This window comes from Pongo pygmaeus, chromosome 20 (genome assembly GCF_028885625.2).
Source record: "Pongo pygmaeus isolate AG05252 chromosome 20, NHGRI_mPonPyg2-v2.0_pri, whole genome shotgun sequence".
NCBI classification, from domain to species: Eukaryota; Metazoa; Chordata; class Mammalia; order Primates; family Hominidae; genus Pongo; species Pongo pygmaeus.
The window spans coordinates 16,274,616-16,418,794 of NC_072393.2; the positions used below are offsets into that span (position 1 = coordinate 16,274,616).

At 44.4% G+C, this 144,179-nt stretch overlaps 4 protein-coding genes and 1 pseudogene across 4 annotated transcripts; 1 reads left to right on the top strand and 4 right to left on the bottom strand.

Annotated features, from left to right (window-relative positions):
* Positions 1 to 5,320: 5,320 nt before the first annotated feature.
* On the bottom strand, positions 5,321 to 24,901 carry LOC129020916 (cytochrome P450 4F2). The gene is made up of 13 exons (XM_054465842.2): positions 24,853 to 24,901; positions 24,240 to 24,438; positions 22,306 to 22,450; positions 19,323 to 19,376; positions 19,103 to 19,230; positions 17,108 to 17,229; positions 16,206 to 16,476; positions 13,417 to 13,483; positions 13,099 to 13,228; positions 7,058 to 7,191; positions 6,898 to 6,962; positions 6,633 to 6,715; positions 5,321 to 6,230 (listed from the first exon to the last, which is right to left on the bottom strand). The coding sequence occupies exons 2-13, from the start codon at positions 24,435 to 24,437 to the stop codon at positions 6,065 to 6,067; spliced, it is 1,563 nt and encodes a 520-aa protein (XP_054321817.2). The 5' UTR covers position 24,438; positions 24,853 to 24,901; the 3' UTR covers positions 5,321 to 6,064.
* A 4,725-nt stretch (positions 24,902 to 29,626) lies between these two features.
* LOC129020432 (inositol polyphosphate multikinase-like) lies at positions 29,627 to 38,068 on the bottom strand (annotated as a pseudogene).
* A 1,569-nt stretch (positions 38,069 to 39,637) lies between these two features.
* LOC129020915 (cytochrome P450 4F11) lies at positions 39,638 to 59,450 on the bottom strand. Its single transcript, XM_054465840.2, has 13 exons — positions 59,423 to 59,450; positions 58,802 to 59,000; positions 55,353 to 55,497; positions 53,327 to 53,380; positions 53,109 to 53,236; positions 50,730 to 50,851; positions 49,781 to 50,051; positions 48,340 to 48,406; positions 48,015 to 48,144; positions 40,717 to 40,850; positions 40,557 to 40,621; positions 40,260 to 40,342; positions 39,638 to 39,865 (listed from the first exon to the last, which is right to left on the bottom strand). The coding sequence occupies exons 2-13, from the start codon at positions 58,997 to 58,999 to the stop codon at positions 39,688 to 39,690; spliced, it is 1,575 nt and encodes a 524-aa protein (XP_054321815.2). The 5' UTR covers position 59,000; positions 59,423 to 59,450; the 3' UTR covers positions 39,638 to 39,687.
* A 13,095-nt stretch (positions 59,451 to 72,545) lies between these two features.
* On the top strand, positions 72,546 to 76,869 carry LOC129020917 (olfactory receptor 10H4). The gene is made up of 2 exons (XM_054465843.2): positions 72,546 to 72,612; positions 75,908 to 76,869. The coding sequence occupies exons 1-2, from the start codon at positions 72,591 to 72,593 to the stop codon at positions 76,867 to 76,869; spliced, it is 984 nt and encodes a 327-aa protein (XP_054321818.2). The 5' UTR covers positions 72,546 to 72,590.
* Positions 76,870 to 106,825: 29,956 nt separating this feature from the next.
* On the bottom strand, positions 106,826 to 127,488 carry LOC129020918 (cytochrome P450 4F2-like). Its single transcript, XM_054465844.2, is given in 12 exon segments — positions 106,826 to 107,021; positions 107,914 to 107,990; positions 108,179 to 108,243; positions 108,339 to 108,470; positions 114,772 to 114,778; positions 116,499 to 116,632; positions 116,833 to 116,899; positions 118,634 to 118,904; positions 119,553 to 119,674; positions 123,784 to 123,911; positions 124,009 to 124,062; positions 127,362 to 127,488. Coding segments are annotated over 12 exon segments (1,377 nt in total). The 5' UTR covers positions 127,486 to 127,488.
* Between the last annotated feature and the right edge of the window lie 16,691 nt (positions 127,489 to 144,179).

Sequence of the window (144,179 nt, forward strand, 5' to 3'; positions counted from 1 at the left end):
CAGGCATACAGGATGGAACATGAAGGCAGACTAGGAGCATGACCACCGAAGCACAGCATCACAGGGAGGTGGTTAGGCCTCCGGATAACTGTGGGCGAGCCTGACTGATGTCAGGCCCTCCACAAGAGGTGGAGGAGCAGAGTCTTCTCTAAACTCCCCCGGGGAAAGGGAGACCCCCCCTTTCCCGGTCTGCTAAGTAGTGGGTGTTTTCCCTTGACACTTACGCTACCGCTGGACCACAGTCCGCCTGGCAACGGGCGTCTTCCCAGACACTGGCGTCACCGCTAGACCAAGGAGCCCTCTGGTGGCCCTGTCCGGGCATAACAGAAGGCTCACACTCTTGTCTTCTGGTCACACCTCACTATGTCTCCTCAGCTCCTATCTCTGTATGGCCTGGTTTTTCCTAGGCTATGATTATAGAGCGAGGATTATTATAATATTGGAATAAAAAGTAATTGCTACAAACTAATTATTAATGATATTCATATATAATCATATCTAAGATCTATATTTGGTATAACTATTCTTGTTTTATATTTTATTATACTGGAACAGCTCATGTCCTCTGTCTCTTGCCTCAGCACCTGGGTGGCTTGCCGCCCACAGAGGCTGGCAGATCACTTGAGCCCAAGAGTTCAAGACCAGCCTGGTCAACATGGTGAAACCCCATCTCTACTAAAAATACAAAAATTAGCCAGGCATGGTGGCACGCCCCTGTAATCTTGGCTACTCAGGAGGCTGAGGCATGGGAATTGCTTGAACCTGGGAGGTGGAGGTTGCAGTGAGCCAAGATTGCACCACTGCACTCCAGCCTGGGTGACAGAGCGAGAATCTGTCTAAAAAAAAAAAACAAAAAAAAACAACAAAAACAAACAAACAAAAACCTGTTTGCTTAACCCATATATCCCAGAGATACAGAAATATTTCAACCCCCGGGACATAGGAATTAGGCGAAGAGTTCTTAAATATAATGGTATAAAAGTAATCCATAAAAAACAAAATTGATAAAGCATACTTAATAAACATTAAAACCTTTCGCTCTATAAAAGAAACTTCAGGGCTGGGTTCGGTAGCTCACACCTGTAATCCCAGCACTGTGGGAGACTGAGGCAGGTATGTTAGATATGAGTTCTAAATTTCTTTTCAAAGAATCAATATGTCAGGATGTTCAATTCTTTGCCTTCTACTTTTAAATTTAACTTCCTCATAAAGCAACCTTTTCGGATTACCTGCTCCACCCTGACTCATTCCGATTACCTACTCCACCGCGATTCATTCTGATTATCTGCTCTGTTATAACCATTTTTCCCGCCAAACCACTCATCCCGCCACTCTCTTTAAATTAGCCAATCGGAATTAGTTTAGCCTGTGTGGTCTAACCCTAGCTAATAGGGGAACGACACAGCAGCAGGGACCACATGCATCAAGGATAAGAACCCCTTCCCCTCCCTTGTCCAAGTGTGAGCTCACCATTGCTCCATCTGTAAGGGTGCACCCTTCTATAGAAGTACCTTTCCTTGCTGAGAATTAAAAAGAAAATTTTATATTCGAGTGCTATTTCTTTTGCGGCCCAAAACTTTACTTATAATAGGTGGATCACCTGAGGTCAGGAGTTCGAGACCAGCCTGGTCAACAACGTGAAACCCCGTCTATACTAAAAATACAAAAATTAGCGGGGCATGGTGGCAGGCGCCTGTAGTCCCAAGGCTGAGACAGGAGAATTGCTTGAACCCAGGAGGCAGAGATTGCAGTGAGCCAAGATGGCGCCACTGCACTCCAGCTGCAGCGACAGAGTGAGACTCTGTCTTAAAAAGGAAAAAAAAAAAAAAACCACAGATAATGAAAAGGCCAGCTGCAGACTAGGGGAAAATACTTGCAAATCACACATCTGACAAAAGACTTGTCTGCAAAATATAATCTATAAAGAACTCTCAAAATCCAAAAATTAGAAAGCAAACAACCCAAGGAAAATTAATGGACAAAAGATTAGAACAGACACTTTACCAAAGAAAATACAGGAGTGGGCCAGAAGGCACATGAAAAAATGGAGAAATGCAGATTAAAATCTCTGTGACATACCACAGCATACCCACAAGGAAGACTGGAAAAAAAAACTGACACCATCCAGTACAGGTGAGTATTTGGAGGAACTAGAATTCTCATACCAATACAGGAGCTAGAAATAAATTATTTTGGCAGATAGTGAGGGTAAGACAGTTATCAGTAAGGTTTCCTTTTCATAAAAAGCAGCCCCCAAGTCATTTCTTTTCTAACGAAAAGCAGCCTGAAGTATCAACCTGCAAGCACAGATAAGCAAGCTGGAAGTTTGCATGGGTAAATGCCGGCAGCTGTGCCAATAGAAAAGGGATACCTGGAAGCCAGGTGTATTCAACATGGAGGTTCCCTCTTCCCTTTTCTTTGTCACCGTGTGTAGTGAAAAGCAGGCAACAGGTAGAAAAAGCACCAGCCAGGTAGAGACCCCTATCTGCGTAATAAAAGATTAGGGTGGGATGGCCAGCTTCCTCCCATGCTATGCAAACAGCGCACCTGGTCTGACCAATCTTTCATGCCCTATGTAAATCAGGCACTGCCTCCTCAAGCTTGTCTATAAAACCCCGTGCATTTCACCACAAAACCAGAAGACCCATTCAGAAGCCCCTCTTTCTCTGCAGAAGAGAGAGCTTTTCTCTTTTCTCTCGCCTATTAAACCTCTACTCTTTATTTTATTATTTTTTTTTTTGAGATGGAGTTTTGCTCTTGTTGCCCAGGCTAGAGTGCAATGGCACGATCTCAGCTTGCTGCAACCTCTGCCTCCTGGGTTCAAGTGATTCTCCTGCCTCAGCCTCCCGAGTAGCACACTACAGGTGTGCGCCACCACACCCAGCTAATTTTTTGTATTTTTAGTAGAGACAGGGTTTCACCATGTTGGTCAGGCTGGTCTCGAACTCCTGACCTCAGGTAATCCACCTGCCCCAGCCTCCCAAAGTGCTGGATTACAGGCATGAGCCACTGCGCCCAGCCTAAACCTCAACTCTTAAGCTTACTTCTTGTGTGTCTGTGTCCTTGATTTCCTTGATGTGAGATGATGAACATTGGGTATTTACCCCAGACAATGACGCCACTTCAATACATTCCTGATAGGAATTAAAAACGACACAGACCTTTTGGAAACAGTTTGATAGTTTCTCATCATGGTAAACATACACTGATAATATGCCCCAGCCATCCCATTCTAACAGCAATGGGAACTTAGTTTCCCCGAAGAACCTGTGTACAAATATCCATAACAGTTTTATTCATAATATCCAAAAACCAGACACAATCCACTTGTCCTTCAGCCACTGAACAAAGAGTGTCCTATCCATGCCCAGAAATTCTACCCAGCAATAAGAGGAAACTAGGTCTTGATACAGACAACATGGGAGACTCTCAGATGCTTTATACCAAGTGAAAGCAGCGAGACTCCTAGGCTCCCTATGGCATAATGCCATTCACACAACTATAGGAAGAAAGCAAATCTATAGGAAGACAGAAAACAGCAGTGGTTTTCAGGGGTCAGGAGTGGAAGGAGGTTTTTGACCACCAAGGGTAGCTGTGGCAGTCATGGTTACATGACTCTAGCCATTTGTCAAAACTCTGAACTATCTCACGCCTATAATCCCAGCACTTTGGGAGGCTGAGGGGGCAGATCACCTGAGGTCAGGAGTTTGAGACCAGCCTGGCCAACATGGTGAAACCCCATCTCTATTAAAAATACAAAAATTAGCCAGGTGTGGTGGTGTGCACCTGTAATTCCAGTTACTTGGGAGGCTGAGGCGGGAGAACCGCTTGAACCCAGGAGGTGGAGGTTGCAGTGAGCCGAGACTGCACCACTGTACTCCAGCCTGGGTGACAGAGTGAGACTCTGTCTCAAAAAACAAACTGAACTATGCACCAGAGAGAACAAATTCTGAAAATTTAATGTGATTTTAAGATGAGCCATGAAAATACAGGAGTGGCAAGTAAGCACACTCATTGTAATGTAGGCATACTAATATGTAATTAGGGTGACTAATTACATATATTGTTTGGCTAAATATACTGTGAAAGGATGCACTAGGTGTTAAAGTATTTACCTTTATACACATGAAGAAACTGGGCAGATGAAGGGCATATGTAGCACCATTACTTCTCACTGGGTATTTTATTTTTTACATGAGTGAATGTACTTCTGGTCAACAATATTATATTTAAAAACTTGGGGCTGGGTGCAGTGGCTCACGCCTGTAACCCCAGCAATTTGGGAGGCGAGGGCAGGTGGATCATCTGAGGTCAGGAGTTCAAGACTAGCCTGGCCAACATGGTGAAACCCCATCTCTACTAAAAATACAAAAAATTAGCTGGGTGGGGTAGAGCGTACCTGTAATTTCAGCTACTCAGGAGGCTGAAGCAGGAGAATCGCTGGAATCCGGAAGGCAGAGGTTTCAGTGAGCCAAGATGGCGCCACTGCACTCCAGCCTGGGTGACATAGTGAGACTCCGTCTCAAAAAAAAAAAAAAAAATTTGAGACCGGGAGGAGTGGCTCACACCTTTAATGCCAACACTTTGGCCAGGAGTTTGAGGTTGCAGTGAGCTATGATTGTGCCACTGCACTCCAGCCTGAGAGACTGAGGGAGACTCTGTCTCAAAAAAACAAAATGAATTTTTAAAAAAAGAAAAAGAAAAAGAAACAAAAAACAAAACAAAGCAAATGTAGGCACCACCTGTCAAAGAGTCTCATCTACTCAGTCTAGAGTCTGTAGGGGTTCCCAGGTGATCTGATGTGCCTAGGGCTGAGACTTGCTTTGAAAATCATGTCCTTGATACCATAAGGCATGACCTCTGATGCCAAACTGCTCAGATTCACCCACGACTCCACCCTTCACTGAGTGACCTTGAGCAAGTGAGTTCATCTACAATATGTAAGATCGATGTGAGGATGAAATCAGCATTTACCTGGGGGAGCTGAAAAGTCACCTTCTCCCTTCTCAGTGATCTACTTCTGTTAATACGACCAAAACATTCAGTGTCTGTGGAATTTCCAGACCATAACTGTTCTATGAAAGGTGTCTAACCACACCTGTATCTTACATGAATATTTGTGCATCTATTGCTGTGAAAATGAGATCTCTACCCCAAAAGTTACTTGATGAAGAATAACTCAATTTGTTACTAATAGTCAATGTGTATGAAGCTAATTCTTACAAAGTGAGACAAAATACTTTTATTTTCTAACATGATGTCTTTTTTTAAATTAAGACTGATTTGAACACTTAACACACACATTTTGAAGACCACAAAATAATGTTTCCTAAGATGATTTAATGTCATGGAAAGATGCTCACAGCATATTATATGAACAACCTGGACAGAAAAAAATGTATGTGACATAAAATGGCAAATTTTTTTGATTGAGGTAGAATTCACATACCACAACATTCACCATTTCAAAGTATCCAATTTAATAGCATTTAGTGCACTCACAGTATCGTGCTACCTTCGTCACTATCTAGGTCCGGAACATTTTCACCATCCCGGGAGGAAACCCCATCCTGATTAGCAGTCGCTCCTCAGTCCCACCTCCCCACAGCTGCTGAAAGCCACCAATCTGCTATACATCTCTTCAGATTGGCCTGTTCTGGAAATTTCATATAAAAGGACCATACACTATGTGACCTTTTGCATCTGACATCTTTCATTCAGTATCATGTATTCAAGGTTCATCCACATTGTAGTAGGGATCACTGCTTCATTCCTTTTTATGGCTGTGTAATATTCCATTGTATGGATGGACCACATTTTGTTTATCCTTTCATCTGGTAATATATACCTTGGGGTTGTTTTCATCATTTGGCTACTGTGAATAGGGCTGCCATGAACATTCATGCACAAGTGTCTTTTTGTTTGAACACTTGTCTCAATTATTTTGAGTAGATATCTAGGATGGACTACAGGACTGTGGAATAGGATCTTAGGGTAATTCTAGGCTTCACTTTTGATGAATCAGGGGTCATTTTAGTGGGGTCAGAGTGGGTCTCTGCAGAATTCAGCTCAGGGGCTCCACCCGTAGCCAAAGTCCGCCCTCTGCGCGCAGGACCAGCTCCGGCTTCCTGCGGGGCTCGGTGTGGTCAGGCAGGACGCGGAAGCGCAGCAGCGTGAGCGCCAGGACCACCTTCATCTCGGCCATCGCAAACGTCTGCCCGATGCAGTTCCTAGGGGAGGGGGGTGGGAACTCTGACTGCAACCAAGAACCCCATCCTGGCCCCATCAAGCCGGGAACCTGGCCTGGGACACCCAACCCCACCTAGAGCAGTTTGAGGAATAAAGAAGGGGGTGTCCGTGCCTGGATCCCCATGCGGGCTTGCATATACTGGGAGCCTAGCCCATCTCCAACCCCCAGCCTAGACCAAGGTGGGGTAGGAGGGGACACACCACAGACCCTTCTAGGACCAACCCAACCATACACTATGGACCTTTTCCCATAAACTCCAGAGGAGGTGAGGGAAGGAGAGCTGGAACTCGGACCATCTACAATGTCCCCGTTTTCCCCACTGTCATGCCCAGACCCCTGCACCCATCAACCCGTCCCCACCTCAGACACAGGCCGCCCTTACCTGGGCCCTGCCGAGAAGGGAATAAAAGCCAGAGGTGACCTCTCCTTGATGTTCTCTGGGTCAAAGCGAAAGGGGTCATAGACCTGGAGGTGAGACCAAGAAGGGTTGTTGGGTGGGGTCTCCCAGGTCCACCAGCCTTGGAGAGACAGACAGTTGTGTATGTCTTTGAGGGAGGTGATGTTGGATACTCCTGATCAAAACCCTGCCCCCTCCTCTAGGAGCCTTGGAATGGACAAAAACAGAGGGAGGGAGGGGGGCCCCGCACCTCAGGGTCCGGCCACACAGCTGGGTTGTGATGGGTTCCGAAAACACTGATGAGGCAGATAATGCCTGTGGGAGAGAAGGGAGCAGTCAGGAGAAGGCCTCCTTCACTGAGGGGCCCCTCTTCCTACCCAGGAGGCTCCTCCCTGTGAGGCTGTGAGCACCTTTGGGGATGACCCGGCCGTCTGGGAGCACAATGTCCTGGGTGACATGGCGGGAGATGACCGGGACTGGGGGATGCAGCCGCAGGCTCTCCTTAATGCACATGGTCAGGAAAGGCAGCTGGGCCAGGTCGTCCCTAAGGAAACACCCCAGCCCCAATCCTTATCAAGGGAGCACCAGCTTCTCTGTTTGCAAGTGAGACCTTTTCTCCCTGTAATAAACTTTTAACAAGAATTGTTACAAAGTCGCAAGAATAAAAATAGCGTGGCACTGCAGCAAAAATGAGAAAACAGACCCATGGAACATGAGGGAAAGCTCAGAAAAAGACATGAGAATAAGTGAAAACTTCACATTTGATAAAGACAGCCCCTGCCCAAACCAAAATCCCGGGAAACTGATGGATTTTACAGTTGTGAAAGAAAAAAGTGGACCAATTTAACTTCACAGAAGTTGAATATGCTCAAGATGGTAGTTTTTGCAGATAAAGGATAGTAATCAAAAGTACCCTCCAAAAGTTGAAAGGCAATATTTTGCAACCCAAGACAGAAAAAAAAAAAATCAATTTTGGCCGGGCGCAGTGGCTCACGCCTGTAATCCCAGCACTTTGGGAGGCTAAGGCAAGTGGATCACAACGTCAGGAGATCAAGACCATCCTAGCTAACACGGTGAAACCCCGTCTCTACTAAAAATACAAAAACTTAGCGGGGTATGGTGGTGGGCGCCTGTAGTCCCAGCTACTCGGGAGACTGAGGCAGGAGAATGGCTTGAACCTGGGAGGTGGAGGTTGCAGTGAGCTGAGATCACACCACTGCACTCCAGCCTAGGCAACAGAGACTCCGTCTCAAAAAAAAAAATCAATTTTAATACACATTCTTAAAAGTAAATATTTTTAAAGAATCCAAAGAAAAAGAGCAAAAAATAAAGGAACCACTTCCATAAAAAGAAACAAACATCAACACGCACAAGAGATATTCAACCTCACTCTTATTTAAAACAATGTCCATCAAAAGAAGAAATATGAAGATTGGCATAGATTTTAAAATTTAATAATACATTAGTAGTATTGGTAAAGTTATGGGAAAACTTGTGCCATCAAACTCAGCTAATAGGAAAGGATTTGCAATGATAATTAAAATTGTACAATGCAAATGTTCTTTGATTCAGCAATTGCACTTCAGGGAATTTGTCCTGCAGAGATGCTTATACATGCAAGGAATGGTCACTGTGCACACATGCTGACTGCCTCATGTCCACTTTTAGCAAAAGGTTGGAAACAAGCCACATACACATTGATGGGAAGATGTTTAGATAAATAGCCACACAATGGAATACTATACAGCTACACAAAAGGAGGAAATAGGGATCACTAGTCTCATCACATTCTGCAGGCTGAAAGGTAAATCAGTACAGACACTCTGGAAGGCAAATTGGAAATATCTACTATAACTGAAAATGTTTATGTGCATTCAACATAGGAATGAGCTGAATAAATAAGGAATAAAATATTTAGCACTCAGAAAAAAATAGTATTAAGACACACTGTCAAGTGAAAAAAAGTTACAAATATATACATATGTGCACATAAAAAGGGCAAAAAATATATGAATATATATTTATGAAATTAATGATTCAGAGATAGATGATAGATTGATAGATGATAGATAATAGATAACAGATATAGAGAGATAGAGAATAGATAGATACATACATAGATGATAGAAACAGAGATACATAGATGATATATAGATAGTAGGTATATAGATACATAGATAGATGATGGATAGACAGATAGATAGATAGATAGATAGATAGATAGATAGATAGAGAACAAATCTATGGCTCTGGAGACACCTTTGGAGAATGAGAAAGGATTAGGTGGGGTGGCAGGATTGTCAAGGAAAACGCTAGTCTTATCTGTAATATCTCATTTGGTGCAAGAAGAATCTGTTCTTATCACTGGTTTTGTAATTTAATGCTCATTTTCCATGTGGTGTGTATATACAATGGAATACCATTCCGCCTTAGAAAAAAAAAAAGAAAGAAAGAAAGAAAACTTATCTTATTTGCCACAACATGAAAGAACCTGGAGGAACTTATGCTAAGTGAAGTAAGCCAGGCTCAGAAACACAAACACACATGATCTTACTTATCTTGGGACCTAAAATAGTCAAGCTCATAGAAATAGGAGTGGAGGCCGGGCGCAGTGGCTCAAGCCTGTAATCCCAGCACTTTGGGAGGCCAAGGGCGGCAGATCACAAGGTCAGGAGTTCAAGACCAGCCAGTCCAATATGGTGAAACCCCGTCTCTAATAAAAATACAAAAAAATTAGACAGGCATGGTGGTGGGAGCCTGTAATCCCAGCTACTCAGGAGGCTGAGGCAGGAGAATCACTTGAACCTGGAAGGCAGAGGTTGCAGTAAGTTGAGATCGTGCCACTGCACTCCAGCCTGGGTGACAGAGCGAGACTCCATCTCAAAAAAAAAAGAAAAGAAAAGAAATGGAAGCAGAATGATGGTTACCAGAGGCCAGGGCTGGGGGAGAGATAGAGAAGGGTGAGATGTTGGTCAAAGGATAGAAGCTTCAGTTAGACAAGAGGAATAGTTTTTGAGATCTGCACAGCATGGTGATTTAGTGAACAATGTATTAATTGAAATTGCTAAGAGAGTAAATTTCAAATGTTCTTAACATAAAAATGATAAATACATGAAGGGATGGATTTGTTCATTACCCTGATTTAATAATTTCAGGTTGTATACATACATCATAACATCACATTTTACCTCTAATATATATAATTAAAATTTATCAATGAAAGAACAATTTAAAAACAACCTAATTTTTGAAAACTCATATTTTAAGAAAAATAGAAGATCTCAGAGATAATGTCCAGAACTGCATCTATTTTGTATAGTTTTCTTTACAAAGAAAAACACAGTATGTGTTCATATAAATAAAAATCACAATGTGAATTCATATAAATGTGGGCATTGGGATAGCCATTTTCTTGAAGAATACACAGAAAACTGTTGACCATAGTCACTGCTAAGGTGGCACTTAATAAGGAAGCTCATTTTTATCATAAAATTTTTTGGACCCTTTCTTTTAACCACATCCATAATTTTGCTTGAAATCTGGATTTTATACTCCAGGACATGGGTCCGGGCAAAGATTTTCTGTGTAAGACCTCAAAAGCACAGGCAATAGACAAATGAGATTACATCAAGGTAAAAAGCTTCTGTACAGCAAAGGAAACAGTCAACAAAGTGAAGAATCAACTTACAGAATGGCAGAAAATATTCGCAAATTACCCATCTGACAAGCGATTAATAACCAGAATATATTATATAAGGAGCTCAAACAACTCAATAGGGGAAAAAGAACTCAAATCATCTTATTTAAAAATGGTCAAAAGATCTGATAGACATTTCTTAAAATAAGACATACAAATGGCCAACAAGTAGATGGAAAAATGCTCAATGTCACTAATCATCAGAGAAATGCAAATCAAAACCACAATGAGATATCATCTCATCCCAGTTAAAATGGCTTTTATCAAAAAGACAGGCAACGATAGATGCTGGTGAGGATATGGAGAAAGGGGAATTCTCACACACTGTTGGCGGGAATATAAATTGGTGCAGCCACTGCAGAGAACAGCACAGAGGTTCCTCAAGAAACTAAAACTAGAACTAACATATAACCCAGAAATTCCACTACTGAAAAGGAAGAGAAGAAATTTCTATCCCAAAGAAAGAAAATAAATCTGTGGAAGAGATATCTATACTTCCGTATTTATTGCAGCACTATTCACAACAGCCAAAATATGGAATCAACCTAAGTGCCCATCAACTGAATGGATAAAGAAAATGTGGCAGCCGGGTGCGGTGGCTCATGCCTGTAATCCCAGTACTTTGGGAGGCCGAGGTAGGCAGATCATGAGGTCAGGAGTTCAAGACCAGCCTGGCCAATATGGTGAAACACCAGCCCTATTAAAAATACAAAAATTAGCCAGGCGTGGTGGTGTGCACGCGTAGTCCCAGCTACTTGGGAGACTGAGGCAGAAGAATAGCTTGAACCCGGGAGGCAGAGGTTGCAGTGAGCTGAGATTGTGCCACTGCACTCCAGCCTGGGCGACAGAACAAGACTCTGTCTCAAAGAAAGAAAGAAAGGAAAGAAGAAAGAGAGAAAGAGAGAGAGGGAGGGAGGAAGGAAGGAAGGAAGGAAGGAAGGAAGGAAGGAAGGAAGGAAGGAAGGAAAGAAGGAAATGTGTCATGTATACACAATGGAATACTATGCACCATTAAAAGGACTGGAATTTTGTCATTTGCGGCAACATGGATGGAACTGGAGGTCACTGTGGTAAGTAAATAAGCCAAAAACAGAAAGACAAATATTGCATGTTCTCACTCACATGTGGGAGCTGAAAAAGTGGATCTCATGAAAATAGAAGGTAGATTGGTAGAAGGGAGGGAGGGGTGAGGAGAAGTTGATTAACGGGCATAAATAAGAGGTTTGATAGGAGAAATAAAACCTAGCACTTGGTAGATAGTTCACTATAATTTACGATATGTACTGTACATTCCTAAATAGTTAGCTTATGTTAGTTATGTTTCTAGCATAAAGAAGAGACAAATATTTCAGGCGACAGATATCCCAAGTACACTGATTTGATCTTTACCAATTATACGAATGTATTAGATTATCACGTGTATTTCAAATCTATGTGCATCTATTTATGCAGCAATAAAAAATTGTTTGTTAAAAATGCAGAAAAATTATTGGTTTTAAAAGCAGAAAAATGTTTCTCCTCCTCACTGGACTGCTGTGCTGGGCAAAGGCGTGGACGAGAGGACACTGAATCCAAGACACCTGTCCATTCCAATGCTTCCTCTCCTTCCTCCAGCCCCTGGCCTGGCTCTGGTCTCAGAATGTCCCCACTGTGCCCTCATTCTATAGCTGGTCCTCTCCAGTATGCCCTCCACACTAGCCCTAGAAAGATCTTCCTGGTACCCAGATGTGACCTGTCCCTCCCCTGCTCAAACACTTCCCATGGCTCCCTATTGCCCTTGGGCTAAAACTGAAGCCATTAACATTTTCCCCAAGGCTTCCACAGCCAGCCCCTGCTACCATCTCCAGTTTTATCATCTCACCACAACTCAGTCTCTCCCTCTCTCTCCCCTTCTCCTCCTTTCTGTCCTGACCCTGCTCTCTCTCTCTCTCCCTCTCTCTCTCTCCCTCTCTCTCCTCTCTCTCTTCCTCCCTCTCTCTTCCTCCCCCGAAGACCCCAGGCAGTCTTCTTGACCTAGAGCACTGCTCCCCAACTGTACCCAATTATCTACTGATCCTCATTTAGGCTCTCAACTGAGACACTTTCTATACCCCCTAGTATTGCTTCTCTTATTGTAAATCCCATCCCTACCCACGTGGGCTGGGAGTGTCCTGCCCAGGGACAGTTCCGCCACCAGGCTGGGAGCACCTGGAAAACAGATCCCTGGGGTTGGTTCCTTCCCAGGTCTCCAAAGCACAGAAAGATGCTGTGCACAGATGTGGGGGTGGGAATGCAGTGTGGGAGTGTTTGCTGAATAAGGATGGGATGGATGAACGGTGCAAGTGTTCTGGACAAGAATGGATGAATTTTACCCCCAGGTCTCCCTTCTAAATCCCTGGACTGGACTGGAGAGTAGGAACTAGGGAACAGAAGAGCAAACATTCAAGAAGTGAAGATGTTCGAAAAAAATGATATTTCTGGGAGAAAAGGAAGAGAGTGGAGGGGAAGTTCATTTGCTGAACATGTGCTAAGTGGCGTTATCTGTCCTCACATATCACCAATTCTCTCAGAAGCCCAGGTCTTTCTGTCCTAAGGGTCTATAACCTTTCCCCAGACAGTCGGGCTGGGTATTAAGTCCTGCCTGTGGTCCTCTGCTCCTATTCCCACTAAGCAATAGTGGCAGAATCAACAAAAACAGCTTTTCCTCCCCTCCCCACCTGGGGAGCAGAGCCAATGAGAGGGTCTCAGGAAGAGACCACCAGCACCTGCACTCACCATTCAATCTCTTTAGGCTCACGGTCCTTCAGAAGCTCTTGCACCTCCTGCCGGCAGCGCTCCTGGTATTCCGGATGCTTTGCAAGGTGGTACAGGACCCAGGAGAGACCACTGGCCGTGGTGTCATGGCCTGGGGGGCAGCAAGGCAGGCTTGGGTCTCTGGGCTGCTTCAGCACCCGAAGGTAGACAGCACCCATGCATTGAGGGCCTCAGGGAGGATGGGGGAAGGGGGATAGGAAGGTTGTGGGGATCTACCCACCCTGTTCCTGGAAGGGAGAGATCCCAGTCCCCTCTCTAGCCCCACACTGGGGCCCTCACCCTCAAACATAAAGGTGTCAGCTTCTGCTCTTATGTCCTCATCAGATAACTTCTTCCCGTCTTCATCCTGGAGAGAAGGCAATAACCCCCCAACCCCCACCCCCATAAAAAGTCACACTAGTTCTAAGGGCTCTTGAGTCTAATCTGAGACAATCTCTTAAGATTCATCCTTTTTCCAGAAATCCAAGTCCATCTTGCACTCCTAGACCCCTCTTGGTCACCACGGCCAGAGCCCCCACCTCAAGGCCCTCCTCTCTGGCTTCCTTGCCTCCTCTTGGGTTCCTATTGGGAAGACTCAATGACCCATGAAACATTTTAATGAAAAGTTTCGAGAAAAAGTTACTGGCAACCTGAGTTACAGGAGAATTAAATGGCAATTTCCCTTGGAAATTAGAGATTAAGTGTTGCCTTCAAAGATACTTGCCCACATCCTAGAGTGATAAATCTAGAGAATCTTATCCCCCTGGAGAAATTTGGGTTGTAAGCCTATGGACTATGGCATCTCACTGAAGAGGATTTGTTTATGCTCCAGAACAAAGCACACCATCTCTCACAAAGCTAGCATTCTCTCTCAATCTCTCTCTCCCTCTCTCTCTGTCTCTCTCATTCTCTTTCTTGGGAAGAAATAGAAAATGTGCCAAGACTCATAATGTAGGGCCCCTCTCTTAGGGTGCAAACTCTGCTGCACACACAAGTGAAAACATTTGCCCTTGGAGAAATTTGACTTGAGGATGAAGAGCCAGTACCACAATCCCACTCTGGCTGATAGTATTGCTGTGAGCAAGACATGGGCTGCTCTGATCCAGAGGTTTAATGCGTCTGTCACAATAGACGTACACATAGACAAAGACATAGATACAGACACAGACATAGACACAGACACAAACACACATAGACAAAGTCATAGACTTAGAAACTGACACAGACACACAAATACACATAAACATAGACATAACACAGATATAGACACAGACACACACACACATAGACAAAGTCACAGACTTAGAAACACAAACACACAAATATAAATAAACATAGACATAGACACAGATATAGACCCAGGCACACACATATAGACTAAGTCACAGACTTAGAAACACAGACACACAAATACATATAAACATAGACATAGACACAGATATAGACACAGACATACACACACATAGACAAAAACACAGACTTAGAAACACAGACACACAAATACATATATACATAGACATAGACACAGATATAGACACAGACATACACACACATAGACAAAATCACAGACTTAGAAACACAGACACACAAATACACATAGACATAGACACAGACACACACACACAGACAAAGTCACAGACTTAGAAACACAGACACACAAATACACATAAACATAGACATAGACACAGATATAGACACAGACAGACACAGATAGACTAAGTCACAGACTTAGAAACACGGCACACAAATACACATAAACCTAGACATAGACACAGATAGACACAGACACACACACACATAGACAAAGTCACAGACTTAGAAACACAGACACACAAATACACATAAACATAGACATAGACACAGATGTAGACACAGATGCACACACACATAGACTAAGTCACAGACTTAGAAACATGGACACACAAATACACATAAACATAGACAGACACAGACACAAACACACATAGATGAAGTCACAGATTTAGAAACACAGACACACAAATACACATAAACAAACATAGACATAGACACACACACACATAGACAAAGTCACAGACTTAGAAACACAGGCACACAGATACAAATACACATAAACATAGACACAGATAGACACAGATGCACACACATAGATGAAGTCACAGACTTAGAAACACAGACACACAAATACACATAAACATAGACATAGACACAGACACACACACACATAGACAAAGTCACAGACTTAGAAACACAGACACACAAATACACATAAACCAGACACAGACACAGATATAGACACAGAAGCACACATACATAGACTAAGTCACAGACTTAGAAACACAGACACAAAAATATACATAAACATAGACATAGACACACACTCAGACACAACTGCTCATAGACATAAACATAGACATAGACAAAAAAAGACACAAGCACAGGCGCAGACAAAGATGTAGACATAGCATTGACATAGCCATAGACGAAGACATAGTCATAGACACAGACAAAAAACATGGACATAGACATACACTGAGACAAAGACACAAACACAGAAAAAGACAAAGGCATAGACGCAGACACAGATATACACATACACATAGACATGGATGAAAATATAGACAGAGACAAAGACATAAACAGAGACATAGAAAAGACAGGACAAAGGTGTAGACATAGACAAAGATGAAGACACAGATACAAAGACATACAGATATTGGCAATGACAAAGACAAAGACATACACATAGTCACAGTCATAGACAGAGCCACAAACTCAAACAGAGACAAAGATATGGAAAGACATAGGCAAAAACATAAACATAGACCAGACATAGATATAGATGCAGATGTATGGAGTTAAATGTGGACAATTAACTCATTAGCTTGTAAATAGAGCAAACTCTCAGACTTGTCAGTTTCAAGCCCAGCAGCTCCCTGCTAGGTGCACTCCACAGTCATCTCTAAAACCTATTTCTGACCTGCCCCTCCCTTCCTCAATCACCTTCCATGGCTCCCTAGTGCCCTCTTAATCAAGTTCAAATTCTTTCATCTGACATTTCACATGAAGCTCCCTTCTACTTCTTGAATTCAGATCCCAGAGAGGCCCACCTTGCTCAGCAGGAGCACATCAATGAAGTCCAAAGTCTTGGATTTGGCCTTGGCTTGGAGGAAGTCATCAACACCCTGGCTAGGGAGGGTGCGGCGCCGCTCCTGGATGACGGCATCTGTGAAGTCGTGCACCAGGCGGCAGGCCCTGCGGAAACGCTGCCCTTCGGGGGTGAGATAATACAGGAAGTCAATATGCAGGAGGATCTCATGGTGTCTTTTTGATACAAGGGCACTGAGCTCCAAGATGGCGGCAATATATTCACTGGGCTTCCTGCAGGATAAGGGCAGAAAAGGAGGAAACAATTTAATACACCTGAAGCCACAGGAGCACCTCCCACCAGCAGCCAGGATCTACCTCCTATCAGTAAACGGGATACCCAGGAACAGATGGCCCCTCAGATGCAGGATGGGGATCAGCATGAAATCAACTCTCCAGGCTGTCATCTCTCCCTGCATCCCATCTCTGTGAGATGCCTCCATGCAGCTAGGCACCCAGAGGATAGTTTGCACAGTATGCTCCTATTCTCTCTCTCCCTCCAAGTATACAGTCTTGCCCCTTCTCCTTCCTGAAGCTGTCCACGAAGCTCAGACTTTATCCTCCTCCAACTGGTCCATGGTCCAGCTTCCACCCTAGCTTCTTTGCATCAGTGTTAACTCCATTTAGTGCTACATTACAGTCAGTCCCTGACAGAGACCCGCTTTGACCACACCCACCAGTTCAAACCCTTTTAATGTGTCCCTAGAAACCTCAAGATAAAATTCATACCAGTCCTTCAATTATCAGGTATAACAAAACTCCTCCAAGAAGGTTTGTCTGATTTCCCTGCTCAGTCCTCCCCCGCCCCCCACCTACCAACTTTGTGTCCACGGCCCAAGATCCTAGACCCTGGGCAAGAACTTACTCCTGGCAATGGCTGTCAAAGCTGAAGACACATTTCTGCAGACTGTCCAAGGTCATGAGGCTGATGTGCTCAAACATGTCCAGACGGGCACTACCTTCTGAAGCCAGGAGCTGCCACTTGGCCTAGCCAGAGAAGGGGACAGAGCTGGGGCAGGCTCCTTGCTCCCTTGAGCAGCTCTCCAACCCCAACTGCCAAGATGGGCTCCCCAGAATAAGCCTCTTCATCTTCTCCCCAGGGACCCCTCCCCAGGGAGGACCAGATTATGGTGCAAGCAAAAGCTGTTACTATTAAGAGATGAAGACCCAAGATTGGGAGTTAGGAGACCTAGGTTCAAGTTCCAGCTCTGTCTTCTGCGCTCTGTGTGCCATTAGTCAACTCATTACCCTCCCGTATATCCTGCCTGTCAAATCTTCAGGAACAGTTAAGATGATGTGCTTTGGAGCCATATAATTCACATTAGAAACTCTGCTCCGCCTCGCCATGCTCACTTATTAGCTGGGTGAACTTGGGTTAGTTCCCTAATCTCTCAGACCTGCAGTTTCATCATCTACCATGGGGCAGAAATACATAATCTCTCCTTTGCAGAGTTGTTAAAATCAAATTAGACAATACATACTCGTATCATGGAATGGGCACATGGCATTGTTTCTGGCATATGGTATGTGCTCAATAAATGTTGGATTTCCCCATCTGCATTGTTATAAATTGATTTCAAAAATATCCCTGTTTTGGGGGAGGTAGTCCTTCGTTGAGTCCTGAGCATTCTTTCTGGGCATGTCATGAATGCAAGACACTGATGTTCTTAACATGGAAAATTTCTCAGAGTTGTGTTTGCGAAGAATAACTTTGAGGGATAAGGTAAAGACTCTCTCTAGACAAGTTGCTTTTGCTTGCTGTAAAAGCAGATTGCCTAAGCTTAAGGCTCCTTTTCTGTAATGCAATATATGATGTCAGCAGGCATTTATAGAAGCCCACCTGTGTCAGCCCATGGGATTTGGGAAGCTTGGAGGGAAAAAAGGCAATCTAACAAGAAACGCATGCTGCTGTCTGTGTCATGAGTAGTAAACTATCCTTTGTCTCTGACCCAGGAGTCTCTCATCCTTCTGGAAGAATTTATGAAACAGTAACAAACTAACTTATCGATTTGCAAGTTAAAAAATAAATCCTAGATACTTCGCAAAACCTTTGCCGCAATTCTTCCCTACCTGCCATATCTGCACCCTTTGCAATGTGATTTTTCAGCAACTCCCATTAATAGACAGAGCCTGTTTTATCCCCCTGCCTTTGATTCTGTGTTGGACTTTTGGCTTTCGATGTCAAAATACAATGTGGTGAAAATGATGAGTTAATAACTAATGAAGCTAAGCCTTGTCTTATTCCTTGGAGCCCTGCCTGCATTGTGAACCATGGGGCGCCTTCTGGAAGGAGACAATCATAGGGAGGAACATCCAGGGGTCCCAGATGAGGCCAAACCTAGACACGTGAGAGAACCCAAACATGTCCCAGCCAAAACCCAAACGTGACAGAATTCAGTCAACACCTGCAAGGCTGCCTACCTGACCCCCAGCTGCTCATGTACCGTGAGTGATCCCTTCCACATACAGAAGAACCCGCCAACTGTCCCACAGACTTATTAGCAACCATAAACACTTATTGGTTTAAACCAATGAGTTTTCAGGTGGTTTCTTATCAGCAACAGCTACTATGCAATTGTCGTCATAACCCTCTTGATTTTATAGGGCTTGGGTGACAGAATCATAGAAACAGACACCTTCTGGGCACCTGCTATGCACCAGAGACATGACTCCATTACATTACTTTGACCATCTTTTAAGTAGGGATTATTATCCCCATTTTACAGTTGAGGAAACCAAGGCTCAGTGAGAAAGAGCAATGGCCCAATGGCACCCAGCAGAGCCAAAATTCCAGACTAGATCTGTCTGTTGTCCTTTCACCCCAAGGCTGCAGCTGCGACCTTGGCTTCAAATAACTCACGTGCATGATGTTCACACTCTCATTGAAAATCTTCATATAGGGCTTCAGGATGTTGAAATGGAAGGCAGGCGTCAGCATCCGACGGTGGCGGCTCCACTTGTCACCAGCACTCAGCAGGAGCCCGTCCCCTAGCAGGGCAGCCAAGGGCCATGGGCAAGGGCCTCTCCCTCCCCCGGCCCCCCAGCGTTTTTCCCAACCCTGTTCACCTGCAGATACTCACCCAGCCAGGGCTCCAGAAAGCTGTAGAAGAACTTGTCCTTTGGTGCAATGGCAGCTGACATAAATGAGGACAATCAGGGGCCATGGAGCCAGGTGAAGGAGGGACTTTGGGGGTGGGTGGAGGCTCCCAGCAAGAGATTTGCACTTCTTCCACTCTGAGCCCCACATAGCAGGAAGAGGGCCAAGGGCAGAGGAAGAAGGGAGGATGGGGAGGGGAGGGAAGACCAGACCAGGCTACGACAGCACAGTACAACAATGACACTGCCTAACATGGCACGTAGGAGCTATGTCAGGGCTCCAGCATGCCTTGACACGCCTCCTACATGATCCAACATGCTCTGCAACCCCTGAGTACAGCTCAGCACTCTACAGAATGCCTTCACAAGGACCTAGGACACCCTGTCTGTCCCAGCACTCTCTGACATCTTCTGATATGGCATCTTCTGACATGGACCTGGACATGAGACATGACCCTGACATGTGTTCACATGTCCTGACATGGCCACAAAATACATGACAATTCCTAACATGAGACAGTATGCTCTAACATGCATATGAGATGGTCTAACATGATCTTAAAAGCGTGTTCCACATACAGGCTCTGGGTTGAATATAAATATGGTAACTTTAATGTCCCAGACATAGCCAACACGTGACCCAGACTGTTCCTCAGGCATGACCCAAACATACTATAACACATGCCTCAGACAAGACTCAAATAATGTCTCAGACAGTTCACGTAGGGACCCTGGGTCCCAGACCTCACACAACCCCCAGACCTCACACAATGCCCAGATGTTTGGACCAGCAGGAGAAAACGGCAATGTCAAACAGCACCTGAGACAAGAACCAAACAGGCCCTCACATGCCCCAAATGTCCTTGGCCACAGATAAGCCCCACACATGACCAGCTCTACATGACCCCAGTTGGAATTATATACCAGATGTAACCAGGTATAACATATTTCAGGTGTAACCAGGACCCAGGTGTAAATATACAAGGCAGACCTGGCCATATAACAGCCATCGTAGAGCCACGCCCCAGACATGAGCAAACAGGAACAGAGGTTAGACAGGTGGAAGTCCAGGGGCGATGGAGGCAATGGCATCTCCACCACAGCCCCTCCTGTCTGCACATGGGTCACGTGATCAGCTGGAGGCAGCACAGAGACCCCAGCTGTGGGCAAAGCTTGGCCAGTGCAATGTCTACCTGGAGCAAAGAGCACAGGCTTGATGCACGTGGGGAGGAAGATGTGGATGACTGCCTGCCAGGGCCCCACCCACCAGCAGCACATATCCCCAAAGGTGCACGCCAGGCTTTGTGTGTATAGGAGACCTTCCTCCGAGCTGTGAATCTGAAGAAAAACACACAGGACCCAATTCATGCTCTCCTAGGCTGTGAGAGAGAAGGATCTGCAAGGAAGAGGTAGAAGCCCTCTCCCTGAGAATTTCAAGCAGCATCTCATCCTCCTGTCAGTGCTGAGCACCCCCTGCCTCCTCACATCCTCCAAGCAGGACTCTGCAGTCCTTCAGTTACACAGACAGAAAAGGTCTTTCCCCATGTGGATCCACACACCATGTTCCCTGGGCTCTCATTCATCCCATTTTCCAGATGAAGAGCCTGAGGCTCTGAATAATAAAGTCACTTGCCCACAGTCCCAGACCATGGCAAGCCTGAGGCCTAAGACTAGGTCTATCTGCACCCATGGCCTGAATCCTTAACCAACAAATTTCTTTGTGCCCCGAAAACAGTAGCTCTGGAAGACCCAGGCCTGCCAAGACTGGGCAATCAGAGACACAGGGATTGGGTGAAAAATTGGTCCTGTGATCCAGGCCAGGAGAAGTAAATCATGGGCCATTTCTGGGAACTCTAGGGGAAAGGTGGGCTTTCCCATGAGAATTGAGCTTCTGGGACTCATCGTTGACGTCATGAGGAAAAGGCCAACTTGAAAGGAAAAGTGACGTGGAGAAAGCTAAAGCCAAGAGAGAAAGACAGATTCCCAGTGACATTGTGTGAGACCTGGATCCAGCCATGCCTGAAGGCCACCCTCCCTGGACTTTAAAGTCAATAGATTATCTTTCTTTGCTTAGACCACACCAGGTTGGGTTTCCACCACTCACAACTGAAAGACTTCAATAATCAGAGACAGCTGGGAACCAGCCCAGAGTCACTCAGCATTTTGAGGTCAGAGCCATGGTCTCTGTAGGATGCGGCCCATTCCCCCTGCTCAGCCTGGCCTGTCCAATGATGGGAAGCACAGGGGTCAAGAAAAGGGTCCCAAGCTGGGGTGGAGTCTCATCTTGGAGATCCCCGGGACCTGCAGCAGGAGAGCAACGAACTTAGGGCAGACAAGCTATAGGATGGGGTAAAAGGAATTGACCCACCAGAGGTGGACATCATGGAAATAGCAGCCCAGATCCCCCACCAGCCACAAGTCCTCCTCATTGTTCTAGGCTTTGGGACAGGCAAGGTGATGCTAGGCCTGGCAATGGGCCTTGAATACTAATGATGTCCAATTGCATCACCCTGCACTCTCCTTTCAAACATTCCTGCTCATTGTTCCAGACACAGCTCCAGTAACTCCTCCTCTAGGAAGCCTTCCAGGCTGCCCCAGCAGAGACCTTGTTCTTCCCTGGGCTGTGATCCATCTCCCTCTGGCCCTTTCCTGATCCCATGAAGTTGGGGATATCTCTGTCCAGGTCCATCTCCTTAAAGTTGGGGTTTCCTCCAGGACAGGGCCTTGGGTTGAGGTCTCTTAGGGCTCCAGGGCAGCCCAGAACACCAGAACAGGGGGTAGATGGCAATGGAGAGAGGAGACGCTGAGATGGGAATTGATGAATACATGAAAGAAAGATGAAGATAGCTGAGAGAGAAGGAAAGGAGAGGCCAGAGTACTGCAGGGCCCACACAGGAGCTTGGGGATAGAGGAAGTGCAGGTCTCAAATGCACTGCAGCACCCACCACCACGTGTTCCAGATGGTACCTGAGGCGTTGATGACAGACCGGATGATGTCGGGGTGGCACAAACTGAGGAGGGGGGAGATGGGGCCCATCCAGACCTTAAAGCCCTGGGGGTAGGTGGCCACCAGCTGAGTCAGAACTCTCATGCCCTCCTCTGTGGGGTTGACCTGCAAGCAAGGCAGGGGTCATTACCTTCTGTGATGGTTAATTCTAGGTGTCCACTTGATTGGGCTAAGGGATGACCAGGTAGTTGGTCAAACATTATTTCTGGGTGTGTCTAATCTATTCATCCTATCTATCTAATTTTTCTATCTATATATCTATCTGCCTACCCATCTATCCATCAATCCATTTTATCTGTACTTTCATCCATTCATATATTCATCCGTCTGTCTGCTTATCATCTATTAATAGCCATCTATCCATCTGTCTAATCTATTCATCATATATATCTACTCTATCTATCTACATAATCTATCCATCCTATCTACTCTATCTACCCATCCATCCATCATCCATCCATCCATCCTATCTGTGCATCCATGTGTCCATGCATCCATCTATCCTATTATCTATCTACCTACCTATCCATCCATCCATCCATCCATCCATCCATACATACATACATACATACATCTATCCATGCTATCTGTGCATCCATGTGTCCATGCATCCATCTATCCTATTATCTATCTACCTACATACCTGTCCATCCATCCATCCATCTATCCATCTATCCACCCTATCTGTGCATCTATCTATCTATCTATTAGCTATCTATCTATCTATCTGTCTATCTATCTATCTATTTATCTATCTACATTCCTCCTGCTCTATCTATCTATCCACATTCCTCCTGCTCTATCTCTCTTGGGTCCATCTCCAAGTCCCAAGGGTGCATCCCAGGGCAGAGGGAGAAGACACACTGTCTGCTCACAGAGGCCCAGTTATCTTGAGAGGAAAGATTTTCTTGTTCTGGGAGTCATTTCAGCCCAGAGGCAGCCATATGGGCAGGTCCTCACAGGGGAGATTTGTGGGGAGCAGTATCGCCTCAGGATATGGCCCTAAGGCTGGTCCCCACATGCCTTTATGTCCTGGCTGATCCACAGAGGCTCCAGTTCCTTCCATGGAGAGGGTTCTGCACATGGAAGACCCTCCCTTTTCAGCAGCCACTAGTGGAGCAGAGGTGACTCCAACTGTCCATCAGGACAATGGCTCCCACCTGGGAACAGCTTCTGCACCAGGCTCTGTGCTAGTGTGTCCTGTGCACCCTTCCACCTCACCTGTGGACACATCCATCAATCCTGCCATTTGCAAATGAGCAGACTAAGACCACATCCCCCAAAGAGGAGAGCGGTCTAAGTCAGAGGGCAAGGTCACAGGGAGGAGAAAGGCCAAGGAAAGCTTCTGAAAGGTGAAGTGAGTGGCCAACTTTTATCTGGGTTTGGCAACAAGTCTCATTGATAAGAGGGAGATAAGAAGAAGCGAAAGATAAGAGGAAGGTGCCTTCGGGTGTGGTGGAAGTGGGAGACGGCCCATGCCTCTCCTCTGGCCCAGCTGTACCCTCATAATAGAAAATAGTCCAGGCAAGGAGAGGACCCTGGACAGTGGGCATAGGAGGCCTCGAGTCCAGCAATGGAGAATGTGGGAATGCCAGGGACTCGCCTCTCTGTGCAGCCAACCCTCTGCCCAGGAGCCCCGCAGAGGTGCATTAATGTGGGAAGACAGGCAGGAAAAGGATTCAATGCAGGCCTGGAGTGGGAGGACAAGGAGGTGAGAAGGGCTTGGGTTGGCACCTCACAGAAATGAATAAGCAGAGGAATGAGTAAGATACCTCCCCTGCTTCTCTGTCACCCCAGATCCCAGCCCACACCTTCACCCCTACTCCCTGAGCCTCATACCCCTCAGGAAGTCCATCCACCCTGAGACCTAGACCCGTCCTGTTGCCACACTCACCATGCCCTGGTGTCCCCAAAACCAGTTCCGTCTCGGGGGTTGTGGGAAACACTGGAGGCGGCGGCAGTTGTCATAGAAGGCATAGGTCCAGGCCAGGACACGGGCCAGGAGCCAGGAGGCCCCGACCAGCAGGAGGAGCAGCCATGGGGACGCTGCCACTGGCCCGAGGCCCAGCAAGGACAGGCTCAGCTGGGACATCCTGCAGGGCAGACGGGATGGACGGTGAGATCCTGAGGCCCAGGGAAGGGCCCAGGGAGCTCCAGGAACAGTGGAGAGAAGCAGGGATGGGCAGTGCTGGAGGTAGAGCAGGGAGGGCTCAGGGATGGGTAAAAAGGGGCTGAGAGGTAAAGTCCAGAAAAGCCCAGCCAAAACCAGCAGCCAAGTGGCCTCCAGTTCCCTAGTAAGCACTTAGAATGGGAAAGAGAGAGAGAGACTGATTAAAGTCCAGAAAGGCCCAGCCTGAATCACTGGGAGGTTGCCAGGGGCTTGGTTTCAGTTACTCGGAAACCACCCATCTTTCAGGCCAGCACCCGGGAGCTGCGTGGGCCTTGGGCAGTGCCCCTCTCCATCCCAGGCCAGGACCCCCCCAGGCCTGCCACCCCCAGCCTGGCACCTTCTGTTAGGAGCAGTCTGTCCCACACAACCTCCTCTCCCCGTCTGCTGGGAGGCCTTTGACCCTGGCCCTTGATATAGCAAAGGCTGTGGGAGGGCTGGCTGGGTTGGGTTGGGCCAACAAATCCCTGTGCCTGGGTGTGTCTCCCGAGCCTGGGCAGCCAGCCAACATCTGGCGTCAGGCCAGCTGGGTGCAGAGGAATCAGCTCAGGGTCCAGATGGATGGGTAGATACATAGATAGAGTAGATAGGATGGATAGATTAGGTAGATAGATAAAGTAGATATAGATAATGGATATATTAGACAGATGGATAGATAGCTATTAATAGATGATAGATAGATACATAGATAATAGGATAAATAGATGGAATGGATGAACGTACAGCTAAGATGGATTGATGGATGGATGGGTAGGCACATATATATATAAATAGAGAAATTAGATAGATAGGATGAATAGATTAGATAGACACACCCAGAAATAATGTTCCATGTCTGTCCCAGATATGTGGGATCCTCATTTGTGACATGGGAACTGGGGATCTTGGGTCACTCCAATCACTCCAGATGCTACAAGGCCAGTGACTTACTCAGTACGATGCTCAGGAACACAACCATCAGAAACAGGATCAGACTCACTCTCAAGCAAAAAAAAAAAAAAAAAAAAAAAAAACCTCCAAGGATTAAATGATTTTTCCCATTGTCCTGGGGAGAAATTAATCCAAGGGAGGTCTCAGGGCAAATAATTCCCCATCACCACCACCACCACCACCACCATGAGCATACCATCACCCATGGAGTTTTCTGATTTACTCTTTGGCCCATTAAGCATGAAATTTCTTATTCTAGGTTTCTTTCTGATAAGGGAGAAGATATTAATATCTCTACATTTCCTCTCCTCCTGCTACCTAGTCTCTGTATTCTAGGTTAAATTATAATTTATGTTGAGGATTTACAATGTCTGATACACCTAGCTGAGCCTTCTGCACAGAGATACATTGGGAGTGGAGGCTAATTGGGTCAAAGGAGAAACGCCATAAGCCCACAATCCAGCCTATCAGGGTGGATTAAAGGTCTGATTTGCCCAACTCTTGTCTCACCTGCTCCCACTGAGAGGTGACAGCATGCTGGCAGTCCTCACAGCCCTCGCTCTCTCTCAGCGCCTCCTCTGCCTGGGCTCCCACTTTGGCGGCATTTGAGGAGCCCTTCAGCCCACCGCTGCACTGTAGGAGCCCCTTTCTAGGCTGGCCAAGGCCAGAGCCGGCTCCCTCAGCTTGCAGGGAGGTGTGGAAGGAGAGGCGCGAGCGGGAACCGGGGCTGCGCGCGGCACTTGCGGGCCAGCTAGAGTTCCAGGTGGGCGTAGGCTTGGCGGGCCCCGCACTCGGAGCAGCCGGCCGGCCCTGCCGGCCCCGGGCAATGAGGGGCTTAGCACCCGGGCCAGCGGCTGCGGAAGGTGTACTGGGTCCCCCAGCAGTGCCAGCCCACCGGGGCTGCGCTCGATTTCTCGCCGGGCCTTAGCTGCCTTCCCGCGGGGCAGGGCTCGGGACCTGCAGCCCCCCATGCCTGAGCCCCCCGCCTCCGTAGGTTCCTGTGCAGCCCGAGCCTCTCCGATGAGCGCCGCCCCCTGCTCGACGGCGCCCAGTCCCATCGACCACCCAAGGGCTGAGGAGTGGGAGCGCATGGCGCAGGACTAGCAGGCAGCTCCACCTGCAGCCCCGGTGCGGGATCCACTGGGTGAAGCCAGCTGGGCTCCTGAGTCTGGTAGGGACGTGGAGAACCTTTGTGTCTAGCTCAAGGATTGTAAACGCACCAATCAGTGCCCTGTCAAAACAGACCGCTCGGCTCTACCAATCAGCAGGATGTAGGTAGGGCCAGATAAGAGAATAAAAGCAGGCTGCCGGAGCCAGCAGTGGCAACCCGCTCAGGTCCCCTTCCACACTGTGGAAGCTTTGTTCTTTCACTCTTTGCAATAAATCTTGCTGCTGTTCACTCTTTAGGTCCACACTGCTTTTATGAGCTGTAACACTCACCGCGAAAGTCTGCAGCTTCACTCCTGAGCCAGCGAGACCACGAACCCACCAGAAGGAAGAAACTCCGAACACATCTGAACATCAGAAAGAACAAACTCCAGACGCGCCACCTTAAGAGCTGTAACACTCACCGCGAGGGTCCGCGGCTTCATTCTTGAAGTGGGTGAGACCAAGAACCCACCAATTCCTGACACACCATGGGCTGAGTAAGTTTGGGTGCCAGGACTATGAGGTCGTGTGAAGACTTCCAGCCCCATACCTGCAGAACAGTCTGCAGCTCACTCTGCTCTGAACTGCCCCAACTTTGCACAGATATTCTCCATTCCTCGAAATGAAACTGTACCCTTCAAAGCTCACACATTTCCCTTATTGGCTCAGCATAGGGAGCAAGTTCTCTAGATAGCTTACTACCAAATAAAATGGTGGAGAAGGGAACCCAGGCAGCTGGGCACAAAAAGGGAATGAGCAACAAGCTTCCTCTCTGAGCATGATTTTCTGTGTAAGGTCTTGGACACTCCCTGGACTGCTTCCAGCCATCTGCCTCATGCTAGGTTTCTAGTTAATGTAGAATGAAAAATCTCACATCTTCCTTCTAGATGTAGCTGTGGTAATTTCAACTCAGGCAGTTGTGCTTGAGAATCTTAATACCACATGGCAAGGTCATTCCCCAATGCTTTTATTTACCTTCACTTGAATTTTTATATTAAACATTGGATTGAACAAGAACGGAGAAGAGAATCACAATTATTGTGTAGATGCTACATTGTAGTTACATTTTCTCTTGTAATTATTACAGTGCTGGGACTATTCCAGCTTTAAAATCCTTTCTGAAGATCCTGAAGCTACTCAGTGGTTCTGTTGGCATTAGGGGTTGATATGGTTTGGGTCTGTGTCCCTTCCCAAATCTCATGTTGAACTGTAATCCCCAATGCTGGATGTGGCGCCTGGTGGTAGGTGTTTGGATCATGGGGGCGGATCCCTCATGGCTTGATGTGGTCTTCGTGTTAGTGAGTTCTTGCAAGATCTGTTTATTTAAAACCGTGTAGCACCTGACCCTCTCTCTCTCGCTCCTGCTTTTGCCAAGTGATGTGCCTGCTCACACTTTGCCTTCTAACACGAGTAAAAGCTCCCTGAGGCCTCCCCAGAACCAGATGCCACTATGCTTCCTGTACAGCCTGCAGAACCGTGGTCCAATTAAACCTCTTTCGTTTATAAATTACCCAGTCTCAGGTATTTCCTTTTTTTTTTTTTTTTGGTGTTAAACTCCAAGCCTCAAGCAATTCTCCCACCTCGGCCTCCTAAAATGCTGGGATTACAGACATGAGCCACCATACCCAGCCACGTATTTCTTTATAGCAATGCAAGAGTGGCCGAATACAGAAGGATATTGCCAGTGATTTAATACTAGTCTTCTTTTCTGTATGTCACTCTAGTTGACTAACCTTAAACAGTCTCTTTAAATAACCTGTAAGAGTCACCTAACTACACTTTTCATATTGTCCTTCAATCCTTGCACTTACTGCGTAAACATGTTTTATGATTATTATATAGGTATTTAAATAATGCATATAGGCCCTATATTTCTCTATCAATGTATAATTTTTTATCAGCTACAGAATTTTGAATCACATTTATATAACATCATTTACCTTCCATCTATCCAAAAGATACGAGAAGGGGAAAGAAAAGAATAAAAGGTAAGTGCTAATAGATAATCCGAATAGGCCTATATCTATTAAAGCAATTGAAACAATAATTAATAACCTTCCAAAACAGAAAGCCAAGACCCCAATTGATTCACTGATGAATTCTACTAAACATTTAAGGAAGAAATTATACCACTTTTCTTCTATGTCTTTTGAAAGACAGAAGCAGAGGAAATATTCCCTAACTCATTTTATGAGGCCAGCATTATACCTAATGCCAAATACAGACAAAGACATTACAAGAAACGAAAAGAGAAAGAAGAAAAGAAAAAATAAAGAAACAAAAAACTATACAATATTACTAGGTTTGTAATATTGCTTACAAACCTAGATGCAAAATCCTCAAGAAAATATCAAATCAAATCCAGCAATGTATAAAAATAATTACACATGTTAACGGGGGTGAGATGATATCTTATCATGGTTTTGACTGCATTTCCCAGATGATTAGTGATGTTGACCATTTTTTAATGTATGTGTTTGCCATTTGTATCTCCTCTTTTGAGAAATGTCTATTCAGATAGTTTGCCTATTTTTTAAAAGGATTATTTTGAGGTTTTTTTTTTTTTTTTTTTTTTTTGCTATTCAGTTGTTTAAGTTCCTTATGTATTCCAATTACTAATCCCTTGTCAGATGGATAATTTGCAAATATTTTTTCTCATTCTGTAGGTTGTCTCTTCACTTTGTTGATTGGTTTCTTTGCTGTGCAGAAGCTTTTTGGTTTCGTGTGACCCCATTTGTCTATTTGCTTTTGTTGCCTGTGCTTCTGAGGTCTTACCAAAAAAAAAATCCTTGCCCAGACCAGCGTCCTGAAGTGTCTCCCAAATATTGTCTTCTACTAGTTCTAAGTGTCATGTCTTGCATTTAAGTCTTTAATCTATCGTGATGGTTAATTTTGAGCGTCAACTTGATTGGATTGAAGGATGCAATGTATTGTTCCTGGGTGTGTCTGTGAGGGTGTTGTCAAAGGAGATTAACATTCGAGTCAGAGGACTGGGAAAGGCAGACCTACCCTCAATCTGGGTGGTCACAATCTAATCAGCTGCCAGCGCAGCCTGAAAAAAAGCAGGCAGAAAAACGTAAAGAGACTAGACTGGCTTAGCGTCCCAGCCTACATCTTTCTCCCTAGCTGGATGCTTTCTGCCCTTGAACATCAAACTTCAATTTCTTCAGCTTTCAGACTCGGACTGGTTTCCTTGCTCCTCAGCTTGCAGACGGCCTACTGTTGGACCTCACCTTAAGATCGTGTGAGTCAATATTCCTTAATAAACCCCCCTTCATATGTACATCTATCCTACTAGTCTGTCACTCTAAAGACCACTGAATAATGCAGATTTTGGCACCAGGAGTGGGGTTCACACATCTGTCCTCTTAGTTTGGTCCCTCTAGAGAACCCTGACTAATACAGATTTTGGTACCAGGAGTGGAGTTCCTAAATCTATCCTATTAATTCTGTCCCTCTAGAGAACCCTAACTAACACATCTATCTTGATTTGATTTTTGAATAAGATGAGAGATAGAGGTCTAGTTTCATTCTTCTAAATATGAAGATCCAGATTTTTCAGCACCATTTATTGAAGAGACTGTTTTCTTCTAACTGAATGGTCTTTGCACATTTGTCAAAAATTAGTTGGCTCTAAATTCATGGATTTATTTCTGCGTTCTCTGTTCTGTTCCATTGGTCTATGCATCTCTTTTTATACCAGCACTATATGATTTTGGCTATAGCATTGTAGTATAATTTGAAGTTGGCAGTGTAATATCTCCATCTAAGTTCTTTTTTCTCAGGACAGCTTTGGCTATTTGGGGTCTTCTGTGATACCAAATGAATTTTAGAATTTTTTGTATTTTTGTGAAGAATCTCATTGGTATTCTCATAGGAATTGCATTCTATCTCTATATTGCTTTTAGTAGTAGGGTCATTTTTGCAATATTATCTCTTCCAATCCATGAACATGGGATGATGTTCCATTTTTGAGTGACCTTTTCCATTTCTTTCATCTGTGTTTTATAGCATTTCTTGCAGAGATCTTTCAACTACTTGGTTAAATGTATTCCTAAATATTACGTATGTAAGTATGTGTGTGTATATATATATATATATACATACCTATTGTGTATATATATATACACACATACATACATATATATATATACACACATACATACATATATATATATATACCTATTGTAAATGGCATTGCTTTCTTTCTTTTTCTTTTTCTGCTAGCTCGTCATTTGTGTATGGGAACACTAGTGATTTTTGTATGCTGATTTTGAATCCTGCTGCTTTATTGAATTTGTTTACCAGTTCTAAGAGAGTTTTAGTGGAGCTTTTAGGGTTTTCTATACACATATTATATCATCTTCAAACAGGGAAAATTTGACATCCTTGCCCTTTGTTTCTTTCTCTTGCCTGATTTCTCAGGTCAAGACTTCCAGCACTATGCTGAATAAAAGTGGTGAAGGTGGGCATACTAGTTTTGTTCCAGTTCTTAGAGGAAAATCTTTCAGTGTTTCCCCATTTTGTATGATGGTGGCTGTGGATTTGTCATGCCTATCCTTTATTTTGTTATGTATACTTGTTCTATATATTTATTTTGTTATGTATGCTTGTTCTATACCTACTTGGTTTAGTGTTTTTTATCATGAAGAAATGTTGAATTTTATCAAATGCTTTTCCTGCATTTATTGAGATGATCATACGGTTTTTGCTATTCACTCTGTTGCTCTTCAATAAATATAATGTGATGTCATTTTTTTATTTGAATATGTCAAAACATCCTTACATCCCTGGGATAAATCTCAATTGATCATAGTAAATTATCTTTGTAGTGTGCTGGTGGACTTGATTTGCTAGTATGTCATTGAGAATTATTGCACTTCTATTCATCAGCGATATTAGTCTGCTGTTTTCATTTCTTCTTGTGTCCCATTCTGGTTTTGGTGTAAGGGTAATGCTGGCTTCATAGAATGAATTGAGAAGAATTCTCTCTTCTTTGATTTTTGGAATAGTTTGAAAAGAATAGGTATTAAGTATTTTTTTTAATGTTTGGTAGAATTCAGCATTGAAGCCATCAGGTCCTGGGCTTTTCTTTGATGAGAGAGTTTTTATTACTGGTTATATTTCATTACTTGTAATTAGTCTTTTAGACTCTCTATTTCTTTTTGGTTCAATCTTGATAGGTTGTATGTGCCTGAGAAATTATACATTTTTACTAGGTTTTCCAATTTGTTGGCTCATGGTTGATTGTAATAGACTCCAATGATTCTTTGTATTTCTGTGGTATCAATTGTCATGTCTCCTTTTTCATTTCTGATGTCATTTATTTGAGTCTTTCTTTTTTCTTACTTTGTTTAGCTAAATGTTTGTTAATTTTGTTTATTTTTTTACAAACAAAACTCTTTGTTTTATTGATCTTTTGTATTTTATTTTCACTTTCAATTTCATTTATTTTTGCTCTGATCTTCATTAGTTCATTTTTTCTACTAATTTTGAGTTTGGTTTGCTTTTGCTTTTCTAGTTCCTTGAGGTGCATTATTAGATTGTTTATTTGAAATATTTCTACTTTTTTCGATGTAGGTGTTTATTGCTATAAACTTCCTTCTTAATACTGCTTTTGCTGTATCCCATAGCTTTTGATACATTGTGTTTATACTTTCATTTGATTCAAGAAATTTTAAATGTACCTCCTAATTTTTTATTAATCCATTGGTTGTTCAAGAGCATGTTGTTAATTTTCATATATTTGTACAGTTTTGAAAATTATTTCTGTTATTGATTTCTAGCTTTATTTCCTTGCCATCAGAAAGTATACTTGATGTGATATCAGTACTTTTAAATTTGTTGAGACGTGCTTTGTAGCCCAATGTGTGGTCTCTCCAGGAGATTTTTCCATGTGCTAATGAAAAAAAATGTGTATTCTGCAGCTGTTGCATGAACTATTCTGTCAATGTCTGTTAAGTTTATTTGGTCTAAAGTGAAATTTAAATACAGTGTATCTTTGTTGATTTCCTGTCTAGATGATCTGTCCAGTATTGAGATTGGGTTATTGAAGTCCACAACTATTATTGTATGAGAGTCTATCTCTCCCTTTAGATCTAATAATAATTGTTTTCTGTATCTAGGTGCTCCAGTGTTGGGTGCATATATATTTACTATTGCTATATGCTCTTGCTGAATTTATCCCTTGTCTCTTTTATTTTTATCTAATATAAACATAGCTACTCCTATTTGCTTTTGGTTTCCACTTGGGTAGAATGTCTTTTTCCATCCCTTCACTTTCAGTCTATATGTTTCTTGATAGGTAAAGTGAGTTTCTTATGGGAAGCACATAGTTGGGTCATTTAAAAAATCCATTCAGCCAGTCTATATATTTTAAATGGGGGATTTAATCTGTTTACATTCAAAGTTATTGTAGGTAAGAACCTTCTTCTGTCATTTTATTCATTGTTTGCTAGTTGTTTTGCATATCTTTTATTCCTCTCTTCCTCTCTTATTGTTTATGATTGTGGTTTTGGTAGTTTTCTATAGTAATAAGGTTTGATTCTTTTCTCTTAAGTGTATCTGCTTTGCCAGTGGATTTTATACTTTTGCAGTCTCTTGTTAGGATTCAAAATAGTGTTTAATTATCTGAGCTTAAGATTTATTGAAACACTATCCAAATAACAACAAAAGTCCATATTGTAAAAGAAAAAAGTAAAACTAAAAATTTTCTGATTATTAATTGACTTGAAATTCATTCCCATTAAAACATAAAACTATAGCCAGTATCCATTTGAAAAGTGAAGAAAAATTGGAAGTCCCTATGATAAATACACCAATTCCAAATAAAAAATTAAAATCAAATTTTGCTATTACAAAACACACATGATCTTTTAAATTATTCAGGTTTAATAGATTTACTAAGGATAGAGTTCATAGAGCATGTATTTGGTACTTCTGTTTAGACTCAGGTATTTGCAAAGTACCCCGAGAGAAGGTTGAGAAGGTAAAATAAACATAAAATTGTGATACTTCTCTCCACACCACAACAAAGGTGCTTGGATTTAAAAATTCAATTTGTAACTCTAGAAGAAAAAGAGGAGAAACAATTTATAACTCCAAAATATTTTCCAGAAAAATGACAGAACTGGTAACTACCTAGAAATGTTATTAGTGAATCGAAGTGCAGGTAACGACAGCATTAACATCAAATGTATTTGAAGACTCAAAGTTTTAAATGTTTTCAATGACAAATAACTAGTTGATTTTTCTAAGGTGGTGGGTGTGAAATAAAGATAATACAAATCTAATTTTTCCAGGAACTATAGCACTGCCCCGTCCCCATGAAATTAAATTATAATTTCACTGTTCAACATAATATAAAACTGTTTTGAATAAGAGTGAAATAGAAGCATGAATTTAGATACACACCAACCCTATATGATGGACTAATTCACACATAGTATTTTTGATAACAACCTAATTAGACACTGTCTTTCATTGCTTACTATAATTCTGAGAAACCACTTTTAACAATATACATTTACACTGCCACTTAACTAAACGGGGACATATAAATATATACATTTTTAAAGAAAAAAATTCAAGTTATTTAGAGGAGAAATAAAACTTCAATTATTTACTTTTTTTAAACTGCATTTAGATAAAAAGGTATATGGTTTATGATACTTTTCACAATGTAATAAATTTATATTCCAATTTTCTCATAAACGAAAGATTGTAAAGCAAAATATTTGTTCCTTGAAAATAACCTCTCTCTTCTAACCCTGGTAAGAACAATGAGTGTGCCCTTAATTTCAAGACTGTTGTTGTTGTCATCCATGTCAATTGTCTTTTTCATGAAGTATAATATTTTGAGAGAGAGGGAGAGAGAGTTGTAAAAATTAAAGAGAAAACCTGCTTTTGGAATGCAACAATTCTAAATCATTTCACTAAGAAGCACCCTTTGATATGCTGGTCTGAATTTTTAATATAAAACCTAAGCAGTACTTATTTCTGAAGTAGAATTTTCTCCAGTTTTAATAACTTCATACATAGCAAGACTAAGGACATCAACCTGTGCTTTAGAGATTTTGGTAGGTGTTCTAATAATGTATTGTTTTAGATATGGCTCATTGTCAAGATTGGGTGGACAGAGATTTCATGAATTGGTTACAGAAAGCTAACTAAACTCCTAATGACTGAATAATGGTTTGCATTTTGCTTGAGCCAAAAAAGATGTTTAAGCCATGTACCTACCACTACATTCCCTGCTTAACATTCCTAAGTTTCCTTATTCTTCATAGTTTTCTAATGAACACATAGTTTTCCTGAGTAAGATTATAAAAAAGTTAACCTTTCTTCCAAAAGTATAAAGACAAATAAAATGTCGACTCACAATACATATTTTTTGCATAGCAATAAAGGTGCCAAGATACTGCGTGCTCCTCTTCATTATGATTGGCCCACCTCTTAAAAAGACTGCAACAGGCCGGGCGCGGTGGCTCACGGCTGTAATCCCAGCACTTTGGGAGGCCGAGGCGGGCGGATCACGAGGTCAGGAGATCGAGACCATCCTGGCTAACACGGTGAAACCCCGTCTCTACTAAAAAATACAAAAAATTAGCCGGGCGCGGTGGCAGGCGCCTGTGGTCCCACCTACTCGGGAGGCTGATGCAGGAGAATGGCGTGAACCCGGGAGGCAGAGCTTGCAGGGAGCGGAGATCGCACCACTGCACTCCAGCCTGGGCAACAGAGACTCCGTCTCAAAAAAAAAAAAAAAAAAAAAAAAAAAAGACTGCAACAGACGATTTAGATGATTTAGACGATTGTCTAAAATACTTCGAAGTACAGAAATTAAATGGTTTAGCCCATAAACATATCCCTCATCTACTGTGTTGCTAAGGAACATATGAGCAAAATCTATCATGCACATTTCAGCAGTTTCTTGGCAACCAGAGGGAAGATGGTAGAAAACTTTTTCCAGTTGGGAAAGTACATTTCCATTTAAATGTTCCTGTGGCATGCTTTTCTACCTATTGTCTTGCTCCAGATTTTCAACTTTCAATGAAGTCTGACTGTGATGCTTTTTTGTATATTTTCCTGTGACGAGCATACATCTTGGACAAGCTTTTGCCTACTGAAACCTCTATTTTTCCATTCACTGTGGAACTTAATACATGAAAGTTATTATTACACTCTAGTACTTCTGTGTCTGACAGTTGTCCTTTGGACAAAACCTTTTCTGCCAAATTTCTGTCATTCAGTTTTGTAGTGATTGGCTGAGATGAACCTTCCTAAACAAACAGTAATGAACTTGCGTAAAAGTTAAGCTGCTTCTGGTTTTCAAACCACTGCAGAATTTTCTCAGTTTTCTGAATAACGGCAGCAACAGCATCTTTTCTTAAGCAGTACCCATTATGAAAAAATCCCTCCCTCTCCCTCTCCCTCTCCCTCTCCCTCTGCCTCTCCCTCTCCCTTCTTTCTTCCGTCTCCCTCTCCTTCTTTCTTTGATCTCCCTCTGTTACCGAAGCTGGACTGTACTGCCGTGATCTCGGCTCGCTGCAACCTCCCTGCCTCGGGCTCCTGTGATTCTCCTGCCTCGGCCTGCTGAGCGCGCGGGATTGCAGGCGCGCGCCTCCACACCTGACTGGTTTTTGTATTTTTGGTGGAGACGGGGTTTCGCCGTGTTGACCGGGCTGGTCTCCAGCTCCTGGCCTCCAGTGATCTGCCCGCCTCGGCCTCCAGGGGTGCTGGGATTGCGGACTGAGTCTCGCTCACTCAATGCTCAATGTTGCCCAGGCTGGAGTGCAGTGGTGTGATCTCGGCTCGCTACAACCTCCATCTCCCAGCCGCCAGCCTTGGCCTCCCAAAGTGCTAAGATTACAGCCTCTGCCCGGCCGCCACCCCATCTAGGAAGTGAGGAGCGTCTCTGCCTGGCCGCCCATCGTCTGGGATGTGAGGAGCCCCTCCGCCCGGCCGCCCCGTCTGGGAGGTGAGGAGCGCCTCTCCCAGGCCGCCATCCCCTATAGGAAGTGAGGAGAGTCTCTGCCCGGCTGCCCCGTCTGGGAAGTGAGGAGCGCCTCTGCCCGGCCGCCCCGTCTGGGAAGTGAGGAGCGCCTCTGCCAGGCCGCCATCCCCTATAGGAAGTGAGGAGCGCCTCTGCCTGGCCGCCCCGTCTGGGAAGTGAGGAGCGCCTCTGCCCGGCCGCCCCGTCTGGGAAGTGAGGAGCGCCTCTGCCCGGCCGCCCCGTCTGGGAAGTGAGGAGCGCCTCTGCCCGGCCGCCCCGTCTGGGAAGTGAGGAGCGCCTCTGCCCGGCCGCCCCGTCTGGGATGTGAGGAGCGCCTCTGCCCGGCCGCCCCGTCTGGGAAGTGAGGAGCACCTCTGCCCGGCCGCCCCGTCTGGGATGTGAGGAGCGCCTCTGCCCGGCCGCCCCGTCTGGGAAGTGAGGAGCGCCTCTGCCCGGCCGCCCCGTCTGGGAGGAGAAATTCTTCTGCCTTGGGAGGCTGTAGATCTATGGCCTTGCCCCCAGCCCGGTGCTCTCTGAAACATGTGCTGTGTCAACTCAGGGTTAAATGGATTAAGGGCGGTGCAAGACGTACTTTGTTAAACAGATGCTTGAAGGCAGCATGCTCATTAAGAGTCATCACCACTCCCTAATCTCAAGTACCCAGGGACACAAACACTGCGGAAGGCCACAGGGACCTCTGCCTAGGAAAACCAGAGACCTTTGTTCATGTGTTTATCTGCTGACCTTCTCTCCACTATTATCCTATGACCCTGCCATATCCCCCTCTCTGAGAAACACCCAAGAATGATCAATAAATACTTAAAAAAAAAAGAAAGAAAGAAAAAATCCGGAGACTCCATCCTTTATAGTTTCTTTTGTTAAGCTTCTTCCATAATGTTGGTTCGTGTCTCATAGCTATGGGAATGAACAAGATAAACCCTCATGCCAAGCATCAAGAACCCAATCTCTTCCATTAATGGGTCCTTGCTGACCTGTTGCTGAATCTTCTCAGATGAGGCAAAAAGGATCATAGCTTTTTTGCCCTGTCTTTACATCCATTATACAGGGCTTATTAAATTTATGGGTCACATCTTCCAGTTTTAGGTATAAATCGTTTGGGGCAGTGGGAGGTGGCTAGATGTCATAATATTTTGGCAAATATTGTCGTGGCTCTAGAAGAACACCATCGGTGCAGTCATCAGCATAGACCATATTATAGAATTCCAGCTCTCTTGGGGCCCCTTGGAGGTGGTTGTAACTGTTTCAAAACTGTGCCATCTGCACGTTGCAGTATACCCATTTTGTCCTTCCCATACCTGTGCCTGGCCACCTGATGCGAGATGGGCACACAGCCGTTGAGGAAACGGAGTCTGCCACCTGCCGGCTGCGGGGTGCCCTCAGGGGTGGCCTCGATCGCCGGTGGGGTCCGCATTTCTGGGGGACCCGGCGCCTCGACCCGGAGCGGGGATGGTGGCTCTCTTGCCATAACGGAGAACAGAAGCGGTAGGGTCAGCGAGAGCAGGAAAAAAAAAATAGGGGGAGGGAGGGGGCGCCCCTCTGCCGCCGCAGCCTTGGGCCCAGTAGGCAGAACCCAGCCGAGGAGCAGCGGCAGCAGCAGTGGCGCCCCGCGCTCCCTGGGGCCCTCCAGAAAGTTTTTTTGTGGATATCAGCAATCTAATTCTAAAATTTATATGAAGAGACAAAAGACTCAGAATAACCAACACAATATTGAAGGAGTAGAACATAATTGGAGGACTGACAATATCCAAGTGTAAGACTTACTGTGAAGCTACAAGATGTTGTGGTATTGGTAAAAGAAAAGACAAATAGGTCAATGGAACAGAATATTAAAAGCCCAAAAAATAGATCCAAATAAATATAGGCAACTTATCTTTGATAAAGGTGCAAAGGCAATACAATGGTCCCAAATAAAAAATATAATGTATTTGGAGATCAGAATCAAGGCCAGAGTAACCGAGTGTAGCAAGGGAGGGAGATCAGCTAGAGAAGAGATTAGAGAAGTCAACAGGGTTTAGTGATGCATCATCCCTTAGGCTATGAAAAGAGATCAATGTTTGTAGCAGGATTTTATTTTGAGACACTGACTGAGGTTTCTTTCATTCTCCTACCACCTCACACCGTCAGGTGCCTTCACCACCCTCAGGAAAAAAAATATATATATATATCTTATATGCACAGCCCTCTAGGAGAAGAGATTGTTCAAGGAGCACAGATATTAGAACTGTCACCTTTGAGTTCCAAAACACAGCCTTTAAAGTCACGGTAGAAATAACGCTCTTGAAAGACAACATTCTTTAACAGCCAGACTTTCTGAGAGAGGAAATAATAATGGCTCCATATATTTAGCATTCATTGTGTGCCAGGCACAGTTCTGAGTCCCTTATATTGAGACCTCAGGAAAACCCTGATATAGATAATGTTGTTGTCTCCATTATATGGTTGAGGGAACCGAGGCACAGAGAGAGGAATTAACTTGCTCAAGTCACGCAGCAGAGCCAGGACTTGAGCCCAAGCAGTCTGGCTCCAGATCCTATGCCTCTGAAGGTAAGGGAAGAGAGTCACAGAGGGAACGCACTGGGAGGGGGAGAAACAGGGGTGGGATGTTGGTGGAAAAAGGAACTAAAAATTTCTGAGAGCCTGCCAGGGTGGCAGCTGCACCCCTTTCCCTTTGTTCTGAGCTGAGGACTCCAGTCTTGGGAGGACATTCCCAGGACAGATGAAGGGATCTGCCCCTATGGTTGCTTCTTGCTGAATCAGAGTCTCAGTCTTGCTCCTTAAACCCATTCTTAATCCTGTCCCTCTCCTGCTCAAACACCTCCCAGGGCTCCCTACTGCCCACAGGATAAAGTTTTTACTTGGGCTCTGGGAGAACCCACTAAGGGCCTAGGTGCCCTCTGCTCAGCCAGAAAGGCCGTCAGGGTTTTGGGTTCAGAGACATCACCCTGCCTCCACCCACTCACCTCCCTTTCTTAGATCCCACCAGTCCCCAGGAGCCCCATGCTGGCTGTCAATGAGGCTCAAGCAGAGGTGTCAGCATAGTTTTATTCCTGGGACTCTCCAAAGGTGGGTGGGTGGGTAGGACAGTCACTGTGAGTTCACACCCAGGGGCTCCACCCGCAGCCAAAGTCCACCCTCTGCGCGCAATATCAGCTCCGGCTTCCTGCGGGGTTCAGTGTGGGTTGGCAGGATGCGGAAGTGCAGCAGCGTCAGCGCCAGGACCACCTTCATCTCAGCCATGGCGAACGCCTGCCCGATGCAGTTTCTGGGAGCAAAAGTGAGGGAATCTGACTGGCCCATGACCCCCATCCAGGCCCCATCGTGCTTAGAACTTGGCCTGGGACCCCGAATCGCACCCAGATCGGCTTGAGGGGCAGAAAGAGGGGCTAAGTGTCCATAGGACTCCCATGTGTGCTTGCATATCCCTCAAACCTGGCCCAGGCTCCTACCCCCAGTTCAGATCAACAGATGAAGGAGGGGACTCTGAGCACACCGCAGACCCCTCTAGGACCTTCCCAACCCCATTCTGTGAACAGTTACCCATGAACTCCTGAGGAAGGAGGGAAGGAGAGCTGGAACTGGGACCATCTGTAACTTCCCCCTTTTTGGGCCCCTGCACCCGTCATGCCATCTCTGCCTCAGACACAGGCCACCCTTACCTGGGCCCTGCCGAGAAGGGAATAAAAGCCAGAGGTGACCTCTCCTTGATGTTCTCTTGGTCGAAACGGAAGGGGTCGTAGACCTGCAGGTGAGACCAAGAAGGCCTGCTGGGTGGGGTCTCCTAGTTGGGTGGGGTCTCCCAGTTGTCTCCAAGATCTCCGGCCTTGGAGAGACATTTTGGCAGATGTGTCTCCATTGAGGGGAGGTGATGTTGGATTTTCCTGGTCAAAACCCTGTCACCTCCTCTAGGAACCTTAGAATGGACTCCAAAAAGGGTGGGGTGAGGGAGGCAGTACCTCAGGGTCTGGCCACACAGTTGGGTTGTAATGGATCCCGATAATACTGATGAGGCAGACAATGCCTGTGGGAGAGAAGAGGGCAGTCAAGACAAGGCCCCCCTGCCTGAGGGACCCCTCTTGCTACCCAGGAGGCTCCTCCCCCTGAGGCTGTGAGTACCTTTGGGGATGACCCGGCCATCTGGGAGCACAATGTCCTGGGTGCAACATCGGGAGATGACAGGGACTGGGGGATGCAGCCGGAGGCTCTCCTTAATGCACATGGTCAGGAAGGGCAGCTGGGCCAGGTCGTCCCTAAGAAAACACCCCAGCCCCTACCATTATTAAGGGAACAAAGACACAATTCTCCAGCTTCTCTGTTTCCAAGCAAGACTTTTTCTCCCTATCACAAAATAAATTCCACATGGATGAAATACTGGAGAATTTAAAAAGCAGAAAAAAATTAGAAAAGCAGAGAATTAGAAAAGTACAAGAAAAAAATGTTGCCGATTTTTTAAAGATTATTCTGAGGAAAACACAACACTCTGAAGCCAACTATTAAAGAGGTTAACATATTGGCATAAAAGTAAATATCCTTTATGGCAAGAAAGCAAACATAAAATGCAAGTGAATAAGAAACAAAATACCCGGATCCAGTGTTTTGCTCTTATTCATCATTGTATTAGAGATAGTAGCAAATGCAATTAGACAAGGGAAAAAAAAAGAAAGGAATGCAATTTGAAATGTGGCGGTGGCAGATGGTGATTTTATACTTAGAAAAACAGAACACTTCACTGGAAAACATTTATAAACATTTAAGACCCAGTAAGGGAGCTGAATTGTTTGCTTAATCTTTCTTCTTTTTCTGTGGCTGTTTAAAATTTTAATACATTGTACACTTAAGTGGCTCTAAATTTAAAAACTATAAAACATCCTCTACCCCATGGCCCAAAGTCACCTGCTTCTTCTCCTCACAGGTTGCCTAAGTTATTATTATTTTTATGTATCTTTCTAGAGCTAATTTTTAGTATCTTAAAAATATGAGTACATCATATACTATACACATATTCCATATCTTTTCTCATTTAACAATATGTCAGTCTTTTCTTGTGTAGCTCCTGGGACTTGTATCAAAATAGGGTTATCCCTACTCTGAAGCTATAAAATAATTTTCCCATGGTTTCTTCTAGAGCTTTTAACAGCCTTTAAAAAAAAACTATGTACTTGAGTAATCTAAACATTGTCTTATTATAAGACATGGCAACCAGATTGAGTTGATTTTTTTCCAGGAAAATAACAAGCATCTGGAAAAAGATAAAAGATAAGATATTAATAATAATGATAATAATGTAAAATGTCTGAATTAAATTTTAACAAGAGATATAAAGTCTCTGTATTTCAAATGAATTTATACATTTCCCTCTATCTGAATAAAAGATACATTTCACCATAGCAACAAAATATGTAAGGACTGATTTAACAAAACATGCATATGATATCTAAGCAAATATTTTCAGCACTATTAAAAGCTTAAATATTATTTGAATACATTAATAACCATTTTACTATGACAAACTATGTGTCAATATTATGATGTTACCTGTTTTTACACATATCAATCATATATCCAAGTCAAACAAGAGAATATATTCAGTGCAAATGATAATCTATCTAATTTTTAGGAACTTGATGAACTTACTCTAAACTTTTTTGGGAAGACAAAAATCATGAAGAGCTAGGTCAATGTGAAAATAAAATATTAGAGAAGAGGAAGTCGGCTTAGGCAAAGAATGCATGACTAAGACCTCAAAAGCAAATGCAACAAAAACAAAAATAAAGAAATCGGTCCTAATTAAACTAAAAAGCTTGTGCACAACAAAAGAAACAATCAGCAGAGTAAACAAGCAACACACATAGTGGAAGAAAATATTTGCAAATTATGCATCTGACAAGGGACTAGTATCAAGAATCTACAAGGAACTCAAACAAATCAGCAAGCAAAAAACCAAATAACCCCATCAAAAAGTAGGCAAAGACATGAATAGGCATTTCTCAAAAGAAAATGTACAAACGGTGAACAAACATATTTAAAAATGCTCATCACTAATCATCAGGGAAATACAAATTAAAACCACAATGAGATACCCCCTACTTCTGCAAGAATAACCATAACTAAAAAGTCAAAAAACAATAGATTTTGGTGTGGATATGGTGAAAAGGGAACACTTTTACATTGCTGCAGCAAATGTAAATTAGTACAACCTCTGTGGAAAGCAGTAAGGAGATTCCTTAGAGAACTAAACATAGATCTACTATTCCATCCAACAATCTCACTACTAGGTATCTACCCAAAGGAAAAGAAGTCATTATATGAAAAAGACACATGCACACACATGCTTATAGTAGCACAATTCACAATTGCAGGGATATGGAACCAATCTATGTGCCCACTGACAAATGACTGGATAAAGAAAATGCGGCATATATACACCATAGAATACTACTCAGCCATTAAAAGGAATGTCTTTTGCAACAACTTGGATGGAGCTGGAGATCATTATTCTAAGTGAAGTAACTCAAGAATAAAAAACCAAATATCATATAGTCTCACTTATAAGTGGAAGCTATGCTATGAGGATGCAAAAATATACAGAGTGATATAATGGACTTTGGGGACTCAGGGAGGGATGTTGGGAGGGAGGCAAGGGATAAAAGGTTACAAATTGGGTACAGTGTACACTGCTTAGGAGACAGGTGCATTCATCCATGTAACCAAAAACCACCTGTACCCCACCCCCAAATTATTGAAATAAAAACAGAAGAGAAAGTCACTCTACCAGATATTAAGACCTATTACTGTACTGTTACAGTAAAAAATGTAGCATGGCAAAGCTGCAAGAACAGAAAAACAGACCAAAGAACAGAATAGGGAGCTCAGAGACAGATATGTGAATACGTGAAAACCCACATCTGGTAAAGGAAGCCCCACAAAACCCTGGGAAATGGATGGATAGTACATCTACATAAGAAAATGTGGACAAAATTGGCTTCATATAAACTAACCAAAAGTGCCCCCAAGAAGTCAAAAGGCAACAAAAGACAGAAAAAAAGATTTATTTTAATACATAGTCTCATAAGTAAATATGGGAAAATAACCCAAAGGAAAACAGCAATGTAAGATGATCTCTTCCATAAAAAGAAAAAAAAATGGCAAGAGATATTCTATCCCACTCTTATTTAAGGAAATGTTCACTAAAAGAAGAAATATGCAGACTGACAAAAATTTAGTGTGGTGAGTCCTCAAAGATCTAGGGGCAGAAATACCATTTGACCCAGAAATCCCATTACTGGGTATAGATCCAAATGAATATAAATCATTCTGTTATAAAGATACATGCATACATATGTTCATTGCAGCACTATTCAGAATAGTGAAGACATGGAATCAACCCAAATGCCCATCAGTGATAATCCAGATAAAGAAAATGTGGTTCATACACACCATGGAATACTATGCAGCCATAAAAATGAACAAGATCATGTCCTTTGCAGGAACAGGGATGGAGCTGGAAGCCGTTATTCTCAGCAAACTAATGCAGGAACAGAAAACCAAACACCACATGTCCTCACAAGTGGGAGCTGAACAAGGAAAACGCATGGACACATGGTGGGGAACAACACACTCTGGGGCCTGTCACAGGGAGGGGTTGGGGAAGCGAGAGCATCAGGAAGAATAGCTAATGGATGCTGGGCTTAATACCAAGGTGATGGGTTGATAGGTGCAGCAAACCACTATGGCACACGTTTACCTGTGTAACCAATCTGCATAGCCCGAAACTTAAAATAAAAGTTGAAAAAAAAAAATAATAATAATAATGTAATACTCTTGGCGAAGTTGTGGGAAAGCTGGTGCCACCAAACTCAGCTAACAGGAATAGATTTTTTATTATTATTAAAATTGTAGAGTAAAATGGCCTTTGATTCTGCAATTGCACTTTTGGGAATTTGTCCTGCAGAGATATTCACACAAATAAGCAATGATCACTGTACACACATGTACAGTGTGTGTACCTGACTGCAACAGGTTTAATTTAGCAAAAGTCTGAAACAAGCTAAATATACATTGATGGAAAGAGGTTTAGATAAACATCCACACAACAGAACACTAGTACCATAGAATACAATGCAACTACAAAAAAGGAGGAAATAGGTCACTAGCTGTGTCACACAATGCAGGCTGGAAGGTAAATCAGTACAGAGATTCTGGAAGGTATATTGGCCTTATCTACAATAACTGGAAAGATACACAAGGCTTTCAACAAAGGTGTGAAACAAATAAAATATGGAATGTTATGCCATGCTAAAAAAAGAACAGCTGTAAGACACACTGTTGAGTGGCAAAAATAAGCCACTCAACAGTGCTTATGTATGTATTTACATACATGTTCAAAAATGCATGTATGTAAATAGCAAAGAGCAAAATACATAGTGTGTATATATATAATATATATATTTCTATGTATATGGAAATATATACATTTCATTGACTCCTAATTATTAAATTAAATAAACATATTAATAACATATTATAATTTAATAATTAGAAATATATATAGTATATATAGTGTGTATGTATATACTACTCTATATATAGAGTATATATATACACACTACATATAAGTATATAGTATATATGGAAATATATATTTCTATGTATATGAAATATATACATTTCATTGACTCCTAATTATTAAATTAAATAAATATATTAATAAATTTAATATATATTAAAATATACAAATATGTATATATTTCATTGACTCCTATTTATATCAATAAAATACATAGTATATATATGGAAATAGATGATAGAGATAGATCGATGGATGGATGGATAGATAGACAAGAAGGATGAATAGATAGGATAAAGGATGGATGGATGGATGGATGAACAGATGGATAGATGTATAGATAGATAGATAGATAGATAGATAGATAGATAGATAAGCAGACAGTTAGATGACAAATTGATGTCTCAGGAGACCCCTTTAGGGAAAGGGAGGATATTAGGTGGAGTGGTGGGAATGTCAAGGTTAAACCCTGTCTTATCTGTAATGTCTCATTGAGTCCAAGAAGAATCTGTTCTCATCATTGTTTTTGTAAGTCAACACTCATTTTCCATGTATAAATGCAAAATAGAATGGTATTCAGCCTTTAAAATGAAAAGAATCCTGTCATTTGGTGACAATATGGATGATTCTGGAGGACATTATGCTAAGTGAAATAAGCCAGGCACAAGAAGACAAATAGCAAATGATCTCAATTATCTGTGAGAGCTAAAATAGGTAACATAGAAATCACAGATACAGAAGAAAATGGTGGTTGCCAGAGGAGGGAGGAAGAAAGAACAAGAAGATGTTGGTCAAAGGGTACAAGTTTCCATTAGACGGGAGGAAAAAGTTTTGAGATCTATTATATGCATGGTGACTACAGTTAATAATAATATATTATGTTTTCCAAAATGGCTAAAAGAGAAAATTTCAAATGTTCTCACTGCTAAAATAATAAGTATATGAGGTAATGGATATGACCATCAGGTTGATTTCATCATTCTGCATTGTGTACATCATAACATCCCAGTGTACCCCATAAATATATATAATCAAAATTTGTCAATTAAAAATAAAGACAAATTGAAAAACAAACTCATTTTCCAAAACTCATATTTTGAGAAAAACAGAAGATCTTAAAGATACATTGTTAGTGTGCAGACCTGTGTCTATTTTATGTACTCCTACACGTATAGAAAAAGAGAGCATGTGTTCATATACAGTGGGCATCAGGATAGCCATTTTCTAGGACACACAGAAAACCATTGATGATGGAAACTTCCAGAGTGAGGAGTGTGAGGCTTAAGGAGGAAGCTCATTTTTTATCAAAATTTTTGGACACTTTTTTTAACAATGTGTAATTTTGCTTGAAATCTTGGTTTTAAAAGCATAAAAATGTTTCTCCACCTTACAGGACTCTGTGCTGAGCAAAGGCTTGGATGTAAGGGCGCTACCTTCAAAAGGCCTGTCCGGCTCAATGTCTCCTCTCCATCCCCAGCTCCTGGCCTGGCTCAGACCTCAGAATGTCCTTCCCTGGGACTTCCTTCTACAACTGGTCCTCTCCAGTATGCCCTCGACACTAGCCCTAAAAAGATTGTTCTGCTACCTGTCCCTTCCCATTGCCCTTGAGTTAAAATTGAAGTTCTTGACTTTTTTTTCCATGTATTCCACACCCAGGCTCTGCTGCCATCTCCAGGTTCATCATCTCATCATGACTCAGTTTCTCCCTCTCTATTCATCTCTGTTTCTTTCTGTCTTCCCTCTCTCTTTCTTTCTCTCTCGCTTTCCTTCTCTCTCCATTCTCTTTTTTATGACCTTCTCCCTCCGCCTGCACACAAGCCACTTCTCTCTTTCCCTCTTTTCTTTCTCTTCTCTCTGTTTCTCTTGCTCTTGGTCTCTCTCTCTCTCTTTCTCTCTCTCTCTCTCTGTCTCTCTCTCTCTCTCTCCCTCCCTCTCTCCTCTCTCGACCTTTGCCTAGGCTCTCTTCTTGACCTAGAGCCCTATTGCATCCAAATATCTACTGATCATTATTAAGGATCTCAACTGAGACACCTCACTTTTATTTTCATCTATTCATGTCTTTTAGAGAAAAATTCTCACTATGTTGTCCAGGCTCATCTTGAAGTACTGGCCTCAAGTGATCCTCCTACCTCAGCCTCCTGAGTGGCTGGGATTACAGGTGCCAGCCACCGTGCCCGGGTGAGACACTTTCTGTATCCCCAGTCATGCTTCTCTTGTTCTCAACTTCATCCCTGCCCATGTGGGCTGGGAGTTTCCTGTCCTGGGACTGTTCCCCCACCAGGCTGGGAGCACCTGGAAAACAGATCGCAGGGCTGGATCCTTCCAAGGTCTCCAGAACACCGAAAGGTGCTAGATACAAAACTGGGGATAGGAATGCAGTGTGGGAGCGTTTGCTGAATGAAGACTGGATGGATGAACAATGCAGGTGTTCTGGATAGGAATGAATGACTTTTACCCTCAGGTCTCCCTTATAAATCCCTGGACTGTACAACAGGATTGAAATTAGGGTACGGAAGAGCAAACATTCAGAAAGTGAAGATGTTTGAAAAAACATGATAATTCAGTGAAAAGAGGAGGTGGAGGAGAAATTCATTTGCTGAACACATGCTAAGTGGCATGATCTGCCTTCACATGCTGTCACCAATTCTCCCAGCAGCCCAGGTCCCAAAAGCCTGCAAACCATCCCCTGCTGGCCGGGCTGTGTATTAAGCCCTGCTTCTGAGATTTGCACTGATTCCCACTAAGTGATAATGGAAGAATTGACAAAAAAAAAAACTCCCTCCCTCCGCCCACCTGAGGAGCAGAACCAATGAGAAAAGATCAGGAACAGGCCAGCACCTGCACTCACCACTCAATCTCTATGGGTTCACGGTCCTTCAGAAGCTCTTGCACTTCTTGCCGGCACCGTTCCTGGTATTCTGGGTGCTTTGCAAGGTGGTATAGGACCCAGGAGAGACCACTGGCTGTAGTGTCATGGCCTGAGGGGCAGCCAAGCAAAACTGGGTTTCTGGGCTGCTTCAGCACCAGAGGGTGGAGAGCACCCAAACTTTGAGGCCCTCAGGAGAATGTAGGGGGGGGAGGATGGGCAGATGAAGTGATCCAGGGTCCACCCACTATGTCCCTGGGATGGAGAGGCCCCTGTCCCCACTGTAGTCCCACACTGAGACCCTCACCCTCAAACATGAAGGTGTCAGCTTCTGCTCTTATGTCCTCATCAGACAATTCCTTCCCATCTTCATCCTGGAGAGAAGGCAAGACAATATCCCTGCCCCAAATCACACCAGCTCTGAAGGCTCTTGAGTCAAACCTAAGACAATTTCTGAAGATCCATCCTCCTTCCAGAAACCCAAGCCCATCATGCACTCCTAGATGTCTCTTGGTCACCACCATCACAGCCCACCACCCACAGGCTTCCCCGCTGGCTTCTTCACCTCCTATTTGGACCTGCTGGGAAGAGTCAATGACCTATGGATATTTTCTTGTTTCGAATAATGAGGACTTTTGGAGTAAAGCATTAACTGGCAACCTGGGTTGCAGCATATTTCAATGGCAATTTCGCTTGGAGGTTAGAAATTAAGTATTGGCTGGGCGTAATGGCTCACGCCTGTAATCCCAACACTTTGGAAGGCCGAGGCAGGTGGGTCACCTGAGGTCGGGAGTTCGCAACCAGCCTGACCAACATGGAGAAAACCTGTCCCTACTAAAAAAAAAAAAAAAAAAAAAATTAGCTTGGAACAGTGTTGCATGCCTGTAATCCCAGCTATTCAGGAGGCTGAGGCAGGAGAATCGCTTGAACCTGGGAGGCAGAGGTTGCAGTGAGCCAAGATCACACCATTGCACTCCAGCCTAGGCAACAAGAGTGAAACTCTGTCTCAAAAAAAATAAAAGAAAGAAAGAAAGAAATGAAGTATTACTCTGAATGTATTTGCTCACATTCTAGAGCGGTAAACTCAGAGAATCCTTCTTATCTTTCCAGAAGGCATCTGGGTTATAAACCTATAAACCTACAGGCATGGCAATCTCACTGGAAAGGAGTAGTTTTTATTCCAGAACAAAGCAAACATTCTCTCTCTCTCTCTCTCTTTCTCATTCCCACTCTCGCCCTGGAAGGAAGAAGGGGCAGATGTGCTAGTTATCCTATGTAAGCCCCAAGATGTATACTGTGGGGCCCCTCTCTGCAGTGCATTCTGGTGTATTTACAGGTAAAAACATTATGTTACCCTAGAAGGAATACGGGAATGGAGAGCCAGCTCTACAATCCTACTCTGGTTGCTGCTATTGCTGTGAATGATGAATAGGCTGCTGTGATCCAGGGGTTTGGTGCATCTGTCATCATAGATACAGACATAGACATATAGATATGCATAAAAATGTGTCAGCCTAACTTGCTAACATGTAAGTAGAGTAAAATCTCAGGCTCCTCACTATTTCAAACTTAGCAGTCCCCTGCCAGCTGAATTCCACAGAGTCATCTCTCAAACCTATCTCTGACCTGTCTTTTTCAAGCATGTTCCATGGCTCCCAGTGCCCTTTGGATCAAGTCCAACTTCTTTCATTTGACAGAGGCATAAATCTCCACTCTGCTACTTGAATTCACATCCCAGAGAAGCCTACCTTGCTCAGCAGAAGCACATCAATGAAGTCTAAAGTCTTGGACTTTGCCTTGTTCTTGAGGAAATCATCAATACCCTGAGTGGGGAGGGTGCGGCGCCGCTCCTGGATGACGGCATCTGTGAAGTCGTGCACCAGGTGGCAAGCCCTGCGGAAGCGCTGCCCGTCAGGAGTGAGATAATACAGGAAGTCCGTGTGCAAGAGAATCTGCTGGTTTCTCTTTTCTACAAAGGCACTGAGCTCCAAGATGGCGGCAATATATTCACTGGGCTTCCTGCATGAAGGAGGTAACAACTTAACATATGCAAAGTCCCAGGAGCACCTCTCACCAGCAGCTAGAAGCTACTGCTCATCAGGAAATTGAGTATCCAGAAACAGCCAGGAGACTTGACTCTCCAAACTCTCTTCTCTGAGGCATCCCATCTCTGAGAGCTGCCTCCATGCACCCAGGTACCCAGAGCATAGCTTGGACACCATGCTTCTCTCCCATCTCTCCCACCCAGTATCCAGCCTGGACTCTTTTCCTTCCAAAAACTGTTCACAAAACTCAGACCTCACCGTCTTCCAGCTCTTTCTGACCCAGCCCCCACCATAACTGACTTGCATTCAATGTCTGCTCCATGTAGCATCTACATGACAGGCAGACCTCCACAGAGCTCAGCTGTGACTACATCTGTCATCGGCTCAACCCCCTTCAAAAGATTCCTGGGAACCTCCTGATAAAGTTCATGCCACTTTTCCTGATTTTCAATGTCCTGAAATCTATCCCCTGTCTACTTCCACAATCTCATGTCTACTGTCTCTCTCCCCTTCCCCATCCTTCAAAGCCCAGCTATGACACACAGAAAGTGCCTTCAGAAAGGCACTTCTGGTTACCCCGATCAGCCATCCTTTTCCAACCTATTCCCTTGGGTTCGAGGCCCAAGTTCTCAGGTCCTAGGAAAGGACTCACTCCTGACAATTGCTTTCAAAGCTGAAGACACATTTCTGCAGACTGTCCAAGGTCATGAGGCTGACGTGTTCAAACATGTCCAGTCTGGCGCTGCCCTCTGAGGCCAGGCGCTGCCACTTGTCCTGGCCAGAGAAAAAACAGAGCCAAAGCTGGGAACTGCCTCCTGGGAGCACCTTCCCAGACCCAAACTTCAAGATGGACTCCCCGCAATCATCCTCCTGGTCCTCTGCCCCAGGTACCCATCCCCAGGAAGGACCAGCCTTGGATAGGAGTGGAAACTGTTACTATTAGGAGATAAAGACTCATGGCTGGGAGTCGAGAGACCTGGGTTCAAGTCCCAGTTCAGCCTCATATGGTCTGTGTGCTCTTGGTCAACCTCCTGCACTCCCATAGGTCCCATCTATCAAATCTTCAGTAACAGTTAGGACAACATGCTTTGGGGCCAGATAAACCAGGACAGAATCACTGCTCCACCACTCCTAGCTCACTTGCTATCTGGTTGAACTTTGGCAAGCTCCCTAATCTCTCTGGACCTCAGTTTCATAGTCTGCAACAGGGCAAAACCAACCAAAGCCCCACGGGGTTATTAAAATTAAATTACAAAATATGTATCATGGAGTTGGCAAATGGTACTGTTTCTGGGATATGGTGAGTGCTCAGTAAATGTTGGTTTTACTCATCTCCATTGCTATAAATTCATTTCAAAAATATCCCTATTGTGGGAGGGGAACACTGCACACTGGGTCCTGTCAGGGGTTTGGGGACAAGGGGAGGGAAAGCATAAGGACAAATACCTAGTGCATGTGGGGCTTAAAACCTGGATGATGGGTTGGTGGGTGCAGCAAACCACCATGGCACATTTATATATACACACAGATATATATACACACATATGTACACACACACAAACACACACACACACACCCTGTAGTTGTTTGGGCCATTTCTCAGAATTGTGTTTGCAGAGAACAACATTGAGAGATAAGACAATGACTGCTCCTGGACACGTATCAGGCTTGCTTCTGCTTGCTAAAAAAGCAGATTCCCGGCCGGGTGCGGTGGCTCACGCCTGTAATTCCAACACTTTGGGAGGCCAAGGCGGGTGGATCACGAGGTCAGGAGATCGAGACCATCCTGGCTAACATGGTGAAACCCTGTCTCTACTAAAAATACAAAAAATTAGACGGGCATGGTGATGGGCGCCTATAGTCCCAGCTACTCAGGAGGCTGAGGTAGGACAATGGCATGAACCCGGAAGGTGGAGCTTGCAGTGAGCAGAGATCACGCCACTGCACTCCAGCCTGAGTGACAGAGTGAGACTCCAGAAAAAAAAAAAAAAAAAAAAGAAAACAGATTCCCTAAGCCTAGTGCTCCTTTCCTTCCATGCACTGTACTGCATGAGCAGGCAACTATTCAAACCTCTCTGTGGCACCCCGTGGGATTTGGGTGGTTTGGAGAAATTATGCAAACCAAGAACATGCTGCCTGCTATGCTGTGAGTAATAAATCGCTGTTTGTCTCTGACCCAGGACTCTCGTATCTCCTTTCAGAATCCATGAAGTATTAACAAAGCTAGCTTATCAGCTTGCAATTAAGAAAAACATCCTAAGCACTTTACAAAATCCCAACTCCCAATTCTTCACTTCTCCCTTTGCACTGTGATTTCCAGCAACTTCTAGTAAGAGATGGAGACTGTTTTATGAACCTTTGAGTCTGTGCTGACCTAAGCCTGGTTGAACTTTGAAACATTGCAGAGAAAATGTCCAGAGACATTACAGTCTCCTGGCCGTCTCTCAGAACCCAGTCTGTGCCATGTGAACAGCAGGGTGCCTCCTGGAGGCAGAGAAACACGTGGAGAAAAGTCCAGGTGTCACAGCTGAGGCCATCTAGGTCAGCCTAAAGCTAGCAAAGCCCCAAACAAACGTGAATAAACTGAGCCAGGATCAGCAAAGCTGCCCACATGACCCACAGCTGTTCATGTACCAAGAGTGATCCCATCCACATGCAGAAGAACCAGCCAACTGTCTCACACACTTGTTAAGTATAATAAACCCTTCTTGCTCTAAACCAATGAGTTTTCAGGCGGTTTGTACTCAGCAATTGCTACTATGCAATCTTCATCTTTACTCTCTTGAGTCTGAAGGATTTCTGTGAGAGAAGCATGGAAACTCACACATTCTGAGACATACTATGTGCTGGGGACATGAATCCATTACCACCTTTTAAGTAGAGATTATTATTCCCATTTTACAGATAGGGAAACCAAGGCTCAGAGAGGAAGAGCATTGGCCCCAAAGCACAGCCAAAATTCCAGAGCAGATATGCCTGTGGTCCCTCTGCCCCAAGGCTCCAGCTGGGACCCAGAGTTCAAGGGACTCACGTGCATGATGTTCACACTCTTGTTGAAAATCTTCATATAAGGCTTCAAGATGTTGAAATGGAAGGCAGGCGTCAACATCCGACGGTGGCGGCTCCACTTGTCACCACCACTCAGCAGGAGCCCATCCCCTGGCAGGGCAACCAAGGACAGTGGTCAAGGGCAGCACCCTCCCTTATCCCTAAAGGATATCCCCAACCCCATTCACCTCAATTACTCACCCAGCCAGGGCTTCAGGAAGCCGTAGAAAATCATATCCTTGGGTGCGACAGCAGCTGACATGATTGAGGACCATCAGTGGCCATGGAGAGGGGTAAGAGAAGGACTTTGGGTATGGAGGAATGCTCCCAGCCAGGGGTGTGCACTTCCACTCATCCCACCCAGCATAGCAGGAAGAAGGCCAAGGGTAGAGGAAGAAGGGAGGATGGTGGAGGAAAGAGAGACCAGACCAGGCTGCAGCGACAGAGTAGAGCAATAACACAGCATGCCCCAGCACACAGTGACATATCTCCTACGTGGTCCAACATGTTCTGCAACACCTGAGCATAGCTCAACACTCTACAGAATGCCTTTACAGGGATCTAGGACACTCTGTCTACTCCCAGCACTCTCTGCTATCTTCTGACATGGATCTGGGACCTGGAATATTGCCCTGACATTGTTAACATTCCCTGACATGGCCAAAACACACATGACAAACCCTAAATGACACAACATGCTCTGCCATGGACCTGAGATGGTCTGATATGACTTCTGTGTACCCCAATGACGGGTCCCAGATAACATTTAAATATGATGTCATTAATGTCCTAAACATGGCCAGGGTATAACCAAGCTTATTCTTCAGCATAATTCAAATCTACCCTAAGACCTAACTCTACTAAGACTCAAATAATATCTCAGACAGTTCTCAAAGATTCCCTGGGTCCTACACCTTGGACAAGCACCAAACATGGCCAAGACATTTGAAGTAGAATAAAAAGACAATCTCACACTACGTCTCAGAGAAGAACCAAAAAGACTCTGACATGCCCCAAATGTCCTCAGCCGCAACTGAGCCCGGCACATGATGACTTCTCTGTATGATCCCAGGTGGAATCATATACCAGATACAATCAAATATAATGTAGAAAACATAGGCTATCTATGGGACGCTTGGGAGAAAGGTGGGCTTTCTGATTGGAACTGGGCTTCTGAGACTCATCGTTGACACCATATGAAAAGGCAAAGTGACACAGAGAATAGTAAAATCGAGAGAAGGAGACAGATTCCCAGTGATGTGGATTAATTGACACCTGGATCCAACTATGCCTGAAGACCACTCTCCCCAGACTTACAGCACGTTGATTCTCTTTATTTGCTTAGACCACATAAGTTTGAGTTTCCATCACTCACAACTGAAAGAGACTTCAGCAGCCAGAGAGAGCTGAGGACCTGCCTAGAGTCACTCAGCATCCTGAGGTTACAGCCATAGTTTCTGTGGGATGCTTAGTCTGGCCCCTGCTTAGTCTGGCCTGTTCAAGCACAAGATGAGCAGAGGTAAAGAAAGGGCCCCAGACTGGGGTGGGATCTCCTACTGGAGATTGCTGGGGCCTGGAGCAGGAGAGCCATGAATAGGGTGGATGAGTGACAGGATGAGGTAAAAGGAATAAACTCACCAGACTTGAACATCACATAAATAGCAGCCCAGATTCTCCACCAGCCTCAAATCCCCCTAGTGCTGTAGGCTTAGGGACAGACAAGGCTGATGCCAGGCCTGGCAGGGGGACCTGGATACTAATGATGTCCATTGCATCACCCTTCCCCTTGCTTTAAAATCTTTTTACTCATTTTTCCAGCAACTCCTTCTCCAGGAAGCCTTCCAATCTGCCCCCAGGAAAGACCTTGTTCTCCCAGTTGTCACACCCATCACCTTCTTGCCAATTCCTGACTCCATAAAGTTTGAGATGTCTCTGTCCAGATCCATTTCCTCAAGCATGGGGCTTCCTTGAGGACAGGGCTCTAAATTGAGGCTTCTTGGAGCCCCAGTGGTGCCCAGAACACAAAGGCAGAGAGAGATGGCAGTGGAGGGAGGAGACGCTGACATGGGGGCTCGTGAATACATGAAGGAAAGAGGAACATGGCTGAGAGAGAAACAGGAAGAGGGGCCTGGGTCCTGCAGGGGCCACACAGAAGCTTGGGGAGGGGAGAGGCTAGAAGACCTTTGATGTTTCCCAGCCCCCACCACCACAAGCTCTGCACGGGTACCTGAGGCACTGGTGATAGGCCGGATGATGTCAGGGTGGCATAAAATGAGGAGGGGGAAGGTAGGACCCAGCCACAACTTAAAGCCCTGGGGATATGTGGCCACCAGCTGGGTGAGTGTCTTCATGCCCTCTTCCGTGGGAGTGATCTGAAAGCAAGGCAGAGGCTGTCAGCCCTTGTGATGGTTAATTCTAGGTGTCCTGAATTAACCATGAATTCCATGTGACTGAGCCAAGAGATGCCCAGATAAAACATGCAGGAAAACATTATTTCTGGATGTGTCCATCGGTGTATTCCAGAAGAGATTCTCATTTGAATAGGTAAACTGAGGAAGGATGATCCGCCTCGCCAGTGGGGATGGGTGTCATCCAATCCTTTGATGGTGCAGGTACAACAAAGAGACAGAGGAAAGGGTGGATGTGCGCTGTCTTCTGGAGCTGGCTCATCCATCTGCTCCTGTCCTTGGACATGAGAACTCCAGGTTCTCAGGCCTTTTGGGATTCAGACTGAATTTACAACACCAGTATCCCTGGTTTCTGGCTTGCAGATGCTATATCATGGGACTTCTTCGCCTCCATCATCACATTTTTCAGTTCCCTTAATAAACTCTCTCTCTCTCTCACACTCTCTCTCTCTCTCTCTCTGTCTCATACATGCATGAGATATAAGCGGGAAGATATCCTGTCAATTCAGTTTCTAAAGAGAACCCTGAGTAATGCACCTCCCCACCAGGAGCCACAGCAAGTTCCCCCTGCAGCCTCCAGATGTGGTGCAGCCTCTGCCCTGAGCAGCGTGTCTGGATTCTGAACAGCTGCAGAGAATCTCTGCTGACCCCTGCTCCTTCTCTCTTAGGGCTGTCTCCAAGATTCAAAGATAATGGCCAGGCGTGGTGGCTCACACCTGTAATCCCAGCACTTTGGGAGGCCATGGTGGGTGGATCACCTGAGATCAGGTGTTCGAGACCAGCCTGACCAACACAACGAAACCCCTGTGTGTGCTAAAAATACAAAAATTAGCCAGGCATGGCGGCTCACACCTGTAGTCCCAGGTACTCAGGAGGCTGAGGCAGGAGAATCACTTGAACCTGGGAGGCGGAGGTTGCAGTGAGCTGAGATTGCACCACTGCACTCTAGCCTGGGCAACAGAGCGAGACTCTGTCTCAAAAATAAATAAATAAATAAATAAATAAAAGATCCAAGAGCAAATACCAAAGCAGAGGGAGAAGGCAAGCTGTCTGCTCAAGAAGATGTGTTTTCTCATCTTGGAAATGGTTTCAACCTGGGGACGGCCACATGGAAAAGTCCCCATGGAAGGAGGTTTGTGGACAGCAGTGTGGCCTCAGGACATGTCCCTGAGGCTGGTTCCTACATCCCTTTCACGTCCTGGCTGGTCCGCACTGGCTGCTCTTCCTCCCACACTGGGGACATTCCATTCTCAGCAGCCACCAGGCATAGAGGAGTGACTCTAAACTGTCCACAGTAAGCATCTCCTGCAGGCCAGGCTCTGTGCTAGTGCGTCCTATTCACCCTCCACTGCACCCATGGACACGCCCATCAATCTTGCCATTTACAAGAGAGCAGACCAACGCCATGTCCCCCAAATGGGAGAGCAGGTCTAAGTCGGAGGCCAAGGTCTGCGGAGTCAAGGACAGCTTCTGAAAAGAGAAGGGAGTGGCCAACTTTTATTCAGGCAGGTAACAAGGCTGACTGGGACATGCTGGTGAGGAACAGCAAGATAGGAGGAAGGTGCCTCCAGAAAAGGAGGCAGCAGAAGACTGCCCACACTTCTCTTCTGGACCCTCTGTGTCCCTGTGTATGGAAAGGGGCTCAGAGCTAATTCCTGTGGGAAAGCAGCAGCACAGAGATGGGCAGACACAAGCAAATGGGCCAGGCAGGGAGTAGTCCCTGGAGAGTGGGCTCAGGAGGCCTCAAGTCCAGCAGTGGAAAAGGTGCAAATGCCAGGAGATCTTTGCTTTGTGCACCCATACCACTCCCACAGGAGCCCCTCAGAGGTGCAGTAATACAGGGAAGACAGGCAGGTAAAAGATTCCAGCAGGCTGGAGTGGGAGGACAGGGAGGTGAGAAAGACTTAGGAGGGCACATCAGAGGAATGAGTGAGTGAGGAGAGGAATGAGTGAGTGAGGAGAGGAATGAGTGAGTGAGGAGAGGAATGAGTGAGTGAGGAGAGGAATGAGTGAGTGAGGAGAGGAATGAGTGAGTGAGGAGAGGAATGAGTGAGTGAGGAGAGGAATGAGTGAGTGAGGAGAGGAATGAGTGAGTGAGGAGAGGAATGAGTGAGTGAGGAGAGGAATGAGCGAGTGGGTAGAGGAATGAGTGAGTGAGGAGAGGAATGAGTGAGTGAGGAGAGGAATGAGTGAGTGAGGAGAGGAATGAGTGAGTGAGGAGAGGAATGAGCGAGTGGGTAGAGGAATGAGTGAGTGAGGAGAAGAATGAGTGAGTGAGGAGAGGAATGAGTGAGTGAGGAGAGGAATGAGTGAGTGAGGAGAGGAATGAGTGAGTGAGGAGAGGAATGAGTGAGTGAGGAGAGGAATGAGCGAGTGGGTAGAGGAATGAGCGAGTGAGGAGAGGAATGAGTGAGTGAGGAGAGGAATGAGTGAGTGAGGAGAGGAATGAGTGAGTGAGGAGAGGAATGAGTGAGTGAGGAGAGAAATGAGTGAGTGAGGAGAGGAATGAGTGAGTGAGGAGAGGAATGAGTGAGTGGGTAGAGGAATGAGTGAGTGAGCAGAGGAATGAGTGAGTGAGGAGAGGAATGAGTGAGTGAGGAGAGGAATGAGTGAGTGAGGAGAGGAATGAGTGAGTGAGGAGAGGAATGAGTGAGTGAGGAGAGGAATGAGTGAGTGAGGAGAGGAATGAGCGAGTGGGTAGAGGAATGAGTGAGGAGAGGAATGAGTGAGTGGGTAGAGGAATGAGTGAGTGAGCAGAGGAATGAGTGAGTGAGGAGAGGAATGAGTGAGTGAGGAGAGGAATGAGTGAGTGAGGAGAGGAATGAGTGAGTGAGGAGAGGAATGAGCGAGTGGGTAGAGGAATGAGTGAGTGAGGAGAGGAATGAGTGAGTGAGCAGAGGAATTAGTGAGTGAGCAGAGGAATGAGTGAGTGAGGAGAGGAATGAGTGAGTGAGGAGAGGAATGAGTGAGGAGAGGAATGAGTGAGTGAGGAGAGGAATGAGTGAGTGAGGAGAGGAATGAGTGAGGAGAGGAATGAGTGAGGAGAGGAATGAGTGAGTGAGGAGAGGAATGAGTGAGTGGGTAGAGGAATGAGTGAGTGGGGAGAGGAATGAGTGAGTAGGCAGAGGAATGAGTGAGCCGCCTCCCTCTCTTCTCTGTGTTCCCACACCCCAGCCACCCTCAAAACCCAGCTCCCTGAGCCCCATTCCTGACCCTCAGGAACTCCACGCATCCTGAGATCCCAGACCCGTCCTGCTGACAAACTCACCAGGCCCTGGTGTCCCCAAAACCAGTTCTGTTTCGGGGGTTGAGGAAAACACTGGATGTGGCGGCAGTTGTCATAGAAGGTGTAGGTCCAGGCCAGGACGCGGGCCAGTAGCCAGGAGCCCCCAACCAGCAGCAGAAGCAGCCACGGGGATGCTGCCACGGGCCCAAGGCCCAGCCAGGACAGGCTCAACTGCAGCATCCTGCAGGGCAGCCGGGATGGAGGGTGAGATCCTGAGGCCCAGGGAAGGGCCCAGGAAGCTCCAGGGACAGTGGAGAGGGGCAAAAATGGACAGTGCTGGAGGCAGATCAGGGAAGGCTCTGAGATGGGTAAACAAGAGCTGAGATCTAAAGTCCAGAAATGCCCAATGAAAACCAGCAGCCAAGTGGCCTCCAGTTACACAGAAAGGGAAAGAGAGAGAGAGGCTGATTAGAATCCAAAAAGGCCCAGCCTGAATCACTGGGAGGTTGCCAGGGGTCCGGTTACCAGGAAATCACCAGTCTCCCAGGCCGGCAGCCTTGACCCACCCCAGCCTTGGGCAGTCCCCTCCCCATCCCAGGCCAGGACCCTCCAGCCCTGCCACCCCCAGCCTGGCTCCTATCAGGAGCAGCTTGTCCCACACACCCTCCTCTCCCCCTCTGCTAGGAGGTCTTTGCCTCTGGCCCCTGATTCAGGGAAGGCTGTGGGAGGCTGGGCTGGGCTGGGCGAGCCAATCCCCATAGACTGGGTGTGTCTTCCAAGCCTGGGCAACCAACCAAAACCTGGCGTCGGGCCAGCTGGGTGCAGAGGAGCCAGCTCAGGGTGACACAGCATGGGCACAAGATCCGCAGGTCTCAGCATCTCACACCTGAGTGGGAGGGGATCTTGAGGAAGAGTCAAAGGTGACTCTGAGCCCCAAAGTTTAAAGCCACCTTGCCCTTCCAAGGCAAGGGTGTGGCAGATAAAGTCGTGAACTTGAGAGTTCAGGTGGCAGGGGAGCGGGGCCAGGCCAACCCTTATCCGAGATCATGTTCTGAGCTCCTCGACACATGTGGTCCAGGAGTTCATCATGCACCATTTCTCAGTGCAGACTTAGGAGATTGAGACAGAAGCTCCTGGCCTCTGGCTTCACAGTCTGGCAGGAGTTCAAGTCCTGCCTCCAGGCAACCCAGGGCCTGGGTCGAGACATGACTGACAGGAGTAGGAACAAACTATCTAACTGTGCTGGGGATTACCCGGTCAGATTTTAGAGATAAAGAGCCCCGCTGGAGGAGAATACCTGGAGGCTGGATTCAGCATAGGAGGACAGAGAGGGGGGATGGGAGGTAAGGCTGAGAGGGGCCATGAGTGGATGGGGCCAGGGACAGGAGGGCAGAGACGGGGGACCCTGAGTGGAGTCCTTATTCTGCCCTCCCCTTGCCCTAACTGTGGGCAGTGAGCCCCTCCTAGACTCAGGCTTCCCATCTGAGAAATGGGATGTTAGATGAGGCCTTAGAGGGGGACAGAGGAGGGATTACAGGAAAATGGGCCTTAGATGGGGACAGATGAAAGATTCTGAGGAGGGAGTGAAGGGAAGGGGCTGGCAGCTAGCACTTTAGCTGCTGTGTGTCAGTCTCTGCTCTTTGCAAAAGACAATATGCAAAGTTCTTTTACTGTGTGCTGGACTCTACATAAAGCACACCTACCATGTGCCAGGTACTCTGTATACATGTTGTGTACCGTGTGCCGAGTGCTCTATGTAAAGTGTGCCCACTGTGTGCTGGGCACTCCACAGAAAATCTTGCTTCTTTGTTCTCGGTCCTCTATATAAAGTGAAATTTGTTCAGAGTAACTTATGTAAAGTGTACCTACTCTGCACCTGCCGCTCTATATAAAGCACACCTACTGTGTGTCTGATGCTCTACGTAGAGCATGTTTACTACATTCCTGGTAATCTATGTCAAGTGCACTTACTGTATGCCAAGTGCTCTACACAAAGTGTGCTTACTCTGGGTGCTGGGTACTCTTCATAAACTCTGACTCCGTGTGTCCGGTACTCTACATAAAGCACACCTACTGTGTGCCAGATGCTCTATATAAAGTGTTCTTTCTGTGTGTCGAGTGCTCTACATAAAGTAAAATTACTCTATGCAAAATTCTTGACATAAAGAATGCCTACTGTGTGCAAGGCACTCTCCACAATGCACTCCTACTGTGTGGCAGGGGCTCTAGGTAAAGCATGCCTACTGTGTTCCACCTACTCTAGGTCAAGTGCACCTGCTCATGTCAGTTGCTCACCTGCACCACCATGCCCAAAGCCTTCACACCAACCTCCCCTCGGTTCTCTGAGCCAGAGCCCTGGGATTGTTGCAGAGACCCGAGTGATGGCATCCAGAGAAGGGAATGCGTCCATTTAACACAAGAGCAAACTGAGTCTCAGAGAGGGCAGGCCTCTAGCCCAAGTTACAGAGCTCACAGGAAGCCAGGTTTGTGAGATCCTGAAGCCCAAACCTTTTTCCTCTGCCATGCTGTTCTGCACCCATTCATTAGGGTCAATGCCATATTAATACAGGGACATTTATAATGGAGGAATCTCAGGCAATGTCGTGGTCCCAGAGGGGAAATATCTTGAGGCCCTTGGATCAGCACCTGGCTCCTCCTCCCACACCCAGGATGCTCCACCCAACAGAGCCAGGGCTCCCCTCTTGGCCCTCCTTGGATCCTGTCCAGAATTGCCCTGCTGGGTGGACTTGGGTGAGGGGGTGCTTGAAGGATGGGGCTCCTAGAAGAGCTGCTAAGCAGGAGGTCAGGGAAGACAGTGCTCCTGACACTGGCTGGGTGTTGGGGAGCCCCCAGGCCTCCCCCACCCCACCACCACTGCCAGCTCAATCAGCCAGGGGATTCAGGCTCCTGGCCCTACAGCCTCATTGGGGTAGGGTGCATCCCCCAAAATCCCCACTCCCTCTGCAAAGACAGACCTCACCTACTGGCAGTTCCATCCGTTAGGCTCAGGGAGCAAAGCCAGAGTTTGATGAACAGGCGGGGTTCTAGGGACACAGAAGAAAGTGCTCCCAGTGGCTAGAGGGGTTCGGCACACTGTAGACCACCTGTGTGCCTGGGATGAGCAGGCAGCCTAGAGCAGGAATGGTGGCTACCACCATTTGCCGACATAACCCACACAGCCTGTTTTAAGTCCTTTAAGTATATTAGCCACCTTGTTTTTCATTTTACAAATGAAACATTAAGCCTGGAAGATATTTAAGTGACCACCCACAGTCACACAGCTGGTGGAGCCAGGCTGTACACCCAGACCACCCACCCAGCCTCACATTGTGCCACCCTCACCACTGGGCCGTGCTCCTTCACATCTGTAATTGGGTGTTTTGGTAGCACCCACCTCATATGGTTGTCATAATACTTAAAACAGACAATGCATGCAAAATGCACAAGGCCGACTAAAGGCTCAGCAAGTGCAACTCACTGTTCCTGCTGTTACTGTGGTTGCTGGGTAAGCTGGATATAGGGTCTGACCTGGATCCCGCAGGGGGCAGAGACATTGCCTTGTGCTGTATTGAAGAAGGGCCCTAAAGGTCCAGCCTGTCCTCACCACCTGCTCTCTTTAGGTGTAGATTATGACTAGGGGAGCAACCTCCTAGGCACAGGAGCCTTGGCCTGAATCCAGAAGAGTTATCTGTGGTGAAGTAGCAACAGAAAATTTGAACACCTGTTAGGTGTTAAGGCAGACTCACAGGTGGATTCTTGTGGGGCAGATGTCAGCTGTTCTGGTTCTGGGAGCTGAACAATCCATGGAGCCCAGCCTCCCATCCAATAAAGACATGAGCTCTGCACAGCCCAGCTACTGCATCCATGAGAGTCTCTGCTTAAATGCCCCCCAGCATGGAGACCTCAGCACACATACACACACACACACACACACACACACACACACACACAGCCTATGCCTTTACAGCAGTGGTCCCCAACCTTTTTGGCACCAGGGTCGAGTTTCGTGGAAGACAATTTTTCCACAAGCTGCAGCAGGGAGAGGAGAGGCAAAGATGGTTTCAGGATGATTCAGGCACATCACATTTATTATGCACTTTATTTCTATTATTATTACATTGTAATATATAATGAGGTAATTATACAACTCACCATCATGTAGAATCAGTGGGAGCCCTGTGCTTGTTTTCCTGCAACTAGATGATCCCATGTGGGGTAATGGGAGACAGTGACAGATCATCAGGCATTAGATTTTCATAAGGTGCACACAATCTAGATTCCCTGCATGTGCAGTTCACAGTAGGGTTTGCACTCCTATGAGAATCTAATGCTGCTACTGATCTGACAGGAGGCGGAGCTCAGGCAGTAATGTGAGTGATGGTGAGCAACTGTAAATACCGATGAAGTTTTGCTCACTCACCCACCGCTCACCTCCCACTGTGTGGTACAGTCCCTAACAGGCCACAGACCAGTACCAGTCTGCTGCCCAGAGGTTGGGGGCCTCTGCTTTACAGAATATTAGAGGGTAGATACTCTACGGAAATGGCCTCAAACTCAACCCATTCTAAATCAATGAGAAAGGGGATCATTTAAAATGCATCTTCCTCTATGTGCACTCATGTCAAAGGAGGCAAGATATGAGGCTAAGGGAGTGAGGTACAGAACAGCAGGTATGTCTGCAAGATTTTCACAGAAATTAGGTGAACAGTGCACAAGTACATACACTTCTATCTGTCATATTTGTATAAATAAACTCTAGCATGAATAATTTTTAAGCTTAGAGTATAAAAGTTTATGGGCCGAGCACTATGGCTCATGCCAGTAATCCCAGCACTTTGAGAGGCCAAGGTGGGTGGATCACCTGAGGTCAGGAGTTCGAGAACAGCCTGGCCAACGTGGTGAAACCCCGTCTCTACTAAAAATACAAAATTACTAAAAATACAAGAATTATCGGGGCATGGTGGTGGGTGCCTGCAATCCCAGCTACTCGGGAGAATGAGGCAGGAGTATCACTTGAACCTGGGAGGCGGAGGTTGCAGTGAGCCAAGATCACACCATTGCACTCCTGCCTGGGCAACAAGAGTGAAACTCCATCCAAAAAATAATAATAATAAATAAATGTTTATGTACATATAACGATGTTTATATATTTCACTTGTGTGGTTTATTTTTTCCTCCGTGTGTACAACCAGTAATTCTCCCAGGTCTCCACTCTGTGGGACCCTGCAAAGTTCCCACTTCTTGGACTCTGTGCTCTGGGAGTGTATGGGATGCACCTGAGCCAGAGCTCCCTGCAACCCCAGAGGCCAAGGAGTCCCTAGGTGGTTGCTGTCTCTGGTCCCAAGCCCTTTATGAAATGGGGCGTCTACCAGAATAGCAAGCTGGGACCAGATCAGCAGGTCTGCCACCTGGGCGTGGGTCTGCCTTCTCAAAACAACCCTTCTAGGTCTTGAGTTCCTTTGGGTTTCACAAATGCCTACCTGAATCCCAAGACACTCAGAAAGGCACTTTTTCCCGTGGATGACTGTGAAATTATTGTTGTTGTAGGGGGATCCAATTGGGGGGAACTCCTATCCCACTATCTTGCTGATTTCACTCTTACGGAAGTCTTGAAGCCAGACAGTGTAAGTATTCCAACTTTGTTCTCCTTTATATAATCAACTTTTTCTATTCTAGGTCGTTTGCATTTTCATATAAATGTTAGAATCAGCTTATCAATGTCTACTAAAGCTTTCTGGCAGGTTCTCGCATGACTCAGCTTTCAGCTTAATTTTTTCTTTTTGGCAGAGTGAATTGAGGTCCCGATATTTCATTTTCCTTTTACATTATACCTTAATGTTCATAGGAGAACTATTCCTAATAGCTAAAGAGTGGAAGCAACCCAAATGTCTGACAATGGATAGATAGATAAACAAAATACGGTATATTTATCCAGTGGAATATCATTTGGCTGTGAAAAGGGATGCAGTACTGATATTGTAACATAGATGTTAATGCTGTAACATAGATGAACTTTGAAAACATGATGCTGAGTGAAAGAAGCCAGTCACAAAAGACCATATAGTGTATGATTCCATTAACATAATATGTTCAGAACAGGCAAATCCATAAAGACAGAGACAGAAAACAGATTCTTGGTTGTCTAAGTCTGGGGGGAAGCGGGCAATGGGGGGTGACTGTTAATGGGCGTGGCGTTTATTTTACAAATAATGAAAATATTCTAAAATGAATAGTGATGGTTACACAATTCTGTGACTATATGAAAAAGCATCGAATTATACACTTTACATGAATGAATTTTTGGCATATGAATTATATCTAAATAAAGATTTTTTTTTGAGGCAGAATCTCACTCTGTTGTCCAGGCTGGAGTGCTGTGGTGCGATCTTGACTCACTGCAACCTCCCCCTCCCAGGTTCAAGCGGTTCTCGTGTCTCAGCCTCCGAAGTAGCTGGGACTTCAAGCCCTACACCACCACACCCAGCTAATTTTTCTATTTTTAGTAGATGGGGTTTTGCCATGTTGGCCAGGCTGGTCTCGAACTCCTGACCTCAAGTGATCCACCCTCCTCAGCCTCTCAAAGTGCTGGGATTACAGGCATGAGCCACTGTGCCCCAGCCAAGATTTATTTTTAAGATGGGGTCTTACTATGCTGGCCAGGCTGATCCTAAACTCCTAGGCTCAAGCAATTCTCCCACCTAGGCCTCCCAAAATGCTGAGCTTATAGATGTGAGCCACTGTGCCAGGCTTGAATTTTTTTTTCTATAAAACAGAGAATTTCAGATGTTTTTGGATCAATAAACCCAATACTTACATCTGAGAAAAAAAAAAAAAGACTGGCTTGAGTGGTTGAGCTCAGGGGCTCATGTCTGTAATCCCAGCACGTTGGGAGGCTGAAGCAGGAGGATCACTTGAGTCCAGGAGTCTGGGGACAGCCTAGGCAACACAGTGAGACCCCAATTCTACAAAAAGTAAAATAAATTAGCTGGGCATGCTTGCACCAGCGTGTAGTCCCAGATACTCGGGAGGCTGAGGCAGGAGGATCACTTGAGCCCAGGCGGTTGAGGCTGCAGTGAGCTATGATTACACTGCAGCAATCTAGATGACAGAGAGAGACTCTGCACCCTCCCCCACAAAAAAAAAAAAAAAAAAGACTGGCTTGAGCCCAGCTTGGTGTTTTGTGAGAAGTTGGATTGTGCACCTAATTTTATGGCTTTTTGAAGAGAACACACCTAGTCCGGGATGAACATATTGGATTGTGTCCTTGCTGGGGCTCAGTAGTGAGTGACGATTTATTGTCTCAGTGAAGGATGGTGATCTCTCTGTCTACTATATTAAACATTTCCACTGTGGATCCCCTATTGAGTCCTGCAAGTTCTTACACAGCATCTTCATTTTCCAGTCTCTCAGAGCACCACGGGGTCTGTTGGATTTGGAGGAATAAAACTAAATTCCTAAGGCCCCAAATCAACTGAGCAGACACCCTCTTGAACATAGAAACCCCAGAGAAATCTTAAAAACTGAGTTCCCAGTTATGACGGGAGGGGAGGTCGGCTATGACTCAGTATGTCCATCTCTCATTAATCTTTAACCAGAATTCTCTCCAGTCCTATCTCCTTTGAGACAGGAATCTTCCCATCCTTTGCAGGAGCTAAGGCCTCCCTGGGCAGAAAGGTAGCAGTTAGCCCTTGTGTGCTGGAGGAAGAGGTGGAGGCTGCAGGTTCCTGAACACCCCCTGAGGCTCCTCCTGGTCTCTCCAGACCCAGAGGACAGCCCTTCCAGGATGGTTTCCTGGGGAGGCCCATGGGAATGACCTGCTGGGAAGGCCACTGCAGGAATAAAGCTCACAGCACCAGTTCAAGGAGGCCCTGGGTCTGGCTCCTACACTTGCCTGCAGGTATCCCGTGAAAACACCTTAAAGGGTGCTTTTTCTGCATTTTCTTTATGGCCGCTTGATTGAAGGCAGCCCCAGGTGGAGGGGGACCAAGAGGATATGGGTACAAGGGCAGAGTCAGAGAGTTGTGGATGGAGCTGCCCAGCCTGCAGTTAGGGTGCAAAACTGGGCAGACAGAGAAAAGAGAGAGATCTCAGGCTTAGGTGGCTGCCTGGGGTCTGTTTTTCCCATGCAGAGTGCCTGACTGTTCAGCCAGCCCAGGTACCCATTGCAGCTTATAGGTCAACAGTCCTCAAGTGAATGTGATTCTGGCCCCCAGGAGACATTTGGTCATGTCCAGAGATACTCTGGTTGTCAGGACTTGCAGGGAGGGGGGGATTTTCCTACTAGCATTTAAGGGATTGAGGTAAAAGATGCTGCTAAATGTCAGAGAATGCACAAGACAGCTCCCACTGCGAAGAATGATCCAGTCCCAAATGTCACGAGTGCTGAGATTGAGAAACCCTGTTCTAGGTGTATTTTGTCTCCACTGTTGTGTTGTTGCTAACCTGGTTGCAAGAGGTAGGATGGAGCTGGATGCATTCCAGTGCTGTGAGATGTTTGCTCTGCACCTGTGTGTGAGCCATCCTCAGTGATACCAGAGTAGGCAGAATTCTGTCCACCTGTCAGAGGAGATGGGGTACCCCAGCCTCGAGAGCTGTGGCTGTTCCAGCAAGCAGGAGGCAGGATGGTGGAATGTAGGGGTGAGGCAGGAGCTTGAGGAGAGGGGGAAGGTTGGATCAGACTCTTAGTTGGATCAGACACTGTGTTGTGTCATTGCCAGGAATACTAAGGTCCCTGCTAGGGTTGGAGACCATGCATCTAGAATGGGGTCAGTGAGTGACATCTGGTACAGAATGATACAAATAAACCAGCTCAGAAGACCAAAATCATCATCAGCCAATGACAATGACTTTTACAAGGTGGACTGTCACAGTGCTCTGGTTACTCCTGTTTTTCACTTGGGTAGAGGAGCCTCAGAACTGCAAAGTCCTTTCTCCAAAGACACACAGTGAGAGCTGAGGTTTCCACCCTGAGTCTGATGCCTCCACAACTTGTAAACATTTCAGGAAATTCTCTCTGGAAGCCAGAGTGGAGTGTGTGCAGAGGAGAGGAGATAAGGAGGAGGATGGGGCAGCGGTCCAGGAGAGAGGATGGAGAGGAGTGGAGCAGATGAAGCGCTTAATAGAAGAGAGGATGCCCAGCAATGGGAGGGATGGGGAAGGAAGGTGGCTGATGCCGGAGTATGGTTTCTGGGTAGAGCGGCTGCGTGGTCAGAAGACTTTCCTTCCATGTCATAAGCGTGGTCTTTTCATGTGGGATACGTCATCCAGTAAAGTTCCTCATTGTCCAGGTGATTCTGTGTTCTCCAAGCGCCGGGCTGACTCCTCCTGCATTGTGGGGGTTGGGGGGGCAGATACTTGACAATGTCCTGTTGAGACTACTATGGGGTGTAATAATGGATGGGTCCATCCAGAACCAAGGATTTCAGAAACTCTTGTAGCAATATGGCTCACATTATTCATAAAAATATTTTTGTTTTCTTTTATGGTAGAATTCAGGTGCAGAGGATTCAGACTGTGATATTTCCTGTTTGAGGCTTTTGATTGACATTGGTTTGTGCAAGATCCTTTTCTTATTTCATTTGTTTATTCCCTTTCTTTCACTGTTTCCATTCTTTTCTGACAGGAATTTTCACATACTTAATATGCACTTTTTGATTTGTATATGCTCTTGTAAGATACACATTGCATTCTATCTGCACATTTTTTTATGTGACTATTTTAAAATGGTAAATTAATGGGCTTCATTTTATTAGAGAAGTTTTAAGTTTATAGAAATATTGATCAGAAAGTATAGCGAGTTCTCACATACGCCTCACCCCTGCATGTAGGGCCTCACCCCTGCATGTGGGGTCCTCTCTTCTATTACTGATATCTTGCATTTCTGTAGCACCTGTGCTACAATCGATGAACCAATATCGACGCATTATTAACCAAGTTCTAGAGTAGTCTTTCCTTTTGTTGACATCTTGCATTCCTGTGGTATGCGTGTTCCAACTGATGAACCAATATTGATGGATTATTATTAACTAAATTCCATAGTTTATATTAGGTTATACTCTTTGCATTGTGTGTATGGATTTTGACAAATAACATGGATTCATTATTACTATATCATTCAGAATAGTTTCATGCACATATGTTTTTAATGTGACCACATGGAATTATGCTAGAGAGTTCATCCTGTTTTTTGTTTTATTCACTCAATATTATTTTAAAGGTTCACTTACATTATTATGTGTGCATCTAACTCCGGCCAAAAGCTCTATATCCTTTTTCCTCTATATCCATTGTTTGCCTCTATATACTTTACCTGCCTTCTCTCCAATTAGGAACAAGCAGGCTTATCCAACACCCCCACTAAAATAACTGCTGCAGGGAACATTCTCTTACATGTCCCCCTATAAACAGGTTTCAGAAGTCAAGATAGATACACAGTAGCAAGTTTGCTGGTACACAGAGCATGAATCCCATTAAAAATTTTAATTTCTACCATTCTACATGCCCACTAATAGTGCAAAAGTATTTCTTTTATCATTATTATTTGAGACAGAGTCTCCCTCTGTCACCAGCGGGCTGGAGTGCTATGGTGTGACCTCTACTTACTGCAGCCTCCACCTCCTGGGTTCAAGCAATTCTTGTGCCTCAGCCTCAGAGTAGCTGGGATTACTGGCATGCACCACCACACCTGGCTAATTTTTGTATTTTTAGTAGAGACAGGGTTTTGCCATGTTGGCCAGGCTGGTCTCAAACTCCTGGCCTCAAGTGATCCTTCTGCCTCGGCCTCCCAAAGTGCTGGGATTATAGGCGTGAGCCACCGTGCCCAGCCTAGAATGTGTATTTCTTTCTCCTCATAGACCAATCAACCCTGGACATTTTATAATTTTGGGAATTGCAGGGGTATACAGTGAAATTCCACTGCTGTTTTTTTATTTTCCCCTTCCCTCCATTCTTTTCTTCCTTTTTGTTTTTCTTTCTTTTTCTTTCTTTTTTTTTTTTAGCATACTTTCATTTGCCTGAGTAACTCCTATGCATCATCTTCTCACATCTTTTGCTCTTTTTGCATTAACGTACCTCCTTCTTCTTGATATAACCGGTTTCTTGTTTGTTCTACATATTATTCCCTTGTCAGTTTTTAAGAAATTCCCCACACTACTTGGATGTGCTCCTGTTGGTTTTAGACAATGCAAATATCTTTTCCCCATTTCCCATCTGCCTGTTAACTTCATCCTGGAAATCCTTTGTTGAATGGAAATCCTTAATGTTGATTTTTTTCATGTTTTAAAAATCATCTTAATGTTTGTGCTTTTGACATTTTGTTTAGGAAGTCTTTCCTCAAGCCTAGATCACAAAGTTATTCTCCTATACTTTCTTCTACTAAATTGATACTTTGATATTTGGTATTTATTTTTTGAATCCAGCTGGATTCCTCCTTTGTATGTGCTGTTAGGCAGAAAATCAGATTTACTTTGCTTCATAAAATGAGCAGTTTTCTCACTACTATGAGTAAACAATCTACCTTTTCCTCTTGATTTGTGCCAGTACATTTATCATGTACTATATTAGGTTTTGAATAATGCAGGGATATTTTTTGAGATTTCCAATCAGCTTACTCAGGTCTATGTCTGTTCCATGTTTCATAATTTTAAAAATGACTATGACTCTATTGTGTGTCTCAGCATGTGGGAGAGAACAGCTCTTCTCTCGTTTCCATTTTTATAATATTAGTATGGTTTGTGCTAACATTTATGTATGTATGTATTTGAGACAGAGTCTTACTCTGTCACCCAGGCTGGAGTGCAGTGGTGCCATCTCCACTGATTGCAACCTCCACCTCTTGGTTTCAAGTGATTCTCCTGCCTTAGCCTCCCAAGTAGCTGGGATTACAGGTGCCTAACACCACGCCTGGCTAATTTTTGTATTTTCGGTAGAGACAGGGTGTTGTCTTGTTGGCCAGGCTGGTCTCAAACTCCTGGCCTCATCAACCTCCCAAAGTGCTGGGATTACAGGTGTAAGCCACCACACTGGCCTGACATTTATTTTTCTGAAGGAATTTTCAAATAGTTTCATTAAATGTATGGTTGATTCACTGGAACTGTAAACACAATTGTATTGAGGTTATAATTTGAGTATGAATTGGCATCATTCATACATCAAGCCATCCCACCCAAAACTGTAAACTGCTCCCCATATGTTCAGATAATCTTCTACATGTGTATTAGTATGGATTTAAAATTTTTCTCTTTGAAGGTATGGGATGTTTTGGGTTAATTCCTAGATATTTCATAGTAGAATTTTTCAAAGTATGACATGAGGACCTCTGCAGGGTGATCCCTGAAGTCTTTATTTTTTCTAATTATATATGAGAATATATTTTCATCATATGCCTCAACTAAGACATCATACAGGCGCCCACCACCACACCTGGCTAATTTTTTGTATTTTTTTTTTAGCAGAGACGAGGTTTCACCATGTTAACCAGGATGGTCTCGATCTCCTGATCTCGTGATCTGCCCACCTCAGCCTGGGATTACAGGCATGAGCCACCGCGCCTGGCACATATTGCTACAGACTGAGTGAAGAAGGAAATGTGAGCATCAAGCTGTTTCCCGCCAAGCCGGGACATACAGTGTTTTTGCTAAAATGTCAAACAAGGCTACTCTTCTCTTCTCACAGAATGTTTTTTCTTAATGTGGTTATTTGCCTGAAAATGTTACTTATATTTGTAAGAGTTAAAGAAAGAAGAAAGAAACACGAAACATGGCTTGGCAGTTAAAGACAGGTTTACTTTAGATAAAACATGATGGGGGCTTCTGGCCAATTTCAGTCAGGAGAGCTTTCTCTTACACACTAAGAGTACATATTGGTTTTAGGGTGAGGGGCTTATCACAAGCTTGGAATGTTTCTGTGTGGGGGAGAAGTTTTATGGCGGGTTGGAATGTCTCTGAGAGGAGGGGAGGTTATCTTGGGGCTGACATCTTTCCAGCCGGGTGGGAGTGATCTTGAGGCTGGCATCTTCCCAGCCGGAGGAGGCATACCTCGGGGCTAGCATGTCTCTCATTGGGGAGGAGTTTGGAATATTTCTGGCTGGAGATGTTATTTGTGGTTTATGGTTGTGCTGACCTTAGCCATTAGCCTGACACCCTTTGGATTTAGGCGGTTTTTTATTAAGGGGAATTTTAGAATGAGGGGCTTGTCCAAGATAGTGATGCTCCTGCTCTGTCAATATTAGCATGCAATAGGTTCATTATTGCTCTTTTAAATGTACTAATAACTAATATTTTAAAAGATTTTCAATTTTCATTTCCAATATGGTAAAAAACAATGATAGTTCTAAACCACAATAAACAAAAGCCCTTTAGAGTGCTCAGTAATTTGGGGGTGTAAAGGAATCCTGAGACATGTTTCTTTATATTTTTCTTTATATTTTGTGCATTTGAAATTTTGCTTAGGAAGTCTTTCCTCATTCCTAGATTACAAAGTTATTATCCTACACTTTCTCCTATTAAATGTAAAGATAATAGCAAAGGGTGCAACTACTTTTGCACCAACCTAATAGTTTGTGTTGCTGTTGGGAATCTTCTCTTTCTCTGTATTCAACTTCTATTTCTTGAATGCTTGTTACTGGTGTGATACTAGGAGGATCACTGGGATTTTTGCCAGCTGACCTTGCCTTCTCCATCGCTGGGCTCTGTTATTGTTCCAATAGATTACACCATCATTCTTTTATCTTTTCTATGTAGATGATCACGTCTCTTCGCTTCCAGTCCTCAGATACCTTAGATACTTTGTTTCTTTTTCTTGCCTTATAACATCACTCACGACTTTCAGCTCCATGTTAAAGAACAGCAGAGTTAGTGAGTATCCTTGGCTTTTTCTTCATCCTAAAATAATGCATTGAAAAGTTTCTTCATTTAGTGTATGTAGTATTTGCTAATTTTGTGCTATATATTCTACGTTTAGCTAAGAAAGTCTCCTTGAATTTTGTGTTGTGAAGTGTTCTTTAAAAATCATAAATAGGAGTAGAGTTTAAGAAAAACATATTTATGCCTTTATTGAAATAATCATGATTTTTTTAAATCAACTCCTGTGATAAATCATATGATAGGTTTTATGATGTTAGCCATCCTTGTCATTTGTGAAATAAACCTATGCCACTTTATTATGGTAAACCATTTTTAATATACCATTAAATTTGACTAGGTTATGGTTTTTTTCTGGAATTTAAAATCTGCATGGATAGGTGAGGTAGGCCTATAATTGTCTCTTTTTTGGTTTTTTTTTCTTTCTTTTTATTTTTTGAGACAGAGTTTTGCTCTTGTTGCCCAGGCTGGAGTGCAATGGTGCGATCTCAGCTCACCACAACCTCCACCTCCCAGGTTGAAGTGATTCTCCTGCTTCAGCCTCCTGAGTAGCTAGGATTACAGGCATGCACCACCACACCTGGCTAATTTTGTATTGTTAGTGCAGACGGGGTTTCTCCATGTTTTTCAGGCTGGTCACAAACTCCCATGATCCACCCGCCTCAGCCTCCCAAAGTGCTGGGATTACAGACGTGAGCCACCACCCCTGGCCAATTGTCTCTTTTTTCAGCAAATATTCTTACCTGATTTTAGACTGAGATTGCATTAACCTGCTGAGATGTGCTGGTCAGATTTCCTAACACTTTTCTATGTTTTTGAAGCTCGTGTATAAGATACTAACCATTTCTTAACATAATAATAATTACTAAACTTTAATAAAACCCACTGGGGCAAAGATTTTAGAGAGAGACGATCTTTGACTACCATCTCAATTTATTTAAAGCTTATTTGAGCATACAAGGTCCCCATTTTTCTTGAACCAGTTTTAGAATTTTATATTTTTCTAAGTATTTGATCATTTCATCTACAAAGTAAATTTATTATTTTTTAAAACATTAATTTAAACATATCCATTGTCTCTGTAATTATTTACCATTTTTAATTTGGAGTTTTGTTATTGGCACCTTCTCCTTATTTCCCTCTATCTTCTCAATCTTTTCTCATGCTTGATTTTGGCTTTATTAAGCATGAACTTTTCTTGAGGAAGTTTCTTGATAAATCTATTTAGTGCCATGTATTTCCCTCAAAGTACTATTTTAGGTTAAAATGTTGACATTCAATATTTGAATAATCATTTAATTCTAAAGATTTCTTAATTTTTATAATTTACTGTTTAACCTGAAGATTATTCAATTATATAGTTAGCTTCCAAGCATATGAGATTTGAAAAGCTATTTCTTCTCTATTAATTTTTAATGTTAATGCATTATCATCTCATCTAAATAACATTTATACTTTGGAATTAAAGAATTTGTTATATCTTAATGAAATGTCAGTTTTTGTAAAAGTATCTATGTGCTTGAAAAAAATTTATTCTCTGTTTGGTGAAGAGTCTAATATATAATAGCTAATATTTATTAATTGCATTGTAATTAATTGCATTGTAATTAATAATAAATTACATTTCTGAACTCTGTTAAACTTTCTAACTATAATATCTATCTGTCACTGATTTAGTTATTATTCCAAGATTATTACCCTTAATATTCCAGGATATATAGTAATGTAGACATTATATTTATGCTGATTGCTATAATGTTCTTTTAAATGGTATAAATATTATTCTCTATCCTTTAGCGTGTGTGATTTAAAAATTTTAGCATGCATCAAGAAACTAAACATTTTTCTTCATAGCCGATATAACCAGATAGCACTTTTAAAAAATAATTAGTTGGGCATGGTGGCTCATGCCTGTAATCCCAGCACTTTGGGAGGATGACATAGGAAGATCACTTGAGGCCAGGAGTTAGAGACTAGTTTGGGCAAGAATGTGAGGCCCTGTCTCTATGGAAAAAAAGTTTTTTTAATTAGACAGGTGAGGTGGCACACAACTGTAGTCCCAGCTATTTAGGAGGCTGAGACAGAGGATTGCTTGAGCCCAGGAGTTCCAGGATGCAGTGAATCATGATCCTACTCTAACCTGGGGGACAGAGCAAGACCTGTCTCTAAATAATTAGTAATTAGATCAATAATAATGCTTTAATATTACTCATACCTAATCATTCATTCATACTATAATCAAAATGTTCTCCATTGCCTTAAAAATACTTACAGCTGGTTATGGAAATCAAGATTCAACTGGTCCCCTATGTTGCATCCAGTTGCTATGTCCCCGAATCTCTCTTATCTTTTGGATGAGCCTTTATCAATGAGACCAGATCAATTGTTCTGTGGAATTATCCACCTTCTGAATTTTTCTGAAAGCTTCCTCAGGGTGTCTTTTAGCTTATTCCTCCATCTTCTGTACAATGATTATTCTTTTTGACTAGTGGGCATCTCTTCAATCTAGTACTTGCAGTCTTTTAATATTATCTCATTACTTAGTGAAGGTTTCATTTCACACTGGTACAAGATATCCAAGGCTTTCCTCCATGTCCGTATCACAGATCTGCCATGTCTCAAGGAACTCTGGTTCCCTGGAATGGCATATGGTATTAGAGACATTGTGATCACTGTTTCCTTAGATTCCACCTTTTATTATTATTAAGATTGCAACCTCAGCTTTCATTTGGTGCATATTTGTCTGACATGTATGTATCCAGCCATTTCTTTTCAAATTTTCTGTTCAATTTTTTTAGAATAGTAAATGTACCACTTGAAATTAGATGGCATAAATGAGTACCAATAAAACAGTATTAAAATAAATGTAAATGGGTTAAATAAACAACTAAAAGACAAAGACTCCAAGGGAAAAAAGATTTAAACCCCAAGATCAAAATACATGTTTTCTAGAACTGGCACATTATCAAGAGAATCTGACCCTGATCATCCATGCCAGTCTCTAATGGCTCCAAGTATTGAACCTTTTCTTTATGTTAGTCGGTGTTAATAGAAACCCAATTAGTAGCCAAAATCTGACTTGATCATCTAATATAGTGATCTCATTTGATCTTTGTCACATTGCTGAATGTTAAGAACTATTATTTACTCCATTTAACAGATGAGGAAAGTGAGACCCAGAAAGTTCCGCCAGTTGTTGAATAGCATAGAACTGTTGAGTTGCCATTTGGTCTGTGCTAGACTCTATGTTTTAACCACTGTCACTTAATTTTGTTTCTGATCTCACCAGATACAGTATCCATGCCTGGTCAGAACTACAGCACCGTATCTGAATTTATCCTCTTTGGCTTCTCAGCCTTCCCCCAGCACCTCCTGCCCATCTTGTTCCTGCTGTACCTCCTGATGTTCCTGTTCACATTGCTGGGCAACCTTCTCATCATGGCCACAATCTGGATTGAATGCAGACTCCACACACCCATGTACCTCTTTTTGTGTGCCCTCTCCATCGCTGAGATTCTGTTCACTGTTGCCATCACCCCTCACATGCTGGCTGATCTGCTTTCCACCCATCATTCCATCACATTTGTGGCTTGTGCCAACCAGATGTTCTTCTCCTTCATGTTTGGCTTCACTCACTCCTTCCTTCTCATGGTCATGGGCTATGATCGCTACGTGGCCATCTGCCACCCACTGCGTTACAATGTGCTCATGAGCCCCCGTGACTGTGCCCGTCTTGTGGCCTGTACCTGGGCTGGTGGCTCAGTCATGGGGATGATGGTGACAACGATAGTTTTCCACCTCACTTTCTGTGGGTCTAATGTGATCCACCATTTTTTCTGTCATGTGCTTTCCCTCTTGAAGTTGGCCTGTGAAAACAAGACATCATCTCTCATCATGGGTGTGATGCTGGTGTGTGTCACAGCCCTGATAGGCTGTTTATTCCTCATCATCCTCTCCTATGTCTTCATTGTGGCTGCCATCTTGAGGATTCCCTCTGCTGAAGGCCGGCACAAGACTTTTTCCACGTGTGTATCCCACCTCACTGTGGTGGTCACGCACTATAGTTTTGCCTCCCTTATCTACCTCAAGCCCAAGGGCCTCCATTCTATGTACAGTGACGCCTTGATGGCCACCACCTATACTGTCTTCACCCCCTTCCTTAGCCCAATCATTTTCAGCCTAAGGAACAAGGAGCTGAAGAATACCATAAATAAAAACTTTTACAGAAAATTCTGTCTTCTAAGCTCCTGAGCGCCAGTTTGGTGGTGATAAAATATAATAATGTGTATCTCCATAGGGCTGTTGTAAGGGTTCAGGTATGTGAAAATATGTGTTTGATACCTACTAGCTGTTGTTTTCCCTTCCCTTTTTGCTTAGGCTCAAGTGATCATAATCTTTTCTTTATGAGCCATTGTGATGACCTTTATCCCATTATCTGTGCCTAGAAATGTGTTTTCTGTCCATGGAGAGGTGGGGATCATCACATGGATGTATCTGGGCACTTACGAACACAGTTCTTCTTGAATGGACAGGCAAAAAAGATTTTATTTTCCCCTAGTGTAAGAAAAAGCAAGAATAACATGATAGTCATAAATGCCACCCAGCATTGAGTTTTTTCTATGTATTGGCACTGTGTCCAATGTTTTATAAATATTATCCTTTTAATTAGAAGAAACGTACAAAGGAAAATAAACTATTTGCCTCAGGTAAACTGGTTTCTTATTTAAAGTTCCTCACTGTCTTTGGGAGAGATATACCCTAAGTTTGTGTGTGGATATTAATATGTTGAGTTAAATGAAAGATGTTAGAATGCAAACGTTGAGAGAGGGCAAGAAGGAGATATATATATATATATATATATATATATATATATATATATACACACACACAACATATATACATATATATATACATATATACAGAGACAGAGACAGAAGAAAGAGAGAGAGAGATACAGAGGCAGAAGAAAGAGCAAAAGACAGACAGAGAGAGAGGGAGAGAGAGAAAGCAGGTGTCAAGTAAAAAGAGAGTTCTTTAAATTTTTTATCTGTACAGGAAATGTAATAACTAAGAATTTGGGGCAAAATAGAAAAAAGGAGGTTGGTAATAGGGCTTTAATATGTCCTAATAATAGGGCTGTAATATGTCCTAATAAGATAGCCATGTATCTCTTCCAAGCGTTTTTGACACAGTTGCTCTGCAGTCTCAATGTGTCATTCTAAGATATGTACTTCCTTGCCTCCAATGGATGTATCAATTTTCTGGTTTTCTGTTACTGGCCATTGGTTCCACCAGCTGAGGAATGAATATTATTTTTACAGTGTGACTACTCTTCTAATGCTACTCATAGTGCCGTTCACCTGTGCTTCTTGCTGGTGCTGGAATGTGAAGGTCAACATGGAAAGAGATTTCATTCTAGGAAAGCAGAGATCATGGCCTTAAAAAGTCAAAAGGTGACATAGTTGGAAGACGTTTTATCCTTTGTTTATGTTATAAAACTCCAAACAAAAACAAACTATCCTTTGCCTTATCCTGTATGCTCTGGGCAAGACTTGCATGGGTGCTTCTCATCGTTGCATGTGTGCTATGGTTGCACCATAGCAACCAGTGAGAGACCCTCTGGGAATATGGTCACAGATGATGAAGTGACATAGTTAATGATGGAAATGGCATTAAATGTGTCCTATGAAAGTGCTACAGAAGAAGAACTTTCTATACAAATAAATCAAAAATTTTTCCAAGAGCCAAGGTGTTGTGAGTGTTAACCACTTTGTTACCTTTTTCTTCCACTTTCTTTTGGCTCGTGTTGCTATGGTATATCTTTCTCCATCCATTTACTTTTCACTTATATATGCCTTTATATTTACAGGGTTTTCTTGTTAAAAAAAAAAAAACTTATATCTGAGTCTTATTTTTTTGACCCCCTGTGACAATCTCTGTATTTTAATTGATGCGTTTTAATTAATAATTAACTAAATCATTTCTTACTATAGTCACTCTGTTATGCTAGCAATTACTAGTTCTTATTCATTCATTCCTACTATTTTTTAGTACCCAATAACCATTCCCACTTCCCCCGGAAGCCCCGACTACCCTTAACAGCCTGTTTCCCATTCTTCTACTTTCTACCTTCATGAGTTCAATTGCTTTAATTCTTAGCTTCCACAAATAACTGAGAACATGCAAAGTTTGTCTTTCCATGTCCGGCGTATTTTACTTAATATATTGTCCTCAAGTTCCATCCATGTGGTTACAAATGACAGAATCTCATTCTGAATAGTACTCCATCATGTATATGTACCACATTTTCTTTATCCATTCAACTGTTGATGTACACTTTGATTGCTTCCAAATCTTAGCTATTGTGAATAGTGCTGGCATAAACATAGGACGGCAGGTATCTCTTTGATAAACTGATTTCTTTTCTTTGGGGTATATACCCAGCAGTGGGATTACTGGATGGTATGATAGCTGTATTTTTCGCTTCTTGAGGAGCCTCCAAACTGTTCTCCATAGTGGTGGTACTAATTTACATCCCCAGCAACAGTGTACAAGAGTTCCCTTTTCTCCTCATCCTCACCAGCATTTGTTATTTCCTATCTTTTGGATAGAAGCCATTTTTACTGGGGTGAGATGATTTCTTATTGTAGTGTTGATTTCCATTTCTCTGCTAAATCAATGATGTTCAGTATCTTTTAATATGCCTGTTTGCTTTTTCTATGTCTTCTTCTGAGTAATGTCTGTTCATGTCTTTTGCCACTTTAAAAAACATATTTTGTGTGTACATGTATATAGTAGGTGTATATATTTATGGGGCACTTGAGATGTTTTCATACAGGAATGCAATAAATAATAATCATACCATGCAAATGGGATATCCACCCCCTCAAGCATGTATCTTTTGTGTTAAAAAACAATCCTGTTATATTCTTTTAGTTATTTTAAATGTACAATTAAATTATTATTGAACATAGTCACCCTGTTGTGCTATCAAATATCAAATGTTATTCATTCTAACTACTTTTTGTACTCATTAATCATCCCCCCCTTCTCCCCCAATCACCCATCACTACCCTTCCCAGCCTCTGGCAACTTCATGAGTTCAACTGTTTTGATTTTTAGATCCCACAAATATTTGAGAACATGTGATGTTTGTCTTTCTGTGCCTGGCTTACCAAAACCTATGGGATACAGTGAGAGCAGCAATAAGAGGAATGTTTATAGCTCTCACTGTATCCCATAGGTTTTGGTATACTGGGATTCCATTATCATTTGCTTAATAAAATTTTTCAATTTCCTTCTCAATTTCTTTTTTTTCACCTTCATTCTTTTTTTATTATTATTATAGTTTAAGTTTTAGGGTACATGTGCACAACGTGCAGGTTTGTTACATATGTATACATGTGCCATGTTGGTGTGCTGCACCCATTAACTCATCATTTAGCATTAGATATGTCTCCTAATGCTATCCCTCCCCTCTGCCCCCACCCCACAACAGTCCCTGGTGTGTGATGTTTCCCTTCCTGTGTCCATGTGTTCTCATTGTTCAATTCCCACCTATGAGTGAGAACATGCGGTGTTGGTTTTTTGTCCTTGCGATAGTCTGCTTGTGGACCAACTGGTCATTCTGGAGCATTTTGTTTAATTCCCATGTGTTTGTATAGTTTCCAAATTTTCTTGTATTATTGCTTTCCAGTTTTAGGCCACTGTGATCAGAGAAGATGCTTGATATTATTTCAGTTTTTTTAATGTTTTCAGACGTGTTTTGTGATCAAACATCTGGTGTTTCCTTGAGAATGATCTATGTGCTGAGGAAAAGAATGTATATTCTGCAGCCATTGGAGGAAATGTCTTGTAAATATCAATTAGGTACGAGACACAACAACCTTCTTGTCTCTTTTTATAGTTTTTGTCTTGACATCTATATTGTATGATATAAATATAGGTACTCCCGTGCTTTTTAAACTTCTATTGACATGGTGTGTCTTTTTCTATCCCATCATTCTTGGACTAAGTATGTTTTTACAGGTGAAATGTGCTTCTTGAAGGCAACAAATCATTGGGTCTTTTTTTTTAATCCACGGAGCCACTCTAGGTCTTTTGATTGAAGAGTTTAGTTTATTTACGTTCCATGTTATGATTGATAAGTAAGGACTGTCTTGGAAAGGCTTTATTTCTCCTTCATCTCTGAAGAACATTATCACTGAATTTACTATTCTAGGGTAAAAGATTTTTCCTTCAGCACTTTAAATATGTCATGTCACTCTCTCCTGGCCTGTAAGGTTTCTACTGAAAAGTCCACTGCCAGATGTGTTGGAGCTCTATTTTATGTTGTTTCTTTTCTCTTGCTGCTTTTAGGATCCTTTCTTTAACCTTAACCTTTTAGAGTTTGATTATTAAATGCCTTGTGGTAGTCTACTTTGGGTTAAATGTGCTGGGTGTTTTGTAACCTTCTTTTACTTGAATGTTGATATCTTTCTTTAGGTCTGAGAAGTTCTCTGTTATTATCCCTTTGAATAAACATTCCACCCCAATCTCTCTCTCTCTCTCTACCTTCTCTTTAAGACCAATAACTCTTAGATTTGCCCTTTTGAGGCCATTTTCTATATTCTGTAGGCATGCTTCATTTAAAAATTTTTTTTCTTTTGTCTTCTCTGACTGTGCATTTTCAAATAGCTTTTCTTCAAGCTCACTAATTCTTTCTTGTCCTTGATCGATTCTTCTATTAAAAGACTCATGTATTCTTCAGTGTGTCAATTGCATTTCTTCAATGCCATAATTTCTGCTTGATTCTTTTAAATTATTTCAGTCTCTTTGTTAAATTTATCTAATAGAAATCTGAATTCTTTTTCTATGTTATCTTGAATTTCTTTGAGTTTTCTGAAAACAGCTATTTTGAATTCTCTGCTGAAAGGTCACAACTCTGTATCTCCTGGATCAGTCTCTGGTGACTTATTTAGTTCCTTTGGTGAGGTCATGCTTTTCTGGATGGTCTGATGCTTCTGGACATTCATCTGTGTCCGGTCATTGAAGAGTTAGGTGTTTATTGTAATCTTCTCAGTCTGGGTTTGTTTGTACCCATCTTTCTTAGGAACGCTTCCAGGTATTCAGACTTAGGTGGTGTAAAATACGCTGTATCTGCATTAGGGGGCACCCCAAGCCCAATAACACTGTAGTTCTTGCAGACTCATAAAGGTACCGCCTTGGTGGTCTTGGATGACATTTGAGAGAATTCTCTGGATTACCAGGCAGAGACACTTATTTTTTCCCCCTTACTTTCTCAGAAACAAACATAGTTGCTCTCACTCTGTTCTAAGCCTCCAGGAGCTGGGAAAGCACTGACACAAGCGCCTCTGTGGCCACCAGCACTGGAACTGTGCTGGGTTAGACCTAAAATCAGCAGAGCACTGGATCCCACACAAAGCCTCCTACGACCACTACTTTGGCTACTGCCTAAGTTCATTCAAGGCCCTGGGGCTCCACAGTGAGCAGGTGGTGAAGCCAGCTGAGCTTGTGTCCTTCCCTTCAGGGCAGCGAGTTGCCCCATGCCCTGCATGGGTCCAGAATTGCCAGCGACTGGTACTAGTACTGTGTGCCAGGGACTGGCATCAAAAACTTTAGAAATCTACCTGGTGTTGTATTTATTGTGGCTGAGCTGTCACTCAACCCATGAGATGCAGTCCTTCCTACTAGGGCCATCAACATTTGCCAACATGAGTCACGGAACCTGTTTTAAGTTTTTTAAGTATATTAACCACCTTGTTTTTCCATTTTACAAATGAGAAATTAAGTCCAGGAGATATTTAAGTGACCACCCATAGTCACACAGCTGATAGAGCTGGGCTATACACCCAGACCACCCACCCAGCCTCACATTGTGCCACCCTCACCACCGGGCTGTGCTCCTTCACATCTGTAAATGGGCGTTTCAGCAGCACCCACCTCACTTGGTCATGGTAATAACTAAAACAGACAATGCAGGCAAAATGCACAAGGCAGACTAAGGGCTCAGCAAGTGCAACTCACTGTTCCTGCTGTTACTGCGGTTGCTGTGTAAGCTGGATATGGGGTCTGATCTGGATCCCACAGGGGGCAGAGACATGGCCTTGGACTGTCTGGGAGAAGGGCCCTAAAGCTCCAGCCTGCCCTCACCACCTGCTCTCTTTGGCTGTGGGTAATGGCTAGGAGAGCAACCTCCTGGACACAGGGAGCCTTGGCCTGAATCTAGAAGAGTTTTCCATGGAGAACAACAGGAAACCTTGAACTCCTGCCAGGTGTTAAGGCAGACTCATAGGTGGATTTTGGGGGAGGACATCAGCTATTCCGGGGCTGGGAACTGGACAACCCATGGAGCCCAGCCTCCCACCCAATGAAGACGTGAGCTCTGCACAGCCCAGCTACGGCATCCCTGACAGTCTCTGCTTAGATGCCTCCCAGCATGGAGAGCTCAGCACACACACACACACAGACACCCTATTCCTTTACAGAATATTAGAAGGTAGATACTCTATGGCAACGGGCCTTATGTAACCAGTCATAAAATCAATGAGGAGGGGGATTGTTTAAAATGTGTCTTCCTTTACGTGCACACATATCAAGGGAGGCAAATATGATGCTAAGAGAGTGAGGTACAGAACACCAGGTATGTCTGCAACATTTTCACAGAAATGAGGTGGAGAGTGCATAAATGCATATGCCTCTATTTGTCATATTTGCATAAATAAACTCTAGCATGAATAACTTTTCAGCTTAACATGTACTTGTTTATGTATGTATAACTATTTATATGTTTATATATTTCACTTGCAACATTTATTCCATCTGTGTGTACAACTGGTAATCCTCCCCAGTCTCCACTCTGTAGGACCCTACAAGGTGCCCGGTCATTGGACTTTGTACTGCAGGCGTGTATGGGATGCACCTGAGCCAGAGTTCCCTGCAGCCTAGGAGGCCAAGGAATCCCAGGGCAGTCAATGTCCCTGGTGCTGAAGGAGATGGATCCTCTTCCTTCCCCTGCACCCTCCTCTCACCCTCGCAGCATCCTCCAGACACCTGGACCTGCTGTCAGGATCCAAAAGCAGTGCTTTGGAGGCCTTAGGGAGGTAACTACTGATTCTCACACTTCTACTCACGTTGGCTGCTCAGCAAAAGTAGGAAAGCCCCTACTGCAAAAATGTCAATGTCCCCTCTGGTGCCCGGCATCTACCAGGGCCAGCCCTACTTCTTGTATCTTCCGTGTTTGAAATTTTGACATTTGAACTCACACCCAAGGTTGACCAGAAGCCCCAGATAGCTCTGAGCTTTGCACCTGTGACCCACTGGTATGGCATTGCTTTCGTGGGAGTACCTGGGATTTGGCAGCCTGATGGGGCTGATGCACTGATTTGGGGGTCACTCCACATGAACCCACACTGAATTCAGGGCTGTGGCATACAGACAGATCAACAGCAAACTTGGGTGTGGGTTTGTATGAACCTGTGTGTCTGACTTTGTGTATTCATTTTCTGGTGTCATCTGTAGTCTGCAGTAACTAATAAGGGCAAGGATGGTTTTTATTGAAGAAGACACACCCTTTCTATAATAGAAAATGTCCACCCCCTGACCCGGTGCAGTGGTACACACCTGTAATCCCAGCATTTTGGGAACCTAAGGCTGGCAAGTTGCTTGACCTCAGTAGTTAGAGACTAGCCTGGCCAACATGGCAAAACCCCATCTCTACAAAAAGAAATACAAAAAAAAAAAAGCCCAGGCATGGTGTTACAGGCATCTAGTCATAACTACTCAGGAAGCTGGGGTGGGTGGATTGCTTGAGCTCAGTAGTTAGAAACTAGCCTGGGCAACATGGTGAAACTCCATCTCTACTAAAAATACAAAAAATTAGCTTGGCATGGTGGCGGGTGCCTGTAATCCTAGCTGCTTGGGAGGCTGAGGCAGGAGAATCGCTTGAACCCAGGAGGCAGAGGTTGCAGTGAGCCAAGATCTCGCCACTGCACTCCAGCCTGGGCATCAGAGCAAGACTCCGTCTAAAAAAAACAGAAAGAGAAAGAAATACACATACACACACACACACACACACACACACACACACAAACACACAAAGCCCAGGCATGGTGGTGCATGCCTGTAGTCCCAGCTACTTAGGAGGCTGAGGTGGGTGGATTGCTTGAGCCTGGAAGGTTGGGGCTGCAGTGAGCTGAGATCACACCACTGCACTCCAGCCTGGGTGACAGAGTAAGACTGCCTCAAAAAAAGAAAAGAAAAGGAAAGGTCCACCCCCGTGTAAACTGCCAAATGTTTCCCTTCTTGCTCAGCAAGGCCTGCAATATCCCTGCTGTTATCATCAATGCATGTCATGGGGAGATGACACAGACATTGAGAAGGCACTTTGCCTCCCCAGGTTTTCTCCAAAAATTTAGTTCCCCTCCATATTGCTGGGGACAGTAGCTTCCCCAAGAATGTGCCTGGAGATACCTGTTGCATTCTCTCTCTCTCTCTGTCTCTCTCTCTCTTTCTTTCTTTTTTTTTTTTTTTTTTTTTGACAGGGTCTCACTCTGGCACCCAGGCTGGAGTGCAGTGGCATGATCACGGGTCACTGCAGACTCAATCTCCCAGGCTCAAGTGATCCTCCCACCTAAGCCTCCCGAGTATTTGGGACTACAGGCACACGTCGCCATGCCTGGCTAATTTTTGTACTTTTGGTAGAAACAGGGTTTCGCCACGTTGCCCAGGCTGGTCTCGAACTCCTGAGCTCAAGTGATCCACCAACCTCAGCCTCCGAAAGTGCTGGGATTACAGGCGTGAGCCGCCACACCCAGCCTCTGGTGCATTTTCTCTTCCAGGTTTCTTGTTACATGAATTTGTAAAGATATTTGTCAGAGATAAAGATGTGGTTATGACAACATAGGAGTTGTTCTTACAACTCCTCTCCCAGAGAATGCAGTCAAAGTCATTCAATGTATAACTCATGTATAACTTCAAAATTTAAAGAGAGAATACGATGCAGCAAGGAAACGTGAGCTAATATTTGCAGAGAACCTTTCAGTGACCAAACGCATTGCTGGGAAAATTTCATAGATTGTATCATTTTTGTGTCTTTTTGCCTAGCTACAATCATAACTTTTCTTTTTTCTTTGGTTTTCAGCAGTTTTGACTACTATGTGTCTAGGGCTGTGTGTGTGTGTATGTATGTATTTGTGTTCATGTTTCTCTATATGGACTTTTTAGAAGTTATCCTTTTGGATGCCAGGTGCGGTGGCTCACACCAGTAATCCCAACACTTTGGGAGGCCGAGGTGGGTGGATCACTTGAGGTCAGGAGTTGAGATGAACCTGGCCAACATGGCGAAACTTTGTCTCTAGTAAAAATACAAAAATTAGCCAAGCCTGGTGGCATGTGCCTGTAATCCCAGCTAATCAGGAGGTTGAGGCAGGAAAATCACTTGAACCCGGGAGGCGGAGGTTGCAGTGAGCCGAGATCGCGCCATTGCCCTCCAGCCTGGGAGACAGAGTGAGACCCCATCTCAAAAAAAACAAAAAGAAAGAAAAAGAAATAAAAGAAGTTATCCTTTTGGAATTCTCTGAGCTTCTTGAATCTGTGATTGATTATCTCTCATACTTCCTAGAGAATTCTCAGAATGTCTGAGTCCCATGCCCACTCCTCATGTGATGTGTACTCAGATAAGTGAACTAACCTCTGAAACTCAGTTTCCTCATGTGTAAAGTGAAAATAATAATAATAATGAGGACACGATGATTGGCAGCTCATAAGCACTGGATAATGTCTGCTATAGATACTGTTAAAGGGCATGGTCCTTCCTTAGACTGAGCAAAATTGGCACTTAACTGGGCTCTGCACCTCTGGGACCCACACTCTTCAGTGTCTTCTTTGAAGGAGGTTCTCTGGGGCCTGAAACCAGCCAGGATGTTCAGTGACTCCAGGAGGGGCAGTCCCGGCCAACAGTGATTCTCAGTGGGTCCAACCACAGGAAAATAGCTCCCAAAAAAAAAGTGTCCAAAGTCCCCTTTGGTGCCTGGAACCTGGTAGAGCAAGTCCTGATCCCCAGTTCTTCCCTTTCAGGCAATCGTTTATTTCATTTTATTTTTGAGATAGAGTTTTGCTCTGTCACCCAGGTTAAAGGGCAGCGGTGCAATCACAGCTCACTGCAGCCTTTACCTCCCAGGCTCAAGCAAGCCTCCCACCTCAGTCTCCTGAGTAGCTGAGACTATAGATAGGCTCATGCCAACACACCCAGCTACTTTTTGTATTTTTTGCAGAGATGGGGTTTTACCGTGATGCCCAGACTGGTCTTGAACTCCTTGGCTCAAGTGATCCACCCGCCTCAGCCTCCCAAAGTGCTGGGATTACAGGCATGAGCCACTGTGCCCAGCCTTTGAGGCAATCTTGATCACTAACTCCAAATGTGGGGTTGACCAAATGCCATAAGTTGTTCTGTGACTTCTACTTATGCTTCTTTGTCATGGCATTTTTTTATGAATCCACCTGGGATTTTGTTAATAGTGCAAAAGAGCTTATTTTGGGGTCCATTCATCTTGGACCCAGGAGGAGTTACAGGCTCTGGGTTTCAAATGGTTCAAGATCCACCACGTGAGGGCCTGAGGTATGTGGGGACCTGTGTTTCCAATCCTGTGTGTTTATTATCAGGTGCTGTCTCTGGTCCACAGCATCCAAAGAGGGCAGGTATGGTAACAGGAGTCATTTCCCCTGTGCACCCTCAGCTGCTGACCCCTGATATAAACACCAGGTTATCATCAGACTCTGAGCCACATGCTCGGCCATGTCTCAAAGATGGCCTTACCTCTCCTCCAAAGGTTTTGACATCATTGCTCTGTAACACCAATGAGACCTTCCAGCCGATGTTTTCTTTAGAGTCCTTGGTTTGGTGTCTAGCCTTATCACCAACATGCCATTGACATCAGGGAGCTATGAGTCTGTCTTGGTCTGTTTGAGCCACTATCACAAAATACTGTAGACTGGGTGATTTGTAAACAACTGAATTTGTTTCCCATAGTTCTGCAGGCTGAGAAGTTCTGCAGGTGCCTGGTGACAGCCCGCTTCCTGGTTCCAGATGGCTGTTTCATGCCTGTGTCCTCACATGGCGGAAGTGGGGAATCAGCTCTCTGGGCCTCCTTTATAAGTAAACCAGTCCCATTCATGAGAACTCTGCCCTCATAACCTTATCACCACTCTATGCCCCCCTCCTTCTAAAACCATCACATGGAATGTAAGGATTTCAACACATGGATTTTGGAGCTACAAAAATCTTCAGTTTATAGCAGACCCAAACCTCTGAATCTAGGTTTCCTCATTGACAAACTAGAGATAATAATGGCACTTTCCCTACTAGGGAGAGTTGGCTGTGTTCATATCAATACTGTATGTGCCACCTGCTATGTGCTTAAAACATCTGCACGAAGGAATGTTATTACAGGACGCTGAACACCAGGCTTGAGCATTTGGCCTTTGGGCAATAGAAAGGGCTCTGTCATTCAACTCCATGCTGGAGGCATGTTTTGAGTTGCTACTGTGTTCCCGGCACTGTCCTAGACCCTAGGAACACCCAGATAAATCATATCCAGTCCCAGATACATGATCTAGCAACCACAGTGCAATGTGAAGAGTTGTGATGGAGACATCAGCTGGACATTATGAAAAGATGTGGAGGAAGGAATGTTTCCCCTAGGTTTTAAAGGGTCAATAGGAGTTCTCTTGGTTGACAAAGAAAATGGCATTCCAGGCACAAGAACTGAACTCACTAAAAGTATGGAGTATGAAAATGCATGATTGGATATATTTATGTGCTAGGGCAGTGGGGAGGGGGAGATAATCCCTGACTGAAGGCTGCACTATGGAATTTGAACTGGATCCTGCAGGGGACAGAGACATGACTTTGCACTGTCTTGGAGAAGGGCCTTAAAAGCTCAGCCTGGCCAGGTGCGGTGGCTCACACCTGTAATCCCAGCACCTTGGGAGGCCAAGACGGGCAGATGACGAGGTCAGGAGATCAAGACCATCCTGGATAACACGGTGAAACCCCGTCTCTACTAAAAATACAAAACAAAGTAGCCAGGCATGGTGGTGGGCATCTGTAATCCCAGCTACTCAGGATGGTGTGAACCCAGGAGGCAGATCTTGCAGTGAGCCGAGATCGTGCCACTTCACTCCAGCCTGGGCAACAGAGTGAGACTCTGTCTCAAAAAAACAAAACAAAACAAAACAAAACAATAAAAGCTCAGCCAGTCCTCACCATTGGGCTGTAGACAGCAACTTTGTGACAACCCTCCTTGGCACAGGGAGACTTTCCTCTAAATCTGAAAGATATGTGTATGGAGGGGTAGTAACAGGAGCTCTAGAACAACTGATAAGCATTGAGCAGGACTCACAGGTGAATTCTTGGGGAAGAGGTCAGCTGCTCTGGGGTGCTGGGCACCACCCAGCTTCAGCATCCCCAAGAGCCAATAATCTCTGCTTGAATGCCCCTCAGCACAGAGAGTTCAGTGTGTGTGAGCCTGTGCATGCTTGTACACACACACATGCTGCCTTAACAAAACACGTAAAGGTAGACACTCTAAAGCAGTAAGCATCAAACATAACCAGTTGGAAAATCAATAATGAGGGGGATTGTTTAACATACATCTTAAAATTCTATGTGCACACATGTCAAGAGAGGTAAGATATGATACCAAGGATAAGAACCAAGTGCACAACACCAGGTATAGTCTGCAACATTTTCTCTAAGACAGGGTGAAGTGTGAGTAAATATATATACTCATATTTATCATATTTTCATAGATAAACTCTAAAGTGAATAATTTTCAACTTAGGATATATTAAACGTTTATTTAATTTCAAGTGTTGAGGATTTTCTTTCTCTTTTGACATTCAGTGATTCTCCCAAGCCCCCACTCTGTGGGACCCTGCAAGGCACTCAGGCCTTGGACTCTTAACTGCAGGAATCTACAGGATGAACATGAGCAAGCAGGCGCCCCTGCAGCCACAGAGGCCAGGGAGTCCCAAAGCGGTCGCTGTCCCTGGTGCTGAAGGGGGAGGAGCCTCTACACCCCCTGCACCCTCCTCTCAATTCCCAGAACACCTGGCACAGGATGAAGTCCGGGTTGTGCTTCACATCAGCCTGTTCCTAGGTCACTGGGAGATTCAAAAGAAGAGCTATCAGGGACTGGCAGGGGTGGCCAGGAGTCCTCAGGAGGTGTCCACTGAGTCCCCAGCTTGTGCTCACTTTCACCACTCAGCTCTTCCTGCAGCTATATCAGCTTCTTAGAGGATAGTGGGTGGAGGATGAGGTCAAATGTGCAATCCCCAGCCCCCAACCCCGCTCCAGGGTTCTCAGAACCCAGAAACCCTCCAGGATCTGTGGTTCAACCTGGCTTTTTCCTAGCTCCTGTTTCAGCCCCCAAGGATCAGAGGATTTGTCCAGCTCCCACTGCACAGTGCCCCCAGGACCAGCTCTACTCACCCCTGACAGCAGGCCCACTAGTCTCCCCCGATTCAGAACTCCAGAAGCTCCCCCGGTGAGCTCAGCTACATGATGGTGGCTGACCCGGGTGTCTGGAGGGTGGTCAGGACAATCTCAGAGGGACAGAAGGGCCATGCAGCCAGTGTCTGGGATGGGGCTCAGCTTTGTGGGCCTGTGGGCTACTCTTTTTAAAAAAAAAAATTTGAGACAGGGTCTTGCTCTCTCACCAGGCTGGAGTGCAGTGGTGCAATTGTCGCTCACTGTAGCCTTGACCTCCCAGGTTCAAGCAATCCTCCCACCTTAGCCTCCTGAGTAGCTGGGACTACAGGAAGATGCCACCACTGTGGGCTGCTCTTGAAAAAGAGCTGTTTCCTCTATTTCTGGAAATTCTCCTCCCCTCACTTTATCCTCTCTCGCTATCTCTCAACCCCCTCCCCAAGCCCACACTGCATCCTGCACACACCTGATGCCCTTTCTCTTAGAATTTACCGTGTGCCCGTTGTGCTAAATAACATCCTCTTGCCATCTCATTAATTGCTTACAGCAGCCCCTGAGGCAGATTCATGGTGAAAACGATGACACGGAGGCTGGATGAGGTTGTGGCTCTCACCCAGGGATGTACATCTTGGAAGATGCAGAGCTAGGACTTGAATCAGCTCTGCCTGACCCCAGAGCCTGAGTTCTTACCACCATGCCACCCTGCCTCTGGCAGACTCTGGTGTTCTCGTCATGTTCACCACTGGCTGTTTGTAAGGGGTCACTCGCCATTGAGTCTTGCTCCAAGTTCACCTGATGAAACACACGAGATGTCTCCAAGGCTGGGGACAAAAAGGAGGACACAGCCCCCTCTGCATCCCCTGCCATCCCCACAGCAGTCAAGCTACTCCAAGCTCCTGGCTATCCCTTCTTTTTCATCTCTGCCCTGACTCTGTGGGGTCCTTCATTTGCGAGATGGGAACTGGGGATCTTGGGTCACTCCAATCACCCCAGACCACACCAGGCCAGCCCCCGCTCTTTTATCAGTACAATGCCAAGGAAAGTGACCACTACAAACAGAGTCAGGGTCACCATCAGGCGATGGACTCCAGGGATTTAATGTTTGATCCCATCATTCTGGGGAGAAATTAATTCAAAGGAGGTCTGGTAGCAGAGAAGGACCCACCAACGGACACGCCCTGACCTCGGGGGTTTTCTGGTTCACTCTCTGGCCCACTGGGGGTGGACTTTCTGATGCTGAGTCCTGTCCTGATAAGGGAGAAGATATCTACATGTTGACCTCTCCTCTCCCTGCCTGGACTCTGGATTCTAGGTTAAAGTATTATTTATGCTGAGGATTTACAATGTCTGATATATCTAGCTGAGCCTTCTGCACAGAGATACACTGGGAGTGGAGGCTAATCATGTCAAAGGAGAAGCACCATAAGTCCACACTCCAGCCTATCAGAATGGATTAAAGGTCTACCCTGCCCAACACCTGCTCCCATGGCCTGGGTGGAGGGTTGGGCCCCAGAATAATGAGGTTATGTGGAGACTTCCAGCCCCATACCTGCCCTCAGACCAGTCTTCAGCTCACTCTGCTCTGGGCTGCCCAGATTGATTGATTGATTGATGATTGATTGATTGATTTTTTGGAGCTGGAGTCTCACTCTGTCACCCAGGCTGGCACGATCTTGGCTCACTGCAACCTCTGCCTCCTGTGTTCAAGCAATTCTCCAGCCTCAGCCTCCCGAGTAGCTGGGACTACAGGCATACACCACCATGCCCAGCTAATTGTTTTGTATTTTTAGTAGAGACGGGGTTTCACCGTATTGCCCAAGCTGGTTTCAAACTCCTGAGCTCACACAATCCGCCCGCCTTGGCCTCCCAAAGTGCTGGGGTTACAGGCATGAGCCACCGCGCCCAGCCTGTGCTGCCCAGATTTACACAAATATTCTCCGCTTTACACAACTTTACACAAATATTCTCCACTAGTTCCTAAAGGAAAACTGCCTCCATCAAATCTCACACATTTCCTTCTTGGCTCAGTCCAGGGAGAATGTTGTCTAGATAGCTTGTCATCAAATAAAATGGTGGGGGAGAGAACTCAGGCAGAGGGGCACAAAACGGATTGAGCAGCAAGCTTCCTCTCCAACCATGATTTTCTGTCCTTGGTCATGGATACTCCCTGGACTGCTGCCAGCACATGTGGTTCATGCTAGGTTTCTGGTCAATTTAGCATCCAAAATCTCACATCTGCTTTCTAGATGGAGCTGTGGCTATTTCAACTTAGGCAGTTGTGCTTGAGAATCTTCTCCTTTAACACTACAGGGTAAGGTAGTTCCCCAATGCTTTTATTTACTTTCATTTACATTTAGAAATTAGGAATTTAATTCAACAAGAAGAGAGGAGAGAATCGCTATTATTGAGTGGTTGCTACTTCCGAACCCTGTAATCAGAATTTTTTCTGTAATTATTACAGTGCTAGGACCCTCAGAGCTTTAAAACCCTTTTTCGAGATTCCAAAGCTAGTAAGTGGTTCTGCTGGCATTTGAAATATGATGTCACTGGGTTTAAAATTACTTTTCTTGGGCCGAAGGTGGTAGCTCACGTCTGTAATCCAGCACCTTGGGAGGTCAAAATGGGAGGATCGCTTGAGCCTAGGAGTTCCAGAATGGCCTGGGACTTCCATGCTACAAAAAATTAAAGAATTAGCCGAGGCGAGGCACAGTGGCTCACACCTGTAACCCCAGCACTTTGGGAGGCTGAGGGGGGCAGATCACCTGAGCACAGGAGTTCGAGGCCATCCTGGGCAACATGGTGAAACCCCGTCTCTACTAAAATACAAAAAATTAGCCGGGCATGGTGGTGCATGCCTGTAGTCCCAGCTACTCGGGAGGCTGAGGCACGACAATTGCTTGAGCCCAGGAGGCAGAGGTTACAGTGAGCTGAGATCAAGCCACTGCACTCCAGCCTGGGCTACAGAATGAGACTCCGTCTCAAAAAAAAAAAAGAATTAAGAATTAGCCGGGTGTGGTGGTACATGCCTGTAGTCCCAGCTACTCGGGAGGCTGAGGTTGGGGGCTCACTTGGGCCCAGGAGTTTGAGGCCCTGATTGTGCCACTGAACTCCAGCCTCGGTGACAGAGTGAGGGCCTGTCTCAAAAAATAATAACAACAAGAAAATAAAATTAGTTTTCTTTCCTATATGCCACTCTGCCTGACTAACCTTAAAAAAGTAATCTCTTTAAACACCTGTGCAATTTACCTATTTTTTCATAATGTCCTTTGATCTTTATACTTATTACATAAATATTTTACATGCTTATCATTTAAATATGTAAACAACTGATATAGACCTTATGTTTCTCATAATTTTTATCAGCTACATAATGTTGGATCATATTTATATGCTATCATTCACCTTTGATCTATCCAAAATATTTGAGGAAGGAGAAAGAAAAGAATAAAGAAATAAAGTGTGATACACCATCTGAATGGGCCTACAATTGCTGAACATTGATCTGTTTCCATGTCATAAAAATATTCCTAGGTTGGGTGCAGTGACTCATGCCTGTAATCCCAGCACTTTGGGGGGCCTAGGCAGGTGGATTACATGAGGTCAGGAGTTATAGACCAGCCTAGCTAACATGATGAAACCCTGTCTCTACTGAAAATACAAAAATTAGCCAGGTGTGGTGGTGTGCGCCTTTAATCCCAGGTACTCAGGAGGCTGAAGCAGGGGAATCACTTGAACCCAGGAGGTGGAGGTTGCAGTGAGCCGAGATTGTGCCACTGCACTCCAGCCTAGGGGAAAGACCGAGACCCTGTCTCAAAAAAAAAAGAAAAAAAATGTGATAGACAATCTGAATAGGCCTACAATTATTGAAAATTGATCTGTTTCCATGTCACAAAAATATTTCTCTCTAGTATTTTGTTCTGACAGCTCAAATATAATAGGAGAATACTAATTTAAAAAAGAAAAATGAATCAATAATTAATTAATAACCTTCCAGGACAGAAAGCCTCAAGCCCAGATTGACTTCACTGATAAATTCCACGAAACACACAAGAAAGAAAGTATGCTAATTTTCTACTATCTCTTTTGGAAGATGAAAGCAGAGAAAATATTTCTCAACTCTTTCTATGAGACCAGCACTGCACTAACTACAAAAGCAGGCAAAAACATTACCAGAAAATAAAGAAAAAAAGGAAGGGAGGAAGAAAGGAAGTAAGGGAGAAATGGAGGGAGGGAAGAGGGAAAGAAGGGAAGGAGGGAGGGAGGGGAGGAGGGAGGAAGAAAGGAAGGAAATAAAAGGAAACAATATTGACCAATATTTCTCATGAACATAGATATCTCAATAAAATATTAGCAAATTGAATCCAACAGTGTATAGAAACAACTGCACACCACAACCAAATGGCATTTATCCCAGGGGCATAAGATTGTTTGAATATTTATAATCAATTAATGTAAACCATCATATCAACAGGCTAAAGAAAACATTATCTAATCATAACAATAGATGCAGAAAGAGCATTTGATAAAAAAATTAAACACCAATTCGTGGCTTTCTTAATGCTCAGTAAAATAAGATTGGAAGGGAGCTTCCTCAACTTGATAAAGAATATGAAAAAGTACCCTACAGCTAACATCATACTTAATGGTGAGAAACTAGAAGCTTTTCCGCCAAGATCAGCAATAAGGCAAGGATGTCCTCTCTTACCATTGCTGTTCAACATTGTACTTGAAGTCATAGTTAATGCAATAAGATAATAGGAGAAAATTAAAAGTACTCAGATTGTGGCTGGGGGTGGTGGCTCACGCCTGTGATCCCAAAGCTTTGGGAGGCTGAGGCAGGCAGATCATGTGAGGTCAGGAGTTCAAGACCAGCCTGTCCAATATGATGAAACCCAGCCTCAACTAAAAATACAAAAATTAGCCGGGCATGGTGGCATGCACCTGTAATCCCAGCTACTCGGGAGGCTGAGGCAAAAGAATTGCTTGAACCCGGGAGGCGGAGGTTGCGATAAGCCAAGATCACACCATTGCACTCCAGCCTGGGCAACAAGAGCAAAACTCCATCTCAAAAAAAAAAAAAAGTATGCGGATTGTAAAGGAAGAGACAAAACTGTGTTTGCAGAAGCCATGATTGTCTATGCAGAAAAGTCAAAAGAATCAACAACAACAAAAAAAATTCCTGGAATTTATAAGTCTTTATAGAAAGTTTGCAGGATATAAGGTTAATACATAAAAGTCAATCACTTTTCTATATAGCAATGAACAAGTGGAATTTGAAATCAAAACCACAATACCATTGATGCTGGTACCCTGAAAATTGAATTACAGAGGTATGAATCTAACAAAATATGTACAATATCTATAGGAGAAAAAGGACAAAACTGATGAAAAGAATCAAAGAACTAAATGAATAGAGAGATATTCCACATTCACGATTAGGAAAACTCAATGTTTTCAAGATGTCAGTTCTTCCCAACTTGATCTATAGATTCAAAGCAATCTCAATAAAAATCCTAGACAGGTTTGTGAAATGGGGAAATGATTCCCTATTTAATAAATGGTGCTGGGAAAACTTGCTAGCCATATGTAGAAAGCTGAAACTGGATCCCTTCCTTACAGCTTATACAAAAATCAATTCAAGATGGATTAAAGACTTAAATGTTAGACCTAAAACCATAAAAACCCTAGAAGAAAACCTAGGCAATACCATTCAGGACATAGGCATGGGCAAGGACTTCATGTCTAAAACACCAAAAGCAATGGCAACAAAAGCCAAAATTGACAAATGGAATCTAATTAAACTCAAGAGCTTCTGCACAGCAAAAGAAACTACCATCAGAGTGAACCGGCAACCTACTGAATGGGAGAAAATTTTTACAATCTACCCATCTGACAAAGGGCTAATATCCATAATCTACAAAGAACTTAAACAAATTTACAAGAAAAAATCAAACAACCCCATCAAAAAGTGGGCAAAGGATATGAACAGACACTTCTCAAAAGAAGACATTTTTGCAGCCAACAGACACATGAAAAAATGCTCATCATCACTGGCCATCAGAGAAATGCAAATCAAAACCACAGTGAGATACCATCTCACACCAGTTAGAATGGCGATCATTAAAAAGTCAGGAAACAACAGGTGCTGGAGAGGATGTGGAGAAACAAGAACGCTTTTACACTGTTGGTGGGAGTGTAAACTAGTTCAACCATTGTGGAAGTCAGTGTGGTGATTCCTCAGGGATCTAGAACTAGAAATACCATTTGACCCTGCAATCCCATTACTGGGTATATACCCAAAGGATTATAAATCATGCTGCTATAAAGACACATGCACACCTATGTTTATTGTGGCATTATTCACAATAGCAAAGACTTGGAACCAACCCAAATGTCCAACAATGATAGACTGGATTAAGAAAATGTGGCACATATACACCATGGAATACTATGCAGCCATAAAAAATGATGAGTTCGTGTCCTTTGTAGGGACATGGATGAAGCTGGAAACCATCATTCTCAGCAAACTATCACAAGGACAAAAAACCAAACACCGCATGTTCTCACTCATAGGTGGGAATTGAACAATGAGAGCACATGGACACAGGAAGGGGAACATCACACATCGGGGCCTGTTGTGGGGTGGGGGGAGCGGGGAGAGATAGCATTAGGAGATATACCTAATGCTAAATGACGGGTTAATGGGTGCAGCACACCAACATGGCACATGTATACATATGTAACTAACCTGCACGTTGTGCACATGTGCCCAAAAACTTAAAGTATAATAAAAAAAAATCCTAGACAGTTATTTTGTGAATATCAACAACTCGATCCTACAGTTTATGTGCAGGGGCAAAAGACCCAGAATAGCCAACACGATATTGAAAGATTAAAACAAAGTTGGAGGGCTGACACTATCCAACCTCGAGACTTACCATAAAGCTACAGTAATCAAGAAAATGTCATATCAGTGAAAGAAAAGACAAACAGGCCCATAGAACAGAATAGAGGGCCCAGAAATAGATCAACATAAATACAGTCAGCTGATGTTTGGCAAAGGTGAGAAGGCAACATGATGGAGAAAAATAGTCTTTTCTTTTCAAAAAAAAGAAATGGTGCTAGAACAACTGGACATCCACATACAAAAGAAAATCTAGACAGAGATCTTACACCCTTCACAAATGTTTATTCAAAATGGACCATAGGGCTGGGCAAGGTGGCTCAAGCCTGAAATCCTAGCACTCTGGGAGGCCAAGGCGTGTGGATCGCTTGAGCCAGGAGTTTGAGACCAGCCTGGGCAACCTGGCGAAACCCCATCTCTACTAAAAATATGAAAAATTAGCCAGTCGTGGTGGTGCTTGCCTATAGTCCCTGCTACTCAGGAGGCTCACCTGAGCTCAGGAAGTTGAGCCTGCAGTGAGCCAAGATCCTGCCACTGCACTCTAGCCTGGGCAACATGACTGAGACCATCTCTCAAAAATAAATAAATAAATAAATAAATAAATAAATACATGAAAATAAAAAATAAATATATAAATATATAAAATAATTTAAAAATTTAAATGGATCATAGATCTAAATGTAAAACATAAGATTATCAAACTCTTAGGAAATAACATAGAGAATCTAGATAATCTTGGGTTTGGTAATAAATTTTTAGATATGACACCAAAGGCATAATTTATAAAAGAAAAAATGATAAGCTAGACTTCATCAACGTCAAAAATTTCTGCTCTGAAGGCTGGGTGTGGTGGCTCATGCTTGTAATCCCAGGACTTTGGGAGGCTGAGGCAGGCAGATCACCTGAGGTCAGGAGTTAGAGACTAGCCTACCCAACATACAAAAAAATTAGCCAAGTATGGTGGCGCACACCTGTAATCCCAGCTACTTGGGAGGCTGAGGCAGGAGAATCATTTGAACCCGGAAGGTGGAGGTTGCAGTGAGCAGAGATCGCATCACTGCACTCCAGCCTGGGCAACAGAGTGAGACCCTGCCACAAAAAAAAAAAACAACTAAAACAAAACAAAAATTCTGCTCTGCAAAAGACACTGGTAAGAGAATAAAAAGAGAAGCCACAGATGGTGAAAAAAATATTTGCAAAAGACATGTCTGATAAAGTACTGTTATCCAAAACATACGAAGAACACTTAAAGCTCAACAATAAGAAAATAGGCAACCCAATTCGAAAATAGGCAAGAGGTCTGAACAGACACCTCATCAAAGAAGGTACGTGGATGGCAGGTGAGCTTAGGAGAAGATTATCCACATCCTATATCATCAGGGAAATGCAAATTAAAACAACAATGAAGTATCACCACACACATATTGAAGTGGTCAAAATTCAGAAAACTTACAGCACCAAATGCTGGTGAGAAGGTGGAACAGCAGCAACTTTGATCATTGCTGCCGAGAATGCAAAATGGCACAGTCACTTTGAAAGATAGTTTGGCAGTTTCTTACACAACTAAACATACTCTTGCCATACAATTCAGGATATATGCCCCTTACTGTTTACCCAAAGGAGTTGAAAACATATGCCCACACACTGTTTATAGCAGCATACTGATGTTCACAGCAGCTTTATTTATAATTGACCAAACTTGGAGGCAATCAAGATGTCCTTCAGTAGCTGAATGGGTAATTAAACTCTGATATGTGCAAACAATGGAATATTATTCAGCATGAATAGAAATGAACCACGAAGTCATGAAAAGACATGAAGGAGCTTAAATGCATATTACAAACTGAAAGATGCCAATCTGAAAAGGCTACATATTGTATTATTCCAAATGTACAATACTCTCGAAAGGGACCAGCCCGGGCAACATGGTGAGAACTGTCTCTATAAAAAAATATATATACAAAAATTAGCCAGGCATGGCGGTACATGCCTGTAGTCCCAGCTACTCAGGAGGCTGAGGTGGAAGGATTGCCTGAGCCCAGGAGGCAGAGGTTACAGTGAGCCATGATTGTGCCACTGCCCTCCAGCCTGGATGACAGAGGGAGACCAAAGAAAAAAGGAAAGAAAGAAAGAAAAAGAGAGAGAAAGAAAGAAAGAAAGAGAGAGAGAAAGAAAGAAAGAGAGAGAGAGAGAGAAAGAAAGAAAGAAAGAAAGAAAGAAAGAAAGAAAGAAAGGAAGAAAGAAGGAAAGAAAGGAAGAAAGAAGAAAGAAAGAAAAAGAAAGAAGAAAGAAAGAAAAGAAAGAAAGAAGAAAGAAAGAAAGAAAGAAAGAAAGAAAGAAAGAAAGAAAGAAAGAAAGGAAGAAAGAAGGAAAGAAAGAAAGAAAGAAGAAAGAAAGAAAAAGAAAGAAGAAAGAAAGAAAAGAAAGAAAGAAGAAAGAAAGAAAGAAAGAAAGAGAAAGGAAGGGCAGGGCAGGGCAGGGCAAGGCAAGGCAAGGCCTATGGAGACAGTAAAAAATATCAGTGGTTTCCAGGAGATAGAGGGAAGGGAAGGATGAGTAGGTGAAGATTATAGAAGATTTATGGCAGTGAAGCTATTCTGTATGATACTATGATGGTAGACACATGTCGTTATACATTTGTCCAAAGCCATAGAATGTACAACACCAAGAATGGACTCTAATGCGAACTATGTACCGCGAGTGATAATAATGTGTCAAGGCAGGTTCATTCATTTTAACAAATGTGCCACTCTGGTAAGGGATGTTGATACTCAAGAGGCTTGTGTGTGTTAGGAGGGCGGAGTAAGAGTACACGGGAACTCTGTGTTCCCTGCTCAATTTTGCTGTGACCCTAAAACGGCTCTAAAAAATAAAGTCTATTGTCCAGGCACAGTGGTTCACGCCTGCAATCCCAACACTTTGGGAGGCTTAGGTGGGAGAATCGCTTGAGCCCAGGAACTCAAGACCAGCCTGGGCAACATAGCAAAACCCTGTCTCTAAAGAAAATTAAAAACATTATCCAAGCATAGTGGCGCACCTGTGGTCCCAGTTACTGGGGAGTCTGAGGCGAGACGATCGCTTGAGCCCTGGAGTTCGAGGCTGCAGTGAACCATGATCACACCACCACACTCCAGCCTGGGTAACAGAGCAAGACTCTATCTCTAAAAAACGACTATTTTAAAGAAGTTTTAATACATGCAGTGGAAACACACAAAAAATAAGTCAGATGCTACAAAGTGATCTATGAAAGCTGAATTTCCCTTCCACCTGCAAAACTTAGTCTCCTAAGACCCACTAAATTTAATTGCCAGTTCATAAATATATCTCTTCCAGATACATTTTAGAATCTTCTTGTTGAGTTCCACAAATATCCTGCTGGGATTTCATTTGGACTGCAATGATTTTTTTAATTAAATTTTATTTTAAGTTCCAGGATACATGTGCAGGATGTGCAGGTTTGTTACACAGGTAAACGTGTGCCATGATGGTTTGCTGCACCCACCAACCCATCACCTAGGTATTAAGCCCCACATGCATTAGCTATTTATCCTGATGCTCTCCCTCCCCCGACCCTCCCAACAGACCTCATTGTGTGTTGTTCCCCTCACTGTGTCCATGTGTTCTCATCGTTCAGCTCCCACTTCTAAGGGAAAACATGCCATGTTTGGTTTTCTGTTCCTGTGTTAGTTTACTGAGGATGATGGTTTCCAGCTCCACTCATGTCCCTGCAAAGGACATAATCTTGTTCCTTTTATGGCTGCATAGTATTCCACGGTGTATATGTGCCACATTTTCTTTATCCAGTCTATCACTGATGGGCATTTGGGTTGATTCCATGTCTTTGCTATTGTGAATAGTGCTACTGCAATGAATTTATAGGTTCGTTCAGGTATCTTCCCATTTAATTTTGTGTTTGTGCTTGAAATTTATGAGAACTGTTTCATGATTCCTCGTTTTAATGGCACCGTTTTCTTCTCTGGGTGCACTGTCATGTGAAGAAGTCTCTGGAGAGAATAGTGACGAGTCCAGCTCCTGGTTAAAAACCTACGTGAGGGCGGGCACAGTAGTTCACACCTGTAATCCCGGCACTTTAGGAGGCCAAGGTGGGTGGATTACTTGAGGTCAGGAGTTTGAGACCAGCCTGGCCAACATGGTGAAACCCCATCTCTACTAAAAATACAAAAATTAGCTGGGTGTGGTGGCAAGTGCCTGTAATCCCAGCTACTCAGGAGGCCGAGACAGGAGAATCACTTGAATCCGGGAGGTGGAGGTTGCAGTGAGCCAGGATCACGCCACTGCACTCCAGCCTGAGTGACAGAGCCAGACTCTGTCTCAGACAACAACAACAAAATCCCCTCCATGTGATCTTTCAAGCCTGACCCTAGGCAATTATAGAATTACAGAGGTTTTAGCTGGCAGGGCTCATGGGGGAAATTGCCCTCCCCTCACCAGACTTGGTGCATAATCAACACATCACAGTCTCCTAGGAGAGTTGCAGTCAAGGACTCAAGTCTCCTTGACCAGCCATGGTCTTATACATATCTCCATTCAAAGGTACCTTTATTAGTTACCTTCAGCAGAGGGCTTCCTTGGGCACCTCTGCCAAGACATCCTTGTCATAGAAAAACAGGGGAAACATGAAGACACACTTTCACCCACTATGACTCAGTACTCAGTACTTTTCCACACCTAGCCCTTCCTCCTCTTCTTCCCCTTAGCCTCCATTCCATAAAACTGCAAAAGCCTTTTGTTGTAGGATTGTGCAGCAGTGAGATGGAACAAGAGAAGCTGGTGCTTTCTCTGTGGAGCCTCATTCTTGTGCTATCACAGTAAGTGATGAAAGTCCTGACTGTTGCTTTAGTGTGGGTGATATGGTTTGGATGTATCCCTACCCAAATCTCATCTTGAATTGTAGTTCCTAAAAGTCTCACATGTCATGGGAGGGATTCAGTGGGAGGTAATTGAATCATGGGGGTGGTTACTCCCATGCTGCTGTTCTCATGATAGTGAGTAAGTTCTCATGAGATCTGATGGTTTTATAAGGGGCTTTTCCCACTTTTGCTCAGCACTTCTCCTTGCTGCCGCCACATGAAGAAGGACGTGTCTGCTTCCCCTTCCACCACAACTGTAAATTTCCTGAGGCTTCTCCAGCCATGCTGAACTGTGAGTCAATCAAATCTCTTTCCCTCATAAATTACCCAGTCTTAGTTATGTCTTCATTAGCGGTGTGAGAATGGACTAATACAGTGAGCTTGCTGTCTTCACCGGGTCCTTCAACACTGGGCAGCTCAGCTCTCTCTCCTGCTTAGCTGAACCCATGACAAATAGAAATGAGCAAATTATTGGGCAGTCTTTTCTTCCTTCTGTTGGGTCTGTTACTTGGAGATTAGTTCTGTTTCATCTAGTTCTTCCTCTTTTGAGGCAAGAGAATAGCAGAGGGAATTGGAGAACTGGAGGCTGGGTAAAGGGTGGAATGAGTAGGAGCAGAAGCAGGATAAAGAGGCAGGTGAGCAAGAACCAAGATAAGAAGCAGAAGTTGAGCAGCCAAAACAAAGGTGAGATAAACGAAGTGAGTAAAGAGACCCCATGGACAGCAAGATCTGGACCAAACCTGTCAGGGGCAGCTCCTCAGAGATGGGCATGTGCATTCGAGGAAAAGGTATCCTTAAAATGACCCTATATGATCATCAGCTACCTAAGGTTCATGCATATGGACTGCATATCATGCATGTACTTAAAATTATGGGATGGAGGCAACGTGCAAGTGCACAAGAGTCAAAGTAACTAAGTAACCCACTTATCAATCAAAAAGCAGACACTGGCTAGAGATTAGGCAGCCTTGGGAAAAAAAGAGAAAAAACATATCAAAGAACCCCAAACACACCAAATTGGTGCTGATCTCATTTCTCAAAGGTGAGTCCACTCTCCCCTTTCCAAGAGTGTAACACTGTGCTTAATAAACTTTTGCTGCTTTGCTATGTGTGTGTGTCTCATACAATTCTTTGTTCACGACATGAAGAGCCTGAAACAGCGAGGTACCATCCAGTAACACTTTAACGCCCTTAGGTAAATGCTGGGTAAACATGGATTGCCCTGCTGATGAGTGAGGCACCATGTTGATTACTATTGCTTTTGTTCTCTTTGGTTTTAGATTTACTTCCACATCAGGCCTTTTGGTAGGTGGGTGGGTCATGACCCTATCAACAGGCATGGGTTGGGGGCTTGCAGGCAGCCTCAAGACTCTTTCCCCATGGCTAAATTTAGGAAGACTTGACTTGGGAAGGCTGAGGCTTTCCTGAATTTCTTCTAGTGTTCTATTCTTTGTTGCCATTTTTTCCCTGTTCACTGTGGAGATCTGGAACAAGCGCTCATTGGATGTACTTCTCCCTCAGACTCCAAAACCCATTGATATGGACCACTCCCACACCTATAGAGAGAGGAAGAGAGGGAGAGGAGGAGGAGAGACAGGCAGCATCTGTCCTTTCTGAGAATGTAAACTGAGACGCCAAAACAGATGCCCCTGTATCAACTAAGACGGGCCCTAACATTAAGGAGAGTGAAGCAGTGTCGTTGTCTGGGGTAAATGCTCAAGGTTCATGGTCTCATGCCGGGGAAATCAAGGATGCAGACACACAAGAAGTGAGTTTAAGAGTGGAAGTTTAACAGGTGAAAGAAAGAGAAAAGAGAATAGCTCTCTCTTCTGCAGTGAGAGAGGGGCTCCCAAGTGGGACTTCCAGTGCAGCAAAGTGCATGGGGTTTTATAGACTAGCTTGATGAGGCAGTATCTGATTTACACAGGGCCCAAAGATTGGTTGGACCAGGTGTACCATTTACATGGTGCGAGAAGAAGCTGGCCACCCCACCCTAATCTTTTATTATACAAATGGGTTATCTACCTGACCAGCGCTATGTTGCCTGTTTCTTTACTGTACATGTGGTTGACAAAGAAAACGAAAGATGGAGCAGCCATGTTGAACATGTCTAGCACCCAGGCAGCCTTTTCCTATTGGCATAGCTGCCATGCAAGCTTCCATCTTGCTTATCTATGTCTGCAGCTTGATTTTACAGGCTGCTGTTTATTAGAAAAGAAATTATTTGGGGGCTGCTTTTCATTAAAAGGAAAACCTGACTGAGTGAGGCTAAGAGTGAAGGATTAATAGGCAACAGAAAGAGAAAAGAGAATAGTTCTCTCTCCTGTGGAGAGAGAGGGGTGCCCAGGTGGGTCTTCCAGTCCCCTGGCGAAGTGCACAGGGTTTTGTAGACTGGCTTGAGGAGGCTGTGCCTGATTTACATAGGGCCCAAAGTTTGGTTGGACCAGGAGTGATGATTACATAGCACTGCAAAGAAGCTGGCCACCCACTCTAATCTTTCATTATGCAAATCGATTTTCTACCTGGACAGCAGCATGTTGTCTGCTCCTTACTATACACGTGGTTAGCAAAGATAAGGGAAGAGGAAGCCCCCACGTTGAAAATGCCTAGCCCTCAGACAGCCTTTTCCTATTGGCACAGCTGCCAGCATTCACTCTTGCAAGCATCCAGCTTGTTTATCTATGTCTGCAGCTTGATTTTACAGGCTGCTTTTTTAGAAAAGAAAAGATTTGGGGGCTACTTTTCATTAAAAGGGAAACTTTACTGAGGACTCTCTTACCTTCGCTATCTGCCTAAATAATTTCTCGTTAATGCCTATATCATTTAGGATAGAAATTCCCAGGATCCGTGGTGCTTCCATAGCAAAGGAAGAACCTCTCCAGGGAGATGACTTTACAGTTGAGCCCTGGATGATGAGATTCGATCATGAAAGAATTGGAGAAGAGCATCCTGAGTGCAGGAACTGGCAAGTGAAAAGGTCCCAAGACAAGAAAAGATCAGCCATGAGGGGGCCAAGGCCAGGGTGGCCACGAAGAAGGGAGAAGAGCTGGAGAGGAGATGTGAAGAGTTAGCAGGGCTCAGTGGTGCACAGTCCCTTAGGCTATGAAAGGAGATCAGCATCTGTAGCTGAATTTTATTTTGAGACATTAACTGAAGCTCATTCTATTCTCCTCCCCCTTACCCTTCCAGGTGCTCCCACTGACAGAGCAGGAGCATCACCATCTTGGACAAACACCACCATTTTAAAGTTTGCCTTGATCAAAACTGCCTAAATCCAAAGGGCATAAGCCTAATGGCTAAGGTCAGCACGACCATAAACCACAAATGACATCTCTAACCAGAAACATTCCAACCCTAAGATAAACCCTCCCCAACCAGAGACATGCCAGCCCTGAGATAACCTCCCCTCTGGCCGGAAAGATGTCTGCACTAAGACAACCTCCCCTCTGACCACAGACATTCCAACCCCGCCATAAAATTTTCCCCCACACAGAAACATTCCAAGCCTGTAATAAGCTCTATCACCCTAAAACCAATAAATACCCTTAGTCTGTAAGAGAGAGTGCTCCTGACCAAAATCAGCCAGAAGCCCTTATCAGGTCTATTCTCCAAAATAAGCCTGTCTTTGACTTTGAGCTGCTTTTTGTGTTTCTGTCGTCTTTCTTTAACTCTTACACCACCACTCTTGGAAAACATTGCCTCCTATATGCACAGCCCTCTAGGGGTAAAACTGATCCAATGAGCACAAATATTAGAATTTTTGCTTTGGATCTCCAACACACTGTCCTAAAAGTCATGGCAGAACCAGCTGTCTTGAAAGACAACATGCTTTAATAGCCAGGCTTTCTGAGACAGGTAGTAATAATGGGCAGATTTGTTGAGCATTTACTGTGACCTGGCACTGCCCTGAGTCCTTTACACTTAGTCCCCTGGACAACCCTGAGGTAGGTAGTGTTGTCCCCATCATATGGTTAGGACACTGAAGCTCAGAGAGGGCAATTAGCTTGCCCAAGTCACACAGCAGAACTGAGATTTGAGCCCAAGCAGTCCAGTTCCAGATCCCATGCCTTTGGGTGATGTCTGCTTCCAATGGTCTGGCTTTGAATCTCAAGGGTCAAAAGGGATGGCTCTGACTCCAACCCCACCCCAAGATGGGCCAGGGAGACCTGTGCTGGGAATGGAGAAGGAACCTAGAGATGAAAGGGTGGGGACCTGGGAGCTGTCATCCCACTGACACTCTTATGAGAGTGCCTGGCACACAGTGGGGGAGGGAATGGTGGGAGGGGGCTCTGGTAACACCTGTTGACCAGGCTGCCTGGGCAGCATCAGGGAGCCCAGGAGAGAAAAGGAGGGGGCTCCCTGAAGGTAGGCGATGGGGGCTACAGAGGAAAGCAACTAGAAGGGCAGACACAGCAACGGGACATTGGCAAGGAAAGGAACTAAAAATTCTGAAGTGCCAGCCAGGGCGGAAGATGCACTCCTCTTTCCCTGTGTTCCAGGCTGGCCAAGGACCTCTGTCCTGGGGGCACCAGCAGCCCAGATGAATGAATCTACCTCTACAGGTTCTTCTTCCTTACTCAGAGCCTCAGTCTTTCTCCTTAAATGCCTTTTTAACCCTGGTCCTTCTGCTCAAATACCTCCCGTAGCTCCCTATTGCCCACTGAATAAACTCCATAGTTGGCCTCCAGGAGAACCTGTCACCAGAGTGTAGGTCTCGCGTTCAGCCAGGGAGGTAGTCAGAGTGTTGCTCTCAGAGACGCCCCCCTGCCCTGATCCCCTGCCTCCCACTGACCCAGCCCACCTCTGAATCCTCACAGTCCCCAAGCACCCCGTGATGGTTCTGGGTGAGACTCAGGCAGAGGGGACAGCACAGTTTTATTCATGGGAATCTGCAAAGGTGTGGGTGGGTGGGTTGGGTGGGGTCCAAGGCCAAGTGGCTATGGGTCACTGTGGGTCCACGCTCAGGGGCTCCACCCACAGCCAAAGTCCGCCCTCTGCATACATGATGACCTCCGGCTTCCTGCAGGGCTCCGTGTGGTCCGGACAGACACGGAAGCACAGCAGCGTGAGTGCCAGGACCACCTTCATCTCAGCCATTGCAAACGCCTGCGCAATGCAGTTCCTGGTGCGGGGGAAGGGACTCTGACTGCACCCAGGACCCCGCATCCCAGCCCCATCCCTGGCCCCAGACCCTGAATCAGGCACACACAACTCTGAGTTTTTACACTTAGTCCTCTGGACAACCCTGAGGTAGGTAGTGTTGTCACCATTATATGGTTGGGAAACTGAAGCTCAGAGAGGGGAATTAACTTGCCCAAGTCACACAGCAGAGCTGAGGCTTGAGCCCAAGCAATCTGATCCAGATCCCATGCCTTTGGGGTGGTGTTTGCATCCAGTGGTCTGGCTTTGAATCTCAAGGGTCAAAAGGGATGGCCCAAGATGGGCCAGGGTGGGCTGTGCTGGGAATGGAGGAGGAACCTGTAGGTGAAAGAGTGGGGATTCGCCCTCCCCGTGACACTCTTGGGAGAGCGCGAAGTTGGGGAGGGTGGGGGTGGTCTCAGAAAGCATCTGTTGACCAGGCTGTCTGGGTAGCATCAGGGGACCCAGAATAGAAAGGGAGGGGGCTCCCTGAAGGCAGGGGAAGTGGGTCACAGAGAACGCCAGCCAGGAGGGGCAGACAGAGCAGTGGGACGTTTGCAAGGAAGGGAACTAAAGATTCCAAAAAGCCAGCCAGGGAGGGGCAGAGAAGGGAGCTAACTGTGCCTGGGACCCCCATATGGACTTGCATATCCCTGGAGCCTGGCCCAGACGCCAGCCCCAACTGAGACAAGCAGATGGGGGTGGGGGTTCTGAGCATATCACAGACCATTCTTGGAACTACCCAAACCTGTTCTATGGACCTTTGCCCATAAACTCCAGAGGAGGAAAGGAAAGGAAATCTGGAACTGGGACCATCTGCAACATCCTCGGTTTTCAACCCCCGCACCCATCACCCCATCCCTGCCTCAGACACAGGCCACCCTTATCTGGACCCTGCTGAGAAGGTAATAAAAGCCAGAGGTGACCTCTCCTTGCTATTCTCTGGGTCGAAGCGGAAGGGGTCATAGACCTGGAGGTGAGACCAAGAAGGGTTGCTGGATTAGTCTCCCAGATCCACCAGCCTTGGAGAGACAGATAGTTGTGTGTGTCTTGGAGGGAGGTGATGTTGGATTATCTTAGTCAAAACCCTGCCCCCTCCTCTACGACCCCTAGAATGGACCTTAAAAAGTAGGCGGGGGGGTATTGGGGAGGCAGCACCTCAGGATTCGGCCACACAGTTGGGTTGTGGTGAGTTTCAAAAATACTGATGAGACAGACAACACCTGTAGGAGAGAAGGGGACAGTCAGGACAAGGCCACCCTGCCTGAGAGGCCCCTTTTCCTACCCAGGAGGCTCCTCCCCATGAGGCTGTGGGCACCTTTGGGGATGACTCGGCCGTCTGGGAGCACAATGTCCTGGGTGCAGCGTCGGGAGATGACCGGGGCTGGGGGATGCAGCCGCAGGCTCTCCTTGAAGCTCATGGTCAGGAAGGGCAGCTGGGCCAAGTCATCTCTAAAAAAACATCCAGCCCCAATCATTATCAAGGTAGCAAAGACACAACTCTCCTGTTCTCTGTTTGCAAGTGAGACCTTTTCTCCCTGTAATGAACTCCACATGGAACAAAGAGAGTATGTAATTTGAAATGTGGGGGGTAAATGTATCATTTTGGCAGATGGTGATTCTGAGTTTTTTAATAGAGTTTAAAATTTGCTTAGATATCTTAGGCATATTTTGTTAAATCCACTCCTAGATACTTTTGTTGCTATGGAAAAATGTGTCACTTTTTATTTATTTGGGTTCAAGGAAATTTATAAATTCATTTGGAATATAGAGATTTCATATTTCTTGTTAAATTTAATCCAGGTATTTTATATTATTATTATTGGCATCTTTTCTTTTATGCTCTTTTCCAGCTGGTTGTTATTTCTACCAAGAAAGACTAATGAATGCATGTTAATTGTGTGCCCAATGAACACAGTACGTGCTAAAAATGGTGTCTCATATCAATAGCAACATTATTGATCATTTAATAAAAGCTCTCGGGATAACTGGGGAACTGCCTGGAAAAAAAGTAAACTTAACCTGGTTCTCATGTCTTATAACAAGATAATGTCCAGATGAATCAAATATTTTAAAAAAATTTTTAAAGAATCTTAAAAGCTGTAGGAGAAACCATGGGAATATTATTTTATACTTCCAGATTAAGAAAACCTTATTTTCACACAGGTCCCAGGAGATATACAAGAAGGGAGCAATATGCACTTAAATGAGAAAAGGACCGGGAGTAGTGGCTCAAGCCTGTAATCCCAGCACTTTGGGAGGCCAAGGCACGTGGATCACAAGGTCAGGAGTTTGAGACCAGGCTGGCCAATATGGTGAAACCTCATCTCTACTAAAAATGCAAAAATTAGCTGGGTGTGGTGGCCTATGCCTGTAGTCCCAGCTGCTTGGGAGGCTGAGGCAGGAGAATTGCTTGAACCTGGGAGGTGGAGGTTGCAGTGAGCCAAGCCCCTGCCACTGCACTTCAGCCTGGGCAACAGAGTAAGATTCTGTCTCAAAAAAAAAAAAGAGAAAAGATACAAAGCAGTCCATGCAGTGTATAGTACTTTACTATGGAATTTTTTAAAGATGCTAAAAGTAGCTCTGGAAAAAATACATAAAAATATAATAACTTAGACAATCTGTGTGCGTGTGGAATTTGGGTGGTTTTGGCCATTGGGGTGAGTAAACTTTATAGATTTTGAACCAGTTAAGTGTATTGGTATTAAAAATTTAAATAGCCACACAAGAGGAAGAAATGTCAAGAAAAAGAATTCAGCTCCCTTACTGGGTCATCAGTGTTTATAAAAGTTTTCTAGTAGATTCTCTTGTTTCTTTTAAGTACAGAATCAGAATCACTGTCTGCCAAAATGATACATTTACCCCCACATTTCGAATTACATACTCTCTTTTTTCCTTGTCTAATTGCATTTGCTAGTATCTCTAGTGCAATGATGAATACAAGCAAAACATTGAATGTATATTTTGTTTCTTATTCATTTGGATTATGAGTTTGCTCTCTTGCCACAAAGAATACTTATTTTTATGTAAATTCATTTTCTTTTTTTTTTTTACAGTTGGCATTTTGATTTTTTAAAATATGTCTTTTTAAACTACCAGGTTAAATTTTCTTTGGAAACTTTCTTTTTTTTTTTCTAGTTTTCTAATCCTCAAACATTTGTTCCACATGGAGTTTGTTACAGGGAGACTAAATGGATATCCATTCCACACACTAGGGTAGAATGTGTCACTGCTGTGTGAAGTAACCCATTTTCCACATATCAATCATATATCCAAGTCAACCAATAAAATATATTCAAATCAAGTTTAAAAATCTATCTGATTTTTTGAGGAAGTTGATAAACATACTCTAATTTTTTTCTGAAAAATAAAAGATCACGAAGAGCTAGGTCAATCTGAAAATAAAATTTAAAGAGAGGGAAGTCATTCCACCCAATATTACAAACTACTACAGGCTGGGCACGGTGGCTCATGCTTGTAATCACAGCATTTTGGGAGGTCAAGGCAGGAGGATTACTTGAGACCAGGAGTTTAATACAAGCTTGGGAAACAAAGTGAGACCCCAACTTGACAAAATAATTTTTTAAAAATTAGCCAGATGTGGTGGTGCAGGCCTGTAGTCCAAGCTACTCAGGAGGCTGAGATGGACTGCTTAAGCCCAGGTATTCGAGGCTGCAGTGAGCTACGATTGCACCACTGCGCTCTAGCCTGGGCAGCAGAGAGAGACTCTGTCTCCAAAAAAGAAAAAATAATGTTAAAAGAACAATTACAAAGTCAGACGAATACAAGCAGTGTGGCACCATTGCAAAAATAAGAAAATAGACTCATGTAACAGAATGGAGAACTCAGAGACAGACGCATGAATAAGCTAAAATGTCACATCTGGTAAAGGGAGTCCCCTAAAACTCTTGGAGAAATGGTTGGATTTTCTGGCTGTAGAAGAAAAAAAGTGGAGGAATTTAACTTCATAGAAATTCATCAAAAGTATGCTCCAAAAGTTAAAAAGCAATATTTTGTAACAAAACAGAGAAAACGAGATTAATTTTAATACACATTTGTAAAAGTAAATATTTTTAAAGAATCCAAAGAAAAAGAGCAAAAAATAAGAAAACCACTTCCATAAAAAGAAAACAACCTATCAAGATGTGCAAGAGATGTTCAATCTCACTCTTAATTAGGGAAATGTTCATTAAAAGTAGAAATTTAAAGATTGACAAAGATTTGAAATTCAATAGTACAACACTACTTTTGGTAAAGTTACTGGAAAGCCTGTGCCATCAAATCAGCTAATAGAAATGGACTTTCTATCATAATTGAAATCGTACAGTGCAAATGGTCTTTGATTCTTCAATTTCACTTCACAGAATTTGTCCTGCAGAGATGTCTACACTTGTAAGCAAAGGTCACTGTACACACATGCCGACTGCCTATGGAAACCTTTACATAAGTGTCCAATATAGGAATGAGCTGAATAAAATATGAAATACGCAGAAAAAAATAGCTGTAAGACACACTGCTGAGTGACAAAAACAAGTTATAAAATGTGTAGATATGTATATGCAAAAGGGAAAAAGTATATAGATGTATATGAATATTGATGACTCATAGATAATTCATAGATAGAAGATACATTGTAGATGATGATGTTTGATAGACGAAACAGAGGAGAGAGAGAGATAAACAGACAATTGTATGGCTCTAGAGACCCATTTGGAGAAAGGGAGGGGATTAAGTGGGATAGAAGGATTGTCAAGGATAATCCTTGTCTTATCTGTAATATCCCATTTGGTGCAAGAAGAACTTGTTCTCGTCATTGTTTTTGTAAATTAATGCTCATTTTCCATATGGTATATATACACAATGGAATATCATTCAGCCTTAAAAACACACAAAAAAATATATATCATTTGCCACAACACAGAAGAACCTGGAGGACCTTATGCTAAGTGAAGTAAGACAGGCACAGAAAGACAAATGTGCATGATCTTACTTATCTGAAATAAGTAAAACTTGATCTAAAGTAGTCAAGCTCATAGAAGCAGAGAGTAGAACAGTGGTTACTGGAGGCCAGGGCTGAAGGGAAGGGAGAGGAAATGGTGAGATGTTGGTTAAAGGGTACAAGTTTCAGTTAAAGAGGAATAAGTTCAGATCTATTGGACACAGCATGGTGACTTTAGTTAACAATGTATTGTATTACCTAAAAATGGTTAAAAAAAAAAAATTCAAATGTTCTTACCACAAATATGATAAGTAAATGAGGTGGTGGGTGAGTTCAGTACCTTGATTTAATTACTATAGATTGTATATATATATGTCATAATATCACACTCTATAAATATATATAAATAAAATTTCTCAATTAAAAGTAAAAAACAAATTTAAAAACAAACTCATTTCCAAAAACTTGTTAATTGAGAAAATTTTTTTAAATCTCACATATATATATATATATAGGTTGTTTTTGTTTCTTTTTTTTTTTTTTTTTTTTTTGAGACAGAGTCTCATTCTGTTACCCAGGCTGGAGTGCAGTGGCATGATCTCAACTCACTGAAATCTCCACCTCCCAAGTTCAAGCAATTCTCACGCCTCAACCTCCTGAATAGCTGGGACTACAGGCATGTGCCAACACGCCTGGCTAATTTTTTCTATTTTTAGTAGAGACGTGGTTTCACTGTGTTGGCCAGGCTGGTCTCGAACTCCTGGCCTAAAGTGATCTGCTCTCCTCAGCCTCCCAAAGTGCTGAGATTACAAACAGGAGCCACCATGCCTGGCCTCAGAGATATATTGGTAATGCGCAGACCTGTGTGTATTTTATCTACTTTTATTTATACAGAAAAGGGGAGTGTGCGTTTATATAAATGTGGGCATCAGGATAGCCATTCTCTAGAAGAATGCACAGAAAACTATTGACCACAGTCAACGCTAGGGTGGAGCTTAATAGGGAAGTTCATTTTTATCATAAACTCTTTTGGACACTTCTTTTTTAACCATGTGCATAATTTTGCTTGAAATCTTGGTTTGATACTCCAGAATATTGATCTGGGCAAAGATTTTCTGTGTAACATCTCAAAAATACAGGCAAAGAAAAAGCAAAAATAGACAAATGGGATTATATCAAGCTAAAAAGCTTCTGTACAGCAAAGGAAACAATTAACAAAGTAAAGGAACAAGCTATAGAGTGGCAGAAATTATTTCCAAACTATCCATTTAACAAGAGATTAAAAACTAGAATATAAAAGGAGTTCAAACAACTCAATAGTAAAGAAAAAAAACAACAACAAATCATATAATTTAAAAATGGGCAAAAGATCTGAGTAGACATTTCTCAAAAGATGACATACGAATGGCCAACAGGTAGATGGAAAAAATGTTCAATGTCACTAATCGTCATAAGACATGCAAATTAAAACCACAAGGAGATATCATCTAACCCAGTTAAAATGTCTTTTGTCAAAAAGGCAATAATAGATGCTGGTGAGGATATGGAGAAAGGGGAACTCTCACATACTGTGGGAATATAAATTAGTACAGCCACTGCAGAGAACAGCATGGAGGTTCCTCAAAAAAACTAAAACTAGAACTACCATATAACCCAGAAATTTCACTACTGCCTATATATCCAAAAGAAAGAAAATCAATATATTGAAAAGATGCCTGCACTCCCATGTTAATTGCAACACTATTCACAACAGCCAAAATATGGAATCAAGCTAAGTGCCCATCAGTGAATGAATGGGTAAAGAAAATGTGGCATATCTACACAATGGAATACTATTCAGCCATTAAAAAGGCTGAAATTTTGTTCTTTGCAGCAACACGGATGAAACTGAAGGTCATTGTGGTAAGACAAATAAGCCAAGCACAGAAAGACAAATATTGCATGGTGTCACTCATATGCAGGAGCTGAAAAAAAATGGATCTCATGAAAATAGAAAGTAGATTGGTAGAGGGAAGGGGGGATGAGGAGATGTTGATTAATGGGTACAAATGTATGGTTTGACAGGAGAAATAAAAACTGCTCAAGCTGGGCACAGTGGCTCACGCCTGTAATTGTAGCACTTTGAGAGGCTTAGGTAGGCAGATCACCTGAGGTCAGGAGTTCGAGACCAGCCTGGCCAACATAGTGAATCCATGTCTCTACTAAAAATACAAAAATTAGCTGGGCATGGTGGTGGCACATGCCTGTAGTCCCAGCTACTCAGGAGGTCGAGGCATGAGAATCGCTTGAACCCGGGAGGCGGAAGTTGCAGTGAGCTGAGATCACGCCAATGGACACCAGTCTGGGCAACAAGAGTAAAACTCCATCTCAAAAAAAAAAAAAAAAAAAAACAGTACTCGACAGATCAGTGGGGTGACTATAGTTTGACAGTTTGCTGGTCCTCTCCAGTACACCCTCCACAGTAGCCTGAGAAAGATCTTCCTGGTACCAGCTCTGACCTTTCCCTCCCCTCCTTAAAAGCGTCCCTTGGCTCCCCATTGCCCTTGCGTAAAAGCCAAAGTCATTAACATTTTCCCCAAGGCTTCCATAGCCAGCCCCTGCTGCCATCTCCAGTTTCATCATCTCATTATGACCTAATATCTCCCTCTCTCTCTCCTCCTTCTCTCTGCTCCTTTCTCTCAACCCAGGAGATCTTACTGAGCCACTGTACCCCAACTGCACCCAAATATCTACTGACCATCATTCAGGTCAGGTCAGTGTCTCAACCGAGACACTTTCTATACCCCCGAGTCATGCTTCTCTTACTGTAAACCCCATCCCTGCCCATGTGGGGCAGGGACCGCTCCCATGTGGGCGGGAAGCACCTGGAAAACAGGTCCCTGGGTTGTGTCCTTCCCAAGGTCTCCTGAGCACAGACAGGTAATGTGAAAAGAACTGGGGGTGGGAATACAGTGTGGGAGCATTTGCTGAATGAGGACCGGGTGGATGAACAATCCAGGTGTTCTGGACAATAAATGAATGATTTTTACTCTGAGGTCCCCGTCATGAATCCCTGGACTGGACATAAGGATGGGAATTAGGGAACAGAAGAGCAAACATTAAGGAAGTGAAAATGTTCAAAAAAATATTTCCTGGAGAAAAGGAAGGGTGTGACGTTCATTTGCAGAACGTGTGCTAAGTGGCATCATCTCCTCTCACTTATTGTCACTAATTCTCTCAGCAGTCCAGTCTTTCCTTTTTAATTTTCTTTCCCTTATTCCTTCAAATATTTATTTCTCTACCTTTTATATTAATCTATATCTAATATACTTGTTATCTACATGTTGCATCTCTCTCTCTCTCTGTCTCTGTCTCTCTCTCTCTTATTTTATTTATTTATTTATTTTTTATTTATTTTTGAGACAGAGTCTCACTCTGTCACCCAGGCTGGAGTGCAGTAACGTGATCTCAGCTCACTGCAACCTCTGCCCCCTGGGTTCAAGGGATTCTCCTGCCTCAGCCTCCTGAGTAGCTGGGATTACAGGCACCCGCCACCATGCCTGGCTAAATTTTTTGTAGTTTCAGTAGAGATGGGGTTTCACTATCTTGGCCAGGCTGGTCTTGAACTCCTGACCTCATGATCCACCTGCCTCAGGCTCCCAAAGTGCTGGGATTACAGACGTGAGCCACCGCGCCCAGCTGCATCTCTATTTCTATTTATTTCAATAGTTTGGGGGGTACAGGTGGTACATAGATAAGTTCTTTAGTGGTGATTTCTGAGGTTTTAGTGCACTCATTACCCAAGCAGCATACACTGTACCTAATATGTAATCTTTTCTCCCTAACCCCCTCTCATCCTTGTCCTTGAGTCCCCTAAGTCCATTATATCATCCTTATGCCTGTGAGTAGCATACATTGAACCCAATATGTAGTTTTTTGTCCCTCACCCCCTCCCACCTTCCCTCTTCTGAGTCTCCAGTGCCCATTAAACCACTCTGTATGCCTTTACATACCCATAGCTTAGCTCCCACTTATAAGTGAGAACATATGACATGTGGTTTTCCATTCCTGAGTTGCTTCACTTAGAATAATGGCCTCCAGCTCCAGCCAAGTTGCTGCAAAGCCATATTTCATTCTGTTTGATGGCTGAGTGGTACTCCATGGTGTACATATACCACATTTTCTATATCCACTCATTGGTTGATGGGTACTTAGGTTGGTTTCATATTTTTGCAAATACAAATTGCGCTGCTAAAAACATGTGTGTACATGTGTCTTTTTCATATAATGACTTCTTTTTGGAGGGTAGATACCCAGTAGAGGGATTGCTGGATCAACTGGTAGTTATAATTTTAGTTCTTTAAGGAATAGTAGCCCAGGTCTTTCTGTCCTAGCAGCCTGCAATCTTTCCCCTGCTAGCCAGGCTGGCCCTGCCTGTGGTCCTCTACTTCTATTCCCAGTAAGCAAAAGTGGCAGAATTGACAAAACAACTTCCCCACTTCCCACTTGGGGAGCACAGCCAATGAGAGGGCCTCAGGAACTGGCCAGAAGGACCTGCACTCATCATTCAATCTCTTTAGGCTCGTGGTCCTTCAGAAGCTTTTGCACCTCCTGCCAGCAGTGCTCCTGGTATTCTGGGTGCCTTGCAAGGTTGTATAGGACCCAGGAGAGGCCACTGGCCGTGGTGTCCTGACCTGAGAGGCAGCAAGACAGGCTTGAGTCTCTGGGCTGCTTCAGCACCAGAGGGTGGACAGTGTCCATGCATCTAGGTCCTCAGGAGGATGGTGGGGTTGGGGGGAGGATGGGCTGAATGGAGTGAGGCAGGGTTCATCTCCCACATCCCTGGAATGGAGAGGCCCCTGTCCCTACTGTAGTCCCACACTGGGACACTCACCCTCAAACATGAAGTTGTCAGCTTCTGCTCTTATTTCCTCATCAGACAACTCCTTCCAATCTTCATCCTGGTGAGAAGGCAAGACACACACACACAGACACACACACACACACACAATCACACTAGCTCTGAAGGATCCTCAGTCTAAAGTCAGACAATCTCTGAAGACCCCTCCTTCCAGAATCCCAAGCCCACCCTGCATGCCTAGATGTCTCTTGGTCACCATCACCAGAGCCCCCAACCCACAGGCTTCCTCCCTGGCCTCCTTGTCTCTTCTTTTGTCCCTAGTGGGAGGACTCAATGACCTATGAATATTTTCATATTTCTGCATGATGAGAACTTTCTGAGAAAAGTTTCCTGGCAACCTGGGTTACAGGATAATTGGCAATTTGCTTTGCAAGTTAGAGATTAAGGATTGCTCCAAAAATATTTGCTCACATTCTAGAGTGCTAAATCCATAGACTCTTATCTTATGTCCCCTGGAGATATTTGGGTTGTAAGTCTACAGACTATGGCATCTCACTAAAGAGGATTTGTTTATGCTCCAGAACAAAATACTTTCTCCTCCCTGTATCCCCCACCAGTCTGTCTCTTTCTTTCTCTTTCTCTCTCACTAGAGCAAAGAAATAGAAGATATGCCAAGACTCATAATGTAGGGCACCTCTCCTAGGGTGCAAACTCTGTTGCACATAAAGGTAAAAACATTGCATTCTCCTTGGAGGAATTTGATTTGGGAATGGAGAGCCAGTGCCACAATCCTACTCTGGCTGCTAGTATTGCTGTGAGCAATAAACGGGCTGCTCTGATCCAGGTGTTTAATGCATCTGTCACAATAGACATATACACAGAAAGACATAGGCATAGACACAGACACATAGACAAAGACAAGGGCATGGATATAGATATAGACAAAGACATAGGCATGGATATAGATACTGACAAAGACATAGGCATAGAGAAATATGTACACACAGAAATAGACAAAGGTAGACATAGAGAATAACATAGACATAGACATAAAAAAGACATAGGCATAGAGAAAGACATAGACAAACAATGACGAATACACAGATGTAAACAAAGACATCAACATAGACATAGTCATAGACAGACATAGACAAAGAGAAAGACACAGATATAGAAACAGACACAGGCACACAAATACACATAGACATAGACAAAGACTCAGACACAGAAAAAGGCAAAAAGATAGAGATAGACACAGATATACACATAGATATTGGCATGAACAAAGCTATAAACATAGACAGAGATGTAAACAAAAGCATAGACACAGAAAAGACACAAAGACGTAGACAAATACAGACCAAGACAAAGACATAGACATAGAAAAGACACAAAGACATAGACATAAAAAAGACATGGGCAAAGATATAGACATAAACACACAAAAAGGCAAAGATGCAGACATGGGCAAAGACAAAGACATAGTCATACAGACACATAGTCATACACAGACACAGACTCAGACATAGACAATGACATATACAGCACATAGACATAGATATAGATGTAGATGTATAGATAAAAATGTGACACACTGGCTTATTAATTTGTAAATAGAGTAAAATATCAGACTTGTCAGTTTCACACCTAGAGGTCCCCTGCTATTTGTGTCCCACTCAGTCATCTCTAAAACCTATCTCTGACCTGTCCCTCCCCTGCTCAAGCAATTTCCATTGCTCCCCAGTGCCCTCTGGATCACATCCAAGTTCTTTGATCTGACATTTGACATGAAGCTCCCTTCTACTTTTTGAATTCAGATCCCAGAGAACCCCACCTTGCTCAGCAGGAGCACATCAATGAAGTCCAAAGTCTTGGACTTGGCCTTTACTTGGTGGAAATAATCAACTCCCTGGCTAGTAAGGGTGTGGCGCTGCTCCTGGATGATGGCTTCTGTGAAGTCATGCACCAGGCAGCAGGCCCTGCGGAAGCGCCATCCACTGGGGTTGAGATAATACAGAAAGTCCATGTGCAGGAGGATATTCCGGTTTCTTTTTGCCACCAGGGAACTGAGCTCCAAGATGGTGGCAATATATTGACTGGGCTTCCTGCAGGATAAGGGCAGAAAGGAAGGCAACAACTTAACACACCTGAAGCCACAGGAGCATCTCCCACCAGCATCCAGGAGCTACCTTCTATCAGGAAACACAGTATCCAAAAACAGATGCCCCCACAGTTACAGAGTGAGGATCAGCCATGAGATTGACTCTCCAAACTCTCTTATCTCCCTGATTTCCATCTCTATGAGCTTCCTCCATGCCCCTGGGCACTCAGACCACAGCTTGAACATCATGTTCTTATTCTGTCTCCCCTGCCCCCAGTATAGAGTTCTGTCCCTTCTCCTTCCTGAAACTATCCACAAAGCTCAGACTTCCTGCTCTTCCAGCTGGTCCAAAGTCCATGCCCCACCCTAGTATCCTTGCATCCAATGTCAACTCCATGCAACATCTACATTACAGTCAGTCCCCCACAGAGCTCAGCTCTGACCATGCCCATCAGCTCAAATCCCTTCAAGGGCTCCCTAGAAACCTCATGATAACATTTACACCAGTCATTTAGACTATGACATAACTCCTCCAGGCACTTCTGGTTGCCCCGATGAGGCAGGCACTCAGGTTGCCCCGGTCAGTCTTCTCTCCCCAACCTACTCCTTTGGGTTCATGGCTCAAGTTCTCAGGCCACGGGCAAAGAGTCACTTCTGACAATGACTGTCAAAGCTGAAGACACATTTCTGCAGACTGTCCAAGGTCACAAGGCTGATGTGCTCAAACATGTCCAGATGGGCACCGTCTTCTGAGGCCAGGAGCTGCCACTTGGCCTAGCCAGAGAAGGAGGCACAGCTGGGGCTGGTCCCTAGCTCCTTTGAGTCCTTCCTCAAGCCCAACCATCAAGATGGACTTTCCCAAAGCCAACCTTTTTGTCTTCTCCCCAGGAACCCCTCCCCACGGAGGAACAGGTTGTCTTGGGAACAAAAACTGTTACTATTAAGAGACGAAGACCCAAGACTGGGGTTCAGGAGAACTTGGATTCACGTTCCACCCTTGCATGCTGTTGGTCAACGCATTAACCTCCCTTCCCCTGTCAAATCTTCAGGAACAGTTGAGATCATGTAACTTGGTGCCACATCAACAAGATTAGAAATCCTGCTGCACTATTCCAACCTCAATTATTAGCTAGGTGAACTTGGGCAAGCTCCCTAATCTCTCAGACCCAGTTTCATCATCTACACTGGGGCAGAAATAATCTGTTGTTCACAGAGTTGTTAAAAGTAAATTAGTCAATATATACTTGCATCTTGGAGTGGAAACATGGCATTGTTTCTGGCCGATAGGGTGCGTACTCAACAAATGTTGGATTTCCTCACCTGCATTGTTATAAATTGATTACAAGAATTTATTACACTATCCCTATGCTGGGAGAGGTAGTCTTCCATGTGCCCTGAGTATCCTTTCTGGGTATGCCAAGAATGTAAGACACTGATATTCTTAACTGGAGCCATTTCTGAGAGTTGTGTTTGCAGAGAACAGCCTTGAGGGATGAGGTAATGACTCCCTTTTGACACTTATCAGGCTTGCTATAAAAGCAGATTTCCTAAGCCTACTGCTCCATCCCTGTAATGCGATATACTATGTCAGCAAGCATCAGTAGAAGCCCACCTGTGTTGCCCCATGGGATTTGGGTGGCTTGGGGAAAAAAGCAAACCAACAAGAAACACATGATCCTTGCTGTGCTATGAGTAATAAATCATGCTTTGTCTCTTACCCACAAATCTCATGTCTTCTGGCAGAATCCATGAAACCATAATAAGCTAACTTATCAATTTGCAACTTTTTAAAAAATTCTGGAGATGTCACAAAGCCCTTGCCCAAATTCTTCATTTGCCCCCCATATCCATACCCTTTGAAATGTGATTTTTTCAGTGACTTCCATTAAGAGATTGAGCATTTTTTACTCCCCATCACTTTTTGATTCTCTGTTGGACTTTTGGCTTTCTCTGACAAAATACAATGTGAAATTGATGAGGTAATAACTAATGAATCTAACCTGCCTTGTCTCACTCCCCGGAACCCTGTCTGCCATGTGAACCATGGGGTGCCTTCTGGAGGGATAGAATCCCTGGAGGAAAGTCCAGGAATCCCAGCTGAGGACATCTGTGTCAATTTGAAGCCAGACAAAACCCAAACACTTGAGAGAACTGAGCCAAGACCAGCAAAGCTGCCTACCTGACCCACAGCTGCTCATGTGCCATGAATATCACTTGCACATCCTGAAGAACCCACTGATATGGTTTGGCTGTGTCCTCACCCAAATCTCATCTTGAATTATAGTTCTCATAATCCCTATTTGTCGTGGGAGATACCTGGTGGGAGGCAATTTAATCCTGGTGGTGGTTACCTTCATGGTGTTCTCATGGTAGTGAGGGAGTTCTCACAAGATCTGATGGTTTTATAAGGAACTTTTCCCCCTTTTGCTCAGCACTTCCTCTTGCTGCTGCCATGTGAAGAAGGAGGTGTTTGCTTCCCCTTCCACCATGATTGTAAGTTTCCTGAGGCCTTTCCAGCCCTGCAGAACTGTAAGTCAATTGAAACTCTTTCTTTTATAAATTACCCAGTCTTGGGTATGTCTTTATTAGCAGCATGAGAATGGACTAATATAGTAAATTGGTAGAGTGAGTTGCTGCTGTAAAGATACCCAAAAATGTAGAAGTGACTTTGAAACTGGGTAACAGGCAGAGATTGGAACAGTTTGCAGGGCTCAGAAGAAGACAGGAAGATGTGGGAAAGTTTAGAACTTCCTAGAGACTTGTTGAATGGCTTTGACCAAAATGCTGATAGTGATATGGACAATGAAGTCCAGGCTGAGGTGGTCTCAGATGGAGGTAAGGAAGTTGTTGAGAACTGGAATAAAGGTGATTCTTGCTATGCTTTAGCAAGGAGATTGACAGCACTTTGCTTCTGCCCTAGAGATCTGTGAAATTTTGAACTTGAGAGACATGATTTAGGGTATCTGGCAGAAGAAATTTCTAAGCATCAAAGCATTCAAGAGGAAGTAGAGAATAAAAGTTTGAAAAATGTTCAGCCTGATGATGCAATAGAAAAGAAAAACCCATTTTCTGGGGAGAAATTCAAGCCTGCTGCAGAAATTCACAGAAGTAACAAGGAGCCAAATGTTAATCACCAAGACAATGGGGAAAATGACTCCAGGGCACGTCAGAGACCTTAGTGGCAGCCCCTCCCATCACAGGCCCAGAGTCCTAGGAGGAAAAAAAAAATGGTTACTTGGGCCAGGCCCAGGGTCCCTTTGCTGTGTGCAACCTAAGGACTTGGTGTCCTGCATCCCAGCTGCTCCAGCCATGGCAAGTGGCCAAGGTACAACTTGGGCCATGACTTCAGAGGGTGCAAGTCCCAAGCTTTGGCAGCTTCCAAGTAGTGTTGAGCCTGTGGGTGCACAGAAGTCAATAATTGAGGTTTAGGAACCTCGGCCTAGACTTCAGAGGATGTACAGAAATGCCTGATGTTCAGGCAGAAGTTTGCTGCAAGGGTGAGGCCCTCATGGAGAACCTCTGGTAGGGCCATATGGAAGGGAAATGTGGGGTGCAAGCCCCCACACATAGTCCCTACTGGGGCACTGCCTAGTGGAGCTGTGAGAAGAGGGCCACTCAAGATCCCAAAATGGTAGATCCACTGACAGCTTGCACTGTGCACCTGGAAAAGCAACTGACACTCAACACCAGCTTGTGAAAGCAGCTAGAAGGGGGCTTTTACCCTGAAAAGCCACAGGAGTGGAGCTGCCCAAGGCCATGGGAGCCCACCTCTTGTATCAGCATGACCTGAATGTGAGACATGGAGTCAAAGGAGTTCATTTTGGAACTTTAAGGTTTAATGACTGCCCTACTGCATTTTGGACTTGCATGGGGCTAGTAGCCCTTTTGTTTCGGACAAGTTCTCTCATTTGGAATGGTGTATTTACCCAATGTCTGTACCCCCATTGTATCTAGGAAGTAACTAACTTGTTTTTGATTCTACAGGCTCATAGGCGGAAAGGAATTGCCTCATCTCAGATAAAACTTTACACTGTGGACTTTTGAGTTAATGCTGAGATGAATCAAGACTTTGAGGGACTGTTTGGAAGGCGTGATTGGTGTTGAAGTGTGAGGACATGAGATTTAGGAGGGGGCAGGGATAGAAGATGTGGTTTGGCTGTGTCCCCACCCAAATCTCATATTCAATTGTAGCTCCCATAATTCCCAAGTGTCATGGAAGGGACCAAGTGGGAGATAATTGAATCATGGGGTGAGTCTTTCCTATGCTGTTCTCATGATAGTGAATAAGCCTCTCAAGATCTGATGGTTTTATAAAGGGGAAGTTCCCCTGCATACACTCTCTTGCCTGCCACCACATAAGACATGACTTTGCTTCTCATTCACCTTTCACCATGATAGTGAAGCCTCCCCATCCATGTGGAACTATGAGCCAATTAAACCTCTTTCCTTTATAAAGTACCCAGTCTCAGGTATGTCCTTATTAGCAGCATGAGAACAGACTAATATACCAGCCACCTGTCTCATAGACTTGTTAGCCATCATAAAACCTTATTGTTTTAAATCAATGAGTTTTCAAGTGGTTTCTTACTCAGCAACAGCTACTATACAATCGTCATCATGACCCTCTTGAGTTTACAAGAGGAAACATAGAAACAGACACTTTCTGGGCACCTACTATGCACCAGGGACATGACTCCATTACATCACCTTGACCACCTTTTAAGTAGGGATGATTATCCCCATTTTACAGCTGAGGAAACCAAGGCTCAGAGAGGAAAAGCAATGCTGAATGCCACCCAGCAGAGCCAAAATTCCAGACCAGATCTCTCTGTGGTGCCTCCACCCCAAGGCTGCAGTTGGAACTCTGGGTTCAAAGAATTCACATGCATGATATTCACACTGTCAGTGAAAATCTTCATATGGGGCTTCAGGATGTTGAAATGGAAGGCGAGCATCAGCATCCAATGGTGGCGGCTCCATTTGTCACTGGCATTTACCAGGAGCCCATCCCCTAGTAGAGGCAGCCAAGGGTCGTGGGAAAGGGTATCTCCCTCTTCTTACCCATCCCCCAGGGTTTTTCCCACCCTTTTTCACCTACAGGTACTTACCCAGCCAGGGCTTCAGGAACTTGTAGAAGGCCTCGTCTTTTGGTGCAATGGTGACTGACATGAATGAGGATCATCAGAAACCATGGAGAAGGGTGAGGGAGGGACTTTGGGTGTGGGGTGAGGCTCCAAGCCAGAGACCACACTTACCCCCTCAAAGCACAGCATAGTAGGAAGGGGGCCAAGGCCAGAAAAAGAAAGGTGGATAGGGAGGGGGAACGGAGACCAGACCAAGCAGCAGCACAGTAGAGCAATAATGCAGTTTAATATGGCACAGCACACCCCAGCACGCTTTCACATGGCTGCTACATAGTGTGACATGTTCTGCAACACCTGAGCATAGCTCATCGTTCCACAAAATGCCTTTACAGGGACCTAGGACACTCTCTCTTCCTCAGCACTCTCTGCCTTCTCCAGACATACACCTGGAACATGTGACACGGCCCCGATATGTGTTAACATGTCCTGACATGGTCACAAAATACATAACTAGCCATAGCATGATACACTATGCTCTAACAAGGATCTTAGATACTCTGAAATGACGTTAGCATGCCCTATAGGCAGGCCTCAGTTAGGATTCGGATTTAAATATGGTCCCTTTCATATCCCAGAAATAGCCCATGTCTGGTCCCAAATGATCCGTAATCACGACTCAAATATACCCTGAAGCCTGTCTCAAACAATACTCAAACAATGTCTCAGAATGTTTACAAAGAGACCCTGGGTGCCAGACATGAGGCACATCCCAAACATGGCCCAGATGTCACCAGCAGAAGAAAAAGACTATCTCAAACAGAATCTCAGAAAGAACCAGACAGACCCCAAATACCCCAAATACTCTTGGCCACAGCTAAGCCCTAGACATAACCATCTCCATATGATCCCAGGGATAAACATATAGCAGGTGCAAACAGGTATGGCATATGCCAGGTGTAACCAGGCCCCAGGTGTAAATATACACATGACAAGACGTGGCCACAGAGAAGATGTGGCCATACAGCAGCCGCTGTCACACCGACACGCCCCAGTCACAAGCAGACAGAATTAGAGGTAAAAAGGTGGAAATCTAGGGGAAACAGAGGCAATGACATCTCCACCACAGCCCCTCCTGTCTGCACATGGGTCTCCCAACCAGCTGGAGGCAGCACAAAGACCCCAGCTGTGGGCAAGCTTGGCCAGTGCAATGTCTACCTGGAGCAAAGAGCACAGGCTTGATGCAGGTGGGGAGGAAGATGTGGATGACTGCCTGCCAGGGCCCCACCTACCAGCAGCACATATCCCCAAAGGTGCACACCAGGCTTTGTGTGTATAGGAGACCTTCCTCTGAGCTGCGAATCTGGAGAAAAACACACAGGACCCAATTCATGCTCTACTAGGCTGTGAGAGAAAAGAATCTGCAAGGAAGCACCCAGACCCAAGCTCTGGGAATTCCATGCAGCATCTCACCATCCTTTCTGTACTGAGCCTCCTCCTGGGCTTCCTCCAACATCCTCTATACATGATTCTCCAGACTCTTTGGGTACAGGCACAGAGAAGGTCTTTCCCCATGTGGATCCCAAACACCACGTTCCCTGGGTTCTCCTCCACCTCATTTTCCAGATGAAGAGAATGAGGCTCTGAATGATAAAGTCACTTGCCCACAGTCCCAGACCATGGCAAGCCTGAGGCCTGAGCTTCGGTCTGTCAGCACCCATGGCCTGAGAACTTAACCATCAAACTTCTTTGTGCTCTTGTATGAGTCCATTTTCACACTGCTATGAGGAAATACCCAAAACTGGGTAATTTACTAAGAAAAAGAGGTTTAATGGACTCACAGTTCCACAGAGCTGGGGAGGCCTCACAATCATGGCAGAAGGTGAAGGAGGAATAAAGGCACATCTTACATGGCAGCAGGCAAGAGAGTGTGTGGAGGGGAGCTGCCTTTACAAAACCATCAGATCTCATGAGACTTATTAACTATCATAAGAATAGCACAGGGAAAAACCTGCCCCAATGATTCAATTACCTCGTACTGGGTCCCTCCCACGACATGTGGGGATTATGAGGTCTACAATTCAAGATAAGATTTGTGTGGGGACACAGCCAAACCATATCAATCCCAAAACAGTAGCTTTGGAAGCCTCACGCCTGCCAAGACGGGCAATCAGAGACATAGAAATTGGATGAAAAATTGGTCCTGTGAACGAGTCCAGGACAAGTAAATCGTGGGCCACTTCTGGGAACTCTGGGGGAAAGGTGGGCTTTCCCATAGGAACTGAGCTTCTGGGACTCATTGTTGATGTCACAAGGAAAAAGCTGCCTTGAAAGAAAAAGTGATGTAGAGATCACTAAAACCGAGAGAGAGAGAGAGAGACGTTCCCAGTGACATTGTGAGACCTGGATCCAGCCTGGTTACTGCAGACCCTGAAGGCCACCCCTCCCCAGACACTGCAGCCAATAGATTCTCTTTATTTGCTTAGATCACACCGGTTGAGTTTCCACCACTCACAACTGAAAGAAACCTCAGCAGCCAGAGAGCCAGTACCTCCCCAGAGTCACTCAGCATTTTGGAGCCTGAGTCATGGTCTCTGTGGGACACTGCCCCTTCCCCTGCTCAGCCTGACCTGTCCAAAGATGGGAAAGGCAGAGGGCAAAGGTAGGGCTCCAGGCTGGGGTGGCGTCTCCTGCTGGAGATCCCTAGGGCCTGGAGCAAGAGGGCAATGAGCATATAGTGGAAGAACCACAGGATGGGGTAGAAGGAACCGACCCACAGAGGTGAATGTCATGAAAATAGCAGTCCAAATCCTCCACCAACTGCATGTCCTCCTCATTGTTCTGGGCTTGGGGACATGTAAGGTGATGCCAGGCCTGGCAGAAGGTCTTGAATTCTAATGTTGCCCATTGCATCACTTCATCCCCCACTTTAAAACATTCCTACTCATTGTTAGAAACCCAGCTCCAGCAACTTCTCTTCCAGGAAGCCTTCCAGCCTGCCCCAGCAGAGACCATGTTCTCCTCTGGGCTGTCCCAGCCCATCTCCTTCTGGACCATTCCTGACCCCATGACTTTGGGGATGTCTCTGCCCAGATCCATCTCCTCAAGCTTGGGAGATCCTTCCAGGACAGAGCCTTGGGTTGAGGCCTCATGGGGCTCCAGTGGTGCACAGAACATCGGGGTGGTGGGGGGATGGCAGTAGTGGGAGGAGACACTGAGATAGGGGTTGGTGAATACATGAAGGAAAGAGAAGATGGCTAAGGGTGAAGCAAGAAGGAAGGGTCTGGATACTGTAGGGGCTGCACAGAAGCTTGGGGGAGGAGGGGCTTGCAGGCCTCAGATGCACCACAGCATTCACCACCAGGTGTTCCAGATGGTACCTGAGGCATTGATGACAGACCGGATGATGTTGGGGTGGCACAACCTGATGATGGGAGTGATGGGGTTCATCCAGATCTTAAAGCCCTGGGGGTAGGTGGCCACCAGCTGAGTCAGAACTCTCATGCCCTCCTTCATGTGGGTGACCTGCAAGCAAGGCAGGGGCCTGTAATCCCAGCTACTCGGGATGCTGAGACACAAGAATCTCTTGAACCCAGGAGGCAGAGGTTGCTGTGAGCTGAGATCACGCTACTGCACTCCAGCCTGGGCGACACAGCAAGACTCCATCTCAAAAAAAAAAAGGAGGCCATCCTAGCACCATGCATGGAGTCCAGTTCTTTGGATAAGTATGCCACTGGGCAATGTAATGACCCTATAACTTGAGTCAGAACTCCTATAGCCATTTCTTTTTGTTCATGAACATATAGAAAGAAAGGCTTAGTTATGTCTGGTAGTCCTAAAGCTGGGGCCTGAGTTAAATCTTCCTTGATCTGTTCAAATGCTATTTCTTGATTAGTCTTCTAAAGGAGGGGCTGTTTTTCCCCTTTGTGGCTTCATATAATGGTTTAGCCATATAATGAAAAATTTGGAATCCAAATATGGCAAAATCCTGCTGCCTCTAAAAATTATCTTCTTTGATGCCAGGTGGTTGGGGCTGGGAGTACACAAATGGCCTGCTTCTGTTTATAGCCAAGCTGGTGTTCTCTGTGGCTTACTATGAAACTTAGATATTTAATTTTTTCATGGCAAATTTGGGCTTTCTTTTTAGATACTTTGTAACTTGCTTTCCATAAAAGATGGAGGAGGTCCTGGGTTCCTTGGTAATAGTCCTCTCGGGTTGGGGCTGCCAAAAGAAGGTCGTCCATGTACTGAAACAAGGTACAGTTATCATTTGGCAGGTTATAAGCCTTGAGGTTTGAGGCCAGTGCTTTCTCAAAGATTGTAGGAGAGTTTTTGAACCCTTGTGGGAGCTTAGTCCAGGTGAGCTGTGTAGCTTCCTTGTCCTATTGAAATGCAAAAATGGGCTGACTAACTGGTGCCAGTCAGATACAGAAGAAGGCATCTTTTAAGTCTAAGACCATAAACCCAGTGGCAACTTGCTGGAATAAGTCCCATTAAAGTATATAGGTTTGGTACTACCAGGTGGATGGCCACTGTGGCCCAGTTTCTAGCCCACAAGTCTTGCACTGGTCTATACATATTAGACCCTGGTCCTGGCATCAGCTTTCGTACTGGCAAAAGTGGAGTATTCCAGGAGGACTGGCATCGGACTAAGATTCTATGTTTATAGAGCCGGTCCGAATGCTTCAATTGCCTCAAATAGCCTCTCAGGGGACAAGGTACTGACGAACTCTAACCAGAGTTGCTCCTGGTTTCAGTTTAACTACTACTGGTGGATGAGTTACAGCCAGCCTAGGTAGGTTATCTTCAGCCTATACCTTAGGAATTTTATTAACTAGTCCAAATAATAATTTTTCTTCTTTCCATGTATGAGGGTGCATTGGCGCCTGCATTTTCTTTCTATGAAGTCTCCATTCCTCAGCTTGTGGAATGGTAAGGGTTAACACTATGGCTTTTGGGTGAGTCAGATTTAAAGTCATATTTTTTTGCAGCCTAAAAGTAATCTGTGCCTGCAGTTTTTGAAGTAGGTCTCTTCTTAACAAGGGAACTGGACAAGTTGGGAGGTATAGGAATTCATGCTAGACTTCTCGTCTTCCTATAACACACCTCCTTGACTGACAAAATGGCCTCTTCTCTGAGATTCCAGTAGCTCCTGCAATAGTTGTATGGTTCTTGGATAGTGACCCTATGGGTCAAGTTACTACAGAGTGTTCAGCCTCAGTATCTACAATAAAGTTCATCAATTGGCCTCCAACTTTTAATGTGACCATATGCCCCTGGAGGCCTAATGAGAAGGAGCCTGGTCTGTCCTAATCTTCACATCCTTCAGCTCCTGCCAGCCCAACCAGGTCAGTATCTAGTTCCTCTAAGGTACTGCAGCCCTTGGCCAATGGCCTCTTTGTCTCACGGCCTTGGCCATTTCTTTCATTGCCTTCTGGACATTCATCCTTTTAGTGTCGTTTCTTTTTGCATCTCTCACATTGATCCCTCTCTAGCCTTGGTCGGCTTTCAAATCTTTGTCTAACTTAACCTCTTCCATGTCCACGTCCACGACCATGTCCTCTCACATTGCTAATCTCTTTTTCTATAAGGGCTGCTGCCAACAGATCGGCCTTTTCTTTAAGCCTTCAGTCTGCTTCCTTGTTTGCCTCCTGGTCATGGTTAACATGCACTTTGGTGGCTACTTCTATAAGCTGGGTGGCATTCATGCCTGCAAAACCTTCTAACTGCTGAAGCTTTCATTTGATGTTACCATGGGCCTGTCCTACAAATGATGTATTCACCATAGGCTGATTTTCAGTGGCCTCAGGGTCAAACGGGGTGAAAAGTCGGTGTGCCTCACAGAGTCTCTCATAAAACTGACTTGGGCTCTCATCAGCTCCCTGAAGCACTTCTGAAATCTTCCCTGTATTAACTGCTTTCTTTCCACCCTACTTTAGCCCTTGCAGAAGTGCCTCTTGGTACCTCGGCAAACGCTGAAGCCGAGGTGCACCCTCTGGGTCCCAGTTGGGATCTTGGTCTGGGAGCTGGCCCTGAGCATATGCCTGAGCATTCACTGCGTCTGCTGGTGCAGGGGCTTCTAGCCAGTGGAGAGCTCCCTGTGTTACTCTTCTGTGCTCCTCAGTGTTAAACAGCGTGAGAAGAAGCTGCCCACAGTCTGGCCAGGTTGGATTGTGTGTCAGAAAGATGGATTGCATCAGATCTATGAGAGCTTGGGGCTTCTTTGTGTAGGAGGGGATATGGTGTTTCCAGTTTAAGAGATCGGTGGTTGAAAAGGGCTGGTAGATGAAAGTTCATTGCTCCCCACGAGACTTGGACTTGGTCATCATAATAAATGGGTCCTTGTGTCTCCCAGAGAGGCATTTGCATAGCTCAAGCATGGCCGGATTTGAGTTGGTCTACTTAACTATCTTGACTTCCTTCCCTGGCCCCTCGAGGCTCCGATCCTTCTCTTCAGGGTGAGACTTGGGGCATGCTGCCTTTTGAGTCTGGCTCCTGGGGAGCTGGAGCTATCGGCCCCAGTAAAGGAGGGTAGGCTGGGACATATAGAGGAAGAATCTCTGTTCCCTCTGGTGGCCCCTGCAAAACTGGCCTCTCTTGCTGTCTCTGCGAATTTCCCTTTAACTCTGTCTGCCAGTGAAGCTGCTCTTACTTTCACTTTTGGGTTGGCTCAGGCTACAAGTGTTGTGCAATAAGGTGCTAAACAGGGCTGGAGCCGGGCTGGAGCCAGGCTGGTCTTGTCTGTGCTATATTTAACCATGAATCAATATAAGGAAATTGGTCTGGATGCCCTGGCTGTCCTCCGACCCCTGTCACCACCCTAAATACATGACCAATTATTTCCTTGTCTATAGTTCCTTCAGTCGGCCATCTAACACCAAAAGAAGGCCATTCTAATTCTCAGAGAGTTCTCAACCTCTGGGGGGTTAACTTAATTCCACAATCCCCTGCAAAACCTTTGTTAAAGTTCGGTAACATGCCCTCCAATGGAGTAAGTTTTGATGACTTTCCTCCCGTCCCTCTGTAGACAGTGCAGCACACTCACTCTTGCACACTCACTCTTGCACACTCACTCTTCCTCTTGTTTCAGCTGAATATACCATCTCCTATTACAGGAGTTTTCAGACGCTGCTTGGCTTTGGAGAGTTGCTTATTCCTGCTACAACTGCTGCAGTCGTAGGGCAGCTCCTATTAGCCATATGCAGATCACCACTAGTCTTAGCCGGCCCCACACTTTGCTCAGAGCACACAGTCCATGCTAAGAGATCTGTGACTCCCCACTTTGCAGCTGATGAGCCTAATTAGGCCCCTCCATTCACACACTTTCACACACTTCCCCACTCCCACTTCCCATGTTCTTAATTGGGGTGGTGAGCCACTCTCACTACCTCCAGTTTCCTTTTCCTAACCAACTTAGTGAGCCCCTCTCGCATCCTATGTCGGTTGGGATGTGACTTTCATCTGAATTGGTGAGCCATTCTCACCACCCCCAGCCCCTCTGGGTTGGATTAATAGTCACACCCCAGGAGGTGATCAGGCTCCCCTTCCATCCTTATGGGGTGGGTCCTGCCTTAGGCCCCAAAACCTTACTGCGGTCCTGAAGGAAGCACGCTGCTCCTGGAATCGTCCCGTAGCCCCTCAGGTTCCATCATGCTGCTGGGTAGGGGCGCCAGGTCATGAGAGAGCCGATCTCCCCTCTGGGCTGAAGTTCTCTGGGCAGTGCCTGGGGTCACAGGTCTCCCCTGGCCCAGGGCTCCTCCGGCCCCCACAGGCAAAGGAGACAGTAAGCCTGTTGTCTCCACTCCTGGCTGGCTCTTCAGAAATGTTGTGGGAAACTGAGGAACAGAGACCGATATGGGAGAACAGGAGGATATTTATTTTAAGGTATGCACCAGCTCAGTGGATTCACATCCAAAAAGCTGAGCACTGGACAAAAACAAAGGTTAACTTATATAGGCTAGCATACAAGAGCAAAACAAAGACAACAAATTTTACAGTGACAAGTCACATAATCTATAGTATAACTGCTAACTTGGTGTAACTTGTGGCCTTGCATAGCTAGTGGCCTTGCAGCTGCATCAGAAAAAAATTAAAACAGGAACTTTGCAAATCTTACCAAATACAAGCATTGGCAAACATAGTAATAACTAATAATTCAGTACAGGAGAGACAGTGAAGGAATTTGTTGTTCTTTTAACCTTGCTCAGGAGTGTCTGCAGCTCATTTCTGCAGGCCAGGTCACCATGACCTGTCTATAGCCTTGCCTGTAGCAGAGGAAAACTTGTGTTTTTCACATAACCCTTATTTCTTCTGAAGTAAATAAATGCAGTATTTACTTTTCTTTAATTTCTGCCTTAACACTGCCCAAAGCAATTTATAGATTCAATGCTATTCCTATTAAACTACCAGTGGGATTATTTACAGAACTAGAAAAAAACAGTTTTAAAATTCATATAGAACCAAAAGTGAGCTTGAATAGCTAAGGCAGTCCTAAGCAAAAAGGATAAAGCTAGAGACATCATGTTACCTGACTTCAAACTATACTACAGGGCTACAGTAGCCAAAACAGCATGGTACTGGTACAAAAACAGACACATAGACCAATGGAACAGAACAGATAGCCCAGAAATAAGGCTGCACACCTACAACCATCTGATCTTTGACAAATCTGACAAAAAAAAAAAACTAACAATGGAAAAAGGATTCCCTATTCAGTAGATGGTGCTGGGATAACTGGCTAGCCATATGCAGAAGATTGAAACCAAATCCCTTCCTTATACCACATACAAAAATTAACTCAAAATGGATTAAAGACTTAAATGAAAAACCCAAAACTACAAAAACTCTGGAAGACAACCTAGGCAATACCATTCAGGACATAGACATGGTCAAATATTTCATGACAAAGAAGCCAAAAGCAATTGCAACAAAAGCAAAAATTAACACATGGGATCTAATTAAACTAAAAAGCTTTTAAACAGCAAAGGAAACTATCAACAGAGTGAACAGGCGACCTACAGAATGGGAAAAAAATTTTGCTAACTGTGCGTCTGACAAAGGTCTAATATCTAGAATCTATAAGAAACTTAAACAAATGTACAACAGAAAAATAAACAACTCCATTAAAAAGTGGGCAAAGGACATGAACAGACACTTTTCAAAAGCAGGCATACATGCAGCCAACGAGCATATAATAGAAAGCTCAACATTGCTGATCATTAGAGAAATACTAATCAAAACCACAATGAGATACCATCTAACACCAATCAGAATGGCTGTTAAAAACGTCAAAAAAAATAACATGCTGATGAGGTTGCAGAGAAAAGGGTACACTGATACGCTGTTGCTGGGGGTGTAAATTAGCTCAATCAGTGTGGAAAGCAGTGTGGTTATCCCTCAAGGAGCTAAAAACAGAACCACCATTTGACCCAGCAATCCCATTACTGGGTATATACCAAAAGGAATAGAAATTGTTCTATTTTTAAAAGACACATGCACACCTCTGTTCACTGCAACACTATTCACAATAGCAAAGATGTGGAATCAACCTAAACGCCCATCAGTGATACACTGGATAAAGAAACTGTAGTACATATACACCATGGAATACTATGCAGCCATAAAAAAAGAACGAGATCATGTCCTTTACAGGTGTGAGCCACCGCCCCCAGCCTAACCAAAGGCTCTTTTCTGAGCCTTCATTTTCCCTGGCAGGCAGTGGAACTGAGCAGATGGGCCAGTGGCCATAGTGCTGCTGCCTTGTGTGGGACCCATCAATTGGACTGGCAGACCAGTGGGTTACTGGTCCCCATGCAGGCCCCTCCCACCATGACAGCCGAGCCCACCCAAGCTGAAGGATGCCGGAGAGATATCCATTCACCCTGGCCAGGTGCATTGGCTCGCGCCTGTAATCCCAGCACTTTGGAAGGCCAAGGCGGGTGGATCACCAGAGGTCAGGAGTTTGAGACCAGCCTGGCCAACATGGTGAAACCCTGTCTCTACTAAAAATAGAAAAATTAGCTGGTTGTGCTGGTGGGTGCCTATAATCCCAGCTACTCAAGAGGCTGAGGCAGGAGAATTGCTTGAACTTGGGAGGCGGAGGTTGCAGTGAGCCGAGATCGCACCACTGCACTCCAGCCTGGGTGACAAGAGCAAAACTCCATCTCAAAAAAAAAAGATACTCATTCACCCAGGTCCCAGGCAGAGCAGTCAATACCATTTCTCCTCTGGTGGATGAGGGATGTCCCTTCTGCCCTCACCCCCACAGTCTTGGGAGAACTAGAGGATAACATAAGAGCCTTTGGCCAGGTGATCTGTTAGTAGTCCCTCGTTATATGAGTGCCCCAAAGCACGTCCTTGTCACCCCTCCCGCAGTCCTTTTCCTTCTCACTCCATTTTATGTCTCCACCAGTCATTTTATTTTCAGCCCTAAAATGTGTGCAGTGTTACATTTGCTTTTAACTTTCTGTTAACTCTCCGTGGGCAATTGATTACTGCGGGACACTTGGTTGTGAGAGGTCCTCCGTTGTGTTGACTCTGGGACGTCAGAACCAGAGTTGTTCTGTGTCCCCAACTTGGGTTTTTGGCATTGGTGAGGGGAACTTCGTTGACTGAAACTTGGGCAGTTCTGAGTTTTCAGCTTTGTTATTTTGGCCACCCCCTAGATGCTCTGGGGTTTTCAACATTGACATTCCCTGTAGGATTATGGATTATAGCCCTCCCTCTAAGGGAACATTGGTCGTGTCTTTTTCTACCCCAAAGTTAGTACCATCTTCCTAGCCAAGCGCAGTGGCTCTCGCCTGTAATCCCAGCATTTTGTGAAGCCAAGATGGGTAGATTGCTTGAGGTCAGGCGTTCAAGACCAGCCTGGCCAACGTAGTGAAACCCCGTCTCTACTAAAAATACAAAATTTAGCCAGGCTTGGTGGCAGGCACCTGTAATCCCAGCTATTTGGGAGGCTGAGGCACGAGGATCACTTAAACCCAGGAGGCGGAGGTTATAGTGAGTCAAGATTGTGCCGCTGCACTCCAGCCTGGGGGACAGAGCGAGACTCTGTCTCAAAAAAAAAAAAAACAAGCACTATTTTCCTAATAGCCAGTCGCTAGCCCTTTCCTGTGTGCTGTCTTACCAATTGCCTTGCTCGAGCCCCTCTTGGTCAAAGGAACTGGGAGTTCCCAGGCCCCTGGCCTGACAGACAGCCACCTACAGCAATAGACAAGTGGCCACATGAATTTTTTTTTTTTTTTTTTTTTGGCGTCTTCACTACTACATAAGTTCTCTGGCAAGTCAAGGACCATAAGGTCTCCCTTTGTGCAATGTTTACCCTTCCCTTCCTCGCTTACACAGTCACTATTTGGTTGGCCCCCCTCTCTGGGTAATGCTCATTCTCTGTGGAATTTAGGCTTAACATCCAACTGCCCATTTGAAGCTCCTAATCCACTTTTGTAACATTTTGCTATCTATAAAAAGTGGGAAATTAAATGGGATAAGTGGACTGGGTATGGTGACTCACACCTGTAATCCCAACACTTGGTCTCTGTGGAATTTAGGCTTAACATCCAACTGCCCATTTGAAGCTCCTAATCCACTTTTGTAACATTTTGCTATCTATAAAAAGTGGGAAATTAAATGGGATAAGTGGACTGGGTATGGTGACTCACACCTGTAATCCCAACACTTGGGGAGGCCAAGGGGAGTGGATCACTTGAGCCCAGGAGTTCGAGACCAGCCTGGGCAACATAGTGACACCCCGTCTCTACAAAAAATACAAAAATTAGCCAGGTATGGTGGTGCACGCCGGTAGTCCCAGCTACTTGGGAGGCTGAGGCAGGAGAATTGCTTGAGCCTGGGAGGCAGAGATTGCAGTGAGCTGAGATCGTGCCGGTGCACTCCAGCCTGGGGGACAGAGTGAGACCCTGTCTCAAAAAAAAAAAAAAAAAAAAAGAAGTAAAAGGGAAAAGTGAAAAGGCATTTGCTAAACTTAGGCTAACTGAAACCCCTTGTAGTGATCTTTACTAAACATAAGGACATCACCAAGCATCCCAAGGAACTTGCCACTAGGATGTCTTTCAGGCAATTGGAATAAGTTCAAATTATTGGGCAAGTTGAAAAAGAAAAAATTCATTTACCATTGCAATATGTTTGGGTTCAGTTCAAGTTGGCAAACCAACAGATTTGGCCTAGGCATGGTTCTTTACATTATAATGGTTGTATAATTAGATTTGGTGTTTTGCTTTTTTGTTTTTGAGATGGAGTCTAGCTCTGTCACCCAGGCTGGAGTGCAGGAGCGCGATCTCAGCTCACTGCAGCCTCTGCCTCCCAGGTTCAAGTGATTCTCCCGCCTCAGTCTCCCAAGTAGCTGGGATTACAGGCGTGCACCACCACACCTGGCTAATTTTTGTATTTTTATTAGAGATGGGATTTCACCATGTTGGTCAGGCTGGTCTCCAACTCCTGACCTTAAGTGATCCGCCTGCTTTGGCCTCCCACAGTGCTGGGATTACAGGCATGAGCCACCTTGCCAGGCTAAATTCGCCTTTATATATACATCTGTCCTATTAGTTCTGTCCCTCTAGAGAACCCTGATAATACAACAGGCCATGCCATTTATCATGTGGGAGGGGATGTGGTTCCAGATCTAGACCCCAGTGGGATTATCAGAGAAGATCTGAAGATCTCAAACACAGAAACCATATGCTAATTTGTTTAATACATGGTAGGAAAACGTGTGTGGTTAAGCCAGTTTTTTATGATAAGATGGGAGAAATAAGTCAGGAGAAAGTTGAAAATCCCATCCTATTTCAGGGCTGTTTCGTTGAGACACTCAGGAAATACACTATAAGATCTACTTCTGTTTGGGTGTGTTGTGTCTATATGTTAATATGTGTCATGTGGAAATACGATTTCACTATCAATCATATAAAAGAGCTCTCATTAATTGGTTTAAAGAAAGGTTGGTTCAAGCCGGGTGCGGTGGCTCATGCCTGTAATCCCAGCACTTGGGAGGCCGAGGCAGGCGGATCACGAGGTCAAGAAATCGAGAGCATCCTGGCCAACATGGTGAAACCCTGTCTCTACTAAAAATACAAAAATTAGCTGGGCATGGTGGTACGTGCCTGTAATCCCAGCTACTCGGGAGGCTGAGGCAGGAGAGTCACTTGACCCCGGGAGGCAGAGGTTGCAGTGAGCCGAGATCACACCACTGCACTCCGGCCTGGGCGACAGAGTGAGACTCCATCTCAAAAAAAAAAAAAAAAAAAGTTGGTTCTTTGAGGAAGACTGGGTTAAGAATAAATAAATAATAAAAATGTTAAAATAAACAAGAAAAAAAAAGTTGGCTGCACATGGTTGCTCATGTTCGTAATCCCAGCACCTTGAGAGTCTGAGGCAGAAGGACCGCTTGAGCCTAGGAGTTTGAGACGAGCCTGGGCAACATGGCAAGACTCTGTCTCTACAAAAAAAAAAAAAGAAGAAAAGCTGGCTGAGCATGGTGGCTCATACTTGTAATCTCAGCATTTTGGGAGACCAAAGTGGGAAGATGGCTTGAACTCAGATGGTCAAGGCTGCAGTAAGTCATGATCACACCATTGCACTCCAGCTTAGGTGACAGAGTGAGAACTTGTCTCAAAAAAAAAAAAATAATAATAATAATAATAGAAAAGTAAATGTTTATCAGACTAGTAAAAGCTAGCTCAGAGGCTTTCCAGTTCACACAACTTTAGTAATCTTTGGTAAGATTAACTTGGTAAATTTAGTCTCAAAATTATTTTCAGGAATTTAAAATCTTAAAATCATGTTATGTTAAGTAATCCTAGGGTTTTCACTGGGAGTTAGGGTTCTAAGAGTTAGAATAGTAGGAGAGTAAGATGTGTTTTTGGTGAAGTTTATAAAAAACATGACAATGTCTTTTTTGCTTAAGAAAATATAATTTTTTCTAATTTATAGGACCTTTCTACTGGCATTGAGATTAAAACCACTGTATCTAAACATGTGTGTGTGTGTGTGTGTGTATGTGTGTATATGTGTGTGAAGTGGTAAATTTCTATTTGATATTAATGGCTAGAGTTCTGAAGTAAAAGCTATAAGATCTCTTTTTGTTGTTTTTTTTGAGACAAGAGTCTTACTCTGTCGCCCAGGCTGGAGTGCGATGGTGCGATCTTGGCTCACTGCAACCTCTACCTCCCAGGTTCAAGCGATTCTCTTGCCTCAGCCTCCTGAGTAGGTGGGATTACAGGCGCCCACCACCATGCCCAGCTAATTTTTTTTTTTTTTGTATTTTTAGTAGAGATGGGGTTTCACCATGTTGGCCAGGCTCATCGCAAACTCCTGACCTCAGGTGATCCACATGCCTCAGCCTCCCAAAGTGCTGGGATTACAGGCATGAACCACCGCACCCAGTCTATAATATCTTTATTTGTGTGTCTGTGTGTGTGTGTGTGCACGCACATGCACTCATGTTTAGATGTGTTTATGTGTATTTACTTGTGTTTTGTTATTGTGGCCACAAGATACCAAATTGGCTTTAAAATAAAAGAATACCCATAAATTAAGTAAATAAGCCCAAATACTTTTCCAGTTCATGTGACTTAAGTAAATCTTTAATAAATAAGCTGGATTTAAAATTATTGGTAAAATAAAATTAGAAATGTCTTCAGAATTGTCAACATAAGTTATTGTTTAGATTTATTGGTCAAGCAGTTTTATATTTATCTCTGCTAAATATCATAAGATGTCAAGATTTGGCGTGAGGGTTATCAAGCTATAAATGCAGCCCAGAAGAGAATTATCTTGGCCAAGCACAGTGGCTTACGCCACTAATCCCAACACAATGGGAGGCCAAGGCGGGCGGATCATCTGAGGTCAGGAGTTCGAGACCAGCCTGGCTAACGTGGCAAAACCCACCTCTACTAAAAATATTTTTTAAAAATTAGCTGGGAATGGTAGTGGGCACCTGTAATCCCAGCTACTCTGGAGGCTGAAGCCGGAGAATCACTTGAACCTGGGAGATGGAGGTTTCAGTGAGCCAAGATCACACCCCTGCACTCCAACCTGGGTGACACAGCAAGACTCATCTCAAAAATAAAAAATAAAAAAAATACACTAACACGCCAACCTGGGCAAAGTGGCAAAATCCTGTCTCTACAAAAAATGCAAAAATTAGCCAAGCTTGGTGGTGCACACCTGTAGTCCCAGCTACTCAGGAGACTGAGGTAGGAGGATCACTTGAGCCCAGGAGTTAGAGGTTGCAGTGAGCTGAGTTGGCACCACTGCACTCTAGACTGGGAGACAGAGACTCTTTCTCAAAAAAAAAAAAAAAAAAAAAAACCCTAAAGAACTGGTTAGAACAAGAAAATTTTCTTACAGTATTGATTTACTCTTAATAAAAATTATAAAAACTTTTAATTTTTAACCCAAAAGTTCAACTTTTATTGCATCTCTCACTGTTTTCAGCTTTCTCTCCCCTTCAAGAAGTTCTGAGATAGTAACTGACTCTTTCAACTTTTCATCAGCCCCTGTAACTGTTTTTCATCACGTTCTAACTGACGTGGCCTGATGTCAGAAATGTTTTATCTTAAAGTCTAAAGGAAATGTTTTCATCTAATATAACATTCTTGTGCTCTTGGCTTTAAATTCATCTATGAAATTAAAAACTCACTTATGACTCAGGACACACTGTGTCTAAATCAGTACCATTTTCATTAGATTTGACTTGCAGCTTATCTAAATGGACTCCCCATGGAGAAAAGCAATCACACCGCAGAAGGTCTTTTTTGTTTTTTTTTTTTTTTTTTTGAGATGGAGTCTTGCTCTGTCACCCAGGCTGGAGTGCAGTGGTGTGATCTCAGCTCACTGCAAGCTCTGCCTCCTGGGTTCATGCCATTCTCCTGTCTCAGCCTCTCAAGTAGCTGGGACTACAGGTGCCCGCCATCTCGCCTGGCTAATTTTTTGTATTTTTAGTAGAGACGAGGTTTCACCGTGTTAGCCAGGATGGTCTCGATCTCCTGACCTCGTGATCCGCCTGCCTCGGCCTCCCAAAGTGCTGGGGTTTACAGGCATGAGCCACCGCGCCTGGCCAAAAGGTCTTTTTTTTTTTTTTTTTTTTTTTTGCCTTTTGGTAACTGATATAACAAGCAAATGTTTCATCTTATCAAAATAATTCCTATGTTATTGTTATTATTGATTTGCCTAAGAAAACTGAGATTGTAAAAAATTAAGATTATTACATTAATGTAACTTTCTGCATTGCTTTTAAAGTCCTTGAGCTCTTTAGTTACAGGACTTTGACTCCTGGGTCTAAAAAGGATACCAAGACCAGCTAAATTTTAAACAGTGAAAGCAGTTAAAGCCTCATCTTTGGACCCTAGAGAAGATTACAATCAAAATAAACTGTGTTGGTGAGACACAAGGCCAGAAATTAAAACTATTATTATTGAACCCCTCTAGATCCAGGGACTATCGTGGAAAAGGTAAGTATGCAAGATTGTAAGGGCCAATTTTGAGAGATGAAATTGGTTCAGAGTTTCTCTATAAATTAAACATTAATGTTAAAGGCACACTGAAGCAAGACCAGCATCTGGGTTATATAAATTATATCTTATGGTCAAGATGATTGAAACTTGTTTATATAAGATTTGAGAAACTGGCCCCATACCTTGTCCTTTATTAGGGCTTGCAATTTGGGAAAGTAAGTCTCCTCTCTCAAAAATAAAAAACAAAGGACTTTGCCTTTTTTTGAAGTGTCTGAGTTACTACTTTGGCTAAATGAATGACTTTGGACAATCACCTATTATCCTATTTTGTGATATTAAGTGTCTTAGACTTTTGATATTTGACTAACTTTCCAAAATCCACTTCTAAATTCAGTCTTTGTGACCTCATTATTTTTTATATTAGATCTCCTGAAGTCCATGAGAGACATATTTGACTAATTTAGTACAATAAAATCATACTACATGAAGTATCGCTGTCAGTTTGGGAGTGAATGAAGGGAGACGGACGCAGAAATAAAGACAAAGACAAAAAGATCTGTTTTGAAAGAAGGAATCAGGGGGCTCCTCGCTTCTAGTGAGCAAAGGCCCTGAGCTTCCACAGCCCTTCGTATTTATTAGGTGGAAAGAGCAGGAAGGGAGAGGTAATGGTTGGTCAGCTGCTTGATTTATCACAGGAACACATATATCTATAACAGCCACAGGTGCTTCTGTGACCCACATTTTCCCTGGTGGGTCCTCACACTGGCTCAATAAACTTAGATGATTTGAGACTTTACCTTGGTCATTCACTTTGGTGGTCCATGGTGGCCTGGTCACCAAAAGCCCAATCAATGGGACACAGTCATTGTGGGCCTTGTCTGTGGTGACGTGGTCAGCCAGAGTCTTGTCAGTGAGGGGAAGCCCGGTCAGCAGGACCTAAGTCAGTGGGGTTTTGCTCAGTGAGGAATTGGTCATTGGGGTCCATTCAGTATGGGCCTTATCTGTAAAAACCTAGTCAGTGGGCCAGGTGCGGTGGCTCATGCCTGTAATCCCAGCACTTTGGGAGGCCGAGGCGTGTAGATCACCTAAGGTCAGGAGTTTGACACCAGCCTGGCCAACATGGTGAAATGCCATCTCTACTAAGAATACAAAAATTAGCCAGGCGTGGTGGCACGCACCTGTCGTCCCAGCTACTCAGGAGGCTGAGGCAGGAGAATTGCTTGAACCTAATCGGGAAGCGGAGGTTGCAGTGAGCCGAGATCGCACCACTGTACTCCAACCTGGGTGACAGAGCCAGCCTCCATCTCAAAAACAACAACAAAAAACCTAGTCAGTGGGGGCGTAGGGAGTGGTATTTTGTTCATTAGGGGCCTGGTCACTGGGGGTCTGGTCGGCGGGATCTGAAAAGTAGAGCCTCGTTAGCAGGGGTTAGGTGGTTAGCACCTGGTCAGTGGAAACCTCATCATTGTGGTCTGGTCAGCTGAGGCCTGGCAGTGTGGTCCTGCTCAGTCAGTGAAGGTCTCACCATTGGAAGCATGTCAGTGTGGCCTAGTCGGCAGATCCCTGTCCATGGGATTTGGTTATTTGGTACCTGGTCAATGGGGACGTGTTCTGTGGGGACTATGTCAGCAGAGGCCTGGTTGTCCGGGGTGTGGTCAGCTAATGCGGTGCCACCGAAGGACTCCCCATTGAGGCCTACTCAGTGGGGCCCTGGTCAGTGGAGGCCTGGTTGTAAGGGGCACTGTTGGCAGTGACCTTGTCATTGAGCTCCTGGCCAGTTGGGACCAGTCAGCGGGTTTGGGTCAGTGGGGCCTGGTCAGTGGGGCTGTGGTACTGCAGGCCTGGTCTGTGGGGCCATGTCATGTGGTCTGGTCAGTGGGGCCCTGGCAGTGTGGGCCTGGTCATCAGAAGCCTAGTCGGTGGGGGCCTACTCACAGGGGTGTTGGTCAGTGAAGGCATGGTCATTGTGGTCGGCTTAATGGGATCCATTCAATGAGGGTCAGGTCATGGAAAATCTGGTCAGTGGGGTTTGATCGGCAGGGGACTGCTCAGTGGGGATCGGACCAGTGGGGCCTGGTCAGCAGGGGGCCGACAGTTCCTGGGGCCTGGTCAGTGGGGTCCAGCAGTTGGGACCTGGTTGATTGGAGGGTCCAGCCCTACAGGGCTTAGCGGGTGTTCTCACCATGTGCAGAGACGAGAGATTGTAAGAAATAAAGACACAAGACAAAGAGATAAAGAGAAAACAGCTGGGCCCGGGGGACCACTACCATCAAGACGCGTAGACCAGTAGTGGCCCTGAATGGCTGGGCGTGGTGATGTTTATTGCATACAAGACAAGGGGGGTAGGGTTGGTAGGGTGAATCTTCTAAGTGATTGACAAGGTGAAGCAAGTCACATGATCACAGGACAGGGGGCCTTTCCCTCTTAGATAGCCGAAGCAGAGAGAGAGAAGGCAGCATACCTCAGTGTTTTCTTCTGTGCACTTATAAGAAAGAACAAAGACTATAAGACTTTCACTATTCCTTCTACCGCTGTCTACTACAAACTTCAAAGAGGAACCAGGAGTACGGAAGGAACATGAAAGTGGACAAGGAGCGTCATGACCATTGGAGCACAGCACCACAGGGAGGGGTTTAGGCCTCCGGATGACTGCGGCAGGCCTAGATAATATCCAGCCTTCCATAAGAAGCTGGTGGAGCAGAGTGTTCCCTGACTCCTCCAAGGAAAGGAGACTTCCTTTCGTGGTCTGCTAAGTAACAGGCGCCTTCCCAGACACTGGCATTACCGCTTGACCAAGGAGCCCTCAAGCAGCCCTTATGCGGGCATGACAGAGGGCTCACCTCTTGCCTTCTAGGTCACTTCTCACAATGTCCCTTCAGCACCTGACCCTCTACCTGCCGGTTATTCCTAGGTTATGTTAGTAATGCAACAAAGAGTAATATTAAAAGCTAATGATTAATAATGTTTATAGTAATGATTGATAATTGTCCATGATTGTCTCTGTATCTAATTTGTATTATGACTATTCTTATTCTATTTTCTTTATTATACTGAAACAGTCTGTGTCTTCAGTCTCTCACCTCGGCACCTGGGTAATCCTCTGCCCACAGTCGATAGGGGTCTGCAGCTGGAGCAAGGTCAGTGGGGATCTGATCAGTGAGACCTAGTCAGGTCTCACTGACTGACTAGGCCCCGGGGGTTGGGGCCTGGCCAGCAAGGGTCCAGTAGTTGGGGCTTGTTTGGTGGGGGTCTGGCAGTTGGGGCCTGGTTGGTGAGGGTCTCATAGTTGGGGTCTGGCCAGCAGGGGTCCCACAGTTGGGGCCTGGTGAGCAGAGATCTGGCAGTTGCAGCCTCGTCCATGGGGGTCTGGCAGTTGGGGCCTGGTCAGTGGCGTCTGGCGGTTGGGGCCTGGTCAGTGGGGTGTCATAGTTGGGGCCTGGTTGGAGGGGGTCCAGCAGTTGGGGCCTGGTCAGAGGGGATATGGCAGCTGGGGGCTATTTGGCAGAGATGCAGCAGCTGGGGCCTGGTCCGTGAGGTCTGGCGGTTGGGGCCTGGTAGGTGAGGATCAGATCACTGCGGTCTAGGCAGTGAGGTCTGGACACTGGGCCTTCATCAGCATGGGTCTCGCAGTTGGGGCCTGGTCAGCAGGGGTCTACCAGTTGGGGCCTGGTTGGCGGAATCTGGCAGTTGGGACCTGGTTGGCAGGGGTCCAACAGTTGGGGCCCGGTC

Coding starts and splice junctions, on each gene's coding strand:
- LOC129020917 (XM_054465843.2), top strand. CDS start 72,591: ATGTTAAAGAACAGCAGAGTTA. Junction 72,613..75,907: donor GTTAAAGAACAGCAGAGTTA/GTGAGTATCCTT, acceptor TGATCTCACCAG/ATACAGTATCCATGCCTGGT.
- LOC129020916 (XM_054465842.2), bottom strand. CDS start 24,437: ATGTCCCAGCTGAGCCTGTCCTTGCTGGGCCTCGGGCCAGTGGCAGCG. Junction 22,451..24,239: donor TTTGGGGACACCAGGGCATG/GTGAGTGTGGCA, acceptor CCTTGCTTGCAG/GTCAACCCCACAGAGGAGGG. Junction 6,716..6,897: donor CTGTGTGGCCGGACCCTGAG/GTGCGGGGCCCC, acceptor TCTCACCTCCAG/GTCTATGACCCCTTTCGCTT.
- LOC129020915 (XM_054465840.2), bottom strand. CDS start 58,999: ATGCTGCAGTTGAGCCTGTCCTGGCTGGGCCTTGGGCCCGTGGCAGCA. Junction 50,852..53,108: donor AGAGTGTGAACATCATGCAC/GTGAGTCCCTTG, acceptor TTCTCTGGCCAG/GACAAGTGGCAGCGCCTGGC. Junction 40,851..48,014: donor GAACCCATAGAGATTGAGTG/GTGAGTGCAGGT, acceptor GTGTTTTCTTAG/GGACGACCTGGCCCAGCTGC.